At 39.0% G+C, this 142,139-nt stretch overlaps 3 protein-coding genes, 4 long non-coding RNA genes and 2 other non-coding genes across 10 annotated transcripts; 7 read left to right on the forward strand and 2 right to left on the reverse strand.

The window, feature by feature from the left end:
- Positions 1-9,201: 9,201 nt before the first annotated feature.
- Positions 9,202-17,946, reverse strand: LOC110873567 (glycerophosphodiester phosphodiesterase GDPDL3). Its single transcript, XM_022122517.2, has 9 exons — positions 17,714-17,946; positions 15,927-16,220; positions 15,653-15,765; positions 14,452-14,953; positions 14,249-14,287; positions 13,013-13,297; positions 11,589-11,731; positions 10,417-10,903; positions 9,202-9,622 (listed from the first exon to the last, which is right to left on the reverse strand). Exons 1-9 carry the CDS (start codon positions 17,814-17,816, stop codon positions 9,333-9,335), a joined length of 2,256 nt encoding a protein of 751 aa, XP_021978209.1. The 5' UTR covers positions 17,817-17,946; the 3' UTR covers positions 9,202-9,332.
- A 27,540-nt stretch (positions 17,947-45,486) lies between these two features.
- On the forward strand, positions 45,487-47,394 carry LOC110871410. The gene is made up of 4 exons (XR_002553713.2): positions 45,487-46,001; positions 46,069-46,148; positions 46,669-46,749; positions 47,249-47,394. It is a non-coding gene; the product is annotated as an uncharacterized LOC110871410 (long non-coding RNA).
- A 716-nt stretch (positions 47,395-48,110) lies between these two features.
- On the forward strand, positions 48,111-49,067 carry LOC110870456. Its single transcript, XM_022119637.1, has one exon. It carries the CDS (start codon positions 48,111-48,113, stop codon positions 49,065-49,067), a length of 957 nt encoding a protein of 318 aa, XP_021975329.1.
- Positions 49,068-52,637: 3,570 nt separating this feature from the next.
- Positions 52,638-52,989, forward strand: LOC110871411. Its single transcript, XR_002553714.2, has 2 exons — positions 52,638-52,697; positions 52,778-52,989. It is a non-coding gene; the product is annotated as an uncharacterized LOC110871411 (long non-coding RNA).
- A 550-nt stretch (positions 52,990-53,539) lies between these two features.
- LOC110871412 lies at positions 53,540-56,117 on the forward strand. Of its 2 annotated transcripts, XR_002553716.2 has the most exons (4): positions 53,540-53,634; positions 53,986-54,042; positions 55,598-55,828; positions 55,939-56,117. It is a non-coding gene; the product is annotated as an uncharacterized LOC110871412 (long non-coding RNA). The 2 variants fall into 2 exon arrangements; XR_002553715.2 differs by having other exon boundaries at positions 53,544-53,634; positions 55,598-56,117.
- A 16,535-nt stretch (positions 56,118-72,652) lies between these two features.
- LOC118481368 lies at positions 72,653-72,759 on the reverse strand. The gene has a single exon (XR_004865575.1). It is a non-coding gene; the product is annotated as a small nucleolar RNA R71 (small nucleolar RNA).
- A 5,206-nt stretch (positions 72,760-77,965) lies between these two features.
- On the forward strand, positions 77,966-78,072 carry LOC118481399. The gene has a single exon (XR_004865606.1). It is a non-coding gene; the product is annotated as a small nucleolar RNA R71 (small nucleolar RNA).
- Positions 78,073-115,841: 37,769 nt separating this feature from the next.
- On the forward strand, positions 115,842-120,516 carry LOC110871414 (rho GDP-dissociation inhibitor 1). The gene is made up of 6 exons (XM_022120181.2): positions 115,842-116,067; positions 117,802-117,997; positions 118,238-118,304; positions 118,869-119,087; positions 119,404-119,528; positions 120,136-120,516. The coding sequence occupies exons 2-6, from the start codon at positions 117,833-117,835 to the stop codon at positions 120,208-120,210; spliced, it is 651 nt and encodes a 216-aa protein (XP_021975873.1). The 5' UTR covers positions 115,842-116,067; positions 117,802-117,832; the 3' UTR covers positions 120,211-120,516.
- A 3,050-nt stretch (positions 120,517-123,566) lies between these two features.
- LOC110871415 lies at positions 123,567-128,423 on the forward strand. Its single transcript, XR_002553718.2, has 5 exons — positions 123,567-123,722; positions 124,088-124,205; positions 124,315-124,526; positions 125,024-125,159; positions 128,304-128,423. It is a non-coding gene; the product is annotated as an uncharacterized LOC110871415 (long non-coding RNA).
- The last annotated feature ends 13,716 nt before the right edge of the window (positions 128,424-142,139 follow it).

Consider the following 142,139-nt stretch of genomic DNA (forward strand, 5'->3'; position numbering starts at 1 on the left):
CAGAAACGTTGCATCTTGTTGACTCCTTCGACATATACGGGCAGCTTTATCTCTCCCACTGTGTTCCTAGCTTCTCCACTGAAACCAACGAGCACAGTAGACTTCGAAGTGATATCCATTGGAGATACATTCATTCTCTTCAGAGTCTCCAGTTGGATTATGTTGACGGAACTGCCGTTATCAACCAGTATCCTGCGTACAAAATGGTTAGCCACATATAACGTTATTACCAGAGCATCATGGTGAGGATCCTGGACAGTATCCCTGTCATCAGCGTCAAATGTGATCATTTTGTCAGTTGTGAGGGTAGTCATCTTGATAGGTTTGTCTCCCCTCTCAGCCTTAGCTTCTTTTGCATGTCTCTTTGCCGCTGAATACGAAGTCCCACAAATATCGGATCCTCCCAAAATAAAGTTGATTATCTTGGCATCCGGGGGAGGTGAGGCCGTTCGCTCAGGATCCTTTTCAGTATCCTGTCCTTTGTTCTTTTTTCTGCCCAAGAGATCTTTTAGATATCCCTTGCTTAGAAGATAGCTTATTTCCTTCCTCAAAGCAATGCAATCCTCCGTAACATGTCCAAAATCCTCATGGAAGGCACACCATTTGGATTTATCCTTCCAATCGGCTTTTTGTTGATTCTTCTGAGGCCACCTGGCTTTATCTCCCAGACCCTGCATAGCATACATTAGTTCAGGTATATTAACAGAAAAACAATATTCAGATAATTCAGGATATTCCTCAGGATCCTCGTCTTCAACAGCATTCACTCTCTTGTTATCATTTCTGCCATATGGCTTGGAGCGATATGGCTTATATGAGGACTCTGATTTCCTGTTAGTCGATTCGTACGATGAGGATGCATTCATCCTCTCTTGCATTTTCTTGTCATCCTCCAATCTAATATATCTCAGAGCCCTATTACAAGCCTCATCAAGATTCCTGCAGGGATTCATTACAAGATCCTGATAAAACTGAGAGTCCTTTTGCAACCCCATCTTAAAGGCTTGCACAGCTGTTGCAACATCAAGATGTGGGATATCCAAGGATTCTCGATTGAATTTGTTCACATAATCCCTCAAGGATTCCTGAGGTCCTTGAGTTACCCTGTAAAGATCACTGGTTAGTTTTTCAAAACTCCGACTGCAAGAAAATTGACTACTAAATAAATTGACTAAGTGGGCAAATGATGTAATCGAATGCGGAGGAACATTTAACAGCCATTTCAAGGCTGATCCTGTCAAAGTAGAACCGAAACCCTTGCACAGGCAAGCTTCCTTGAGATCCGGAGGGATAGGGTTGATCTCCATCCTTTCCCTATACCGGGCAATATGCTCTTCAGGATCCGTGGTTCCGTCGTAAAGCTTCATATTCGGAGTCTGAAATCTTTTCGGGATTTCAGCATCACATATAGGATGCACGAACCGAGATATCCTGTGGCTATCTTGGGATACTTCAGGAATTGGCTGCACCACTCCAGGTACACTGGATATCATATCCTTTAATTTCTGAAGCTCCCTGGATAATTCTGACGTTACAGTTGTATCCTGCAAAGATCCAACACTGTTAGTGGTAATAGTATTATTATTATTAGATACGTTACCAGTCGGAGGATTCTGCCCATATCCCGAAACATATCCTGAGCTCCTCACGGTAGACATCCTAACCGAGGAGGGTATTTCAGGAGTAGGATTCTGAGGGAGGCTGGGCACAATATTCCCCCTATTATCCTCAGTAAACACGGCTGAACTAAAGTTCAAAGCTCTGGGCTGTAATGGAGTGACGATATCCTCAGCAGGTCTGCTCGAGCCGGACTTCAGGAGTTGTATCTCCCTTAACAGCATCTGGTTTGTTTCTTGTTGCTGCCTCATTTGTTCCTGCACACTCCCAAATAAGGTTAGGATTTCATCATTAGAAGCCAAAATCGGAGCAGATCCCTGAACAGTCCGGGTAGGGATCACGTCCTGAGGTTGCGAAGAAGATTGCATCCTTGGAGGAGGTGGTGGAAGCACTGGACCAGTAGTAGCAGAAGCCATAGCAGACACAGTAGAGGAACTCATGTTTGATCTTGAGGCCATTATGGACAATGTGGTAAAAAGTTTTGAAAACAGAAAACTGATTAGCGATTTGATAAAGATTTTTAGTAAAGAGAGCACCACTTGCCCCACGGTGGGCGCCAAATTGTTTTGGTCAAAAATTACCTAAGCAATTTAGTGATCAAATTAGTTAAGTGAGGTAGTGTGCTGGAAAGTGTTGCTGAAAATGTGCTTGTTAAGTTGTTTATAAAATCAGTGTTCAGGATACGACTCAAGATATTGAGCTGTATTATTGATCAAACAATGAGCAAAAAGTAAAGTAAATAACACGAGATGTACGAGGAAAGCCCTTGATCAATCTAGATCGCCGGCTTAAAACCTCGGGAGCTGACAATCGCAGCTGCCTTGTTCTTCTTATTGCTTCAAAAATCAGGATACAGTGCAGGATGTGGTGCGGATCGACTAAGTGTTACAATGTGATCTGAGTACAAATGTAGTGATTGCTGTGAGCTAGAGAGCAAGAGTGTATGGAAGTGTTCGTGTAAAAAAGTGTGTGCCTTAAACTGATCCACTACATCTATTTATAGTAAAGATAATATAACAAACTATCCTAAACTCCCGGGATCCAACGAATATTCCCACTTGAACGTTGAGGACCAAGTCTTTCGGCTTCAACGGCTTCCTCATAACAAATTCGCCCGAGTCTTTAGGAGAAGAAGTCCTGATGACCGTTAGTAGCTTATAACCATTAACCTGCACGTGTTTAATTTACTCAACCTCAGGATATCGCCCGGGATGTTAGCAATATCCTCGTCCAGCATCCTGGTCATAAATAAACAATTACAAGCGGGATATTAGTCAAGATATGTATACTCAGAAAATGACCCATAACAGTTATGGAATGACAATTATTTCCATATTTAAAACAAGCTAAATGACATATCTACCCCTAATTAATTAAATAATCCTATTTTTTAGAAACACATATTACCAAAATGCCACCAAGATGATCTCAACCATTAAACACACCTGGATGGCCCAGATCGCTTCCTAGACTTTCTAGGAAAAACACACTTTCCGTAGGATCACCACTATATATATATGAATCTAAAACACAACTGTATGAATTTGCTTGCTGTTAAAACACAACTGTATGAATCTGAATGCTAAAACACAGCTGTATGAATCTGATTGCTGTTAAAACACAACTGTATGAATCTGAATGCTAAAACACAACTGTATGAATCTGCTTGCTGTTAAAACACAACTGTATGAATCTGAATGCTAAAACACAACTGTATGAATCTGCTTGCTGTTAAAACACATCACCAAGAACAAGCTGATGGTTTTGCAGTTAAATGTTAATAACCATCTCCACAATCAACAAGTGTGTTTGAAGCCATGATTATTCTCTTTGAAAAATTTATTGAATACGAATACTGCTGGTGAAGAAGAAAACAATAGAAAGAATTGTATATACATATGATTTGGATGAGATTTGGATTCGAAACACAACCAAAATTCCGAAAATCATGGACATAATCAGTTACCTTCGAGATCATGCAATATTAGTTAATGAAATATGAATTCCAAAAATAAAATTAAAATGTGAAATTACATAATTGCCCTTCTAGTTAAAATAACTCAATGCCACATGTCCAATTCTCATTGCTTCCTAGACTTTCTAGGAAAAATACACTTTCTACCCAACTCCTACTCTCTCTCTCTCTCTCTCTATATATATATATATATATATATATATATATATATACAGGGTTAGGTTAACGTACAAATGCCCTTATCGTACATTACATACGCGATCATCTCAGCCGTCAGATCTTCATCCCACATTGAATCGCATGTTTTTTTTTGTAACAATTTCGCATGTTGGTTTTTTAACATGCGATTTCATCAAAATTACCACATGCGAAATTGTTACAAAAAACCAACATGCGATTTCATCAAAATTATCACATGCGAAATTGTTACAAAAAAACAACATGCGATTTCATCAAAATTATCACATGTGATTTCATCCATGCTATTTTATAACATGTGATTTCACTATATTGTACGTATTGTACGTTAAGGGATATTGTATTTTACACTTTCACTATATATATATATATATATATATATATATATATATATATATATATATATATAGTAGGGTTCATGCGAGAACCAACTTTAGGGCGAGAACCATTAAAACCAATGAACATTAAAAAGAAACAATGAACCCCCACACCGCCACCACCCAAAAACATAACCCTCCCTACAAAAAAAAAGGTATACCCTACAAAAAACCCCTCAAAAAACCTATCATTTCTTTTTTTTTTAATAATTCTTTTTTATTTTTTAAATCATATTTCCTTTATCACATAATTTACATAATCTAAGATTTCTCTAATAAGTTAAGTTCGTTAATTTTCTTTCTAAAAATTTTAATTTCTTCTTCTTAACATTCCGGTATAAGTTTTGTTAAAAATGAAGTAGTATTCAAAACAGAGTATTTATCTGGTATAGTAAAATGGTATAATGATAAACTAAACCAATTCTGACGGCTTGACTTTCTAAACAACATGCTTCATTTTCAAATAACGTTTGTTTTACATTATTATTTGCTCCGTTTCAAAGCAATGCGCGATGTCAACAAAACTAGTTTATTTACTTTGTTTATGGCCCAAGGTTTGGGTAACAAACATTAAATTTTTTTATCATTCGCTTTGATTTATTGGTTTTTCTTCACCCCTACTTAAATAGTGTTGGTTAGTGGTTAGAAGGTTAGGGTTTTTAGCCTTTGTTTTGCTAGCCCTTTGTCACGATCCGCCTAAATACAGAATTTTTTTCGCGAGTTCCGGAAGATTCCGGAACACTAAAGAAGCATCTAGGGCTGCCCGGAAGTTTCCGGAACAGCCTACAAGTTGCTGGAACATCTTGGCACCATCGGAAGACTCTAGATCAGCCAAGAATTCTCTAGAAACACCTTGAAAACACTTGATATTTTGCAAGAAGGCTCTAGAAATCAACTTATAAATATCCAAGATATTATGTGTAGAATTATCTAGATGGAATTCTCTAGAACTAGAAAGGACTAGTATAAATAGGATGATGGGGTCTCATTTGGAGATCACCCAACATTATAGCAAGTTAACATACTTGTACTTGTAAACACACTCTTGTAAAACTTCTTGTGATCAATACTAAGTTGTTTCTTTGTAAACAACACTTGCAAACATTAATTGATTCACACAAAACACTTCCATCGTTAGGCACAAAAGCTTAACTTAGATCAAGTCTAAGTCGCTACACGAGAGTCAGAAGTTACTCCGTGACAAGTGGTATCAGAGCGGGACGATTCATTCGGGATGGCAACCGAAACAAAAGGCGATGAAAGACGCACCACTAAGAAAGAACGAGAGGCAACATATGACAAGCGCATTGGTGACACCGGGGTGGCGGTCACTGAATTAGGTGCGCAGCTCGATCTTGCATTCCAACGAGTACAAGCGTTGGAAACTGATTTCGAAACTTTCAAAGACGACGTCAAGTCTCTCATGGGAGTTTGGCGTCACGAGCTTACGACATTGTTTAAGGAGGAAATGTCGAAGCTACGAAACGAGGTGGAGAATAGTATTCGTGATTGTCATCGAAGCTTCTTGGACCTGGAAGCTAAAGTAAAGGAAAATAAGCAAGTAGTTGTGCATTCAGCCAACACCGATCTCTTCACCCCTAGGGTGGAGATCCCAAAACCATCTCCATTCCTTGGCAAAAAAGAAGCACGAGCGGTTGACGACTTCGTATGGGAGATGGAACAATACTTGGGTGGAGTGCAAATCAAGGACGATGACACCAAAATCAAGACGGCCAGCATGTACCTAAAAGACACGGCAACACTATGGTGGAGACGTCGATACACGGACATCACCAAAGGTACGTGCACTATTAACACTTGGGCTGAATTTGTCCAAGAACTAAAGAAACAATTTTACCCGGTCAATGCTGAGCACGAAGCTAGGAGCAAACTGAGAAAGCTCAAGCATACCGGAACCCTCAAGGACTATGTCAAAGAATTCACGACACTTGTCCTTGAAATCCCCGATCTGTCGGAAAAGGACTCCCTTTTCTACTTCCTCGACGGGCTACAATATTGGGCTAGAACAGAATTGGATCGTCGCAATGCTCAAGATTTAGCTACTGCCATCGCCGTAGTTGAAAGCTTGATCGATCTTAAGGAAAAACGTCCAACTAAACCCGTAGTCGAAGAACGTGATGACGACATAGGTGGGGGAGCAAAACCAAGTTACACTCGAAGGACGGAAGGTCCAAAACCCCCAAGATATAATAGCAACCAGCCCGCAAGGAGAGGATGCTTCATTTGAGAAGGGTCGCACGATGCACACGATTGTCCAAAGAAGTCTAAGTTAACAGCCCTTATTAGGACTGAAGATGATGAAGCCGAAGATAGCGAGGAGGCTCGTCTAGGAGCAATGCAACTTCAAGCCCTCAATGCTTTAAGTCTAACCCAAAGGAAGCCGTTAAAAATGGTTCATGACCCCTCGAGAAAAGCCAAGGTTAGTCATTCAAATGGAGAGCCAAAAGGTCTTCGGTTTGTAACCCTTGAGATTACCGGAGAACAAGCAAAAGCCTTAATCGATACCGGAGCCAGTCACAATTTCATTACCCGGGACGAGGCCAAAAGACTTGGTTTGCGGATCACTACCAAAGAAGGACTAATGATGAAGACCGTTGGCGGTGAACCTAAGTCAATCGAAGGCATAACCTATAACGCCAAAGCCAAGATCGGGACATGGAAGGGCAAAATCACTTTCTCAGTCGTTCCCATGGACGACTACAAAATTGTGCTCGGGTTGGCATTCTTCGATAGGTCCAACGCCATCCCCGATGCATTCCTCAACACCTTGTACCTCATCAAGGACAAGGAGGTTCACACGGCACCCATGGAGACGGATACAAGGCACCGAGGCAAAACCATATCCGCCATGCAGATCGTGAGAACAAAGCAACAACCACGTAAGTGACACGACGAGGGCGTCGTGAATTTAGGTGGGGGAGAATGTCACGATCCGCCTAAATACAGGATTTTTTTCGCGAGTTCCGGAAGATTCCGGAACACTAAAGAAGCATCTAGGGCTGCCCGGAAGTTTCCGGAACAGCCTACAAGTTGCTGGAACATCTTGGCACCATCGGAAGACTCTAGATCAGCCAAGAATTCTCTAGAAACACCTTGAAAACACTTGATATTTTGCAAGAAGGCTCTAAAAATCAACTTATAAATATCCAAGATATTATGAGTAGAATTATCTAGATGGAATTCTCTAGAACTAGAAAGGACTAGTATAAATAGGATGACGGGGTCTCATTTGGAGATCACCCAACATTATAGCAAGTTAACATACTTGTACTTGTAAACACACTCTTGTAAAACTTCTTGTGATCAATACTAAGTTGTTTCTTTGTAAACATCACTTGCAAACATCAATTGATTCACACAAAACACTTCCATCGTTGGGCACAAAAGCTTAACTTAGATCAAGTCTAAGTCGCTACACGAGAGTCAGAAGTTACTCCGTGACACCTTGCTAGCTTCTTGTTAGCAGTGTTTTTGGCTGTCTAATAGAAAGTAGCAGTTTAAAAAAAGGAATGTTAGGGTTTTATTTTGTTTTATGAATAAATAGTTCAGGGGCTTGTTAGTCATTTTTCATACTTGTAATACTTGTTTGTAGTGCAGGGACTAATAATGTCAAAATATTCAGCTGTAGGGGTTAGTTGTTAGGAGAACTTGTAACGGAAGTTAGTTAAATACTGTTAGGAGGTTGGTTGTTGAGGTATCGATGAAATGAACAAGTTTTCCCTCAAACTGTCTTCTTCTTCTTCATTTTATCGTAACAGTGGTATCAGAGCTGTTCAATTCTCGGAACGCTCTTGATTCAGTCTCTAATTCATCGCATTCTGCATTCAATTCGTCACTACAGATTACCGTTTTGTTCAATTCATTGAAATTGATCATTAGTTCGATCAACTTCCATTTGTTTCGTTTCAAAACCCTAGAAATTGATCATTCTTTCGTTCAATTTCAGTTCCATTTCAATTCAATTCATCAATTGATCTTCGATCCAATCAATTTAAACCTAAAATGGCAACTCGTCAACAAGGATTAGATCGCATAGAAAAATCAACAAGAGATAACGCACAATCAATTCAGACACACCAATTGTTGTCAGAGTCAGAACTCGGAGTGGTGGCCCACGGAGTGGTGGCCTGGAGAGAGCCAGCCGTGACCAACGAGACTCGGAGTGGTGGCCTGGAAAGAGCCAGCCGTGACCAACGAGGACGTTGGCCCTTAAGGAGGGTCGGTTGTTATGGACTAATACCATTGCAAGGTATGTGACTTGTCCCACATTGGTTTGAATGGCAATTTGTTTTCTTCATGATGTTCTTATAATTTTGAAAACTGATTATACAGTGTTAAACACAACATAGAGACTAGTTTTGATGAGAAATCAAACTTCACGTGATTACAACATTATCCTAAAAACTGATTATAATGTATACGTGTTTGTTATCATAACAATCATTACATACGTGTAGGCATTAGTCGGTAAGCTTGTTTAAAACGCAAGTGTACTTGAAACACCACCTCATCTCAAATTTGATTACTTGAAATATAAATTCGCGTAACCAAGGAAGGGTCAAGAGCGTCTAACCCTTGGTTATCTAAACTTGTTAGTTTTATATACATATAGGAGTTGAGTTTTTCTTTATTTATTTTATAGAAAAAGACATGAGTTGGATCTCTTGGTTGTAATAGGTAGAGAAGAGAGTCTTATGATGCCCCCGAACAGGAAGTTCTAGCTCCGCTATCCATAAAAAAAAATCATACAAAGCATTCTAAAACACTTAGAACGTCACTTCATCAAACTTTGACCTGTTTAAATATACTCAAAATTGGGTTGATATATTTTAGTCACTTCATCAAACTTTGACCTGTTGGTTCTTTATGGTATTATGGTATTAAGTATTAACCCAAAAATAGGGAATATTTTGATCAAAAAGATACAATGATTTACTTGACACCTAATTGATCAAAAAGATATAATGATTTACTTGACACCTAATAAAAACTTGTCTGTGTTGTAGAAATATATACCATCATCAATATCTTGTATGAACTATTTTCATTGCTATTTATTAATTAGTGCATTATAAAGGCAACACATAATGGTTGTAAATATAGTTATAAATCAAAACTAACCATGTAATCGCCAATACATCATTTCAAACCATGAGAAAGATAACCGCGACGGTGATCAAAGAAGACAGCAGGACCCTGGCGGTGGCTTTAGGTGGTTGACCACTAGGTGATGTTGAATTACCAGATGGCGGAGGTGCTTTCTTTGTGGCAGGAGGGATAGGTGCATCTGCTACGTCAGCATCGGTTAGGATGGGGTTGGGGGCCTCAGCTGGTGGCATTAACTGTGGTGTCATGAAATCCAGTAACTGGCCTGGTTTCGAAGGTTCCATGTATGGTGGGATCTGATCTGATGGTAATCCTGAACACCGGTTCCCTGCAGTTGTGAAAAAAAATTGCTGAAAGGCGTTCAAGTTGTTTTCAAATACATAAAGCCTCCTAAATCGTCTATTGAAAAAATTTAGATTTACTATTATAATAATACAGTTTTTGTAGTCCTATTTAACACGTTAATTATTTATAAAATTAGAAAAGGAAAAACTGAATATAAGTGTTTATGGAGTCACACGACCTTTTGCAACTCGTACTAGATAATTACTTGTTGTGACATGTTACACCTGTTTTATAAATACTTAGATTATTAAAATATTATTACTAATTACATTGTTTTTGTCATCATAATCAACACACTGGTTATTTATATAAGAATATTAAAAAGTAGATAAAAATGCTTGCAGGTCAACCCAATCCGACTGACCAATGTTTTCAGAACCGGATCAGATAGCGAACCGGACACCTTACTGGTTCACTGGTCGGGCCGATCAAACCAGATGATGTAATAAATAATATAAAAATATATAACATAACAAAATTTTCAAATATTTATAGTTCAAATTAAATTTTAACATTAAACAAAGATGAACACAATAGAATTTTAAACAAACATCCAACTTAAAATGAGTAGCAATAAAAATTACGTCTTCATTTTTCTTTTTAGAAAATAACAGAATGTTTTTGATGAAAGGATTATACAAAGTAATAACCGGACCCACCCAACCCGTCCATCTTTCCACGTGTACATAATAATGTTCTTATCTCTCGTCTAATTCTTCACATAACAGCATCATACGACTAATAATTAACGAATATACTGAAATATAAAAAACTTACGTCTGTAACGGGCTGCAGTAGCTGGATAATCTGTAACAACGCCGTCGACATTAGCTACCACTACATATGTATTTATTTCAACATACGGGTCAGAAAAGAAGTCCCATGGCTGTGAAAGGAACTCATTATTCATAATCTGCACGTAAACCGGGAGCTTAAATGCTTGAAGCTTGGTCACAACATCAGTTTGACCAATAAGAAATCCTGCATTTTTAGGGAAGATCGAATCTTTACCAACAACAACAGAATTAGCAATCTCGCTGATTTCTGAAATTGTTGAATTTAGGGCATCACGAATGTTTTCATTAACTTCGTAAACAAGCTCGTGCCTGTTGCTTTTTGCCTTGAATAGTTTCAAAACCCCGCCATCAGAAGACTGGATTAATATTTTCTTGTTTTTTTGATCTTTGTAAGTAGATTTATTCAGTACTTCCGTCACTGCATCTACAATGCTGAATCCTTGATTTGCTGCTAGGTATGGTGCATTCTGGATGTTAAATAACCAAAAACGTGTTAGGTTTTTTTTAATAGGGTAAATTGTATTTTACGTCCTTTAAGTCTGAGCAAAATCGCAGGCGCTGTCCTTTAACTGACGAAATTACACCGAATGTCCTTTATGTTACAGTTTCTCTGTCGTGCGGTGTCCTTTTGTCTTAACCCAGTTAATTTTTCTGTTAAATCTTAACACGTACCACTCACATGAGGGCATAATGGTTGTTTTCGCTTAATAAATAAAAAAAGGCCTGTGAAACTTCGAGAGGAAGATATATTTTAAGTGAAAATAACCATTATACCCTTATGTGAGTGGACATGTTAAGAGTTAACACAAAAAGTTAACTGGGTTGAGCAAAAGGACACCACATGATGAGAAACTATAACATAAAGGACATCCAGTGTAATTTCGTTAGTTAAAGGACAACGCCTGCAATTGTTAAACTACAACAGGTTGGATCAGGTCTGGTTGACCCTGTCCATCTTTAAATTTAAATTAAATATTGCATTCATAATTATTACACAAGATATAATTATGATAATCTAGATGCCTGAAAAAAAACGATGAAGGAGGTTATAAAATTACGAAGTTTTCTTTTGGGGGATTTTATAAGCATGTAGTATTTTGAAATAAAATAAACTATTAGATGAACAAAACGAAACGGAGAGCATAGACTCACCTTAATGTTGATCAAGACACCAGAAATAGATGTAGCATTACTTGCAAGGTGCAGAAAGTTGGCCAACGTCATAAAGTTTCCATCATTCTTAAATTTTGGATTCCGAAGCAGAGATTCGTTTGAATATGTGTTGGAGATTGCAGCTAACAACATAAAGAAAGAAAAAAAAAAAGAAACAAGAATAGAGAGATGAGTAAGAGAAATGTAGAAAGACACAAATATTGAGAATTATTTATTAATTGAAAAAATAACATTTACAATGAAAAATTGTTTGGAAGATCAGAAGACGAATCAGGGTCCATGCCAAGTGTCAAAAATGTTTCCGGATTTCCGAAACAAGCGTAACTGAAGCTCTGGTCAAATCTTTTTCGGTAATCCAAGTGATGGTTTTTATCTTATTGATGTGCATTTAACATAAAACTTCACTTCTAGTAAAGTTTTTAGTTAAATAAAGATAAAGTTTGGATTATTTGGCTTTAAACTGTAAAGTCAAACAGAAAGGATGCTCAAGTACATGCAGGACTGCAGGTTGGGTAAAGAGTCAAAAAAAAAAAAAAAAAAAATTAAATGGGTCATGTTTCAGTATGGGTCCAACGGGGTGTCCGGGATGGGTTGACCACTTGGTGCAACATTCCCCCGATATTCGCTTTCGAATTCAAAGATTTGTTGGATATCCATAATTTTAATCAAGAAGGAAATAAAATGAAGAAGATTTTACGGGGATTGGTTATTATCTCATGTTGGTGCATATAGAAGGCAAGAAATGATTTGGTGTTCAATAAGATCAGGAGAAGCTCTCAAGAGATTTTGATATATATTAAAACGAGAGGTTTTGGATGGTTAAAAAATAGATCGTCATGTAAATATATATGTTGGAAGGAATGGTGTAAATTTCCTATGTATATGTTGTAGTTATGTCCTTTGCCCGTTTGGGTCGGGGATTCTGTTTTGCATTGGCCTTTTGCCCGTTTGGGTCGGAGGTTTGTTTTTAATGAAGTTTTATTTTCAAAAAAAAAAAAAAAACTAAAACTTTTTTTTTCTTTAAAAAACATTTACAATTATACACAACTATAATGACTACATTAATTATGATTACAATATAATCCTAATATTTGAATAAAATGATTTAGGAAGTTGTGTGCATGGAAAACAAAACTTTGGAAATTTTCAACTCAATTGACCCATTCTCTTTTTAACTAAACCACATGGCATCGTATTGGTATTCATTCATATGGGTTTGATCAATGTAACATATTTTGTTTCTTTTCAAATTTAATGTTTTATAAAATTCCGAATCTACCGTTGCAATGCTCTTATTTTTATCTTCTATATAAATTTTATTCAAAACCGAACCGCTGCAACGTGCAGGCGTAACCCATTCGGCATATACAAAATAAAACAGAAATGGTGAATTATATACTTACGTCTCAAGCTCTGAATCTGGCTCCAAGTGAGGCTGAAGGTAAATATTCCAGAACCTTGATGAAGCTCAGGAACGAGTAATGTAAGGTTGTTAAAACCTGATTGTGCAACTGTTGTTCTTTCAAGGAGGTTTATAGAACCTAAACAAATCGGTATTCCATCACTTGTAATTTGAACAGGGCAGTCAATAATATCAGCGCCATCAGAAACAGCTTTTTTATATGCTAAATCAGTACAACCAGGGTAGTCTCCACTTGCTCCTTCAGATGTGATGATTAATGGTTTTTCTAAAAGAAGGACAAAGCAGAAGCTATAAGTCAGTCCAAATTTACATTAGATGGGTGGGCGGGGTAACAGATCAAAACTGTTCAGGATGAAAAGGTCGTTTTACGTACAGGTCAAAACAGGCTGGGCCGGGTTGGTTTGACCCGCTAACCTGTTTTGTCCATTAACTGAGCTAATTATGACTACATAAACACTAGGGGTGTGCAAAAAAACCGAATTAACCGACAAAACTGAACCAAATAGGCAAATAATAAACCGTAGGTCGGTTAATTGTTTTCTAAAAACCGAAAGTAGCGGGTCGGTTATGGTTATCAACGTTTCCATACCCGCCATAACCTAACCGACATTTCGTAAAATCTTTGTCGGATTTTGAACTTTTCATCATTTTTTCAATATTTGATGTTTTTTATTGAATGGTTGTTATAATTTATGGGTTATCTCATATTGTTTTGGTTGAATGTTTGTTTGAATATATGCATTATATCATATCATATTGTTTGAATACAAGGTAATAAAAAATATTAATAATTTAATTATAAGTATTTTTTAGTACTATATAATATACTAATATATAGAATAGTTTAATATTAAACAATTTAATTCACGGTTAAACAAATTGAGTTATTTTTAGCTAGGCCAAAAATCACGGTTAACCGACCCATAACCGATCCGCTATAACCATCAAAATCGAATAACCAAAACCGTCTTAACGGATCGGTTTAAGAGATTGTATGCACTAAAATAAACTTCTGGCGACTTTCAATCCGCTTGACACTTTGACCCGTTGCCCATTTAGGTAACTTTTTTTTTCACTTAACCCATCTGACCCGCTTGAAATAACAATAACCAAATGACCCATTCATAGGTAAACAGATAAGAATTGCGGCCTTAGCCATTCTCAAACATCAACCACTGGGTCAATTCGCTAAGAAAAAACTATTGAAAACACTGACCTTGTCGCAATTTGTTTTTTCCCAGGTGAGATAAGCAATCTGCAGGGTTAAGAGAATACCAATTCAGAAAAGAAAAATGGACTCGTATATTATCATATGGGGTTCATATGATGTATGATGAAAAAAAATCCTGGCTCCATAAGTAGCTCAAAGTATATAAAGAGAAACATCACAAAAGAAATGAAATTTGTGTATAAACTTACCAAAAGTTAAAGATGGAGTAATGGGGTTGTCAGAAAGCACACCGTCCACAGAGAATTTTCCGTTATCAACGAAAGAAAGATACTCTGCTACAGGGTCATAACTGTAATTGTATGCAAACGACACATCATTCATAAAATCAGAAGCAAAAATTTCTAGGCCCTCCTTGTGAGCATCTAACACCAATGAGGTAGGTGGTTGCAGATAAAAATCTTTATCCACAGGCCAAATATATGATTTAGGAACTAGAATTGCGGAAGCAAACGACTTGATTAAAGTAAGATTAGTCAAAAGAGAACCATATGTTTGGTTGGTTGACGGTTCTGTTTCATCTTGTTCTAGGAAACGGAATACTAGTTTGGTTTTGCTTGCTTTGAATCTTGTCACGATACTTCTCAGAAAGTTAACTTCAGGAGATGATATGTAGTTGATAATAGCTTTTCTTGATGTGCTGATAACAAAATGTCTCATGCTCAAATTGTGTTGGCTATAGAATGCAGCATGCTGCAAAGGTGTAAAGAGAACGAACGTTAGTAACTAGATTTAGAAGCCACAATTTCTACCCATTTACATATGAATTGGTCATTTTGGGTTATGTTTCATCTCAAACGGGTCACCTAACACTGCTAGACAGAAAACGAGCCGAACTGACAGAAGACGTGCAAAATATAATTTTGATCCATACAACCACCTAATTTGTTTTAATAAATAAATTTAGATCAACATTGTGCTAATATTGTTTTTGTAAGGTAGTTATCGAGAAAACACAATGGACTTCAGCTTAAGTTGTACACAAGTTGTTGGACTTTATTTTTGCACGATTTAACCTTTTAACTCATAAAGCTTAACAAAATGTTATGCAGAATAGGAGTGGTTAGTTTGTATGAGTTTACAAGCTTAATCATGCAAAAAAGGAAGCTCAGGGACTCATGCACAAGTTCCGCAAAAGTCCATAGGGTTTCTTCAACATTTTCCCTTGATGTGATACGTTTCAACGCATAAATAATATTTTGTCATTTAAAAAAAACAGACAAAAAAGTGTTTCCATGTCAACCTAACATTGCCTGCCATTTTTGACCTGTAGTGTAAATGACACGTGCCAACCCAATCCCGTTGCCCATCTTCGAACATACAACGCATTCCACGTACATGTAAACAGTTAGCAACTTTATGCAGTTATATAAGTTAGAAACCAATAATCACCTGAACGTTCAACCACAACCCAGAAGGTTTCACTTCCTTAACAACATCTTCAACTGTAAGTATTTGTAACGAGTCATCAAAAACTGGACTTCTAGAAAAGATGTCCTGTACCACTGTTGCATTGCAAACGGGATGGTAAGTAGGGGTGCATTTGTATAGCATACATAGTATCAATGAAAGTCTTTTTGGACCTTAAATATAAATTTAAGTCAAAGAGAATAGATTTTATTATAACTGACACTGTGAAAGATCAAGTATAATAAGTTCAACTTACAGAATACATTGTTTAGTTCATCAAACGAGAAATCCACAGAAAACCATCCTGATGTAAGCACCCCATTCACAGGGTAGGTTTTGTTCCCCTTATCATGCACTAAAGAAATCGTTGTACCATTGGCTATATCAAGATGTGGAAGGCAGATCCCGACATTATCCTTAGTGAGTTGTACATCACACCACAAGATCATGTCGGATACACCGGTGGTCAAAGCAAGTTCGTAGGCATATATACTTGAGGAAGGAAATAATCCTGAAAACCCACCACGTGCAACGACTAAAGGACGGTGTCCTGCAAATTATAGAAAGTATACAGATTATAGAACATAGCTAAAGTTCGTATCAGAAGTCCAAATGCACACAGGTGACAACTTGCATCAATCAACTCTAAAATTTTTATATGATGTAAAGTAGATACGCCAATAATATGATATACATGAAGCATTGGACCCAATACTCTAATAGTCCCATCTAACTGAAGCAGACCTTGTTAGACCGTATACTATATTTATCAGAATAATTACTTCTAGTTACATGATTCAGAAGTTCTTGGTTCTCCAAACCAATAGAAAACAATTATCGAAACCAGTTCTATTTAGTAATTTGGTTAAATATTGAATAATTTAGAACTTCAAGCAATCAATCCACTGTTTACGATATTAAAAGAAGAATCATACACTTAACCCATTTAAGCTTATCAGAAACTGCCTAATCTTCCATGCATAGATCTTTCAGAAAGTCACAGATCACAAATTCACAGCTCATTTACACAAATCCCTTGATTGATTGATTAAATCTCTTTCAAGCTCGTCGTACACTTAAACTGAGTTTAAACACAAGATTACCTACATTCTCACTTCCACAGCCCTAATTCCTCCCAAATTGAAATAAGCTTATAAAAACAAATCATGATATCCTATCCTCAAGTCCCAATCGATGCTCAAATGAGCATAAAATTATGGCTAACCCCCACAATATTATTAGATCAAGAAAACTACTCAAAAACATGATTACAAATCCCTACCCAATACACAGTATATATAGCTAACCTAACGCGTTATACAATAACTAGGATTGTTCACATAATCATCCTAAAGAGATCCAAACCTAACTCGTTTAGGATGCTAGATAATTATCTAATCAATTAAATAGGACATGATAATTATACCTAAAAACTAAATCACAAACGCATTTAATTATTCATAACTATCCACTCCTAAACCAGTGCACGTCTGGATCGGTTTTATAGCTCGAAATTCCCAACATATCCAACCTTCTTTCATTAACATGCTTCACAAATCCCCAAAGTTTTAACAATACACTTCCAGTATCATAAATTACATAACTTCAAACAATCAATTCACCGTTGATGAATTTATATAACAATCAGAAAGCAACAGACAACAAACTCACAACTCATTCACACAAATCCTTGGATTGCTTAAACCTTGTTAATTGCTCCACACTACTCTAACCCTAGAATCGAGTAAAATCGCATAAAATTCAAACATTCTCTCTTCCAGAAGCCTAATTCTCCTCCTAAACCGAAACAATCATATAATAATCAGAAAGTAACAGACAACAAATTCACACAAATCCTTTAACACTCAAACCTATCCGTTGTACACTCTAAACCCTAGAAACGCGTAAAACTACATAAAACTCACACACGCACTCTCTTCAAGCCTAATTCCTCCAAAACTGAAACAATCATCTGAACACAACAATCAACAACTGAAAATCACTTACAAAACGAGTAAAATCAGTTGATAAATCACTAATCACCTTTCAAAGTTAACCACGGGCTGGTTTTACGAGCAGATCGTTGAGCAACGGTTAACGATACGTAGCAGATAAACAGAGTAAACAGCCACCGGAGGTTGCACATTTCCGGAAACTGAACGCCGATGAGTTAGTCTACAGCAGTGGATTTGAGAATGTGAGTGTAGTGTGTTGCAACTGGCAAATTTATTGTTATGAGGGAAGAAGATGCACGCAAATGTGTATGTATATATTCTCGCCACCCTACCCTTGTGAATGTATGTATATAGTTGTTGGTGAGCAGTGAGAGTTTTCACGCGTCACGAGGGTTGACTACCTTACGTCTTTCAGTTGACTATTGTTATGTTTTTATGAGAGTGTAATGTAATGTAATGTAATGTAATGTAATGTAGTGTAATGTAATTCAGTCTAATTCTATTGACACACCGGTCCATCTATTTATTTGCACCTAATACAAATTGTTTTCTTAATCATGGCCTTACTCCCATTCTTACTTACTCCTATGATAGCGTTAGAGTCATATCCTAACTGTCTATGTCTAGTAACAATAACGTATCCGTTGTCTAATCTTTTTTTTTTACCCAAAGTTCCAACTTTTTACGGGATATAAAATGTTAAACATCATAAACGAAAAAATATATATAATATTTACAATAATTTTTTAACAAAAATATATAACATTTATAATACATTTTAACGAAATATATCTCATGCATACCTAATCAGTTTTGTACATAATTTTCGGGTAAGCGGGTTGCTCGTCAGTGACGGAGCCAGCCCATTAATTTAGGGGTAGCCCAGTTTTTTTTTTTATTTTGGGTCTTGGGCTAACTTTATCAATTATATTTTTGGTCTCCTTTCAATTTTATTATTGTTAATTTGGGCTTATTTTATCATTCGGGCTTAATTATTCTACAAGTTTTCGAGTTGTAAAATGTACGGGGTTATAAGAAAAATTGGATTTTACTAAAATCAAGTATTTTATTTTTTTGGTTAGGGGTATCCTCGTACTTTTTAAGGGTATCCTTTGTATAAAATCGAAAAAATAAAATAAAAAATATCTCTACAAATACAAGGTTGAGCCGTAGCCCGTGCTACGGCTACTAATACTATAGTTCCGCCCATGTTGCTCGTCACTCAAAGCCGTCTCCAAAAATGTTCGAAAATCTTTAGGCCATGTGCGAACAGAAAATACGTGCCCTTTAAATATAAATTTTTAAAAAAGAATACATATAAAAACATTTAAGTATATGAAAATGAATTAATGTCATTTGAACTAACACCAATCATTTAATGTAACTTGACAAAATTAGACAATTAATGTCATTTGCATTTAATAAATAGATATAAATAGATAAGAAACAAAAAGAGAAACCAACTGAGGACGCTGGAATTAGAGCATGTGTGTTCTCATTATTAAATTGTCTTTCAAACACCAAACCAAGTGCTTGAAGATGATATTTTTCCGATTCATTACGTATATATTCTAACTTTACAGTATAAAACTAATACAAAAAAAAAAAAAATTGGGCCCCCGATAGGTTTGAGCCCTGAGCTATCGCCCATCACGCACACCCTTCGGGCCGGCCCTGTCGTCACCCAATGACTCTTGGGCATAAGAATGCTCACCAACGTTGATGAAACAGTGGTTAACCGGGCAGGGTTAACACACTGGTCTCGTCAAGAAGGGTTAATCCCTTCCTCTCGAGGATCGCTGGCTGGATCACCGGTGGTTGATCTCCTGCACAAGGAAACAAGCCGTGACTCGTAACAAGGAGGATGGGGTGGGGGGTGCTCCTTGTTACCACTCTCCGGCGTGAGAATCAGTAGTTTGCTTGGGAAGCAAAGTAAGATAGTAGTAGTAGTGAGAGAGTTGTGAGAAGATACCTCAAACCTGGTTTGGGGTTGGTATTTATAGCCGAGGAGTGAAGGAGGCTGATGATGGATGGACTGACGACGTGCTGCACCCTTTCAGGTGTGTCAGGCTCGTCGGTTATGGAGGTTATGCCACGTCAGTCCATTGCTTACGTAGCTCTGACAGGTAACTGCCATTGGTGCCACTTGCACTGTGGTGTCAGTACCACTTGCTTGAGTACATAGGATGCGGTGCAAGCCGCATCGCTACGTGCGGTAACATCTGAAGTTACCGCGTCTCCTACTTGTGATCAAGGAATACGCGAGATGCGGTGCTAGCCGCATCGTCGTCTTGCCTGCATCCCTTGTCGTGACGAAAATGTCCGTATGGTGCGGTGTCAGCCGTACCGCTACGTTCATCTTCTTCTTATGCCTAAGGTAAGGCTTTCCTGTATTGATAGAAGTGTTCACTGGATGCGGTGCGATGCCGCATCGCTGTGAATACTTCCGTTTTCATACACCAGATGTGATGCTATGTCGCATCACTCTACCGTTCTCTTGTTCCATGTAAGTCCTTCTTTGTTACTAGATAGATTGGATTCAACCCTTGTGTCGACGCGTTCCCGCATGGGCACAAGTAGGTTGTTAGTAAGTGGGGGTTTTGATAAGGGTAATGGTCACTCGCGGTCCATGCTGACGCGAGATCTGGGACCATACCCCTTCAAGTCCCCCCAGTCTAGTGTTGCTGCCACATACAAGGTGTATGTGGGAGGAGTACTGGACTATGGTGTTTGGAAGGTAGTTTGGAGTCTGGAGAAGATCCTAGACCATGTGTGGTCTTTTCTGTATGTAAATGAAGCTGGAGGTCCGGAAGGGTCATCTGACGCCTCTTCCGTATCGGTGAAGGAATCTCGTCTGAGGCGAGATTCTCAGCCGATTTATGTCACCAGGTGGCCTGCCACCTGTTGTTGTGCCGAAGGTCTCTTGGAGACCTTGTTAGTAATGCTGCACAAACTTCGAACCAACCTCTGAGATGGTGGTTCGAAGATATGTGGAGGTTTCCCATCCTTTAAAGGTGGTCTTTTCTTCATATCAATTGTTGAATTGGTGCATGAAGAAGAAAAGAAACTTTTGGACCAATCTTCGAGACTGGGATCAAAAGTTGTTGATACTTGCAAGTGCTTTGCTCAAGCTCTATGTTCAGCATCGAGTTATGAGACGACGATCCCTTTTTTTGTTGGGTTTTCGTGTTTATCGTCATAGCTCTCTAGTAACCGCACGTTCTTTGCGGTTACCTCGTTGCGTCATTGTTGGCCATGTTTGGTCGAACAATGTATATTCGTACTATGGGTAAATAAACATGGTCATAGGCAAGGGTATGCCCACCATTGTTTATTCTATGCGGCCCATAGTCGGGCTAACAAAGTCATAAGCAGACTTGTTACCGCTGTTCGGATGCTTGTTGTTCGACGAGGGTTTATTTAGAGCGCTGTTCTGCGTTCGTTTTGGAGCCACTTACCTTCCCGCTCCAATACCGGGTTTGCTTTGCAGTAGCATTGTTCGGTGATGTGGAGTGAGCTTGGCTCTTCCGTAGCAACCACTCTGCGGAAGCTATGGTTATGTCCGTAGCTCCTCCTGAGTGTCTGTGGTTTTGCATTACCACATTTGCTCAAAGCGGGTGTGGCTCGGATGTAGCTCTTGAAGGTTCAGGAGACAGGGTTGCTGATGTGCGTTCGCGTGCATTCCCTTCCTTCCTTTTGTTAAAGAAGGTGTTCATGTACCCTCTGCGGTTGTGAACCGGACAGGAGGGATTTGAAGCTTGAAGAGAATGAAGGCAATACGGTTCCCCTGTGTCTGAGATGCGGTTCAGTCCAACGGCCAGCGCTGGTTCTGAGCATCTGACACACTTGAACGGGCTCGTGTGTGGCATGTCCGCATATTCCACGTGTGCTCGTGGGTAGTGCGGATAGGTATTATACCCCCTTAGAGTGTAGAGATATATATTTTTACCTATTTTTAGGGGTATGTTAAAAAACGACATGCGGTATGGGTTATGGTACGGTATACCAGAGAAACCGCATGCCGCGTATAATTGGATAATGTAGTCGCTTTTTGTTGCATACGTGGCTGGACGCACGTGTGAGTTGGTGGAAGTTGGTGAGATCTTCCTGGCATGTGCTGAAATGAAAGGACGTTTGCACTGCCCGAGGCATTAAATGCACTGTAGCGAAGAGTGTAAACGTCTCTTGTGTCAGGCGCGTGGGCAGCCACGCGCGCGTGATAACCGTCAGCGAAAACGGCGCTCGACACGTGGTGTCATACGATTCGCCCTTTTTGAACGTGATCATTTGATTTCTCCCTCCGCATTAATTGCGATGGGTATATAAGGGGAAACCGTTCGTGGTTTCCCCTCACTTGTTTGAAATTTTCAAAAATTTGCCGGTGAGAGAAACTTGTTCTTTGTCTTCTCCGACGAAATTTCTTGAAGTTCCAGTGAGGGTTTTGGTTTTTCGACTCACGTTCCTCCATATTTCTGATATTTCCTGATGGCTGAACCGTCAAATCCACACAATGTGGAGGGTGAAAACCCTGAACAGCCGGTAGTATCGGCTGATGAAGACGAAGATGATGACGTTGACGTTCCCGGTGGTGGGTTACCGGTGTTGAAGTGGTCAAAGGGTGGTTTTAAAACCCTGATGGCCACTGTGCAGATTGCCAAAGACTGGAATGCTACTTACCCACAAGTGGGGGACACCGGTGCCGATGCTCCGGCCGGTTATATAACCTTGTGGGCGGATTTTTTCAACGACGGCAACCTTAGGTTGCCGGTGACTGTGTTTGTGGCGGAGGTATTGGAGTATTATCACCTCCATATCTCCCAACTTAGTCCTTTCGGAATGTTCCGAATTCGGAATTTTGAGTACACATTCCGTGCCCATGGCCTGCCCATTACAGTGGAGAATTTCCGGCGGTTCTACCAGTTGACGGTGAACACCGGTTTTTTCTCGTTTACTCAAAGGCATGGGAGTCTGAAGTTGATGACACCCCCTAAGGGTGTGACAGGCTGGAAGAAGAGGTTCTTCTACGTGAAAGCCTGTGCGGTCTATGCTAGCATGTCTTTCAGGAATGTCAACGTTGGAGTTTCTGATGAAGATATTCCTGTTGCTTCTGCAAAGACCGTGGACTGGTTCTCTAGGCTGCGGCCTATTGAACTCAAGAAGTTGGATAATGATCAACTGTGGATATTGCGGATGATGCTCTCCAGACCGGATAGGAAGGAAAGGCCCGTGTTGCGGGAACAGGGTGGTGGTAAGCTCGTTACCCTTTGTTATTTTCCTTATTTCCTAAGCCTTTGTAATAACCTGCATGCATGTATCAGCGGATGCGGTTGGCTTGTGGAGGATGTTTGAGCCCGATTTCAAGGGCCAGGTTGAACTGATTGCGGTTGAGCTGAAGAAAGGTTTCAACCTTGAAATTCTGAAGAACTTCCGCGTGCCGTCGAAAGCGGTGCTGGATGCCCCGGTTCCGGGAGACGCAAGAGGTACGTCTTACGTGGCATTAATTTTTTCAGTTTATCTTTTTGACTGGTTCTGTTGATTGTGTTAATCCAGGTATCCTTGCGGATTTGGGGAAGTTTGAGAAACGCGTCCCCAAAAAGACTGTGGAGAAGAAAACCGTGAAGAAAACCGTGCGGGGTCGTGGCAAGGGGAGTGTTGAAGGCTCAGCTGCCCCTTCTTCAGTTTTTGAAGCCGCAGGTACCTATCAATCTTGTTCTCGGGGATATACCGATTACGTCGTAGTATCTGACACCCTTGAGGGTTTGGGTGTTATAGGTAGTGGTGCGGCTGCGGGTGGAACTGCTGTGGTTCCCCCCGTTGTTGGAGAGAAAAGGGGGCAGAGCAGAAAGCTGCTGGTGGTGGTGAACCGAAAAGGCGGAGACTGCAGACCAGGAGAGTTGCTCCGGTGCAGAAGAAACCTGCAGTTGCTGCTGGTAAGTATATCCCTTTTTCTTGTTTTGTATGTACAATGGGTTGGAAACTCATTAAATGCTCTTTGTATTGCAGAATCCCGAGATGCGGGGTATTCTTTCTTCGACTTCCCTGCGTCTCCTCCGCATTCCGCTGCTGCGGGTGCGGGTGTATCGAAGGAGACGGTCGCGCCCAAGGAGCCTACGGCCCCTTTTGTTGGGCCGGTTCGCGAGCCCCCCTTGGAGAAGACGGTGGAGACGGCTGCTGACCGGATTTTTGACACTGTGGATTCCTCGGACAATCTGATCTCTCCTGATGAGGGTGATGGATTGAACTTGAGGTTCTCAGATGCCGGTAAGCAGAAGTCTGATGCTGAGGTGCGGCAGCAGGATGCTGAGCCGCAGAAGTCTCCTGCTGGGGAGAAGGGTAGCGGCTCGTCTGCTGGTGCTGCGGGTTATGACGGGCCTCCAATTCAGCCTGGGGAGTCTGAATTGGAGTATTACTACCGCACATACTCCCCGGGTCGCAGTATGGTGTATCACCGACCCCTCTGGACTGTTATGCAGGGGGACGATATTTCTAACGACCCTGCGGCATGTAGGGAGATTTTGGGTGGTCTGGGCACCCCTTTTGAAGTCGAGCGTGCCCGTGCCGCGCCCCGAGAGCTGCGTATTAACCAGCTTTCATCAATGCTGGTAGGGACTTCCATTGTGGCAAATGCCATTTTGGAAGATTATAAGGTGCTGGGCCGCCGCGAGGAAGAAACTGCTCGCATGCGGGCCGAGGCGGAGAAGTTGGTCGAGGCGGCTCGTGTGGGTGCGGAGCAGCTCGAGAAGGACAAGGCTGCTTTTGAGAAGCAGAAGCAGACTTCTGAATGGGCTGCCGCTGCCCAGCTGAAACAGGTGCGTACCCTTGCTAAACTTCTTGCTGATGAGCGCAAGAGTTGGAATGAAAAAATGTCCAATGAGCGCAAGAAGTGGAATGCATCGTGGGCTAAGCAGAATGACATTCTGTTTCATGCTCGGCAGGAGCTGACAAATGCCAAGGCAGCGAATGCTACCTTGAGCCAGGAGAAGGCTGCGGCTGAGGCCATATCTGTTAAAGCACTGCAGGCGAAGGCCGACGCCCTGAAGGCGCTTGGAGAGGCCAAAGAAGCCGGGGTTCGTGCCTCAAAGGCCCTTGAAGAGGCCGCAGAGAAGGAGAGCCGTTCTTCCAAGGCTCTTGAAGAGGCGAATGCGGAGCGCATTCGTTTAGGCAAAGTTGTTGAAAGTCTGCAGGTACGTTTCTTTAACTTTGTTGCTTTCGTCCTTTATTGTTTTGAAAATATTTATCGAGTGAACTGTTTGCTGTTTTTGTAACAGGCTGAGGTTCAGGCCCGGGAGGTCGCGGTTGCAGACCTTAATGCCCGCGTGTCTGCTGCGGAGAAGCGGGCTGACGCCGCTGCTGAGGCCAAGGATGCCTTGGTGTCCTCTTTTAACCAGCTGGAAGCTGACCGTGAGTGGTTGCGGACTCACGGCATCGCGCGTGTAAGTATCCGTTGCCTTTACATTTGCTTGGATTAGTATTCAAGACTTATGATCCTTTTATTGCAGATTGTCGAGGCTATCATGAATGCCCCTGAGACCGCATCTGGTTTGGACCTGGTTAAGGAGCGTGCGCGCGATGCTGGCTTCAAGGCTGGTTATTGTCACACCCCCAAAATCCACCTGCGGACACCCGCTTCGAGGGCGTGACTGAGCAGGATCCAGCCACCAATTATACTGAATAATTAAAATTGATAACAAAAGTAATACTTACTAACCATAAGATTAGCAAATATCAAGTTCAGAGTTGATGGTTTCAAGTTCAAACAGTTAATAAGTAGCGGAAGCATAAGTAAAGTAGTAGTTAAACAAGTTCATAGTTCAAAATAAGGTAACACCCAACTCAAGGGTGGACAGACACTACTCGTTCCCAAGCAGCAAGCTCCTTCGTCAATGGTTACCTGCAAAGCATGCAGTAAGGGGTCAACAATAATGCTGAGTGAGTTCACTAGTTGTCCAGTTTTAGTTTACCAAAAACTTAAGTTGTTTAGATAAAGCATTTATAATCACGTTGTGGGGAGCTACCCCATCTGTAAGCTCACTAAACTGTGGATACCGAAACTGTTGACGGAATATAAATATTCGTGCCCCGAGTCAATGTCTATCATCATTGACTATGTTGCAAGGTCTACTAGTTCACGCCCGATCTCCCCCGGTCACGGTGTGAGGTTGTCAAACCTAATAGCGCTATCAACTAATAACCCGTTCGCCCCCGGCGATTAATCGGTACTGTAAGCAGGGACTTAAAGTGATAGAGTTTCGTTTAGCATGGCTAGTTGTGATTTATAAATAGTATCCAAACGTATCTCCCCCGGAGATAGTAATTACCCATTCTGTTTTCCCCCGGAGTAATGGGTCAAATGTATTTTCCCAAAGTTGGTAGTTTGTTCGTGTCCCTCTGCGGGACGCATGCTTTTAGTGTGTGAACTCACCTTGGGTTGCTCGGCAGATTAGGTTACTTGTCAAACACGTTGGTCACCACGTCCTAACATGGTTACCGGTATAGGTCAGGTTCGGTGTGCAAGCATTCACGTAAACATCTATACATAACTGGCACGTAACATGCATAAAAATACAGACAGTGGGTTATTGGGCTGGCCTTAACATTTAAGCCGTCAACAGCAACACATAATCCAGTTAACAGGTAGCCCACATTACACATATCGGCCCAATAACCAAAATGGACAACCCAGTCGCAACCAGGTGGTCTCGAGTCGCAACCAGGTGGTCTCGGCTTGTCACGCTGTGGTTGCGAGTCGCAACCGTGGTCTCGAGTTGTCACGTTTTGGTTGCGAGTCGCAACCGTGTGGTCTCGAGTCATCATGCTGTGGTTGCGAGTCGCAACAGTGTGGTTGCGAGTCGAAACAGAGTGGTTGCGAGTCGGAATGCTGTCCCTTTCATGAACACGTGATGATGCAGATGCATCAGTCCATTTTGTACCAAGTAATCAGGCCCAAATCGGGAAACAGCCAATGAGGTTTCTAATAACACTTTGCCTAATCTGAATATTAGTAAACTTAGATCAAACTTTGCCATTTTTGAAATCTTCAAACTACATTCAACAAGTTCATCCAAGTTCATAGTTTTCTAGGGTTTTCATGCCAACATAATCACACATTTTTGAACCAAAACTCACATATTTCTAGCAAGATCATCATGCAAGAACAAGAAACACACATGTTTGTAGCCGAAATCTCAAATTTAACAACATCATTTTGCAAGAACAATGAAGCATAGATTGGTTGGCCATAATCATTCTTAAACTACCATTTGTTAGTCATTTTAAACATATCATCAAGCATTCAAACATAGTGGTTTACACATAATGCCTAACTTCACAAATCATCCTAAAGAGTATGCATAACATTACTAACTAAGTACTTTCTAGTTCATAACCATTTTATTCATCAAGCATTCAAGACAACCATTACACATATGTAACACTAACCGGTTGAGAAGAAGGAGCCGAAGACAAAGGAAGAAAATGAGAGAAGATGAAGTGTCCGAGTGATCCGAGATTTCTTGACCGAGATCCAAGCTTGAACCGAAAAGAGAAGAAGAGTGGTGTTGTTGTTTGGAGTTTCTAGTTGAGAGAAAATAGGAGAAGTGTGTTTGTGTGTTGTGTAGCAAATGAAGGAAAGTGAGGAGAAGGTTGGGGATTTATACAAGGGGGTTTTCGGGTTGGGCTTGGGGTTTCGGCCCAAACCGGTTACGGCCCAAAGGCCCACTCGAGACCGAGTGGCCCACTCGCAACCGCCCGGTTGCGAGTCATGGTCTCGACTCACATACATTTATATATAATACGTACATTCAACACACATTAAGCAAATAAAGATCACGTTTCCATTTAATAATATTTATATATACACAAAATATTACAAGGTGTTCGTTCGGAAAAACCTAGAGTGTCACATTATCCCCAAGTTTTAAGAACTTTCGTCCCGAAAGTTAAGGCAGCCACTGCCAAGCTAGCGTGTTTCAACGGGGTGTCACATCATCCCCCCGTTAGTTTGGAATTTCGTCCCGAAATTCGGTTGTAGCTTCAGTGCTGGGGTTTTCGTTTGGGAACAACTGGGGATACTTAGACTTCATCTGGTCTTCCCGCTCCCAGGTAAACTCTGGGCCACGCCGTGAGTTCCAACGAACTCGCACAAGAGGTATCTGGCTACGTTTGAGGGTTTTGATCTCTCGATCCGTGATCTCAATCGGTTCCTCAGTAAAGTGTAGCTGTTCATCAATGGTTAGTTCCTTGAAAGGAATTATGAGTGTTTCATCTGACAGGCACTTCTTCAGATTAGACACGTGAAAAACGTTGTGCACTGCACTCAGCTCTGCAGGCAGGTTCAATCTATAAGCAACCTTACCGATTTTCTCGGTAATTTCGAATGGTCCAACATATCGCGGGTTCAGCTTGCCCCGTTTACCGAAACGAACCACACCCTTCCAGGGTGAGACTTTAAGTAGAACCCGGTCCCCGACCTGGAATTCTAACGGTTTCCTACGCTTATCAGCGTAGCTTTTCTGACGGTCACGAGCTGCCGCCATGCGTTGCCTGATCTGGGCAATCTTCTCCGTTGTGTCTACCACCAGTTCCGGGCCTGTGAGTTGACTGTCACCTATCTCCGCCCAGCAAAGGGGTGATCGGCATTTACGACCGTACAAGGCCTCAAAAGGTGCCGCCTGAATGCTAGTGTGGTAGCTGTTATTGTAGGAGAATTCCACCAGCGGTAGATGCTTCTCCCAGTTCTTGCCAAAATCGATCACACATGCTCTAAGCATGTCTTCCAGGGTTTGGATGGTGCGTTCAGACTGCCCATCCGTTTGCGGGTGATAAGCGGTGCTCATATCCAATCGTGAGCCAAAGGATTTGTGCATAGCTTGCCACAATCCGGAGGTAAAACGAGCGTCTCGGTCGGAAATAATAGAAGTTGGCACCCCGTGCCTGGAGACTACTTCCTTTAAATAGATTTCTGCCAAGGTAGAAAACTTGTCTGTTTCCTTAATGGCCAGAAAGTGTGCAGACTTAGTCAATCGATCTACTATCACCCAAATAGTGTCATTCCCGCGTTGGGATCTAGGTAGCCCTGTAACAAAATCCATGGAAATCTGTTCCCATTTCCACTTCGGGATTTCCGGTTGCTGGAGTAGGCCTGCCGGTTTCTGATACTCAGTCTTGACTCTTGCGCATGTCAAACATTTGCTAACGTAAGCTGCTATGTGGGCTTTCATGCCAGGCCACCAGTAAGTGGTTTTTAAGTCGTGGTACATCTTATCTGAACCAGGATGCACTGAATATCGGGACTTATGGGCTTCGTCCATCACAAGCTCTCGTAGATCTCCGTAGAGTGGGACCCAAATGCGCCCTGCCACATAGTAGGCGCCGTCTTCTTTTTGTTCTAGTTGCTGCCTCGATCCTCGCAGGGACTCAGCCCTGATGTTTTCCGGTTTCAGAGCTTCAATCTGAGCATTTCGGAGCTGGGTAGGGAGGTTAGACTGGATGGTAAGTTGCAATGCTCGCACGCGCTTGGGAGTAGTGTCCTTTCGGCTGAGGGCGTCTGCCACGACATTGGCCTTGCCCGGATGATATTTGATGGCGCATTCATAATCATTCAGAAGTTCGACCCATCGACGTTGTCGCATGTTTAATTCCTTTTGCCTAAAGATATGCTCGAGACTCCTGTGATCGGTGTAGATAGTGCACTTGGTACCGTACAGGTAATGTCTCCATATCTTAAGCGCAAAGATCACTGCTCCCAGTTCTAAGTCGTGCGTAGTGTAATTCCTTTCGTGAGTCTTAAGTTGTCGAGAGGCGTAAGCAATAACTTTCTCGCGTTGCATTAACACGCAACCGAGCCCATGAATAGATGCATCGCAGTAAACTACGAAGTCGTCAGTGCCTTCAGGCAACGAGAGAATAGGAGCACTACAGAGATTATCCTTTAGTTTCTGAAACGCGGTTTCCTGAGCTTCACCCCACTTATAAACCATACCCTTCTGAGTAAGAGCCGTGAGAGGCTGAGCGATCTTTGAAAATCTCATGATAAATCTTCGATAGTATCCCGCTAGCCCTAAGAATTGGCGGACTTCAGTCGGAGTCTTAGGGGTAGGCCAATTCTTTATAGAGTCGATTTTTGCAGGGTCGACGTGAATCCCATCCTTGTTAACCACGTGCCCAAGGAAATGGACTTCTCGAAGCCAGAAGTCGCATTTCGAGAACTTGGCATACAGTTGCTCATTGCGAAGGAGTTCGAGGATAAGGCGTAGGTGCTGTTCATGCTCCTCTTGACTTTTCGAGTAGATCAGGATGTCGTCTATAAACACGATCACGAATTTGTCGAGGTAGGGTTTGCATACCCGGTTCATGAGATCCATGAACACTGCAGGGGCGTTGGTCATTCCGAAGGGCATAACGAGGAATTCATAATGACCATAACAAGTTCTGAATGCAGTTTTGGAGATGTCTTCATTACGGACCCTTAGCTGATGATAGCCTGATCGCAGGTCAATCTTAGAGTAGTAGCTTGATCCTTGCAATTGATCGAATAGGTCATCGATTCGCGGGAGAGGGTAACGATTCTTGATGGTAACCTTGTTCAACTCACGATAGTCAATGCACATTCGGAACGTGCCATCCTTCTTCTTAACAAAGAGTACCGGTGCTCCCCAGGGTGACGAACTAGGGCGAATAAACCCTTTATCCAAAAGTTCCTGTAGTTGAGTAGAGAGTTCCTTCAATTCTGCGGGGGCTAGTCGATAAGGCGCACGAGCTATAGGCGCTGCTCCGGGAGCTAGCTCGATTTGGAATTCGACCTGACGGTGGGGAGGGAGTCCAGGTAATTCCTCAGGAAATACCTCGGGATAGTCACGTACTACCGGAAAATCTTCAATCCTCTTTTCCTTTTCGTGGGTGTTGGTGACGAGTGCTAAGATAGCGGTGTGCCCTTTTCGTAGACACTTCTGGGCCTTCAAGAAAGAGATAACGCCGGAGATTTCTCCACCTTTGCCACCTTGTACAATGAGGGGTTTGCCAGAACGGCGAGGAATACGAACTGCTTTCTCTTGACAGAGGATCTCAGCGTGATGCTTGGATAACCAATCCATACCAATAACGACGTCGAAGCTTCCAAGAGTAACAGGGAAAAGATCGATACTAAATGTCTGACCAGACAATTCTAATTTGCAGCCTTTGATAACATGTGAGGCCTCGATGTTTCTACCATTAGCTAACTCGACGATATGAGGAGAACTTAGTAACGAAAGCGGACGCTTAAGCTTCTTACTAATACGTAGGGATACATAACTAGCATCGGCACCGGAATCAAATAACACAGAAACATAACGATCATCGAGTAGGAACTTACCCGTCACGACATTGGGGTCATTCCTTGCTTCTCCAGCTCCAATCACAAAAGCCCTTCCTCTAGCACCATTCCCAGCATTGTTGTTCTGATCGTTGTTTCCAGCTCCCTGATTGTTGTTGCGGTTCTGGTTCAGTTCAGGGCAATTCTTCTTGTAGTGCCCTTCAGCTCCACACTGGAAACAACCCTTAACATTCCCGTGATGTTGTTGCTGCTGGTTCTGCCCCACGGGACGTGGACTCCTACAGTCCTTGGCCTCATGTCCCATTTTGTTACATCGCTGACACTGACCTTTCGCACACTGCCCGCTGTGATGTCGATGGCACTTGTTGCACTTGGGGTGGTTACCGCGATAGCCACCCTGTTGTTGAGTGCCCTTGTTGTTTTCAGTTTTCCTTTGCTGTGCTGGGGCCTGAGTGGGGTTAGCATCCTTGCTTTGATTTCCTTCCCACTTACGCTTGTTGTCACTAGAAGTTCCGACAGTAGCACTGATCCTTTTGGGCAACCTGCCCTCTTCTACGGCTTGATCAGTGAGTTTGTGAGCAAGTCGAACGATTGGCTGAATGGTAGTGTGGTTGGCTGAAGTCACATGGCTTCGAATTTCTGGAGCCAAACCCTTGATGTACAGTTCGATTCTTCGATACATAGGTCGAGACATGTTTGGGCAAAGAGCAGCATAGTCATTGGACAACTTGGTGTAGGTTTCAATCTCTGACCCAACCATCTTGAGCTCATAGTACTCATTCTCAAGCTTGTGGATGTCATCCCGGTGACAGTACTCCTCCTTAATCATGTCCTTGAAATCCTCCCACGCAGTAGCATTAGCAGTTTCCAATCCAAACATCTGAATTTGCGCCTTCCACCAGGAAAGCGCGTTTCCTTCAAGCGTAGCAGTAGCAAATTTCACCCAATTTGCAGGGGGACACTCACAAACAGCAAAGACAGCTTCAACTTTCTCAATCCAATGCAGAAGACCTATGGCACCCTCAGTGCCGTTGAAAGGGAGAGGCTTGCAATCCATGAAAGTTTTGAAAGTACACACGGGTGGTTGCGCAGGTGCATGCTGACCTGTTCGTGAGAAGCGAAGCGTATAGACTTAGAGGCGAAAAGACGATGTGGTGGTAGGATCTAAACATCCTAAAACAACGAGCTTACCTATAGGGTGAGCTGCGAAAGCTGCAGCCACTGTGTTGAGCAGGTTAGTGAACTGAGCCTGTGTCATGTTGATGTTTCCTCTTCCGCGTCCACTCATTGTCTTCATAACCAGAAAACACAGTATGAGTGTGATGTCGTAATGTAGCGAGAATGAGATAGAAGAGAGAGGTGTATCTATCTAATTTAGGCACACTAGTACGTATAGCATAACAGGAAACATAAGGTAAGCAAACAAGTAAACACTGGTCCGAGCTATGAGGTCAAAAGTGTTGAGCCTTGCACTTGGAGTGTAGTGTCGTCGCGAGTCACAGGTTATAGTCTGGTTTTCTCCAAAAAGATTTTTCCCCTTTTTAAAACCAAGTTCACTATAACCAATGGCTCTGATACCAATCTGTCACACCCCCAAAATCCACCTGCGGATAACACCCGCTTCGAGGGCGTGACTGACCAGGATCCAGCCACCAGTTATACTGAATAATTAAAATTGATAACAAAAGTAATACTTACTAACCATAAGATTAGCAAATATCAAGTTCAGAGTTGATGGTTTCAAGTTCAAACAGTTAATAAGTAGCGGAAGCATAAGTAAAGTAGTAGTTAAACAAGTTCATAGTTCAAAATAAGGTAACACCCAACTCAAGGGTGGACAGACACTACTCGTTCCCAAGCAGCAAGCTCCTTCGTCAATGGTTACCTGCAAAGCATGCAGTAAGGGGTCAACAATAATGCTGAGTGAGTTCACTAGTTGTCCAGTTTTAGTTTACCAAAAACTTAAGTTGTTTAGATAAAGCATTTATAATCACGTTGTGGGGAGCTACCCCATCTGTAAGCTCACTAAACTGTGGATACCGAAACTGTTGACGGAATATAAATATTCGTGCCCCGAGTCAATGTCTATCGTCATTGACTATGTTGCAAGGTCTACTAGTTCACGCCCGATCTCCCCCGGTCACGGTGTGAGGTTGTCAAACCTAATAGCGCTATCAACTAATAACCCGTTCGCCCCCGGCGATTAATCGGTACTGTAAGCAGGGACTTAAAGTGATAGAGTTTCGTTTAGCATGGCTAGTTGTGATTTATAAATAGTATCCAAACGTATCTCCCCCGGAGATAGTAATTACCCATTCTGTTTTCCCCCGGAGTAATGGGTCAAATGTATTTTCCCAAAGTTGGTAGTTTGTTCGTGTCCCTCCGCGGGACGCATGCTTTTAGTGTGTGAACTCACCTTGGGTTGCTCGGCAGATTAGGTTACTTGTCAAACACGTTGGTCACCACGTCCTAACATGGTTACCGGTATAGGTCAGGTTCGGTGTACAAGCATTCACGTAAACATCTATACATAACTGGCACGTAACATGCATAAAAATACAGACAGTGGGTTATTGGGCCGGCCTTAACATTTAAGCCGTCAACAGCAACACATAATCCAGTTAACAGGTAGCCCACATTACACATATCGGCCCAATAACCAAAATGGACAACCCAGTCGCAACCAGGTGGTCTCGAGTCGCAACCAGGTGGTCTCGGCTTGTCACGCTGTGGTTGCGAGTCGCAACCGTGGTCTCGAGTTGTCAGGTTTTGGTTGCGAGTCGCAACCGTGTGGTCTCGAGTCATCATGCTGTGGTTGCGAGTCGCAACAGTGTGGTTGCGAGTCGAAACAGAGTGGTTGCGAGTCGGAATGCTGTCCCTTTCATGAACACGTGATGATGCAGATGCATCAGTCCATTTTGTACCAAGTAATCAGGCCCAAATCGGGAAACAGCCAATGAGGTTTCTACTAACACTTTGCCTAATCTGAATATTAGTAAACTTAGATCAAACTTTGCCATTTTTGAAATCTTCAAACTACATTCAACAAGTTCATCCAAGTTCATAGTTTTCTAGGGTTTTCATGCCAACATAATCACACATTTTTGAACCAAAACTCACATATTTCTAGCAAGATCATCATGCAAGAACAAGAAACACACATGTTTGTAGCCGAAATCTCAAATTTAACAACATCATTTTGCAAGAACAATGAAGCATAGATTGGTTGGCCATAATCATTCTTAAACTACCATTTGTTAGTCATTTTAAACATATCATCAAGCATTCAAACATAGTGGTTTACACATAATGCCTAACTTCACAAATCATCCTAAAGAGTATGCATAACATTACTAACTAAGTACTTTCTAGTTCATAACCATTTTATTCATCAAGCATTCAAGACAACCATTACACATATGTAACACTAACCGGTTGAGAAGAAGGAGCCGAAGACAAAGGAAGAAAATGAGAGAAGATGAAGTGTCCGAGTGATCCGAGATTTCTTGACCGAGATCCAAGCTTGAACCGAAAAGAGAAGAAGAGTGGTGTTGTTGTTTGGAGTTTCTAGTTGAGAGAAAATAGGAGAAGTGTGTTTGTGTGTTGTGTAGCAAATGAAGGAAAGTGAGGAGAAGGTTGGGGATTTATACAAGGGGGTTTTCGGGTTGGGCTTGGGGTTTCGGCCCAAACCGGTTACGGCCCAAAGGCCCACTCGAGACCGAGTGGCCCACTCGCAACCGCCCGGTTGCGAGTCATGGTCTCGACTCACATACATTTATATATAATACGTACATTCAACACACATTAAGCAAATAAAGATCACGTTTCCATTTAATAATATTTATATATACACAAAATATTACAAGGTGTTCGTTCGGAAAAACCTAGAGTGTCACATTATCCCCAAGTTTTAAGAACTTTCGTCCCGAAAGTTAAGGCAGCCACTGCCAAGCTAGCGTGTTTCAACGGGGTGTCACAGTTATAACCGCTGTATTGGGCATATCAATGTTTTATCCGCAGGCGGTTATACTGATCAGGCATCCGGGTTCCGTGATGTGGATACCGAAGGTCGTCTGAAAGCGGCCGTAGCCTCCTTTTATGACACGCCCGTTGCCTGTGTAGGGGAGCTGGACGATTGTTTGGAGGTTGCGGACTATGTTGACCGCTTGCGGATGCTTTATCCGGATGTGGAAGAGGAAGAACCCGCTGGTGGTGCCGGAGGAGATGCGGGGACCAGCGGTACAAAATAGGGTTTAGGTTGGCGAGTGTGCCTCCTTTTTGTATTCCTCTTGTATAGAATAGGAACTTTATGTAAATTCACTAAGCATCATGTGGATACTTGAATTTTTTGAATATAAAGTTTCTTTGTTCAGTTTGTACAAGTGTTTTTAATTCTTGCATGTCTGAACGTATGTATGCGCAACTTTACCCATTTATGAACGGGGTCAAGTATACTCCATACTTTTGTTGTATGGGTATGCATCAATTCTGTTATTTACCGTGTGAGGGTTTTAGAATTGCTTAAGCTTTGTAAAAGCTTATATGTCCGGAACTCTACCCATTTGTGAATGGGGTCGAGTGTACTCCATACCTTTGTCGTATGAGTCCGCATCAATTCTGTTATTTACCGCGTTAGGGTTTTAGAATTGTGTAAACTTTGTAAAAGCTTATATGTCCGGAACTCTACCCATTTGTGAATGGGGTCGAGTGTACTTCATACCTTTGTCGTATGAGTCCGCGTCAATTCTGTTATTTACCGCGTTAGGGTTTTAGAATTGCTTAAGCTTTGTAAAAGCTTATATTACCGGAACTCTACCCATTTGTGAATGGGGTCAAGTGTACTCCATACCTTTGTCGTATGAGTCCGCGTCAATTCCATTGTTTGCCTTTTTAGGCTCAGGAATTGTGTCAAGTGTTTGACAAAACTTGTTTATCCGGTCGGATGAACATGCAAGTCTTTTTGCCTTTTGCTGGCCTATTACAATATTTGTGTGTGGTTACCACTTTGTATGGGTATCTCGAATGAAGATTTTGCCATGTTTTTGGGATACCGCAAAGTGGAACACGCATTTGTAATAGTAATAACAAACAATAATGTATAAAATTGCGTATTTATTTATTTACAAATGGCCTGCGGCCCGATAGGTTACATAGAGAAATGTAAGAACATGGCTTACATATAACAGCGTCGAAGCTGTTGTGCATTCCATGTGCGTGCGATAGGTTCGCCTTCTAGTGTTTGCAATCTGTACGCGCCTTTCCCTAAGACCTCTTTGATGAGGTAGGGTCCTTCCCACTTGGGGGCGAGTTTGCCTGGGCGCTCGGCATTAGATGCCTCGTTGTCGCGTAGGACGTAGTCTCCTGGGTTGAAAGTACAAACGCGGACGCGCGCGTTGTAGTACTTTTCAAGTTTGGATTTATATTTGGCCTCGTTGATGGCAGCGTTTTCGCGCCTTTCTTCCAAGAGGTCCAAATCGATCCTGCGTTCCATGTTGTCTAGTTTTTCAATAGCCAACATTCTAGGAGAGGGGAGACCTACTTCTGCGGGGATCACCGCTTCTGAACCGTAGACTAGGCTGAAGGGTGTTTCCCCATTGCTTGTTTTTGGGCTTGTGCGGTGAGCCCATAAGATACTTGGGAGTTCATCGACCCAGCCACGCCTGGCCGTTCCCAACCGTGCCTTGATCCCTTCGACTAGGCTTTTATTGATACTCTCGACTTGGCCGTTCCCTTGCGGGTGTGCGACTGAGGAGAATATGTGCTCAATGTGTAGTTCCTCTAGCCATTTTTGAAATTCGTCGGCAGCGAAGTTGGTGCCGTTATCGGTGACAATGCACATTGGTAATCCGAAACGGCAGATGATGTGTTCCCAAATGAACTTTCTTGTTATCATAGCAGTGGTTGAGGCGAGTGGTTTTGCTTCTACCCATTTGGTGAAGTAATCAACCGCCACTATGATAAATTTAACCGCACCTGGAGCGTCAGGGAAAGGTCCCACAACGTCAATTGCCCATTTCTGAAAGGGCCATGCGGTTGTTACGGGGACTAAGTTGTTTTTTGGCCGCAAGGTTTTCGGAGCATGACGTTGACAGTCGATGCACTTGCGCAACTCTTTGACGGCGTCCAGGTGCATGCCGGGCCAGTAATACCCGGCATTCATGATTTTGGCCACTACCATGCGTGGTCCAGCGTGTATGCCACATATGCCCTCGTGTATCTCTCGAATGAGGTATGTGGCATCCTGGGGGTTGACGCATCGTAGTAGTGGCCCGAGGTATGATTTGCGGTATAAGATACCGTCTCCCATTTGATAATGGCACGCTTTGTATTGTAGTTTGCGTGCTTCTGATTTGCTTTCGGGAGTCACACCTGATTGTAGATATGCGATAATAGGTGTCATCCATGATGTTGAACCGTATTGAATGACGTTGACTTGGCGCAGGGGTACCGAAGGATTTTGCAGGATTTCGATGCGTATCTCCTTTGCCAAGTGCTGGAAGCTGGTAGATGCAAGTTTTGATAGTGCATCTGCGGACTTGTTTTCGCTTCGATTAATATGGCGAATATTGAACGAAGCGAATTTGGATTTTAGTTGCAGGACTTGCTCAAGGTAGAGGATCATGATATCCCCCTTTGCGGCATAGTCGCCGCGTACTTGGCCTGCAACTAATAAAGAGTCGACGTGGGCTTCCAGATGTTGCACGCCGATTTTTACTGCTAAACGTAGCCCCGCTAACAGAGCCTCATATTCTGCCTCGTTGTTTGTGCTTTTGAATTCGAGGCGGATTGCATATGTAAGTTCTTGGCCGTCAGGGCTGACGAGTCGCAGACCTGCACCCGCCCCTTCGTCGTTGGAGGCACCATCTGTGAAGAGTGCCCATGTCTCTGAGGAGGGTGGCGTTGGTGCAGGAGTTTGTGCTTCTTCGCATTCTTGGATGCGATTCACCGGTACTTCGGCGGCGAAATCAGCTAAGATCTGGCCTTTAATCGCGGGGCGCGGCTTATAATGTATCGTGTGCGCGCCCAGCTCGATTGCCCATTTCGCTAATCTCCCAGAGATGTCGGGTTTGGAGAGGATCGGGCTGATCCTGTAATTGGTTAGCACTGTGATGACGTGGTTTACGAAGTAGCGTCGCAACCGTCTTGAAGTGTGCACTAATGCTAGCACCAATTTCTCCATTATTGAGTACCTCGTCTCTGGGTCGTTGAGCATCTTGCTGATGTAGTAGATGGGTGTTTGAACCCCCTTTCGCTCCACAATTAATACCGCACCCACCGCGTTGTCCACGGCGGATAGGTATAGTATGAGTGGCTCATCCTTGCGTGGTGCGGTTAGAGTTGGGAGTTGTATCAAACACTCCTTCATTTCCCGGAAGGCCTGTTCAGCCTCTGCGGTCCACTGGAATTGTTCTTTCTTTGAACAGCTCCGCAGGGTCTTGATGAACGGATAAGATTTAGCTGCGTGGTTGGCTAGGAATCTGTTGAGTGCCGCTAGCCTGCCGGCTAGCCGTTGCATATCCTTCATCGATGAAGGCGATGGCATGCGCTCGATCGCCTGGACTTTCTCCGGGTTTACCTTGAATCCATCTTTAGTCACGATGAACCCAAGGAATTTGCCTTCTTCCATTCCAAACGAGCATTTCCCTGGATTGAGCTTTATGTTAACGCTTCGCAGAGTTTGGAATGTTCTTTCAATATCTGTGAGCATGGTATCTTCTTCCATGCTCATGACGACCAGGTCGTCCATGTAGATTTCGACACTTTTGCTTATTTGGCCGCGGAAAGTGTCGTTCATCAACTTTTGGTAGGTTGAGCCCGCGTTGCGCAACCCGAACGGCATTTTTGTATAGCAGTAATTTCCGGTGGGAGTCCGGAATGCCGTTTTGTCTTCATCCTCGATTGCCATTTGTACTTGATGGTATCCTTTGTAGCAATCGAGGAAACACTTCCACCTGAATGGTGCGAGATTATCGACCTTTTCGTCGATTTCTGGAAGCGCGTAACAATCCTTGGGGCAGGCTTTGTTAAGGTCTTTGTAATCGACGCACATGCGTCAGCCCCCGGACGGTTTTTCTACCATGACTGGGTTGGACAACCAAGTCTGGTATTTAACTTCCCGCAGGATGCCTGCGGAGAGCAGTTCTTCGATCTGCTCTTGCATCGCCTGATTTTTAGCTGACCCAAGGTGGCGTTGGCCTTGGATCACTGGCTTGATACCTGGCATGGTATTCAAGTGATGTTGCGCAATATCTCGTGGGACCCCGGTCATGTCTGCGGGTGTCCACGCGAAGATGTCTTGGTTCCTGAAGAGGAGCTGCTTCAGTTGCGCTTTGGTGGTCGGGGACAAGGCGTGACCCAATGTGACCTTTTGTTCTGCGTATCTCGCGTTGAGAACCCATTTTTCTGGCTGGTCGTTGGGGGTGGGCCTTGCGACCTTGGTCGGACGTACTTCGTCCGACATCATGACGTCCCTGCGGGCATAGATTATCGCGACCCCCGATTCGGTTGGGAAACCAACCGCAGAGTGGGGGACCGACGTAATCATATTGAAATCTCCTTGGGATTCTCTCCCGAGGAGTACGTCATATCTGGAGGTGTGAGGTAAAACCATGAAGTTTACCTCTTCTGTCCTTGTGCGGTTTCTGCTGGAAAGACGCACAGGGAAAGTAATCTGGCCTAGGGGAAAGACAGTTTCCCCTGCGAACCCGGTTAACGGGTAATCTACTGCTTGCAACCGATCTTTGTCCTCCTGGTCGAACTGGTTGAAGCATTGTTCGTAGATTATATCAGATGTACTGCCCGGGTCGATGAATAGACGCTCGGTGCAGTAGTGTGCCAGTTGGCCTGAAATGACGACGGCGCGCCTATCGCGCGGTCCGCCTCGGACCTTTGGAAAGACGACTTGCTCGTCCTTCCAGTCACATTCCGGCCTTCTTGCCGCTTTTCGCGGCCTGCCCTTGCCTCCGTGGATCATGTGGGTGGAAGCCACGTGCATGGTTCTCTTCCCGGAGGAGGTACCTTCGCCATGAGGGGTAATGCGCTTGGTGGGTTTTTGCCCACCTGGCAAAAGATGTTGCAGTTTCCCCTCCTTTAAGGCGCGCTCAATCTCCAGTCGGAGACTGATGCAGCTGTTGGTGGTGTGGCCCGAGTCCTTGTGGTACTCACAGTAGAGTGTGAGGTCCTGATTTTTCTTGGACTTCATTGGTTGGGCCGGTCGCAAGAACTGTGGGTCCGCAAGGAGGACCTCACTTGGCGACATGGTGATCTCGGTCCAGTTGCGGTCCCGAGATTCTTTTTTTGACGCCCGACTGTCTCGGGCGGGGTTGTAGTTCTTAGGGTCGGACGTGTTGGTTTGCGGGAAGTATGGTTTGGAAATATCGCGATTTCCAACGTCCCGGTTGCGTTTATTGTTACGCTTGGACCCTTGTTGGGATGTTTCGGCTTGGGGTTTTGCCTTTGTCACATGCGGTTCGAGTGACCGCTGTGTCTGGGCGTATTTCTTGACCGCAGTCATGACATCTTCCCATTTTTTGGGCAAGCCCTCCTTGCCAGAGATGGTCATGATCATCTCCCTGTCTTTGACGGCCCGGATGAAGTGGTTTCGTGCCATCTGGTCTGCCACGTCACCTATCTCCAGGCACTCTTTATTATATCGGACGACGAATGCTTCGAGCGATTCGTCGTTCCTTCGCCAGATGTTCATGACGTCACACGAATCTCGTTCGTGGCGTCGCTGCTGGCAAAAATGTGCGAGGAACTTGGTACGCAAGTCCTCGAATGAATCCAGTGATCCCACTGGCAAAGAATCGAACCATGCCCTGGCCAGGCCCGTAAGGGTCTGGGGGAAAAAATTACACCAAGTGGGTTCATCCCACTGGCCGTTGATGCCCGCGCCCATGAAGACGTTCATGTGGTCGTCCGGGTCGGTCGATCCACTGTATTTCCCAACGTTGAATGGGAACTTTGTCGTGGTGACATGGGCGTTGGCAATCCGCGTGCCGAACTTGAAATTTTCGGCCGCTGCCTTTGGCCTGTATGGTTCGTTCGCAGGGCGCTTTGCCGCCCTGAGGTATGTGTTGCGGGGATGACTGGGAGGAACATAGTTGCGTCCTCCCGGTCTGCTACTGGTGTCATGCGAATCACCGCGGTAGCTATGGTCGTCAGGGTCGGTATGACCGTACCCTTCGGTGTATGGTTGTGGGCCCAATCGGCTCTGAATGCCTGGGCCGCGTCTGGAGGTTGATCGCCTCCTGTCCTCGCCATGGGGGCCAAGGCGGGTATGTACCGGTCCTCTGGTGTGGGACCCGTATGAGGAATCATCCTCGTTGAGGGTGTGGACCGAACAGTAAGACGATCCCCGTTCTTCCCGCCGGCTTCTTGAAGCCGGGCGTGAATGTATCCTGCCGTCGTATTGTAAAATACGCTCAACAGGGGTGTGCGGTGCTGGGGGAAGCCCAGCTCGTATATTCGCTTCAGTACAAGCGCGGTTGTATGCTGCAGTCAGCGTGGCTGCCTGCTGCTCGTACCAGGCATGAATGGTCGTGCCTGGTGGGATCACAGATGGGAATTGTGATAAGTCATGTCCGAACATAAAGGAGGGGCTCCTTTGTGTGGACGTGCCAATGTGTCCGGGTTGGGAGGTCGAGGCATTGACCCCTACCGGGTTTGGGATTGGAGGATTTTGGTTATCCGCAGTGTTGTTTTGGTGATCAGTCATGATCGTGAGAGAGGAAAAAAGGGATGGTTTAGAAAATGCTAAGAGTAGCGGTGGGCGCCAATGATGAAACAGTGGCTAACCGGGCAGGGTTAACACACTGGTCTCGTCAAGAAGGGTTAATCCCTTCCTCTCGAGGATCGCTGGCTGGATCACCGGTGGTTGATCTCCTGCACAAGGAAACAAGCCGTGACTCGTAACAAGGAGGATGGGGTGGGGGGTGCTCCTTGTTACCACTCTCCGACGTGAGAATCAGTAGTTTGCTTGGGAAGCAAAGTAAGATAGTAGTAGTAGTGAGAGAGTTGTGAGAAGATACCTCAAACCTGGTTTGGGGTTGGTATTTATAGCCGAGGAGTGAAGGAGGCTGATGATGGATGGACTGACGACGTGCTGCACCCTTTCAGGTGTGTCAGGCTCGTCGGTTATGGAGGTTATGCCACGTCAGTCCATTGCTTACGTAGCTCTGACAGGTAACTGCCATTGGTGCCACTTGCACTGTGGTGTCAGTACCACTTGCTTGAGTACATAGGATGCGGTGCAAGCCGCATCGCTACGTGCGGTAACATCTGAAGTTACCGCGTCTCCTACTTGTGATCAAGGAATACGCGAGATGCGGTGCTAGCCGCATCGTCGTCTTGCCTGCATCCCTTGTCGTGACGAAAATGTCCGTATGGTGCGGTGTCAGCCGTACCGCTACGTTCATCTTCTTCTTATGCCTAAGGTAAGGCTTTCCTGTATTGATAGAAGTGTTCACTGAATGCGGTGCGATGCCGCATCGCTGTGAATACTTCCGTTTTCATACACCAGATGTGATGCTATGTCGCATCACTCTACCGTTCTCATGTTCCATGTAAGTCCTTCTTTGTTACTAGATAGATTGGATTCAACCCTTGTGTCGACGCGTTCCCGCATGGGCACAAGTAGGTTGTTAGTAAGTGGGGGTTTTGATAAGGGTAATGGTCACTCGCGGTCCATGCTGACGCGAGATCTGGGACCATACCCCTTCAAACGTCTTGTTGTACATACGAGGCATCGCTAGCGAAAAAAGTTATTGTCATAGTTTTCTTGTCCGTACAAAGTGTAACCTTTCCAATTTTATCATATAAGAATTATATGTTTGTTTAAATTTATTAACCACTAATAACTAGTTTTATTTTTAATATAATTATTCGACCCATATAGTTTTAAGAGTTAAATGCCATTTTAGCCATATAAAATGACCGAATTGGCCTTCTTGTTAACAGAAAAAATGGATGAAATTAACCAGTGGACTAAAATGGCAACGATAAAGTCTTTTTGGACCCACAAGTGAAAAATGAAACCTTTGGACTAAACTGTCAAAATGAGCCAAATCACAGGGACTAAAATGGCATTTAACTCTAGTTTTAAAAACTATTTCATATATAATTGGTTGGAATGTTATACTAATTAATTGGCTTGTATGTGCGACATTTCTATTTTTTATATTAAAATAAAGTATATAAAACATATGTTATTAAATGGATAGACTGGTAGAGTACGGGTAAGTTGACTGTTAGAAATATGAATTACCTAGACGGGCCTATGAACCGTTTAATAATTAAATTATAAAAATACATTATATTTGAACGTACTCCGTTTTTAATGAAACTTGGGTCAAAATGTAAATACAAATATTCTCGTCCTAAAGACATATTCATTGTTTTATAAAACGTTATATTTTAGAAGTTATAAGCGCTAAATAAGTGAATCAGTTGAATTAATTATAATATATATATATATATATATATATAATAAAATAATAATTAAGTAAACTTACATATGAAGTATGTAAGTCTACGTGTACACTTTTGAAAAAAAAATAAATAATCAAACTTTACCTTTAATGTATAGAAACAACGTATCCTATTATCACCTTATTAAAAAGCAACTAAGTTATGCATATCATAGTTGTACAATTGGCTTTGGGAGATTTTCAAAAAAATATTGAAATTTTCCTTTTTTACCCTAAAGTTTTAATCTTTGACAATTTAAGTTTAAAGTTTTAATCTTTGTTTCATTTTTAACCTTAAAGTTTTAATCTTTGACAATTTAAGTTTATAGTTTAAATCTTTGTTAATTTAACCCCTTTGATTAATTTGATTTTTCACTTCTAATTCAAAAGTTTTCATCTTATACAATTTAACCCCTTTGATTAACTTGATTTTTCACTTCTAATTCAAAAGTTTCCATCTTTTGTGATTTAACCACTTTGATTTTTTTACTTATGTATTGTAATCTTAGCTTTGAGAGTTTTTCAAATAAAAAATGGTTATGCATATGGTTGTTGTAACCTTGGCTTTGAGGGTTTTTAAAAAAAAAAAAAATTTGATTTTTTTACTTTTCACTCAAATGTATTTCATAAATTACCTTTAACGCAAAACTATCTGTTTTTTACTTTTAACATAAAACTTTTTATCTTTTGCAATTTATCCTCACAACTTTTTTTACTTTCAACTTTGGTCCTTTATAATTTTCATTTTTCGCAAATTTTTCGCTTTATGTTTCGTTCTAAATTTTGTGATTAAACACATCGAAACGTGCGTCTTTGATTTAACGTTTTTACGTTTCGTTCTAAATTTTGCGAGTTAACACGACGCAACGTACGTGTGTGGGTGAACGTTTTTGCATCGTCTATTTTTTTCCCGTTTGAAAGGTTCAACATAACGTGCGCGTCCTAAATCGAGTTAGTTATAACTAAAGAATCCCCGCCGCATTGCGGCGGGTCGTAGTTCTAGTTTTAATATTAAAATAAAAACTACAATAAATGAAATGTGAGGATTCAATAAATGAAATGTGAGGATACGTGTAGGACTCTTGATGATTGTAGTATTCCCCAAATAAAGTTTCAAGCTATAAATACAAGCACAAATGAAAGTTCAAAAGTTGCCATTTCTTCTCTCTTTTGTCTCGACCCCCTTTCTATCTCTTCACATATATTTTTTTTTCTTTTCTTTTTCTTTAATATATCACCAATAATAATAATAAAACTATGCCTCGTTTTAAATGTTTTAACTCCTGATTACTAAGTCGATACCCTGCCCGATTGATCTAGGGCCCCATAACGCATGTCAAGTCTCTGCCCAACTAAGTCCGTTGGGGTTCTGTCTCAGGTCGTATTGATAAAGTTGAATTTGGGTTATTATATTTAACGCGAGTACATTATATATTTATTAAATAGCTCAGGAGTTATACCCAAAATTCTATCAGGAGGCTTTTAGTTGAACCCTAAAGTTACAAAGTGAGTCCATTCCCTTTTCTCACAGTTTAGCTTGTGAGTCATTCTTCTTTTTATCACATTTTTGTTACCTTTATATTTAAAAATGCTTTGAAAATCCTAAATGGTTATCAGTTATACTTAAAGTGATTAAATTTTTATATTCTACAATAGTTGCCAGTATGTGGGGTTTTTAGACCAATCGGTATGGGCACCGTTAAAAGGCCCGTCCCCTCTTTTGGGCTCGTCCAACAACGCCCCCAAGGGGCCCGGCTTGGCTTTGGCGTCGGTTGTAACATCCGTCAAAAACGGATATCCAAAATCCGACCCGCTTTGAAACCCGAATTATAAACTTTGAAAACCTCAGAATTCTTCGCAAAATAAATAATCGTTGAAAGACTTTTATCTTTAATCTAATTCTTAAAAAAAAGGGTTATTTATTTACCTTATTTAATTAATGGAATTTATTAAATTTTACAATTTAAAAGTTTTATTATTATTATTATTTTTAATCTAGTTGGTCTCATTAGGTATTAAAATTAGTTAAAGTAATACAAGTTGACCTAGTTAATTAAGCCTATCTAAATTTACTGGAAACTTAAAAACAAGATAGGAAACAAAAAAAAAATGTAAACCGCGGGACTCGAACCCGTCTTCACCAAATCAACAAACAGCTAGCTAACCACTATACCACATATATGTTTGGTGCGAGAACTTTCAGCCTAATCATTAAATCTACTTTTTCGCGCTTAAAATTTCTTTTGAAAACAGAAGACGTACGTAACCGCGTAAACATCTTGTTGACCTTCCATTTCTGCTTATAGTCGCTGATTCAAGGTGATTGATGTCAATCCACGTTTCCATGATTAAGACAATCAAGAACCAATTTAAGCAATCACATAATCCTTTCCTAATTTTCGGGTCTTGTATAATCATTATATAAACGACACCAACATAACCCAGCGACACCCAACTTTTCTCTATCTCCCTCTCGTACATCGGAACGCCACCGGAGTGACCCGCAACTCGCCGGAATAACCCAGGAGTCGCCGGAGTGAACCGAGTTCATCGGAGACGTACCGGAAACACGACGGAAACCGCGCCCTTTCTGTTCGGTAAACCTTCCGTCAATCTAAATCTATTTCGATTAGTTCTTGTTTAAACTTTATTGAAATTCTTTAGGTTCGGTCGTATAATCCCTCAAATAGACGAAGTTCGCTGGAGATCAGAATCACGTCGACGGTCGTGTCGCCTTTGTTTCGGTATATCTATTTTATTTGCTGTTCCGATTGTTTTCGTTTAACCCGCTTGTATATTCATGAAATAGATAACGATTCAAAACACAATTAATCTCACATGAAAGTTGCTAATAGTGGAGTTTAGAATTCTGTTCATAAACAATAAAAGGATTCGTTCCTTTAAACTTGAAAATATATATTGAAATAAATCCAATTCGTTAAAATCACTAAAGTAAGATATACTTGCTGGTTATTTTATTTTGATATATGATTGCCAAGCTAGTGGAGGATTAGCAATTTACCAACGAATAATACGTTTGGTAAACTGTCATTTTTTTTATATATATATCATGTTATACTTTTTAAGTTTAAGATTCACTCATTATATAACCCTATAACGATTCAAAATAAACCCAAATTAATTTATATTAATTATGTAACCTAAACTATAATTTTAAATAATTAATGTAAACTATAAAACTTAGGAACTTTATTTAATCTACAACTTGTAACGAGTTCGTTATGTGCCATTGTATATCTCTAGGATAATCTCTCTCGTTCGTTCTCTTGGATTTTTCTCAATCTTACTCGTGCGTTACTTACAAGAAATCGCAACGCAATCAATGTGAGTATACTCGATCCCATTTTCGTTTAAAACACATTTGGGTGCAACATGTATTCTCTATTCAAATTACACAACACTTGAGTCTTGTTTTAATCACACTCTATCCACATTTAAACATGAAACAATTTGATGCTTGTTAATCTCTTATGCTATGCAAGTTGAACGTGTTAATCGCAATGCCCTTGAGTCTTGGGGTATTGCGATGTTGAACGATATGTGAACGATGTGAACGATGTTGAACGATGTTGAACGATGTTGAACGATGTTGAACGATGTTGAACGATGTTGAACGATGTTGAACGATATGTGAACGATATGTGAACGATGTTGAACGAGATTGAACGATGTTGAACGATATTGAATGGCAAAGTAGTAACTTGTATCATTGTATTCATGTTGGATATGAGCACATTTAAACACTTTATTCTACTATACTATGTATCAAACTTGTATACTCGCCAACATATTTTTGTTGATTTTATTTTAATACATGTTGCAGGTTGTTAGACGAAGTTATCAAGAAAACAAGCTAGGATGGCTTTAGATACTCATTTTAGCAATTAAACAATGTTTGAATTTATGTTCACTATTTGCAACAATGTATTATTCTTTAATTTTAATAAAATGATTTAAATCATATTGTCACATTTAGTGTTATGTTGTTTTGAGCAATTTGTACGTCTCATCCCGATGTTTCCGCCATCGGTTGGGGTGTGACATCGGTTTTCAGACGGTCAAGACGGGGCTGAAAAGTGAATGGGGGTGGGCCCCTCTAACGTTAACCTGCAACCATAATACCCACATATCTATCCATTTTTATACCAAAATTCACCCACTTTCTCCAAACAACTCCCACATTTTTTTATACAAAATACCCATATAATCTTCTCTAAAAAATACACCATGTCATCTTCTTCTTCATCGGGTTCGACGGACACCATGGAAACCGTAAATTTTTTTTATAAACAAGGTGGTAGAGGCGACACAAATAATTTTGGAAGAAGAAGAGGAGGAGGAGGTTTCGTCACAACCACGAAACAGGAACCCACACATCGAGCGAGACCGAGAAAGTTAGTGATATTTTTATTCTTATATTTATATTCTTATTTTTTTAAGTTTATGTTTTTACTCTTATTTTTTAATTATAAGTTTTATATATATATATATATATATATATATATATATATATATATATATATATATTTTGTTATCTTGTAGGTGCTAACCAAAGATTAATCGTTGATTACTTTGCGGACGAGCCGCTGTACTCGGAGGCTATTTTTAGACGCCGTTTCAGAATGAGTCGTCGACTTTTCTTACGTATCGCCGACGATTTAGCCGCTTATCACCCGTTTTTTACCATGCGACCCGATGCTAGAGGCAAAATGGGCTTCACCACCTTACAGAAATGTACTGCGGCGATTCGTCAACCTGCTTATGGGACGACAGCCGATTCTTGGGACGAATACTTAAAGATGTCCAAAAGACATGCTAGAGAATGTTTATACAAGTTTTGCAAATTTGTGGTGAAGCTCTACAACCAAAAATATTTGCGAAAACCGAATCACAATGACGTTCAAAATTTGTATCAACACCACCAAGCAAGGCACGGTTTTCCAGGCATGCTCGGGAGCATTGATTGCATGCATTGGCCATGGCGGAATTGTCCTACCGCTTGGCGAGGAATGTATACGCGAGGCGATCAGGGACATCCAACAATAATTCTAGAAGCTGTTGCGTCTCAAGACCTATGGATTTGGCATGCTTTCTTTGGTATTCCTGGTTCGAATATCGATATCAACGTTCTACAAAATTCGGAGGTTTTTGACGATGTTATAAAAGGGGTCGGTCCTGATACGAGTTTTACAGTTTCGGGCGTGGAGTACGGACGCGGGTATTATCTTGCCGATGGAATATACCCACAATACTCTACAATAGTTAAAACGGTTAGGCATCCTGCGGATGAAAAAAGAAAGAAATTTGCCAAGTTTCAAGAAGCGGCTAGAAAAGATATTGAACGGTGTTTTGGGGTTCTCCAACAAAGATGGCATATTATTGAAAACCCAGCACGCGCTTTTAGACCCAAAACGTTGCGATACTGTATGTATGCTTGTATTCTGCTGCATAACATGATCCTCGAAGACGAAGGACATGCAATTTGTGAGTATGACGAGAACGCGGTGGAGGAGAATAATGTTCCGGTTAGCGGAGAACAACAAGATTTGAACAGGTTCTCGTTACATAACGATTTCACACATGTCAATCTTCAATCGGACTTGATCGATCACATTTGGAGTCTCGGACAAAACAACGCGTAGTTTTTTTATTTATTTGTAACTTTAGGCTTTTTTTTTAATTTAAGTTTAGGTTTTTTTATTAATGTAGCTTTAGGATTTTTATTTTAAATGTAATTTTAAATTTTTATTTAAATGTAAATTTTTTTATTTTTATTTACTTTGTTTTAATTAATATGGCGAAAGATAAATAATAATAAAAAATGGAGGAGAAGCATCCCCACACCCTTGGATAGTCTCCAAGGGGAGGGTCCTTCTCCTTTGCCTACGTGGCGCTTATGTGGAGGATAGTCCTTTGGAGACTATCCTCCCCCATACCCAATCTATATATATATATATATATATATATATATATATATATATATATATATATATATATATATATGGGATGTGATTTGGGCTAGGTGGCATTGGATTTGGGACATTTTTGCTGATGTGGCAACTTATATTTTTGAGTTTAGGAGGGAATTCTCAAATGCCTTCATCATTCACGATTTTAACAAAAAAGTGGCGGGATCCGGCTGTGATTCGGGTCACCCAATATTAAAAAACGGATCCTATATATCATCTTTACCAGACCACCATATCCCATAACCTCACTTTTCACAAACCCTACATACCATTTCCTAAATCTGCTTCTTCGTTTTTCAGAGATTCATCGTCCTTAGGTATCATGCCATTCCTTCTTTGTTTTCGTATTGTTAATCTAATACATCTTTGATTTTTTTCGATTTCATCAACTATCTTACATATTCAGATGAGATTCATAAGGACGATAATGTTTTGATGCTTTCTTCATCTTCATGTAAATGCTATTTGTTTCATGTTTCCAGATTTGAAGAGATCGATTTGTTTGCCGTTTAATAATGATTTACGATGTGTTTTGTTATATCTAGGGTTTGCTTGTGGTCTTTCGTATCCGTCAAAACCCTAATCGACCGGAGAAATCGTCAAAAGTTCTTCACAATATGGTTAGTTTCTTCTCTCAATTTTGTTATTCAATCATCTTTCATCCACATTCAATTTTACAAACCCTAAAGCTCATCTACGGTTTCATCTGTAATTAGATCTTATACTGTTTATTTATGTTATTAGATCTTATAGGAACTTTTTTTTTGTTCAAAACCCATTCGGCATATCTTAATCATTTTCGTTGTTATTTGTTTGTAGATCGTTCCACGTAATTTGCAGGTATGTAATTTATATTAGATTGTTATTTATTGTAAATGTTTAATGTGAATTTTTGATGATTTTTATGTTTTTTTTTTGTTGATCGAACCTGTTATATGTAAGTTTAATCAACAATCTATAAAAAATTTGTTCTTCATCTCCTTCTCCGCAGATGCTTATTGTTTGATTTTTTTTTTTTTTGTTGTTTGTTGATGATGATTTTGCATTATCCGATTCCAATCATATGAAATGATATTTTGTTGATGTTTTGATTTTGTTCTCATGTTACTCATATTTTTATTTACAGTCTTTTAGTTTGTTGTTGATGATGATATGTTTTGATTGTGTCCGATGTTTTTTGATTGTGTTGATGAAGATTTACAGTGGTCTGATATTTTTTCATCCGTTATAATGTTTTTGTCACCGGAATATTGATTTTGTTTCTAAAAAATATTTTTTTTAAACCGTTTCTTTTTATTTTTGGATTTGGAAGTTTCTCAATTGATTAAATTATCTTTTAAAGCTTATTGATTGTTGATTTAGGAATATTGATTGTTTTTCTATAAATACTTTACCGTTTTATTTTTTTAAAAACCTTCATATATATTTTTCAGATATGCATCCCTTGCACAACAGTCCTTCATTTTTAAAGCTTATTGATGAAGATGACCCGATATTTTTGGTACGTTTATGTGTATTCTAATTACTAATCATATTTTAAGTAAACTGATATTTATCTTTTTTTTTTATTTTGTTTTAAACTTATAGCAAATAAATGGTGATTTATATTTAGTATGATAATTTCATTGGATGTTAGTGATATAATTTTCAGAATTCAAATTTTAAATTTTAAATTTTGAGGTTTCGATTTTAAATTTTAAATTTAAAATTTTGAGCAATTTTAAATTTCGTTAGTGATTTATTTTTAGTATGATAATTTTGCGGAATTAAGGTTTCTGTTTCTATAAATAAATGGTGTTACGTTTTTTGAAACGTCAAATTTAAAATTTTAAGGTTTCTATTTATATTTCCGGAATTTAAATTTTAAATTTAAAATTTTGAGCAATTTTAAATTTCGTTAGTGATTTATTTTTAGTATGATTATTTTCCAGAATTAGGGTGGCTATTTCTATTTCCGGAATTCAAATTTTAAATTTAAAAGTTTGAGCAATTTTAAATTTCGTTAATGTTTTTTTTTTTTTGAAACCTCAAATTTAAATTTTAGTGATTTATTTTTAGTATGATAATTTTTCCGGAATTAAGGTTTCTATTTAAATTTTAAATTTAAAAGTTTTCCATTAATGTGTTTCATTTTAAATTTCGAATCTGTAAATTGAATTTAAATTTTAAAGGTTAGACTTTCCTAATAAGTTTGCTTGATTTACGGGATTGGATATTAGTGATTTGATATTCAGATTTTAAATTTTAATTTTTGAAGTCAATCATTATTTTAAATTTAAATTTTGAAGTAAACCATTATTGTGTTTGATTTTAAATTTTGTATGCTTTGAAATCTTGATGTTTTTTTATGAGATGCTTTGACTATATTATTTGTAATTTTAGGGATGCTTCGAGTCTTTGACTATTGTTTTTGTAATCGAGTTGCATATCTCACAAACTTTTTGTGTTTTGTAATTTTAGGTGAAGAGCTTCTTTCAGACTCCTTCCCCTACAAGGAACCATTGAATGGGTTCCTATGAGAAGTTGAAGAAAAGGTATATCTTGCACTGTTTTGTGAGTTATAATTTTTTGTATTTTAGTTATAATTTTTGTATTTAATTAGTTTTTAATTCTTTAAAGATGTCTTTAATTTCTTTTTAAATCTGTTTTTGTTTCTATAAATAGATTAGTGTTGTTAAAGATGATTTTTGTATTCGAATTATGATTCGGTTTCTGTAAATAGACTTTGTTTCTATAAATAGATTACCGTTATATTTTTTTTAAACAATGGTTACTTCCTTTGCAGTTATGGATAATGAAAACAACGCTCCTTCGTTATTAAAGTCGATTGAGGACTATGATCCTATATTTTTCGAATTGTTCGTCGACCAAAAACAGGTTAGTTCAGTTTTGTTGGTGTTGTTTGTTTTTTGATATGTATAGTCTTTCTTTTTTATTTTTGTCTTTAGGTGTTAATTTGAAATTTTATGTGATTATCTTTGAAGTTCTTATGGTTTGTTTTGTGAGTTATAATTTTTTGTATTTAGTTATGATTTTTGTACTTAGTTAATTGTTAATTCTTTAAAGATGTCTTTAATTTCTTTTTAAAGTTGTTTTTGTTTCTATAAATAGATTAGTGTTGTTAAAGATGATTTTTGTATTCGAAATTATGATTCGGTTTATGTAAATAGACTTTGTTTCTATAAATAGATTACCGTTATATTTTTTTTTAAAACAGTGGTTACTTCCATTGCAGTTATGGATCATGAAAACAACGCTCCTTCGTTGTTAAAGTTGATTGGGGACTATGATCCTATATTTTTGGTATGTTTCTTAAGTTTTCAGTTTTGTGCACACAATAAGTTATTGCAACTTATATGTTTTTTTTTTGTTTCGATTGATAGGAAATACCATATGATTTTGCAACCTTATTGTGGGGAGAACAACTTTCATATGTCAATGTCTTAAAATTATTGATGATGATTTATCGTGAGTCATTGAGTTATAATTTTTGTATTTAGTTAGTTGTTAATTCTTTAAAGATGCCTTTGATTTCAATTTTAAAGTTGTTTTTGTTTCTATAAACAGATTACTGTTGTTAAAGATTATTTTTGTATTCGGAATTATGATTCAGTTTCTGTAAATAGACTTTGTTTCTATAAATATATTACCATTATATATTTTTTAAAACAATGGTTACTTCCTTTGCAGTTATGGATCCTAAAAACAACTCTCATTCGTTGTTAAAGTTGATTGAGGAATATGATCCTATATTTTTGGTATGTTTCCTTGGTGATTTGATTTTTAAATTTTAAATTTTGAAATCAATCATTATTTTAAATTTAAATTTGAAAGTTTTTCATTAATGTGTTTGATTTTAAATTTTGAATCTGTAAATTGAATTTAAATTTGAAAGGTTAGACGTTCCTAATAAGTTTGCTTGATTTACGGGATTGGATATTAGTGATTTGATTTTCAGATTTTAAATTTTAAATTTTGAAGTCAATCATTATTTTAAATTTAAATTTTGAAGTAAACCATTATTGTGTTTGATTTTAAATTTTGAATGCTTTGAAATCCTGATGTTTTTTTATGAGATGGTTTGACTATATTATTTGTAATTTTAGGGATGTGCTTTTATTTTGATTCATTAGGTGTTTATTTTGGATGGTCCGGAGTTTTTGGCTGCAACTATGTTGGATAGAGATATGCTTGCTATTGCTGTAAATTGGTACCATGTCGGTTGGTTTTGCTTGGTAAGGTTAGACTTTCCTAATAAGTTTGCTTGATTTACGGGATTAGATATTAATGGTTTGATTTTCAGATTTTAAATTTTAAATTTTGAAGTTAATCATTATTCTAAATTTAAATTTTGAAATAAACCATTATTGTGTTTGATTTTAAATTTTCAATTTCGAAGTCAATTATTATGTTAAATTTAAATTTGAAAGTTTGCCATTAATGTGTTTGATTTTAAATTTCGAATCTGTAAATTGAATTTAAATTTGAAAAGTTAGTCTTTCCTAATAAGTTTGCTTGATTTACGGGATTGGATATTAGTATACTTTGTTTATTGGGTTTTAACTAATAATTTGATTGACTCGGTTGTTAGATTTGTGACGATGCGTCGGACAAACAACATTGGGAAAATATACAGCCTTGAGCCTTGGTAAGTTAACACATTAGTTAAGGTTATGATGTTTTTTCATGGCACCGACACATTATTGAGTAGTAGCGCATTAGGTTAGTGATATTAAAATTTGTGCCTTGAGAAATTTTGTATATTGATTGATGTTTGAAATTGATTGTGAGGTCTTTGATTGTGCATTGTATTGCTGATTGATGTATGAGATTTTGTTGATTGGCATAAGGTATTAGATAAGATGTGTTTGAAGTTGTGAAGATGAATAAGTGAGACATGTGTAGCAGATATTAGTGAGTGCACAACACATTAGTTAAGGTTTTGAATTATTGCTACAGGTTAGTGATGTTAGAGATTGTGTTATGAGAAATGTGTAGATTGAATTATGTCTGTGTTTGATTGTGACACCTTTGATTGTGCATGAAATTGCTGGTTATATGAGATTTTGTTGATTGTAGACAAATAAGTTTGAACAGAACTTATTAGATTTGAAAGTTTGCCATTAATGTGTTTGATTTTAAATTTCGAAACTGTAAATTGAATTTAAATTTGAAAGTTTAGACTTTCCTAATAAGTTTGCTTGATTTACGGGATTGGATATTAGTGATTTGATTTTCAGACTTTAAATTTTAAATTTTGAAGTCAATCATTATTTTAAATTTAAATTTTGAAGTAATGGCAATCTGAGTCTGATTTTTTCGTGATTAATATCCGCTTGAGTAAACCAATCTGAGTCTGATTTTTTTCGTTAACGATTCTGGTAAACTTTCCCGATTTGGGTTTTCTGCAAGGCTAATCATCTAAATTAATTTGTTATTTTTATGGTTTAGCATTGCATAAGTTAGTATAATTTGTTGACAAAGTTTTGTTTTGTGGGATAGTAGTCATAAATTGAGTAATATTCAAGGTTTATGTGTTTTTATTTTGATTCATTAAATAAGATGTGTTTGAGTAATATTCTAGGTTTATGTATATATGAGATTTTGTTGATTGGCATAAGGTGTTAGATAAGATGTGTTTGAAGTTGTGAAGATGAATAAGTGAGACATGTGTAGCAGATATTAGTGAGTGCAAAACACATTAGTTAGGGTTTTGAATTATTGCTACAGGTTAGTGATGTTAGAGATTGTGTTTTGAGAAATGTGTAGATTGAATTATGTTTGTGTTTGATTGTGACACCTTTGATTGTGCATGAAATTGCTGGTTATATGAGATTTTGTTGATTGTAGACAAATAAGTTTGAACAATTAGATTCACATTTAAGTATAAAAAATGAGAGGTTGTTATAATCTGAATTATATTCTGAACGAAAAACTGAAAGGAAAAGGAAAAAAAGAATAATTTAACACAGAGAAAAGAGGATAGAGAGAGAGAGAGAGTTGCCACATTTTTAAAACCAAAAATATAAGGTAACCATGCTTCTAAGATCTACTATACTTTTTAATAATATTTTGTGGAAAATGGACTATATTGGGTAGGTAGTCAAACATGGTTTTTAGGGTCAAAACGGCTGTGTTGGGTTGACTCGGGACACTTTTATGAAAAACTTGATGTTTCTGACCTTAATAAACCATTTTTATAGATGACCAATGTATATCTCTATTTGAGGAATTCTCCAAAGATCCAGAGCCGATTATTTCATAGAGCTGTGAAGTTGCGTTAAACATACTGGATTTTGAACGATCCGACAAACTATTCGAGGTACTTGGAAGATTAAGTCTCTTATCTGGGTGGTTGTTACAGGTTTAGGATGTTAAATGATTTTGGATGTACTCTGCGATGTCGATGATGCAGAGATGTTGGTGAAGCTCAGGTTAACAACTTCATGTGTATATTTTAATGAATAAAGTTTTTGTTGTTTATATTTTCTAATTTAAACTTTTAATTAACTTCTAAATTTAATTAAATGAGTTTGTTTTGCAGGTTCGAACAACTTCATGTGTATATTTTATTATAAAAAATATTTTTTTTTTGTTTCATGGGTCGTTCAGAGAGGCAAGTTTCTGCCTCCGGTTCTTGCCCGAAGTTTCTGACCTTACTCGCAACCCATTGACTACAACTTTCAATTCAAAACAATTATAAAAAAATTACGTTTGAAAACATGTATTTTTATTTTATTTAATTGCATAACTCGATTAATATAAAGTAAATTTTTCTACCCGCGAAGTTCGCGGGTGATAACCTAGTGGTCTTTTACATTACTTGACCCTCGTTACTATTGGCCAAAAAGTTAGCCAATAGTAGCATGACCACAAGCATAGGGGAATTGTGCCCCAGTAGCCATAGCCTATTGGTGTGCGTTAGGTGTGTTATGATTTTATTGATATTTTAAGCCCTTTTTACGCATTAGTCAAGTTTTAAATTTATAAAACACGATATTCTACTAACACTAAACACATACTTGGGCAAGTGCACCCATCGTGAGCGTAGTATAGCGTTGGTTAGATACCGAGGTCATCCAAGGATACAAGAGCTTTTAGTACCGGTTTATCCTCAACGTCTAATCAATCTAAAATTTTTGAGAAAAAGATTTTTAAACATGGAAAATAAAACTAAAAATGCAGAAATAAAAATAAAATAAAAACAGAAAGACAAGATGAATCACTTGGATCCGACTCGCCTTTAATGTATCCTTTGATAATTTTCGCACTTTTACACTTTTTAAGAGATTATCTTAGTTATAGTAGTAGGCCCCTCTTTTGAAGGTGACGTTACCCTCAACCCAGTGGTTTGAGTCAGCAAGGATACAATCCCAAATGGTCGGAATATTGAAAGATAATTAATTAAGTTATTAATGCGAAAAGTGGTAGGCCCCTCTTTTGAAGGTGACGTTACCCTCGGCTAAGAGGTTTGAGTCAGTAGGGATAAAATCTCAAGTAGCCGGTTTAATGTATTAACAGTAGTTTACATATGAGGGGATCAAGCCATTCGCACCCCTGCAATCCAATACCGGTGGGTATTGAAAGAGGTCCTAGTAAGCTTGACGCAGGTCCTTGCAAGATCTATACACTGAACAAGGCAAGAACCTTACTAAACCATTCCCTTAACCCCCGACCAGGTAGCCAACATATCTCTATATAGACCGTAGAGATATGAATGGTGTAAATCTTTTACTTTATATAGACGGTAAAGTAATGCCAAGACACTACGGACAAATGATAAAGAAGTTTCACCTTCAACATAAGAAACTAGTTATTAAAGTCATTAATACAAAACCAAATAAAAAGTGCGAAAAAATTAAAAATCAAAAGTAATACATTAAAGACTTGTCTTCACCAAGTGATGTAAGAGACTTAGCCAAACATAGCCTTTGATTGACAAGAACTCTTACTATCAATCTTGGATCCCAAGACTACTACACACACTCTAAGGTGGACGATGGATGATGGTGGTGGATGTGGGTGTTGTAGTGGTGGTGGAGTGGTGGCAAAGTGAGAGAGAGGTGGTTTGCCAAGGGATGCCTTTGAAGTGAGCCAAGCACCCCTATTTATAGCCTGAACAGAAGTCCGACCACAGCCCCGTGTCTAGCGGACACGCCCCCGTGGCCATCCCTTTTCTCTTCCTTCATTAATTTCTTTTGTCAGCATAAGGCTCAAGACGGCCGTGTTCGCTGGGCACGACACCGTGTGCAGAAGTGTATCTATACTATCAAGATTAGCAAGATTCTGTAAATTTTAGAGTTGACCACGCCCCGTGCTGAGCTGGGCACGCCCCCGTGGTGGGCGTAGAAGCTTCCACAGCTTTGTCCTTTCTGCAGACATCTGACTACACCCCCGTGTCCAGTGGGCATGGGCCCTGGTCAGCCTTCTGTTTCTTGTTTTTGCTCTTGGGGATGTTGTCGAGGGGTCAGGCATGTCACGTTTGTTCCTTTTCTTTGTATTTATGTTAGTTTTTGCTGTATATTTGTTCCTTTTGCTCGTTTAAGCTTATTTGGTCCTGTAAATTCAAAAAAGGAAGACAAAAACACATTTTTTCCAATATTAGTACTAAAAAAGGGATAGTTTTTATGCCTCATTTGATGCAATTTATATGTTGCATTTTACACACATCACCTATAACTAATATTATTTTTACATTACTATATTAAATAATTAATAATTTAATATGATTGAAATAAATTTCAATAAGGTGTATATAAAATAAAGCTTTGTACTATCCTGAAACATTTTTAAACATTATTAAAATATATTAGTTATATTAAAGAAAATATAATTAATAAAATAACAAATGATACCCAGGATCATTAAAATGTAAGTTTACTATGGAGCAATTCTGATACAAGGTAATATATTTATCATAGTTTTATATTGTATGTATTTAATTAATACATTTTAATAGAAACCATAGTTTTATATATCCTTTAATATAGTAATCATTATTAAAATATATTAATTATATTCAAGAAAATATAATTAATAACAATAGTAATATTAAAGAAAATATATTTAATAAACCTAAATTACTATTAACATTATAAAATAATATTTAGTCAATAAATGTATATCATGATAAAATATGTCAAATATAATATATTCTACTATACTAAGATTATACTTTGAGAGTAGGAGTTGGGTGGAAAGTGTGTTTTTCCTAGAAAGTCTAGGAAGCAATAAGAACGCGACATGTGGCATTGAAAGATTTTATCTAAAAGGGCATTTATGTACTTTCACAATCTATTTTTATTTTAGGAAATTATCTTCAATAACTAACTATCCATAAATTTCGGAATTTTTTGTTTTCGATTTTTTATCTCACTTAATATCAATCATTCCTTCGTTTTCTTGCTGGAATCTATCAGCATGTTCTTGGTACTGTGTTTTAACATTCAGATTCATACAGCTGTGTTTTAACAGCAAGCAGATTAATACAGTTGTGTTTTAGCATTCAGATTCAAACAGTTGTGTTTTAACAGCTAGCAGATGCATACAGTTGTGTTTTAGCATTCAGATTCATACAGTTGTGTTTTAATAGCAAGCAGATTCATACAGTTGTGTTTTAGTATTCAGATTCATACAACTTGTTTTAACAGCAAGCAGATTCATACAAATGTGTTTTATCATTCAGATTCATACAACTGTGTTTTAACAGCAATTCAGATTCATACAGTTGTGTTTTAACAGCAAGCAGACTCATACAAATGTGTTTTATCATTCAGATTCATACAGCTGTGTTTTAACAGCAAGCAGATTCTTGATGCTGTGTTTTAACAGCAAGCAGATTCTTGACGATGTGTTTTAACAGCAAGCAGATTCTTGACGCTGTGTTTTAACAGCAAGCAGATTCTTGACTCTGTGTTTTAACAGCAAGCAGATTCTTGACGCTGTGTTTTAACAGCAAGCAGATTCTTGACGCTGTGTTTTACATGCCTCTCTACAATCATCAAGTAAAACAGAAAAAACACAGCCAAGTTACAAGCAGATTAAGACCGAAAACGTATATGCACTTCAAGAACGTTAATCACAACACAAGATATGAATACCTAGTGAAGAAAAAGGGTATCAACAAGCCTTGGAACCGAAATCTGAATGCTTTTGGGGTCCTCTTTTGCGTCACCAACAGCAAGGGGGAGTAGAGATCGCAGGTTTTATTATGTTTAGGGTTGGATTGGAGAGAGAAAGAGAGAAAATCAAATCAATAATGGAGAGAGAGGGGGAAAATCCCATGAAAGTAGGGATTGCAGTTATCTAATTGATTTAAAAAAACGGTCATTTGACAAAATTGCCCCTATTCATTTAAAACAATCAATTAATTAAACTCAAATATTACAAGATTGCCATTGATTTAATCTCAACCCTTAAACACACCAATCGGATGGACCAGATCGCTTCCTAGACTTTCTAGGAAAAACACACTTTCCGTGCGAACCCTACTCATACTTTGAATCTTAGTCACGTTAATATATTAAATAATAATATTACAATTATTTAATTAATATATTATATTTGATAAAGTTATAGCTATTAATTTAACAGAAAATGATATCTTTCATTTTCTGGACTAATTGGTTTTGTGCCATAGAAAATATATTTGACAAAGTAAGGTCATAGGACACTACTAAGTTCAGAGTCACTAGTTGAGAGAATGATCGACAGTGACATAACCAAAGACACTAGTTGAGAGAATGATCAATAGTGTTATGACCCCAGTCACTAGTTGAGAGAACGATCAACACGATACGACCACATGCACTAGTTGAGAGAATGATCAACAGCGTTATGACCCCAGTCACTAGTTGAGAGAAACGTCAACAGTGATACGACCACAGGCACTAGTTGAGAGAATGATCAACAATGTTATGACCCCAGTCACTAGTTGAAAGAATGATCAACAGTGATTTGACCACCATCACGGGAATCGCCTAGAGACCGATACCTTTGAATAATAGTAAGATATACTATATATCTATTACTTGATAAACCTCACTATTGGACGAAAGTGAGCCAATGAGTGATATGACCACTGTCACATCGGAACTGCCACCATGTAACAAATACTAATTGAGTTTTGGGTAAATATAAACAAATATAAAAACCCTTAATGTTGTAAAGTATAACAATATATTTTTATAAAATGGAATGAACTCGCCAGTATTTATTACTGATAAAATGTTTTCAAAACGTGTTTCAGGTAATTTGCTGTAAAGATAATAGAAGCCAGCTACGGAGCACTGAAGACTTAAATACAGAGACTATAAATACTTGAATAAAAGAGGAAATTCATGTTTTATTTATTTGGGTTTATCCCTATAAAAACAATTGAATTGAATATGGGTTTTAGCCCATTTGTTTAATATTAAAAGTTGGTGTTTTATATACTCTGAAATTAGTTCCTAACTACGATCCTGATGAAAAATTTTTCCGCTGCATATTTAATAAACACCGTTACCACTTGACTGGTTCACGGCTCCCGCTCCCAGGGTGGGGTCGGGGGCTGTGACACAAAGTACCATAACCGTCTTCATAACCCGGACACTCGTAACTGTAATCATCGCTAGGCACAACAACCTGAAAAAAAAACAACGGCTAAAAGATGGTGGTACATCTAACGCCTAATTAAAAATAAGTAAACAAATGTTTACCTCGTTCAGGTCTGGCAACAAGAGTTCGCGAGGTACAACAAACTAAAAAAAACAATGGGTAAAAGATAAAGGTAAATTTACCGCCAAATACAAAAAAGTAAGTAAATGTTTACCTCGTTCAGGTCTGGCAACAACGATTCCTTGTGATCGTAAGAATCTGGGAAAACAGACCCCTCCTAAAACAACGGTGTAGAAAAGATTTCATAAACAAAACAAAGAAAACAAGTTAATAAATACTACACCACATTGCTTTCCGAAATGAGCGTGCTCGTGTTGTTGTCGGACGACTCACCAAAAACGTAATTGAGGTTGAACCAAGACATGATGGAATCGATTGTCGAAAGAAAGAAAGAAAGAAAGAAAGAAGAGAAGAGAAGAAGAAACAGTTTTCCTTCGTCTCCTTCATCGTTTATGTCACACCCCAACCGATGGCAGAAACATCGGGGCGTGGCACTGAGCGAAACAGATTGTTCAAGAGAATCCACAACAACTATTAAGTGATAATATATTTAACGTTAATGTCCCAAACCATCAAAATAGTCACTGTGTAAACATAACATACAGGCATTCATCGAATCGCGTATAACATGCGAGAGCGGTTAGCGTTGTAAAGTGTTTGCGTTGTGTGTTGATGTGTTTTGATAGAGAACGTATGTAACACCCAAAGTGCGTTAAAAGAAAATGGGTTCGAGTATACTCACAGTTCGTGTTTAGCTAGTAAACACAGTACTTGGATTGAAGGGAGCGCCTTGGAATTTAGCCTGAGCATAGAACAATAGCGTAAGCGCTGAACAGTGTGTAAACAGCGTGTCGGGAGAGATAAATGTCGAATAGTGAGTCGATCGGATGGCCATTCGAATGAGAGGTGGGTGTTTGTAAATCATTTCAGAATTTTGAAGTTTACGTTGTAGTATTTAAACAAGTCATCTGGTCGGATGGTCATCCGGACGGATGGCCATTCAACCGGATGGCTATTCGAGTGAGTGTTTGTTTGTGAAATTGTTTAAGTTCGAAGTTTAATCAAATCGTTTTGAACAAGGGTTAGTATAGAGGACAAGTCACCTGGTCGAATGGTCATTCGATCGGATGGTCATCCGATCGGATGGCCACTCGAGTGGGCGATCTGTTGTTTGAAACTTAAGATTTTCTAAGTTAAAAAGTTTTGAGTTTAATGGAGACGGCGTGATGACGTGTCAAACAACGGAAACCACAACAAGTCCAGCTCATTCGATCGGATGGGAATCACCCCATTCGATCAGATTCATTGTTTTTGACGGAGTTTCATGTTTGACCCGTTAATCGGTTGTCTCTCTAGTGGGAATTTGTTTCCAAGCCGGCTCTAGACTATGGATAGAGTCTAAAGTCAGTTTGAGTCCAAATCCCATTGGTTTTGAGTATAAAGTGAAGAAAAGTAGAGAACAGTTGGAAAATGTTGAGATATGCCGAAACCTCAACAAGATCTCAAGTTATGAGTTTGGAAATCCTTTAGATCTGAACCAAACTTGATGAGATGACGTCACACAACCGATTGCATAAGCAACTGAGATGATGTCACCTTCAAGGGGTCCAAATCAGGTGATTTCAAGGTGAAAACTAGTGATTTTGATGGAGAAGATGTTGTAGAAGTGTGTAGTGATGATGGAAGTACAAGATTTAGGGAGAAATACTTACGAAATAGCCTTGAATCAAGAGAAAAGTGCTTGAGAATGACTTGGGAGTGAGTTGGGTCGAATGGAGCTGTCACATCAGTGAACAGTGGAGTGTACGGGTATTTATAGGGTGAGAGAGAGAGAGAGAGTAAGGCGGTGCTCGTGAGAGTCGAATGGATGTCCGGTCAGATGGCCATCCGATCGGATGGTCATCCGGATGGATGTCCATTCGATCGAATTGTCATTCGATCGACCAAGTTGTGCGAGTTCGTTTTCTGACTTTCGTTTCGTGCGTTATGTGACAATTGGCAAATAACTGGTAATTCCGTACAATCTAATCACTATTTATATTTCTAAATCTCATGCATTTAGCGTAATTTAATTACGTAACTGTGTCGTATACTGGATAAAAAAGTTAGGACAAGAAAACAAAGTTAAAACATATGTTGGTTTTCGTCGTAATGCGAAACCAAACAAACAATGTCCTAAAAGTGTTGGTAAAAAGTGCTGCGTGCACTATTCACGGTTACACTATTCATGCCAGCAAACCGTGAAATCAGACTGAAACACTGAAAAACGACACTCGGATAACATAACTGAGTCCATTTATATACAAAAACATTATTATGAAAACACATCTTGCAAACAAACAAGACTTTCCGGTATAACGCCCTAATCTAAAAAATGTCCGTTTCGGCTTAAAATATAGCATTTTTAACGCGTCCGAACCTATAACAAAGCATTTCCGGGACTTCGGAATAACGTCAATTGATGAAAAACATACTAAAACAATAGGATGATATCAACGGAACGTTCCTAATCACAAGTTTCCGGTATTACATCGCCATGCACTAAACAAGTCCGTTAGTGAACCGACGAGCTAGTAAGCAATATTTCCGTCATCGTAGCAACCAAATGGAAACTCTAGTGAACTAGTTAAGCTAAATTTGGGACTCGGAATCACTTCATACAACTTTCGGATGCAAGAAAACAACTTACGGAAAATCCTTATCGGTACGACATAAAAGCATCGTAGGTGAACCGGCGCTTAACCGGGAACCGTTTAAACTAGTTAAACACTATTTTAACTAGTCTAGTGAACTAGTTAATGATAATTAAAGTCCTAATCCCTAATTACCCTACTAATGATATACTTAAAATGCTAATCACCCTACACCTCCTAATAACCAAAATATCTTGGTTTATTAACACTTTTTATAAAATATTTTCATTTCATCCCCCATCATGATGGCCGAGAATTAGGTGGGTCCCACCCACCATACTTGGTTGAAAAATGAAAGATTTAGGGCATGGTATTTGGATAGATTTGTTGTTGAAATTGATGGTCTTACATCATCATCACCATACTTATTAGACTAACATTTCCATCATATTCTTATCCATCAAAGTGAACACAGAAACCCTTCCTTGTGCACCTCTATTTTTGGCAGCCATAGTTCCCCCACTCAACCTACCTTCAAACTCCATTTAACACCTTATTTTCACTAAAAATAGCCTTTACAAGGTCATCCATACTTGGTGCATGCATGGAGCATTACTAGGAGCTTATCTTGGAGCCTATTTTCTTCTTATTCTTCTTGTTTAAACTCTTGCAAGATTGTGAGTCTTCTAAACACAATATTTAAGCTTCATTTTACTAGTTAATCATAGAAGTACAAGTTGATGATCTTGAATTTAAAGCTTAAACTTAATCAAAAACCCTAAACACAAAACTAATAAACACTAAATATGAATATATTATGTGTTGATTTATGTTGTTTAGTGTTAATGTGTTCATATGATCATGTTGATTATGTTATTTTTGTTGAGATTAGTAGCTTAAAGCTTATGTTTATGATGATCTCATGAATAGATTCATGTAGTATTTAAGACTTATGTTCATCTTATCATGGTGAACATAAATATATGATTTAGACATGGATATGTTTAAATCTTGTAAGATCATCATACTCACTTTCATGAACAAAAAATGTATTTTAAAGATCACATGAGGAAACAAGTGTTTAGAAGGATTTACAACCTAATCTTGGAAGATTAGTAGACTTTGATTTTTACAAGACTAGTTAAAAGACTTGATTATTACAAAATATCCTCATAAAAAGTCTTGTAATCAAGGGGGTTAAAGTGGGAAAACTTGATTTGAACTTATGACAAAAATGACGTCTTCAAAAAGTCTAGTAAAAATGTGAAGATTATTTGTTAAACAAGTGGTTAAAATACACTTATAAAGTTCATGAAAATGAGGGTTAAAATGTATGATATCATGCATGTAAAGTTGGGGTAATGAAACTGGATTTGAAAATTGATTATCATTATGTGTTAAATAGGGTTTAAACGCGTTTTTATAACGTGGGAAACGTCACAGTTTTAGGGGAAACTATGGCGAATTTTTTTAAAAATCTAATCGCGATTAAAGAGGGGATTAAAGGGTGATTAACAATGTTAAACGCGATTAGTGGTCATAAATGTCATTTTGGAAACACTAGTGAGAATATTTAAGTCTTAAATATTCAATAAGTTTTATGGACTTAAAAATGTAACCATATATGAAGATATAATTTTTGGTAAAAATTATATATTTTTGGAAACTTGTCAAGTGCATGTACTATGTGCTATATGTGTATGTGTTAGATACTTATAGGGTGATCAAAATAAATACACATACATGCTCCTACATGGTCCAAGAAATGCTAGTAAATCAGACAATTAAATAAAATGGCCAAGATGGAAATACATAACACTTGATGACGACAAATTGGGCGTATCAAGAACAAGAAATGCTAGTAAATCGTGAACAAGTTACTACAATGTCGAGTCTAAAAATAACATATTTTTAGACACTAAAACGAACACATAACTAAGTGGTCAAAAACAAGAATCCGGAAAGTCGAAAACTATAAAAATTACCAAGTATTTTTCATGTGAAAAACGAACTTATTAAGTTACATGCTTGGTGAATTTTTGGTAAAAATGCAAGAGTATATTTAATGGACTCACCAAAATTAGATTTGGGCTAGGCCCAAATTACTAAAATGCATGGGCTAGAGCCCAAAAATAAATTATTTGGGTTAGGCCCAAATTGCTAACATACATGGGCCAAGGGCCAATGACAGTAAAACTAGGGCTAGGCCCAATGACATTAAAAACCAGGGTTAGGCCCAATAACAAGAAAACTAGGGCGAGGCCCAACGACATAAAACTAGGGCTAGGCCCAAAAACAATAAAACGTGGGTTAAGCCCAATGACATAGGTTCGAAGCCGTTCACATATAATTCAATACGTATAGAATATATGTATATACATAACGATCGAGCGAGTAAACCATCAACGCTCTAAAATACAAAATTGTTCCAAAGACGAAAAACGAGAACATAATAAAGAATTCAATATGAACAACTTGTACGAGGTCCGAAAGACCTAGTGTCTAACGAGATTAGTACACATGTAGGTTATTGACATGTACGGACGCTCACTTCGATTTCATAATACACGGAACGCAAATTTGTGAGTTCATGTCCCTCCTTTCAACGATTTCAATGTTTTGTTTTTAAAACAGTCGAGGGGAAAGACATGTTAAACTATGGGTATGTTAGCTATGGGTTTAGATGATAACACGATGAATGTACATAAATAGGATGATAACATAGTAACCATTAATCACTTGGTGACCAAGGTGCAAAAGGTGTAGATCTATTGAGTTTGAGACACGCTCCACTCCTTTGATAGGCCATAGGAGTGCTTTTGTGATCCCAGAAAATGTCAAAGTTGTTTCGGTTTGGTTACGTAACTTATGGTACATAATGTCAGGGGCTCGCTACCCACTGATAGGTCCTTAAACTCCATATATGCTATTAACATACCTGGATTTCAATACAAGAATGCAAAGATTTCATATGATAACATTAACTGCATGAACTCGCTCAACTTTTTGTTGACTTTTTAAAACTACATGTATCTCAGGAAACAGGTCTTGAGCCGGTGATTCACTACGGGAAATGGGAAAGTCAATGACAACGATGGCCACTTTTGGAGGGTTTGCCTTTTATATCCCAACCTCGTATGGGTATATAGGGGACAAAACCTCACAATGTTTTATGTCAAAAACTACCTTTTGTTATGTGTAAAATAACTTAGAACATGCTATGTCAAACGTTGTTGAAACTTGGAAACTATGTTGGAAAACTTGTAATCTTTTGTGGAGAACAATATATATATGGCATCGTTGTGGTTTATTATGTTTACTCATTTGGATGCAATGATTACCTTTCTTACGTCACACACAATACGCTTATGCTACTAGTAGGGTGTGACAAATTGGTATCAGCGCTCCGGTTGTAGTGAATCGGGGAAAACTTTTATTAAAGTTTGGTCTACAATCACCGAGGGGCTCACACATGAAAACAAAGTCGATAACATTACAAAAGTGATTTCAAAAGTATGACAAAAATGACAAAAGGTTTTCATTGTGTCACTATAACATGAGGATCTATCACGCGGGCTCAATCATAAGTAACGGATAAGAGTCAATAAGGAATAGACTTGAAAACACTAAGGATTACATGTGAAACATGAGAACAAAACATTGCATGAGATATATAGTGATTTCATGGAATATGTCATAAGTAATAATACATTTTCTAACAAACATATATGCATATCATACGGATTATTTGCCAGGACTGTGTCTCCTTCGACGGACAGTTCTGAGATCGACCCGATGCCGTTAGTATCGGATGACGACTACGAGCAGGATGTCGTTATCATTTCGTCGAATGACGAGACCGAGCATGAGGACTTTTCAGATGATGATGATATGTTGGATGATTTCCAACCATTCGCTCTCATTGATCCCGTTGAGGATCCCGCCCCACCTGAGGACGACGTATTGGCTATGCATCAGCCACTTCATGATGTGATTATCTACGGCCACCCGGAGGGTGAGCATATGATCGTGCATTTAGCAGTACCGCTAGCTGTTGTCCCACTTGTTGATCTCGAGGACGACGATGATGTCGACATCCCTGTGATACATGTCGAGCATCTTGACGATGATCTTGGTGACGGAGAGGTTCATGACATTGTTATTCTTGAGTTACCTTCTTCGGTCGTGTCTGTTGTTGATATTTCATCCACCGCGTCTAGTATTGCTCCCTCTACTCACAACCCTGCATCATCCCCTGATACTGTACTACCCACCCATGCTACTGTACCACCTACCCCCACTACTGACCCCATGCATTTGCCAGGATTTCCACACTCCATGTATCCCCCACCTCATTACCAGACTGGACCGTCATCATATCAGCCGTTATCTCATCCACCCCAGGACCCCTATGCTGCGGGACCATCTCAGTCCGCAGGACTTGCCTCCGACTATGTTAGATTATATGCCGGGATACCCCCACCGGGCATGGACCCTTCGGACCCTTATCATCCTTCTCACTTTCCTCCGATTACCATGGAGGATAGGATGATATCCTACGACATCCAGTTTTCCATACTCTTCCATAGGACTCTAGAGCTTGATGCCCAGCTAGCTGCGGTCAGGGCCGCTATCACGCCACCACCACCTGCATCACCACTGCCACCATTACCAGCGTCACCCCCTCCATCACCACCACCACTACCACAGTCACCACCCCCGCCATCTCCACGCTAGTAGTCTGTCGGTTGTATGTTGGTCTTATGTTAGTCGTATGTATATAGCTATCTTTTGGGGAGACTATCACTTTTGTGAAGATCAAGGCTTATAAAGATCAAGACTTTTGAAGACAACTGGAAGACATGAAGATACAATGTAGTAGAAAATCTTACTTTTGTATTGTGACTTGTACTGACTAGGGATATGTATCCCTAAGTCCTTTTGATCTTCATGAACAAATGTAACAAGTTGTCGTTATGTATAAAAGTATGTTTTCTGTATTTCACATTGTATTTCTTTTATGTTGGGGTTGATATTATGGTGATGTGATGATATTGTAGTTGATGTTGTTATGACATGGTGGACTTATGGTTGATGTTATGATATGGTGCTGTGTTTTTATTCTACATGTTGAGTTATACGACCATGGTGATGATTGGTGTGTGCATGTATGCTTATGATCGTGTGATGATATCATATATGCTTATATACATTTCTTATTTATATAAACCCGATGTGTTTATATATATATATACTTGACAATATTTATTATTAAATATGTGTCTAATGGAGATCGATATTTTATCTAGAAGACAATGCCGCCTCGCCGTGGAAGAACGAACACTAACCCGCTACCTACGACACAAGAAGAGTTGAATGAACGTATCTCATAGGCAATAGCCCAACACGAAGCCAACCGCATGGAACAAAGCGGTGGAACAGGAGGTACTACTGGAGGCAACCCCCCGACTGGTAATGCTTGGTCAATCATTAACCTGCGCGATACTCTCATCTATTCTAATCGTGCCCTTGATACTCACTTTTGAATTTGTGCATATGATAATTCCAGGTTGCACTTATAAGTAGTTCTTAGACTGCAAACCTCTAAATTTTGACGGTACGGGAGGTGCTGTTTCCTTCGTTCGCTGGACTGAGAAGACCAACTCAGTCATTCGAATGAGCAAGTGCCCTGCTGAACAAAGGGTTACTTATGTCACTGGACTCTTCATTGATGGGGCACTATCTTGGTGGAACCTCCAGGTCCAAACTAAAGGCGAAGCTACTGCGTACGACCTGACCTGGGAGGAACTAAAAGAATTGATGAGGAAAAAGTATTGCGCAAGGTCAGAAATTCAGAAGTTAGAAACGGAATTCTGGAATTTGAAAATGATAGGTCCGGATATTGCGGGTTACACGCAGCGATTCCATGATTTATCTCGTGTAGTCCCATACTTGGTGGATCCCGAATACAAGAGAATCGAAAGGTACATCTGGGGACTTGCCCCCCAAATACTAAGTCTGGTTACTACTTCTAAGCCCACGGAGATCGGCAAAGCAATTGATTTGGCTGTAGCACTTACTGAGGAGGCACTATGTCAAGGAAAGTTTGATGAGTCTAGGGTGAACAAAAAGGAAACCACTGTGGAGACTTCGACTTCCAACAAAAGGAAGTTCTCCGACTTCAAGAAAGGTTCTCGGGGAAAGAACAATAACAACAAGGGGCAATACTTGAAAGAAGTCAAAGAGGCGAAGGCTTATGTTACCACCACCACAAACGATACCGGCAGGAAGCCTTACACCGGGAATGCACCAAAGTGCAACAAATTTCCCTTTGATGTGCACAAAATGCAACATATAAATTACATCAATTGTGGCATAAAACTAACCATTTTTAGTACTAATGTTGGAAAAAGTGTGTTTTTGTCTTCCTTTTCTATTTTCAGGATTAAATGAGCTCAAATGAACAAAAGAAGCAAAAAGGCAGCTAAATCTAACATAAATACAAGAAAAGGAACAAACGTAGCATGCCCGACCCCCCGACAACATCTTCCCAAGCAAAAACAAGAAAACAGAAGACTGAACACGCCCCGTGCTCAATGAGCACGGGGGCGTGCCCAAGTGTCAGCAGAAAAGACAAAGTTGTAGAAGCTTCTATCGCCCACCACGGGGTCGTGCTCAGCGGACACGGGGCCGTGGTCAACTCTAAGATTCGCAGAATCTAGGGAAATCTTGATAGTACAGATACGCTTCTGCACACGGGGACGTGCTCAGCGGACACGGGGGCGTGGTCAACTAATGCAGAAAAAATGCAATTAATGAAGAAAGAGAAGGAGGATGGACATGGGGCCATGCCCGAGCTGCTGTTCAGGCTATAAATAGGGGTGCTTGGCTCATTTGCAAACCATCCCTTGGCACACCACCTCTCTCACACTTCACACTTCACCCACCACCCACCACCATCACAACACCATCATCCACCACCATCATCCATCATCCATCATAGAGTGTGTGAGTCGTCTCGGGATCCAAGATTGATCGTAAGAGTTCTTGACAATCAAAGGCCATGTTTGCCTAATTTTCTTACATAACTTGGTGAAGAGAAGTGTTTAGTGTAATACTTTTTATTTTTAATCTTTTCGCACTTTTTATTTGGTTATGTATTAATGACTTTAATAACTAGTTTCTTATGTTGAAGGTGATTCTTCCTTATCGTTTGTCCGTGGTGTCTTGGCATTATTTTACTGTCTATATAAAATAAAATATTTTCACCATTCATATTACCATGGTCTATATGGAGATATGTTGGCTACCTGGTCGGGCGTTAAGGGAACTGTTTGATAAGAGTGTTGCCATTGTTCAGTGTATAGATCTTGCAAAGGACCTGGGTCAAATTTAGTAAGACCACCTTCAATACCCACTGGTATTGGATGGCGGGGGTCTAAAGTCTTTGATCCCATCATAAGTAAGCTACTATTAAAACTTTAATCCGGCTACTTAGGACTGTATCCCTGCTAACTCAGACTACTTAGCCGAGGGTAACGTCACCTTCAAAAGAGGGGCCTACCACATTATGCATTAATAACTTAATTAATTATCTTTCAATAATCCGACCCTTTAGGATTGTATCCTTGCTGACTCAAACTACTGGGTTGAGGGTAACGTTACCTTCAAAAGAGGGGCCTACTACAATAACTAAGATAATCTCTTAAAAAGTGCAAAAGTGCGGAAATAAACAAAGGTTACACTGTACACGAGTCGGAGCCAAGTGATTCATCTTGTCTATCTGTTTTATTTTTATTTTAATTTTCATCATTTTAGTTAGTTTTTATTTTTTCCTAGTTTAAAAACCTTTTTCTAAATTTTTGATTTGATTAGACGTTGAGGATAAACCGGTACTAAAAGCTCTTGTGTCTTTGGACGACCTCGGTATATTACCAACAGTATACTACGTCCACGATGGGTGCACTTGCCCATATGTGTGTTTAGTGTTAGTAAATATCGTGTTTTATAAATTTAAAACTTGGCTAAAAAGTTTAAAAGGGTTTAAAATATATATTAAAAATCTATTACACTACACGCACATCAAGTTTTTTGGCGCCGCTGCCGGGGACACACAGATTTTAAGAAAGTTAGGAATCAACGGCCTAATCGTTTTTTTTAATATTTCTGTTTTTTAAGGATTTTCTTAAATTTTTCAGTTCCTGTAGAGCTCAGCACGGGCCGTGCCTAGCATTGTTACTGGCAGTTTTTATTTTCCGAGTTACAGAGAGTTGAGCACGGGGCCGTGTCGGTGTAACACGGGGCCGTGTCGAACTCCCCAGTAACAGGGATCCGGAAAAACAATCACTGTATCTCCGACCACGGGCCGTGTTCATCTAAACACGGGGCCGTGGTGAAGCTTCTAACCAACGTTCTTTTTTGTTTTATTGCAGGACTTGGAACTCGGGCGCCGCATCTGAACTCTCCACGTAGTGTATGAGCTCCAGTTCTAATAGAGACGTAAAAGAACCCCTAGACAAACCCGAACACTTTCTAAGAAAAAGACTTAAAGCTAAAAACCAAGAGAAAGTTTCAGGGGACCCACTTCCAATGGCGGACCAGCGTACCCTCATGGATTACCTACGACCCACCGTAGGTAATCTCGGCGCCGCTATCAATGCACCAAATGTCGAAGCCAACAACTTCGAACTTCGGCCACATTTGATATAAATGCTTCAAAACTCCGCAACCTTCCATGGGCTTGCGGACGAGGATCCTCATCTACATATTACTAATTTCTTTGAAATATGTGATACCTTCTAGATCAATGAAGCATCAAACGACGCCATCCACCTTCGAATGTTTCCATTTTCACTAAAAGACCGAGCTAAGGCTTAGCTTAACGCCCTCCCAGTTGGCTCGGTAAACACCTGGGATGAACAAGCCCAAAAGTTTCTATATAAGTATTTCCCTCCGGCTAAAATGGCTAAATTAATGACTGAAATTAATACATATTCACAAGAGGATGGGGAATCCTTATTTGAAACTTGGGAAAGGTTCAAGGAGCTACTGAGAAAGTGTCCCCATCACCGTCTTACGGTTGCGGGTTGGTGTGTATATGGAATTAAGTATATTTTAAGCCCTTTTTACACGTTAGTCAAGTTTTAAATTTATAAAACACGATATTTTACTAACACCAAACACACATATGGGCAAGTGCACCCATCATGAGCGTAGTATAGTGTTGGCAAGATACCGAGGTCGTCCAAGGACACAAGAGCTTTTAGTACCGGTTTATCCTCAACGTCTAATCAAATCAAAAATTTAGAAAAAGGTTTTTAAACTAGAAAAAAAAAATAAAAACTAACTAAAATGCTGAAAAATAAAATAAAAATAAAAACAGATAGACAAGATGAATCACTTGGCTCTGACTCGTGTATAGTGTAACCTTTGATTATTTCCGCACTTTTGCACTTTTTAAGAGATTATCTTAGTTATTGTAGTAGTCCCCTCTTTTGAAGGTGACGTTACCCTCAACCCAGTAGTTTGAGTCAGCAAGGATAGAATCCTAAAGGGTCGGATTATTGAAAGATAATTAATTAAGTTATTAATGCATATTGTGGTAGGCCCCTCTTTTGAAGGTGACGTTACCCTCGGCTAAGTAGTCTGAGTCAGCAGGGATACAGTCCTAAGTAGCCGGGTTAAAATATTAATAGTATTTTAACTTATGAGGGGATCAAAGAGTTTGGTTCCCCGCCATCCAATATCGGTGGGTATTGAAGGAGGTCCTACTAAATTTGACCCCGGTCCTTTGCATGATCTATACACTGAACAATGGCAAGACTCTTACCAAACCGTTCCCTTAACCCCCGACCAGGTAGCCAACATACCTCCATATAGACCGTGGAGATATGAATGGTGAAAATCTTTTATTTTATATAGACAGTAAAATAATGCCAAGACACCAAAGACAAACGATAAGGAAGAATCACCTTCAACATAAGAAACTAGTTATTAAAGTCATTAATACACAACCAAGTAAAAAGTGCGAAAATATTAAAAATAAAAAGTGTTACACTAGACACTTGTCTTCACCAAAAGATGTAAGAGACTTAGGCAAACATGGCCTTTCATTGTCAAGAACTCTTACGATCAATCTTGGATCCCGAGACGACTCACACACTCTATGATGGACAATTGATGATGGTGTTGTGATGGTGGTGGGTGGTGGGTGAAGTGTGAGAGAGGTGGTGTACCAAGGGATGAGTTGCAAGTGATCCAAGCACTCCTATTTATAGGTTAAACAGAAGCTCGGGCACGACCCTGTGTCCGTTGGGCATGGCCCCGTGTCCATCCTTCTCTCTTTCTTCATTAATTGCAGTTTGTCTGCATTAGTTGACCACGCCCCCGTGTCCGCTGAGCACGACCCCGTGTGCAGAAGCATATCTGTACTATCAAGATTTGCCTGGATTCTGTGAATCTTATAGTTGACCACGGCCCCGTGTCCACTGAGCACGACCCCGTGGTGGGCGATAGAAGCTTCTACAACTTTGTCTTTTAAGCTGACACTTGGGCACGCCCCTGTGCTCACTGAGCACGGGGCGTGTTCAGCCTTATGTCTTCTTGATTTTGCTTGGGAAGATGCTGTCGGGGGGTCGGGCATGCCACGTTTGTTCCTTTTCTTGTATTCATGTTAGATTTAGTTGGCTTTTTTGCTTCTTTTGTTCATTTGAGCTCATTTAATCCTGAAAATACAAAAGGAAGACAAAAACACCCTCTTTCCAACATTAGTACTAAAAAAGGGTTAGTTTTACGCCACAATTGATGTAATTTATATGTTGCATTTTGTGCACATCAAATACCCCCACACTTGAATCTTTTCTTATCCTCAAGCAAAACTCTTTATAATGTGGCTTGACATTCCCAAATGGAATGGGTAGAAGAGAAGGTTTTTGGGCTTGTCATAGAGTGTCGAGATTTCCAAGATTCGTTATTAAGTTTTATTTTTATTTATTTACAATCCTATTCGTCATGATTTATTAAAAACATTTCATAAGATAAATTACTTATTAGGGCATAACATGCCTTTTTTAAAATTCCATTTATATACGAGTTCACGTACCTCACGGGGGATCACTCAACACTCGGCCGAAGGTGTATTTTTAGTGAATCACTCGAGAGCGGCATGGAACTTACTCCTACCATAAGCTTGCCAAACAATCAATCCTCCTCCTTTTTAACTATATACCTTTGTATATATCAAGAGGACTTTTTGGGTGACGGGTTAGGCTTGGGCTAAAGGTGGGTGGTTGGGTTAGTAGTTAGTAAAAGGGCGAAAAGCGTAAAAAGCGTCGGTTTTCGTAAGACTCGATATTTTTCAAAACTTTTTTATTTTGATTAAGTATTTCCTTCAAACAAAGTTATTTTTGATAAACTTGTTTGTTTATTTCTTTGACTTCATCATTTTTTTAGGAAGAATCAAGTCGTACTAAAAACCGAGCTCTGTTACTAAAATAAAAGGTTTAAAATAAAAAAAAGGGTTTAGGTGGGTAAAGGGTGTTTGGTTTGGGTTATGAAATGAAAAGGTTTAGGCTCAAAGGGGTTAACTAGGGGGATTTTGGGTATGTGGTAAAAAAAAAAGAAAAATAATGGTGTAGAAATAAAAAGGGTTAGTCCTAATGCCTCCATCATTTACTTACTCGGGTTTAAGTTGGTAAGGACCGGGAATGTATCGTCTTGGCAAGTTCTAGAGTCGTGAGAACCAAGCGGCTATTTACACAAGAAATGAAAAATGAGCATTTAGTTTAAAGATATGTATTTGTATGCTCAATAAAGGCTCAAAACTCACTTTTGTGGGAACGGGTTTTATGTGATCAAGTATATATAATCAAATTTTAACTAAGCTTGTCATGCCGTTTCATAATTTTCTTATGTTGGTTCTTTTTATCACGCTCTCGGTTGTAAATTTATGAAAATGTAACCTTTTTAGAATTTTGAAATTCCCAACTTAAACTTAGACAAGTAAAAAAATGAAAATTTTTGAAAAAAATTTGGGGTGATTAGCGGTTCCAATAGAGTTTTGTGTAAGGCTTGTTAATTAGGACTTGCAAGATTCAAGGTTTTAGCATCCCCCCACACTTAAATTACACGTTGTCCTCAATGTGTCCCAAAAATAAGTTTTTATGTTGATTCAATGTGTGAAAAGGTGTGAAAAGCAAAATTTTCTGTTACTGGGCATCTGGACACGGCCCCGTGGTGTCCGGGCACGGCCCCGTGTTCAGGTGCCAGTAACAAAAGTTTGTAAAAAGTAACAGAAGCCTGGACACGGCGGTGTGTTCAGTGAGCACGCCCCATGTCCAGTTTACCTGAACTGGGCATTTTCTACAGATTGTGCAGCACGGGGCCGTGTTGGGCGGGCACGGCCCGTGCTGAACTTGCTGTAACGAAGAAAAATTTGTCGGATGGCCCTGTTTTCGTGCATGGGTCGCTGGTCAAGTTTCCCTTGTTATCCTTCACCAACCCGAGTGTGTTTTATTCCTGAAAATTAAAACTAAACTAGAAAACATAAAAATTAATCTAAACTAAACTAAGGATAGTTCCGCGGAATGCCTCCGTGGTGCGCCACGTTTATAAGGGTCCTTGGCTAGACCCAAAGCCTTGTCATATGTTACCCAAGGGGGATGTTTTGCATCCCATGCTACACCGTCGGAGAGCATCATCCAAACTTGAGTCAATGATCTTCATGTAGTTGACCGGGTCTTCGTCTTCTACTCTTTTTCCGACTCCAAACTTTACTTCCTCGTCCCCAACCCTCAATGTTAGTGTTCCATCATTCATATCTACCACTGCTTGGGCTGTATCTAGGAATGGCCTCCCTAGGATGAGTGGAACTTCGGTATCTTCCTCCATATCTAGCATGACAAAGTCGGCCGGGAAGACAAATTCGCCGACTTTGACCAGTAGATTTTCAGCAACACCTTGTGGATATTTGACGGATCTATCGGCGAGTTGTATACTTATTTTTGTAGGACTTGTTTTTCCTAAGCCAAGTCGATTGAACATTGATGAGGGTATGAGGTTGATGTTTGCCCCGAGATCTACTAGTGCATTACGAACGGGAGATTTCCCAATCGAGCAAGGAATTGTGAAGCTTCCGGGGTCAAGCTTCTTTTGCGGAAGTTTATTGAGTAGTAAGGCGGAGCATTCTTCGTCTAAGTTAACTAATTGCAAAGATTCAGTTATCCTTTTATGAGTGAGGAAGTCCCTCATAAATTTTGAATATTTAGGCATTTGAGTTAGGACCTCGATAAATGGAATATTAACATGCAATTGTTTTAGTAAATGTTCGAACTTTGCGAATTGCTCATCGGTCTTTTGATGTATTAACCGACCAGGGTATGGAACCGAGGAGTCTTAGCCGGCTCTTGAATTGGTGGAGAAGCCTTCTCTTGTTGGGGCGCGGGTGGAGTTGGTTGTTTAGATTGGCTTCCTTCAGTTGGTGGAAGTAGAGCATCATCAGGACCCACGGTACGGTTTCTCAATGTTATGACATGTACTTGCGCCTTTGGGTTGGTTTCGGTATTACTTGGTAACACGCCTTGTGGTCTCTCGGAGAAATTTTGAGCTATTTGATTTAATTGCTTTTCAATGTTTTGAATGCTAGCTTGTTGATTTCTAAAATTTGATTCCAATTGTTGAAATCGATCCGAGTTTTTCTTTTCGGTGTTGGATATGAGGCGAGATACAGTATCTTCAAGCCTTTCTCGTCCACTTTGTTGTTGAGAAATAGTTTGTGGTTGTTGAAAGTTAGTTCGTTGGTTTTGTTGGTTACTACTATTGCCGGGATCTCTCCAACCAAGGTTTGGGTGGTTACGCCATCCTTGGTTGTAGGTACCCGTTGGGGGACCCGACGGCCTAGGTCTATTATCAATGTAGTTTACCGTTTCCGTTTGATCACCTAATTCTTTCATACAACTCCAATTTTCATGTGACCCACCACACCCTTCACAAGCCATTACCGAGACCGTTTTTGCCATTTCCAATTTTTTGATTTTTGAAGAAAGGGCCTCAATTTGGGCTTGCAAAGAAGTGCTTTCATCAACTTTATGGGCGCCCGGGGCATTAGATTTATTGCCTCGGGGAGTGTGCCACTGAAAATTGGTTTGAGCAATTTCCTCAATTTGATTATATATTTCATTTGGGCGACGATTACCTAAAAGTCCCCCGGAGCTAGAATCAAGTGTTTGTCTAGTATGTGGCAACAACCCATTGTAGAAAGTGGATACTTGTTGCCATACCGCAAGACCATGATGAGGAGACTTTCTTAGTAGCTCCTTGAACCTTTCCCAAGTTTCATATAAGGACTCCCCATCCTCTTGTGAATATGTATTAATTTCAGTCATTAATTTAGCCGTTTTAGCAGGAGGAAAATACTTATATAGAAACTTTTGGGCTACTTCATCCCAGGTGGTTACTGAGCCAACTGGAAGGGTATTAAGCCAAGCCTTAGCTTGGTCATTTAGTGAAAATGGAAACATACGAAGGCGGATGGCGTCGTTTGATGCCCCATTGATCCGAAAGGTATCACATATTTCTAAGAAATTAGTAATATGTAGATGATGATCCTCGTCCGCAAGCCCATGGAAGGTTGTGGAGTTTTGAAGCATTTGTATCAAATGTGGCCGAAGTTTGAAGTTGTTGGTTTCGACATTCGGTGCATTGATAGCGGCGCCGAGATTACCTACGGTAGGGCGTAGGTAATCCATGGGGGTACGTTGGTCCGCCATCGGAAGTGGGTCTCCCGAAGCTTTCTCTTAGTTTTTAGCTTTAAGTCTTTTTCTAAGAAAGCGTTCGGGTTCTTCGAGAGTTTCTTTTATGTCTCTACTAGAACTGGAGCTTATACACTACGTAGAAAGTTGTGGCGCCTAGGTTCCTAGTCCTGCAATAAAAACAGAAAAGAACGTTGGTCAGAATGTTCACTACGACCCCGTGCTCAGATGAACACGGCCCGTGGTCGGAGATACAGTGATTGTTTTCCAGATCCCTGTTACTGGGGAGTTGCACACGGCCCCGTGTTGCACCGACACGGCCCCGTGCTCAACTGTCTGTAACTCGGAAAATAAAAACTGCCAGTGACAATGCTGGGCACGGCCTGTGTCCAACCAGGCACGGCCCGTGCTGAGCTCTGCAGAAACTGAAAAATTACGAAAATCCTAACAAATACAGAAAAACTTAGAAAAAACGATTAGGACGTTGATTCCTAACTTTCTTAAAATCCTTGTGTCCCCGGCAACAGCGCCAAAAACTTGATGCGGGTTGGTGTATATATGGAATTAAGTATATTTTAAGCCCTCTTTACACGTTAGTCAAGTTTTAAATTTATAAAACACGATATTTTACTAACACCAAACACACATATGGGCAACTGCACCCATTGTGAGCGTAGTATAGTGTTGGCAAGATACCGAGGTCGTCCAAGGACACAAGAGCTTTTAGTACCGGTTTATCCTCAACGTCTAATCAAATCAAAAATTTAGAAAAATGTTTTTAATCTAGAAAAAAATAAAAACTAACTAAAATGCTGAAAAATAAAAAAAAAATAAAAACAGATAGACAAGATGAATCACTTGGCTCCGACTCGTGTACAGTGTAACCTTTGATTATTTCCGCACCTTTGCACTTTTTAAGAGATTATCCTAGTTATTGTAGCAGGCCCCTCTTTTGAAGGTGACGTTACCCTCAACCCAGTAGTTTGAGTCAGCAAGGATACAATCCTAAAGGGTCGGATTATTGAAAGATAATTAATTAAGTTATTAATGCATATTGTGGTAGGCCCCTCTTTTGAAGGTGACGTTACCCTCGGCTAAGTAGTCTGAGTCAGCAGGGATACAGTCCGAAGTAGCCGGGTTAAAATATTAATAGTAGCTTAACTTATGAGGGGATCAAAGAGTTTAGACCCCCGCCATCCAATACCGGTGGGTATTGAAGGAGGTCCTACTAAATTTGACCCAGGTCCTTTGCAGGATCTATACACTGAACAATGACAAGACTCTTACCAAACCATTTCCTTAACCCCCGACCAGGTAGCCAACATACCTCCAAATAGACCGTGGAGATATGAATGGTAAAAATCTTTTATTTTATATATACAGTAAAATAATGCCAAGACACCACTGACAAACGATAAGGAAGAATCACCTTCAACATAAGAAACTAGTCATTAAAGTCATTAATACATAACCAAGTAAAAAGTGCGAAAAGATTAAAAATAAAAAGTGTTACACTAGACACTTATCTTCAACAAGTGATGTAAGAGACTTAGGCAAACATGGCCTTTGATTGTCAAGAACTCATACGATCAATCTTGGATCCCGAGACGACTCACACACTCTATGATGGACAATGGATGATGGTGGTGGATGATGGTGTTGTGATGGTGGTGGGTGGTGGGTGAAGTGTGAAAGAGGTGGTGTGCCAAGGGATGAGTTGCAAGTGATCCAAGAACTCCTATTTATAGGCTGAACAGAAGCTCGGGCACGGCCCCGTGTCCATTGGGCACGACCCCGTGTCCATCCTTCTCTCTTTCTTCATTAATTGAAGTTTATCTGCATTAGTTAACCACGCCCCCGTGTCCGCTGAGCACGACCCCGTGTGCAGAAGCATATCTGTACTATCAAGATTTGCCTGGATTCTGCGAATCTTATAGTTGACCACGGCCCCGTGTCCGCTGAGCACGGCCCCGTGGAGGGCGATAGAAGCTTCTACAACTTTGTCTTTTCTGCTGACACTTGGGCACACCCCCGTGCTCACTAAGCACGGGGCACGTTCAGCCTTCTGTCTTCTTGATTTTGCTTGGGAAGATGCTGTCGGGGGGTCGGGCATGCCATGTTTGTTCCTTTTCTTGTATTCATGTTAGATTTAGGTTCCTTTTTGCTTCTTTTGTTCATTTGAGCTCATTTAATCCTGAAAATACAAATGGAAGACAAAAACACACTTTTTCCAAAATTAGTACTAAAAAAGGGTTAGTTTTACGCCACAATTGATGTAATTTATATGTTGCATTTTGTGCCCATCAATGGCAACAAGTGTCCACTTTCTACAATGGGTTGTTGCCAAACACAAGACTGTGGGATCGTTTACGGACCCGAACGAGTCGCTCAGAAGAGTTTATGCTCAATAAGAAAGGCGGAAACAGTCGTATTGAGGTCAATTTAGCAAGATATACTCATTAACTGTCGATTTATTGAATTGATGACAATTTACAGCGAGACAACACTTCGGCAGCAGTTCGGCACTGAAACCGGAACCGTTACAAATGATTTCACTTGAACGGGTATATATAGGCCCATAATTCCATTTGAATCTGTTCCAAGCGAAATTAGATTCCAAACAGAATCTAATTCCGCGCGGAATTACATGCAAGACTCATTCAAGCGGAATTACCCTTTCAAGCGGAATTACCTATATTCTCGAACTACGTGCCATGATCTAACATTCTTAGTACATGACTCGTTACAAGACGAAGTCGACAGACGCATGCACCAACAGACTCCCCCTCGAATGTTGACGAGTCTTAAGTGTCGAGTCTTCAACATCTTCAGTCTTTATCAGTCTTTGGGCTCTTTTGAAGAATCTGACATTGTAAAGCATCCTCAAATCTCTCTCTCTTCTCTTCTCTATCAGCACCAACAGACTTCTCTCGAGCAAATAATCTCCCTCGAATGTTGAACGAACCAGGATCGCAAACTGGCTCTCAAGTCTTCTAATTCTCTTGATCAGATCTCTTGATTCCTTAAGATCACCAGTATCAGCAACTTTCATGAATATCAGGCTTCTAGAAACATAACCTGGCTCTTAACATCTACAGACTCCCCCTTTCGATAAGCTGGGATCGAAGTCTGGCTTCCACAGGTTCAAGATCGTTACCTGACTCTCTTTTCTGATCAGGATTGAAACCTGGCTTTCTCTAAATACAGAACTTTCAGGAATCGGAACCTGGCACTTCTCAGATTTCATACCTGCACAATCTCTACCACACAATAAATTTCACAAATTTAAAATTCGACAAATTTATGCTTTCTGTCTACCACTTGTAGAAGACAAAACAAAGAATGATTTTACATTGTTAATCTGTGATGAACCACTTGTAAAATATAGAATGATTTAACATTTAAAAGCTTCTGATGATCACTTGTAGGTCAAATATACACAAAACTCCCCCTCACAAAATGTCTATCATGTTTAGCACTTGGAATTTTGAAAATCAGCTCTTCAACACCAGTTGTCGAAAATCTTTTTGTATTTTTCAAAAATTTATGCTAAAACACACTAAAATCTTTTTGGGATTTTTGAATAAAAAGAAATGCAGTAAAGAAATATTTACAGACAATATTTTTGTGAGTTTGTGTAAGAGGATCATATCAATTTTTGAGACAAATCACTAACACCATTAAGCTTTAAATATTTTAATTTCTAAACAATTCACCTAGATTGTCAGTATATTGATCCACTTAAATTTTCACACAAAGTTCAACTGTTTCGAGATACGAGATTAGTGTTTTAAGTACTTAAACTTATTCGCGTGACCCACCACTTGAATATACTCCCGTATCCAGATCCCAATATTCAGTCTTACAGGTGAGTATACCTAGATGATATCTGTAAAGGGTTAAATGCGAAACCGTGAGAGCTCAGGTCAGAACTTCCGTTCGTGCAGAGAGATGACGGTTCGACTTTAGGTGTGTTCCCTTTAGAGAATCTTTTCTTCAACAGCACATGATTAGCATTTATCAATGTTTCATCATTTTTTGTACTGAGGGCTAGCTATATTTCAAGAAAATGCAAAGTATTATACAGTGACTAGGCCATAGCTTCCGCAAAATCAGAAGTCCCAGTATAATACCCCAGATATCACTGAGTATAAAGACCTAGTATCTCAGAAAGAGGGATCTTTCAAACAAGATTTCGGGGGTTACCCATATATCCAAGAAATGTTCCCCGCAATATAAGCAAGTTTGAAATTTAGGTTTATATCTCGAAAACAATTTACTGAATGTGCAAAAACCTACTGGCACATCCACAGTGAGATTGTTTATCACATTTTAACTCTCCAATTCTTTAGCGTGTTGTGATAGTCCACTGATGTACTATCATTTCCTCTTTTCTCAACAAAACTCATTTTGAAATTTTATCATGTTTTTGGCTTTTTCTGGTTTTCTAATGTTTTTGAATTTTCTGAAATTTCTTACTCCCTCTAAAATTCAGAAACATTTAAAGAAACTTGAAAACAAACTATACAAGTAACATGACAACTGTTGTGAATTGCTTCAATTCGCCATCCACTTGGTATAAACAATCAGAACTTCCCCCTTACAACAAACTATTTTCCCATTATGATTTCAAAACACTTAAGTTTGTTTTAATCAAAATGGTTTTTCCGGAAAATAAGTTTTGTTGATTTTACCACTTGTAGGAAATGGGGATTATTTCATCACATTGTTTTCAACCACTTGTAGGTTCACAAACCAAACATACCATCTGTAGAAAATCAAGTACAACTTAATGTCCCTGATTTACCACTTGTAGATCAAACCAATTACCACTTGTAAGTATGCACAATTGATGTGCAAATTATGGTCTATAAAAACTACTAACCTAATCTAGACACCCTAGTTTTAAATTTATAAACTAAGACTCTCTAAATGCTAGACCACTGACAGGCAAGTGTACCTCTCGTACGTAGTAAAGCCTAATGAAGTCCGAGTATCGAACCCACGAGACACTCGCGACGCTAAACTAGACTCTGACTCAACTAATACTTAACTGGTTTTAATTGTTTTGGATTTGAGGATTTTAATTAACTAATTCTACTAAAACGAATAAACAAGAGAACGAAACAAGCAAGCAAGATTGGTGAAGTGACAGGAAGCAGACAATGATGAGAAAGAACTACCCAGGCTTCGAATCCGTAGAATCATGCAATGCTACTCTGACAGTGACAATGGTTAAATATCCTACTCCCTCAATTGACCCCCCGCTAGAGATGCCCCAAATGAAGAAGCAAGACTAAATGTGAAGTGCTAGAACGGACCGGCTCGAGCGATCGATACCAAATCCTACGAAAATAGAATCCTTTTGACCTCAGAGACAGTTATGTTAAGAGAAGATCCCAAAATCGCAAAGCAAACCCAACTTTGATAATTGAAATCCTAGGAAACCTTAATTACGATGCGATAAACGAGCCCGAGCTATCGGTCACCCAATCTACCCACCAATAATTAGCTAATAACCTAGCTCACCCTAATCGTCTTTCGAGTCACAAGATGAGGATGCAAGTTTTAATATAGTGGTTTCAATTATTAGTCAACTTGGTCAATTTCTCAACACAATATTCAACCCGAAAATCCTAAGATCAACGAATTAAATTAAATCCTAAGTCTAGGGGGAATTTCTTCGTGCCTAAACCGCTGAATTTATTGACTAATAAAATAACCAAAACATACCAACATGCAATATCAAGATCAATATCAAAGAAAAGTTATGTAAATCACATCAAATAACCATAATCATGTCAAAATCGCATTACAATCATCAAGTTCATCTAAACCCAGGTAGCATGAAAGATTAGCCAAGAATCATAGTCGCTAAAAAGAAATAAGTCTCAAATAATAAATAAAACATAGTATCAAATCTGAAAACACAAAGTCTTAACAAAATTGAATACTAATAAATATCAAACCCGGACTAGAATCTTGATTGTGACTTGAACCCTCAAACCAATCTTTTTTCCTTCTCTCTTGATCGCAGCTTACTCCCAACCAAAACTGCCGTCTGCTGATCTTCTGTCGAATCCCTTGACGTATATATGATTCAAGTAATAATATCCTGATCTCCAGCCGTATGCCCAAAATATATATCATCTTTTCCATTAGGGTTCTATGTTTATAATATATTCAAAGCCCAAATCCACCAAATTCATGCATGTGTATCACCAATAAATCGCTGGGCTTTCTTTCTCTTGTGCGACCCCCCTCACCTTTCTAAATATCTGCCGCCTGCTGTTGTTCCTTTGTTTTGTTTGTACCCACTTCTCTGTTTTTTTAGGGTCATGAGTTAACATCTTTAAAATAACAAAGATTATTAATAAATGGCCCATATTCCAACTTTACGATCAGATGCATGGGCTGATTGTTGTTTGGGTGACCCAACAAAATTATTCATTCACGTTTTAATGTTGTCCCATATCCCTTTCATTGCTTTTTTTTTTATTTTCCTTTGTCTCGTTGTGTGACCCTACTTCAAAATGGCAGCTTCCTATTATCAATAGAGATAGTGGCATCGGCCCACTCACAGAAAATAGCTGCAAATTTCCTTTGGTCACTGGCGTCTCACTCTGCCCAACTGGCTGGTTATTTCCATATTACCCGTTTTCGCTCCATTTGCACCAGGACCTGCCAAAACACCAAATAATAATATAAAGCACTAAAAAGTAAATAAAAACAAATAAAACTATTGAATAATAATACACTTTACACGGGGAAAATATGTATATTTTACCAAACATCAAATATCCCCACACTTAACCTTTTGCTTGTCCCTAAGCAAAATCCCAAGCAACATGTCCAACTTAAACACTTAACAATAACGCAAGTCTCGAACAAGTTATAACGCGAACTACGAAATCATCAAACACAAAAGTTTCGCAAGACTTACAACGTTCAAAAGGTGACGAATCATAACATTTAAATAAAAACGGGCCTACCTAATCAAGCTTTTCTTACCTTCGAGCAACCAATTATGCGATGTCAACACCCCTCACAATATCACTCATCTCTCGGCTGATAAATATGTAATTTTGAGTGAACTCTCAAAACCAAACTATGAAGCACACTATCATAAGCTTGTACGCCAATCAGAATTCCACCTATTTGTTAAGATTCAACACGGATCAAGATGGCTTTATTGGGTAGGTAAGGGCTACGGGTAGGTTATTTTTTTTTTTGGAGTATATGGCTAAACACGTAAACACACGAAAAACCGGATAAGCACTAAACACATATTAACATTTTGGTCATTTTGACCTACAACTTTATTCTCTTTTTTTTTTCTCTTTTTTTTCATATATTTTTTTTTTCAATCTCATACAAATATCACGTAACACGATCCGGCTATCAAATCACAAATGGGTAACAAACGAATGGCTAGGCTCAAAGTGGTGTAACTAAGGGTAATGGTGAAACAGGTCAAACACAAAGGTTACACAAACAGGGGTGATCCTAATGCCTCTATCATATCCATGCCAATTCCTAACCGAAGGTCTCAAACTGTATCAAAACGCACAAGTTCTAAAGTAATGCAACAAAGTCGGTAAACACACATGAAACATGTAAAGGCTCAAATCTCGCTATCATGTGGTAAATAAGGCTACCGATATCGACAATGCACAACCAATAAACTCTCCGGCTCCATCCACTATCCTAGGCATCCCAAAACCTTTACTTCCCAAAAACCGATTCAGTCAACCTACTATCCCGCAACTTAAAGAAACATGCGCTCTCGACTCGTAAATTCGACAATTAAACCGTTTTTGACCGACGTTTTGAAAAGGTTTTTGTTTTCTATGCGCTAAAGGATCGGGACTTGCAACAACCACACTTTTTTTTTTCAATTTTTTTTGATTTTTTTTTTTGTTTATTTTCTTATTTTTTATTTTTTGACTCAAGACTAACTAACTAAGACCTAAACAACAGTTTCTCATCCCCACACTTAAACTCTACATTGCTCTCAATGTAGGATGGAAACCGACTCAAAAGACTAAAATAAATAAGAAATAAAAGACTAAGGGCAAATTGGAAAGGACTTAGCTGGTTATAATAAGGCGTATGTTCCAAAACTCTCGTCCAATCCAGCTCGATCGTATAGCATTTTTGTCGCGACCGGCTTTGACTCTGACTAGTACACTTGGTAAATGCTTGATATTCGAATAACAGCTCCAAAATCACCCGAATGGAGATTGAGTACGGGTGGTACAATTCAAACCTGCATAGACAAAAACAAACAAAAAACCAAAGCAGTACTGACTCTAAAAAAACGACTCAAACGATACTAACTTAGACTCATGGTACAAAATAAATGACTCAAAATACAAACTCTACAAACCTCCCCACACTTGAATTTAATCAGGAGGTTTCTCCTTTATCCAACCTCTATCCAACCCATTTAATTCCACCCGTTCCTTATTATTAATTAAAATTTTAAGGGTGGAATTTATAAACCTTTTGACATTTCCAAGCGGGTCAGGCCACCAATACTTAAACTTACCTGGACCAAACCTGATTCGTGGCATGTAATGAGAAGGATGGTGTTGTGCAAACTTCAATGGTTTCTCCTTCTTCTTCCTTCGGTACCATCCTTGAATCCTCAGCAGGTGTTGATCCAAGCTCTTTCTCGCCCTCTCCCATGTTCTTAGTCGTGGTGGCAGTCCATCTTCTAACTTCTCCACGGGTCAGCTATCAAACTCCTCAGCCACTATCTCTTCTACGTTTGGTGTATATTTGATCTCCATGGTCGGCGTCTCTACAAGTAATGTCTCTAGATAGGCGAGATCGCTAACCGGGTCAAATTCTTCATCTTCAAGAGTTGGTAAACCTACCAACTCATCACCAAACTCCTCCTCCCAAGATGGCACATGCTCCTCAATTTTCGCATCTTCCATCTTGTCTAGTGGCTCTTCTTCAACTTCAACTTTTTCAACTGTGGTGTAGTCGAGCACCTCTAACTCTGCCTCTTCAACTACCCCCTCATCATCACTCCAAAAGCCATCATCGATATTCCATGGCGTGGGACACCAATAGCTGGAATTAACGACTTGTTGAACCGGAGGTGGGACTTCAACGTCCATTATCGTCTCCGTTTCATGAGTGCGATCCTCATCTTCTTCATTCAAGGGCTCAAAATGTGAAACCTGCACGACATCATTCTCACAAGACAAGGGTAATCTGATTCATGAGAATTATAATAATTAAAACTAGAATCGTAATATTTACCTGACTGTGAGATCTCAATGCACATTTCTCCTCCCGGATCTAGGATTGTGTAATCCATCTCACCATCAGCCGTTTGATATCCTAGATAATTTCCATTTATATCATACGTGTAACGGCCCTGGCTCTTCAAGCTCTGTGAATTTAACCTATCAAGTGCGGCTCGAATTCCCCTTTCTCTTTCTTCCTTAGCAGCCTTAACCCAGTCACGGAAGCCCTCTGGTGTTCGTTCAGGTTGCCCATTCCAAGACTGATATAACTGTGCTGCACAAGAGGGTTAACATCGAAATCTATGGAACACCCCGAATCATTTGGACAATATTTGGTGTAATGGGGTCCTCCACAGATAAAACACATGATAAAAAAACTAACTAAAAAAAATATGAACAAAAACGACTAGACACACTACTACTAGACACAAACCCTAAGACTCAAACTACAAATAAGACCAATTAAACAAATAAGATCAGTCAAAGCTAATAACGCAATCGCCTAAGTGTCCCCGGCAACGACGCCAAAAACTTGATGTGCATAATGTGGTCTATAAAAAACTAACCTAATCTAGACACCCTAGTTTTAAATTTATAAACTAAGACTCTCTAAATGCTAGACCACTGACAGGCAAGTGTACCTATCGAACGTAGTAAAGCCTAATGAAGTCCGAGTATCGAACCCACGAGACACTAGCGACGCTAACTAGACTCTGACTCAACTAATTACTTAACTGGTTTTAATTTGTGTTTGGATTTGAGGTTTTAACTAATTAAACTAATAATCTAATTAAACAAGAAAATGTGGCAAGCAAGACAAGCAACGTAAAACAAACACGAACTCGGGAGCTAGGTGTAAATCAAATATGATGAGAAAAGACTACCTAGGTGTCGAATCCTTAGAATCATGCAATGCTAATGTGACAATGATAACGGCTAAATATCTATTTCCCTCAATTGACCCCCCGCTAGAGATGTCCCAAATGAAGAAGCAAGACTAAATGTAAAGTGCTAGAACGAACCGGCTCGAGCTATCGATACCAAATCCTACGAAAATAGAATCCTTTTGACCTCAGAGACAGTTATGTTAAGAGAAGATCCCAAAATCGCAAAGCAAACCCAACTTTGATAATTGAAATCCTAGGAAACCTTAATTACGATGCAATAAACGAGCCCGAGCTATCGGTCACCCAATCTACCCACCAATAATTAGCTAATAACCTAGCTCACCCTAATCGTCTTTCGAGTCACAAGATGAGGATGCAAGTTTTAATATAGTGATTTTAATTATTAGTCAACTTGGTCAATTTCTCAACACAATATTCAACCCGAAAATCCTAAGATCAACGAATTAAATTAAATCCTAAGTCTAGGGGGAATTTCTTCGTGCCTAAACCGCTGAATTTATTGACTAATAAAACAATCAAAACATACCAACATGCAATATCAAGATCAATATTAAAGAAAAGTTATGTAAATCACATCAAATAACCATAATCATGTCAAAATCGCATTACAATCATCAAGTTCATCTAAACCCAGGTAGCATAAAAGATATTAGCCAAGGATCATAGTCGCTAAAAAGAAATAAGTCTCATACAATAAATAATCCATAGTATCAAAACTGAAAACACAAAGTCTTAACAAAATTGAATACTAAGAAATATCAAACCCGGAATAGAATCTTGATTGCGACTTGAACCCTCAAACCAATCTTTTTTTCCTTCTCTCTTGATCGCAGCTTACTCCCAACCAAAACTGCCGTCTGCTGATCTTCTGTCGAATCCCTTGACGTATATATGATTCAAGTAATAATATCCTGATCTCCAGCCGTATGCCCAAAATATATATCATCTTTTCCATTAGGGTTCTATGTTTATAATATATTCAAAGCCCAAATCCACCAAATTCATGCATGTGTATCACCAATAAATCGCTGGGCTTTCTTTCTCTTGTGCGGCCCCCCTCACCTTTCTAAATATCTGCCGCCTGCTGTTGTTCCTTTGTTTTGTTTGTACCCACTTCTCTGTCTTTTTAGGGTCATGAGTTAACATCTTTAAAATAACAAAGATTATTAATAAATGGCCCATATTCCAACTTTACGATCAGATGCATGGGCTGATTGTTGTTTGGGTGACCCAACAAAATTATTCATTCACGTTTTACTGTTGTCCCATATCCCTTTCATGGCTTTTTTTTTATTTTCCTTTGTCTCGTTGTGTGACCCTACTTCAAAATGGCAGCTTCCTATTATCAATAGAGATAGTGGCATCGGCCCACTCACAGAAAATAGCTGCAAATTTCCTTCGGTCACTGGCGTCTCACTCTGCCCAACTGGCTGGTTATTTCCATATTACCTGTTTTAGCTCCATTTGCACCAGGACCTGCCAAAACACCAAATAATAATATAAATCACTAAAAAGTAAATAAAAACAAATAAAACTATTGAATAATAATACACTTTACACGGGGAAAATATGTATATTTTACCAAACATCAACAATCAAACCTGATACAAAGAATAATGCCGATTCCTGCTCCACTCTTACCAACCTGAGAGCTCCGGCAAGTCAGGTTTTTAATCAAAGAATATATCCACCCAAGCCTGACCAGCCTTGGGTGATTTCAAGTTGCCAACACTCGGTTTCTTACCGTTCATCTTCTTCTCATAAAATTCCTTAACCCCTTTTGCCTTCCCATCAATCATTTTTCCGAAAATAAGTTTCACTTTGGGGTTAAAGACCTTTTCAACATCGAATTCATCTTTTTTCAGAAAAGAATTGATTTGAAATCTCAACTTTACCAACCTTTTGTTTGAAATTTTCAGCCCTTAATGGTGGAAAATTTGTATCATCCATTGGAGGTACTGATTTTTCAACATTTGATTCAATATGTGGCTCCTCTGACTTTGTGGAATCAGATTCATCGCCAGAAGTTAACTCCTCTGATTTTGATGTATCAGAATCATTGCTAGACCCATCATCAGATTTCTTAACAACCCACTTTTGGTTGTCAAGATTTGCTCTTCTCTTATAAAATCTGTTCGAACATTCACCAATTTCAAATTTTGAATTTTTGAAAAGTTTAGTTCTCACAATTGGTGGTTCAAACTCAATCACTTTTTCTTTCAGTTTAGAAACTCCCTGTTTGGTTTGATTTGCCTGTGAACATTTTATGGCAATATGACCACTTTTTCCACATTTGAAACAGGTTCGAGTTTCCTTCTTCTGATCAACAGTCTGCATCTCTTCTTGCTTCTTCGCAAGGAAATCTTTGTTTGACTGCTTTTTAAACAACTTTTCTTTCTCTTCTTCAGAAGATGTACCTGAAACAAAAATCATCTTTGATTTAAAATCTCGAACATATTTTTCATTTTTATGATTTTCTGGTGGAATAAATCCTAATCCTTTCTTTTTGAAATTAACGTTACGGTTTGGTTTCTTTCGATAACCAGAACCAGAACTGTAACCTTTTTTCTTGTTTTCTCTTTGTTGAACTCTTGAGGTGTATTTTATAGGTTATTCCGAAAGATTTACATCTTTTGTTTCAGAAATATTAATTTCTGTTAGTTTGAAAACCTTATTAATCATTTCAGGTTTGACACCTCTTATTGGAAATTCCTCATCAGAATATAATTTGTCAGAATCATTCAAAGTATATGCAACTTTAAACGTTTCGTCATCCAAATTAGATTTTGATAACTGGAATTCTTTATTATAAAGTCTTTTGCCCTGTTTTTCGGTTTGACTCGGAGTGCTGGACTCAGACTTTGACTCTGATATAGACTCCGACTTTGACTACTCAGTTTAATCATTATCTAACACATGATCCACCACTTTCTACATCAGTTGAGATTGTTGATCAGTGTCAGACGATGTGAACATGACATCAATGTTTTCTTGCAGATTAACTGAAGGGTCAGACTCCCACTTTAATATGGTTGCCTTTTTGACTCTTTCTGAATTTGGATTTCTTGGCGAATATCCATTTTCAAGCGGGGGTGGACACTTGTTGTAACTGACACCTTGTTTCTTACCAGATGTCTTTACTTTAGTATCCTTCTTATTTTCTTTCTTCTTTTCAGGAGTCTTTTCTTCAGAAACCTTCTGTTCTTCAGTTACTTCATCATCCTCAAATGCCTTCATGCCTTCAACAGTTGGATAAATCCTGTCAATGACATAAGAAGTACATGAGTAACTTTTTAACAATCGATTAACTCTTTCTGTTTCAATTCTTTGAGTCTCCAGTTTCTGTTCTAGAGCAGCACACTTCTCGATGTAATTGTTCACAACTTTTTGCTTTATCATGAAAGCTCCTTGAAGTGTCTTCATTGCTGTTGCCTGTTCTTCACTGGATTCATTGCATTGATTCATGGCTTTGTTCAGTACATCATATGACTCCTTCAATCTGTTCAAGTTGTAAATCAACGTACTATTTTGTTTCTTTACAGCTTCACAATTTTCACAAATCACCGGACTCTTCCTTGCATCAGCTTCTTCATCAATCTTGAAAGCTGGAACTTCTTTCACTTTTCTCTTCAACACTGAAACTTCTTCGTCATCACTGCTAACAGGGGCTTTAACTTTCTTCTTTTTCTTTTTAGCTTTTTCATCTTCACTATCACTTTCTGCCATCATTTTCAAATGCTTTTCCATCCTTTTTGCATAATACTCATTATCATCATCACTGTCTTCTTCAACTCGAGCAACAAAAGCTTTGTGATTTGAAACTTTGTTTGGATCATAATCATCCCAATTGAAATTTTCCCAGCTAAAACCTTCTGGCAACTTTTCATCATCTTGATTGATTAGGCATGCTTTGTTGTCGGCTGGAATATATTTGTCCCAGCTGAAATTTTCTTGATTCACCAAACATGCTCTCTTTGATGATTCTTCAATCTCCTTCCTGCCATGAGCAGTTTGCATTTGTTGTTGATGTGGATATTGAGCAACTTGATGATAAATCGATTTCCAATAGTAATCATTATTGTTGAACGGATTTTGAGCTCCGCTTGCTTCGCGATTAGTGCACTCCTTCTTGAAGTGTCCTTTTTCCCTGCAACGAAAACAAGTGGCTTTAGATTTATCAAAACCCAAATTAGAAACATATGCATCACGGAAATCATCTCTTCCCATGATCTATTTGAATTTCTCAGCTCGTCTCAACACACTAGCCAAACACCATTTTATATCCATCAATTCCATCCCTTCAGCGTCAATCTGATCGTAATCCTCTTTGGTCAACATTGGATTCCCGATCCTTCCTGCAACGAGACTACCATATGATTCCAACACAGTTTCCAACAAAGACATGTGACTTTTTGCAACTTCTTCAGAATAATCCTGATCATTCTCAAGATTCAATACAATGTTGCATTGTAACGTTTTGCCATTCTTGGTTGCTGAAATATTTGGATCAAAAGATGGATATGATGAAAAACTTGTGTTGCTGTTTGATCCTTTGGATGAACTTCCAGATGAACTATTGGTATTGAAAGCAGTCTCAACCTTCGGTGACATGTTTGTGGTTTTATCATTCAACCCTGCTTTGTAATAAAGCCCAATGTCTTGTTCACCATCAAAATCTTTCATTCTTGAGATCTTTCTCTGTTCCATCTCTTGAGCCTCAATCTTTTCAATGAACTTGCTCAGTGTCAGACTGCTAAAACCTTTCTTGTTCCTTAACATCATGAGATATGTGCCCCAAGTCTCGTGTGGCAATGCATCAGCTAGCTTTTCAATCAACTCCTCATTATCTTTAGTGATGCTCAATCTCTTCATGTTCATTAAGAAATTGCAATATCTTTCAATAATTTGCTTTGTGCTTTCATTTTTCAAACCACGAAACAGATCAAACTCTTTCTTCAAAAGTGACTTTTTGTTTTTAACCATCTCTTGACTTCCAACAAACTTTGATTTTAAAGCTTTCCAAATCGAATAAGCACTTCCATTATGTTGCAATAAAACCAAAATATCTTCTTTCACACTTGTTGTAGTAGACTTAACATCATCTTTTCATTTTTGTATTTCTTTTTATCATCAGCACTCATATCTTTAATTGCAATCTCCTCTTCGTCATCATTTGTTGGTCTAACATATTTCGTCTCAACACATTCCCAAGCATCCAAATAATTTGCTTGAACCCAGTTTTCAAAATGTCCTTCCCAACCTTTATACTCCTCAATGTTCATAAGCTTAGGCGGTTTTTTGCATAGTCCCTGTTTCATTTTCCAACATTGTCTACTGAGTAACAGTAATCGGGGTAGCAAAGGCATTATAAAATTCCTCTTCCATGATTCGGTTTTTCAAAATTCCCAAAACAGTCCTGTTCAAATGAAATTACTTCTTCAAATGGAATCCCTTTCAAACGAGATTACACAGTCCAAACGAAAATAACCTTCAAATGGAATTCTCTTTGAAACGAAATTACTCTAATTTCGTTTGAAATTTACACCCTTTCAAACGGAATTCTAATTCCATGCAAGATTACCAAACGGAATTACCCAACTGAAACGAAATCCCTAATTTCGTTTGAAACTGCTCAAACGGAATCACAATCTGGAGCGGAATTAGCTAATTCCGTATGAATTCTCAAACGGAATTAACTTCTGAAATGAGATTACCCCTATTTCCGTGTGGAATTACGCTGATGTCATCATCTCGAAGCGAAATTTGTCAAATTGATCGAGTTTTAAGCCATTTTTAGTTTTGAAACTTTCTAGGATTTGTTAATACACAAATGCGCACATGATGTATGAAATTCAAGATATTTTGACCGAAAAATCCAGTTCAATTTGAAAAAGAAGGTGTAGAAAACATAATTTGCAGCTGAATTGGTATGAACTCTTCCTCCTGAGCTCTGATACCACTTGTGGGATCGTTTACGGACCCGAACGAGTCGTTCAGAAGAGTTTATGCTCAATACGAAAGGCGGAAACAGTCGTATTGAGGTCAATTCAGCAAGATATACTCATTAACTGTCGATTTTATTGAATTGATGACAATTTACAGCGAGACAACACTTCGGCAGTAGTTCGGCACTGAAACCGGAATCGTTACAAATGATTTCGCTTGCACGGGTATTATAGGCCCATAATTCCATTTGAATCTGTTCCAAGAGAAATTAGATCCCAAACGGAATCTAATTCCGCGCGGAATTACATGCAAAACTCATTCAAGCGGAATTACCCTTTCAAGCGGAATTACCTATATTCTCAAACTACGTGCCCTGATCTAACATTCTTAGTACATGACTCGATACAAGACGAAGTTGACAGACGCATGCACCAACAAAGATAAACACTTGACTCTAGCTCCGGGGGACTCTTAGGTAATCGTCACCCAAATGAAATATATAATCAAATTGAGGAAATTGCTCAAACCAATTTTCAGTGGCACACTCCCCTAGGCAATAAATCTATTGCCCCGGGCGCCCATAAGGTTGATGAAAGCACTTCTTTACAAGCCCAAATCGAGGCTCTTTCTTCAAAAATCAAAAAGCTAGAAATGGCAAAGACAACCTCGGTCATGGCTTATGAAGGGTGTGGTGGGCCACATGAAAATTGGAGTTGTATGAAAGAAGTAGATGATCAAACAGAAACGGTAAACTACGTTGATAATAGACCTAGGCCGTCGGGTCCTCCAACGGGTACCTACAACCAAGGATGGCGTAACCACCCTAACCTTGATTGGAGGGAACCCGGCAATGGTAGTAACCAACAAAATCTAAACTAAAAAACAAACTTTCAACAACCAAGAGTCGAGTCACAAAATTTCTCTCAACAACAAGGTGGAAGAGAAAGGCTTGAAGATACTGTATCTCGCCTCATCTCCGACCCCGAAATGAAAAACTCGGATCGATTTCAACAATTGGAATCAAATTTTAGAAATCAACAAGCTAGTATACAAAACATTGAAAAACAATTAAATCAAATAGCTCAGAATTTCTCCGAGAGACCACAAGGCGCGTTACCAAGTAATACCGAAACCAACCCAAAAGCGCAAGTCCATCTCATAACATTGAGAAACCGTACCGTGGGTTCCGAAGAGGCTCCATTGCCGCCAACTGAAAGAAGCCAAACCACAACTCCACCCCAACAAGAGAAGGCTTCTCCACCAATTCAAGAGCCTACTAAGACTCCTCTGGTTCCATACCCCGGTCGGATAATTCATCAAAAGACCGATGAGCAATTCGCAAAGTTCGAAAATTTACTAAAACAATTGCATGTTAATATTCCATTTATCGAAGTCCTAACTCAAATGCCTAAATATTCAAAATTCATGAGGGACTTCCTCACTCATAAAAGGAAAATTGAATCATTGCAATTAGTTAATTTAGGCGAAGAATGCTCCGCCTTACTACTCAACAAACTCCCGCAAAAGAAGCTTGACCCCGGAAGCTTCACAATTCCTAGCTCGATTGGGGAATCCCCCATTCGTAATGCACTAGCCTCGGGGCAAGCATCAACCTCATGCCCTCATCAATATTCAACCGACTCGGCTTAGGGAAAACAAGCCCTACAAAAATAAGCATACAACTCGCCGATAGATCCGTCAAATATCCACAAGGTGTCGCTGAAAATCTATTGGTCAAAGTCGGCGAATTTGTCTTTCCGGCCGACTTTGTCATACTAGATATGGAGGAAGATGTCGAAGTACCACTCATCCTAGGGAGGCCATTCCTAGCTACGGCCCAAGCAGTGGTAGATATGAATGATGGAACACTAACATTGCGGATTGGGGACGAGGAAATGAAGTTTGGAGTTGGAAAAAGAGTAGAAGACGAGGACCCCGTCAACTACATGAAGGTCATCGACTCAAGTTTGGATGATGCTCTCCGACGGTGTAGCATGGGATGCAAAACATCCCACTTGGGTAACATATGACCAGGCTTTGGGTCTAGCCAAGGACCCTTATATATGACCAGGCATTCCGCGGAACTAACCTTAGTTTAGATTAATTTTTATGTTTTCTAGTTTAGTTTTAATTTTCAGGAATAAAACACACTCGGGATGGTGAAGGATAACAAGGGAAACTTGAACCAACACCCCATGCACAAAAACAGAGCCCTCCGACAAAATTTTCTTCATTACAGCAAGTTCAGCACGGGCCGTGCCCGCCTAACACGGCCCCGTGCTGCACAATCTGCAGAAAATGCCCAGTTCAGGTAACTTGACACGGGGCGTGCTCACTGAACACGCCCCCGTGTCCAGGCTTCTGTTTCTTTTTGACAATTTCTGTTACTGGCGATCTGAACACGGGGCCGTGCCCGGACACCACGGAGCCGTGTCCAGACGCCCAGTAACATAAAATTTTGCTTTTTCACACCTTTCTACACATTCAATCAACCTAAAAACTTATTTTTGGGACACATTGAGGACAATGTGTAATTTAAGTGTGGGGGGATGCTAAAACCTTGAATCTTGCAAGTCCTAAATACAAGCCTTACACAAAACTCTATTGGAACCGCTAATCATCCCAATTTTTTTTCAAAAATTTTCATTTTTTTACTTGTCTAGGTTTAAATCGGGAATTTCAAGTTCTAAAAAAGGTCATATTTTTACAAATTTACAGCCGATAGCGTCGTGATAAAAAGAACCAACATAAAAAAATTATGAAACGACATGACAAGTTTAGTTAAAATTTGATTATATATACTTGATCACATAAAAACCTATTCCCACAAAAAATGAGTTTTGAGCCTTTATTAAGCATACAAATACATATCTTTAAACTAAATGCTCATTTTTGGTTTCTTGTGTGAATAGCCGCTTGGTTCTTACGACTCTAGAACTTGCCACGACGATACATTCCCGGTCCTTACCAACTTAAACCCGAGCACGTAAATGATGGAGGCATTAGGACTAACCCTTTTTATTACTACACCATTATTTTTCTTTTTTTTTTACCACCAACCCAAAATCCCCCTAGTTAACCCCTTTGAGCCTAAACCTTTTCATTTCTTAACCCAAAACAAACACCCTTTTACCCACCAAAACCCTTTTTTCATTTTAAACCCTTTATTTTAGTAACAAGGCTCGGTTTTTCTTATGACTTGCTTATGAAAAAAAAATGATGATGATGAAGCCAAAAGAAATAAACAAACAAGTTTATCAAAAAGAACTTTGTTTGAAAGAAATGCTTCATCAAAATAAAAAAGTTACAAAAACATAACAAGTCTTACGAAAACCGACGCTTTTTACGCCTTTCGCCCTTTTACTAACCACTAACCCAACCACCCACCTTTAGCCCAAGCCTAACCCTTCACCCCAAAAGTCCTCTTGATATTTACAAAGGTGCATAGTTAAAAAGGATGAGGATTGATTGCTTGACAAGCTTATGGTAGGAGAAAGTTCCATGCCGATCTCGGGTGATTCACTAAAAATACATCTTTGGCTGAGTGTTGAGTGATTCCCCGTGAGGTATGTGAACTTGTATATAAATGGAATTTTAAAAAAAGGCATGTTATGCCCTAATAAGTAATTTATCTTATTTAATGTTTTTAATAAATCATGACGAATAGGATTGTAAATAAATAAAAATAAAACTTAATAAAGAATCTTGGCAATCCCGACACTCTATGACAAACCCAAAAACCTTCTCTTCTACCCATTCCATTTGGGAGTCTAAAGCCACATTATAAAGAGTTTTGCTTGAGGACAAGCAAAGATTCAAGTGTGGGGGTATTTGATGTGCACAAAATGCAACATATAAATTACATCAATTGTGGCATAAAACTAACCATTTTTTAGTACTAATGTTGGGAAAAGCGTGTTTTTGTCTTCCTTTTGTATTTTCAGGATTAAATGAGCTCAAATGAACAAAAGAAGCAAAAAGACAGCTAAATCTAACATAAATACAAGAAAAGGAACAAACGTAGCATGCCAGACCCCCCGACAGCATCTTCCCAAGAAAAAACAAGAAAACAGAAGACTGAACACGCCCCGTGCTCAATGAGCACGGGGGCGTGCCCAAGTGTCAGCAGAAAAGACAAAGTTGTAGAAGCTTCTATCGCCCACCACGGGGTCGTGCTCAGCGGGCACGGGGCCGTGGTCAACTCTAAGATTCGCAGAATCTAGGGAAATCTTGATAGTACAGATACGCTTCTGCACACGGGGTCGTACTCAGCTGACATGGGGGCGTGGTCAACTAATGCAGACAAACTGCAATTAATGAAGAAAGAGAAGGAGGATGGACACGGGGCCGTGCCCAATAGACACGGGGCCGTGCCCGAGCTGCTGTTCAGGCTATAAATAGGGGTGCTTGGCTCATTTGCAAACCATCATTGGCACACCACCTCTCTCACACTTCACCCACCACCCACCACCATCACAACACCATCATCCACCACCATCATCCATCATCCATCATAGAGTGTGTGAGTCGTCTCAGGATCCAAGATTGATCGTAAGAGTTCTTGACAATCAAAGGCCATGTTTGCCTAAGTCTCTTACATCACTTGGTGAAGACAAGTGTTTGGTGTAATACTTTTTATTTTTAATCTTTTCGCACTTTTTATTTGGTTATGTATTAATGACTTTAATAAACTAGTTTCTTATGTTGAAGGTGATTCTTCCTTATCGTTTGTCCGTGGTGTCTTGGCATTATTTTACTGTCTATATAAAATAAAAGATTTTCACAATTCATATCTCCATGGTCTATATGGAGATATGTTGGCTACCTGGTCGGGGGTTAAGGGAACGGTTTGATAAGAGTCTTGCCATTGTTCAGTGTATAGATCCTGCAAAGGACCTGGGTCAAATTTAGTAGGACCTCCTTCAATACCCACCGGTATTGGATGGCGGGGGTCTAAATTCTTTGATCCCCTCATAAGTAAGCTACTATTAAAACTTTAACCCGACTACTTAGGACTGTATCCCTGCTGACTCAGACTACTTAGCCGAGGGTAACGTCACCTTCAAAAGAGGGGCCTACCACATTATGCATTAATAACTTAATTAATTATCTTTTAATAATCCAACCCTTTAGGATTGTATCCTTGCTGACTCAAACTACTGGGTTGAGGGTAACGTCACCTTTAAAAGAGGGGCCTACTACAATAACTAAGATAATCTCTTAAAAAGTGAAAAAGTGCGGAAATAATGAAAGGTTACACTACACACGAGTCGGATCCAAGTGTTTCATCTTGTCTATCTGTTTTTACTTTTATTTTTATTTTTCAGCATTTTAGTTAGTTTTATTTTTCTAGTTTAAAAAACCTTTTTCTAACTTTTGATTTGATTAGACGTTGAGGATAAACCGGTACTAAAAGCTCTTGTGTCCTTGGACGACCTCGGTATCTTACCAACACTATACTACGTCCACGATGGGTGCACTTGCCCATATGTGTGTTTAGTGTTAGTAAATATCGTGTTTTATAAATTTAAAACTTGGCTAAAAAGTGTAAAAGGGCTTAAAATATACATTAAAAATCTATAACACCACGCACACATCACCCTTTCACCACTTTGGGGAGTGTCGAAACCCCAAGTGTGGTAAATGTGGTAAACTTGGTCACCGCACTGAGGCTTGCCGGGGTACGAATACCAGGGATCAAGGTTGTTTCAATTGTGGTGACAAAGGGCACTTCAAGAGGGATTGCCTGAAAGAAATTCAAGCCCGGGGAAGAGCTTTTGTGATAGGAGCCAAGGACGCTCGCCAGGACCCGAATGTGGTCACCGGTACGTTCCCTATCAATAATCACTTCGCATCTATTCTTTTTTATACGGGAGCAGATTATAGTTTTATTTCTAAGGAATTTAGATTTATACTTAGGGTAGAATCGAGCAAATTAAATATTCCATATTCCATTGAATTAGCTAACGGGGAATTAGTAGAATCAGAGGAAATCATAAAGAAATGTACCTTAGAGCTGGGTGAACGAAAGTTCGACATAGATCTATTACCAGTTCCGTTAGGTAGTTTCGATGTCGTTATTGGTACGGATTGGTTATCCGATAATCGAGCCGAAGTCATATGTCATGAGAAGATCATCCGCATCCCCCTACCCGATGGAGAATATTTGCTAGTACACGGGGAGAAACAAGACACGCCTTTACGAATCATCAGTTGCATGAAGGCTCAAAAATGTTTGAGAAAAGGATGCATCGCCTTTCTTGCTCATGTCGTTGACAAGAAGGCCGAGGAGCGCAAGGTGGAAGACATCCCTGTGGTAAGGGAATATCCCGAAGTCTTTCCAGAAGACTTGCCGGGACTGCCACCACAACGACAGGTGGAATTTCGTATCGATCTTGTGCCGGGAGCGGCACCGGTGGCGAAAGATCCATATAGACTCGCGCCCGCGGAGATGCAGGAATTATCTACTCAGCTTCAGGAGTTGCTTGACAAGGGATTCATTAGACCGAGTTTCTCACCTTGGGGAGCTCCGGTGCTATTTGTCAAGAAGAAGGACGGAACCTTTCGAATGTGCATCGACTACAGAGAACTAAACAAGCTAACTATCAAGAATCGGTATCCTTTACCGAGGATCGACGACTTGTTCGATCAGTTGCAAGGTTCCAGCTTCTATTCCAAGATCAACCTAAGATCCGGATACCATCAGCTGAGGATACAAGAGGAAAGCATTCCTAAAACGGCGTTTAGGACTCGTTATGGGCATTACGAGTTCCTTGTTATGCCTTTCGGCTTAATAAACGCTCCCGTCGTATTCATGGATTTGATGAATTGGGTATGTAAACCATACCTCGTGATCATATTCATTGATGACATTTTAATATACTCACGAACAGAGGCAGAACACGAACAACACTTGAGAACTATTTTGGAGTTGCTTAAAAAGGAACAATTGTACGCCAAATTCTCAAAATGCGAATTTTGGATTCGTGAAGTACAATTTCTCGGTCATGTGGTGAATGAGAACAGAATACATGTTGATCCAGCTAAGATAGAGGCCATAAAGAACTGGAACACTCCAAAGACCCCAACGGAAGTAAGACAATTTCTAGGCTTAGCGGGATACTATCGTAGATTCATTGAGAATTTTTCTAAAATTGCTCAACCGCTAACCTCGCTCACTCAAAAGGATAGAAAGTTCGATTGGGGTGAAAAACAAGAAACGGCTTTTCAGCTACTTAAAGATAAACTATGCCAAGCGCCAATCTTATCACTCCCTGATGACACCGATGACTTTGTGGTGTATTGTGATGCATCGCACCAGGGATTGGGTTGTGTATTAATGCAACGTGAAAAATTCATCGCGTACGCGTCACGACAGTTGAGAGTTCATGAAAAGAATTATACCACTCACGACCTAGAGTTGGGCGCAGTGGTATTCGCTTTAAAGATTTGGCGTCACTATCTCTATGGTACTAAGTGTACCATATTCGCTGATCATAAAAGTCTTCAACATATATTCGACCAAAAGGAATTAAACATGCGCCAATGGCGATGGGTAGAATTGTTGAACGACTATGACTGCGAAATCAGGTACCATCCGGGAAAAGCAAACGTTGTAGCAGATGCTTTGAGCCGGAAAGAAAGAGTTAGAACATTACGAGTACGAGCTTTAGAGTTGACAATCCAGACAAACTTCACTACTCGAGTGCGCGATGCATAAAAGGAAGCCCTAAAGCCAGGAAATATACGAGCAGAATACTTGCGAGGAGCAAGGAAACAAATAGAAACAAACAAAGATGACACTTTATATTTCAGGGGAAAGATCTGGATTCCCTATTTTGGTGGCCTACGAGACTTAGTGCTGGATGAAGCACACAAGTCCAGATATTCGATACACCCAGGATCTAACAAGATGTATCAGGATTTAAAAGAATACTATTGGTGGCCTAAACTCAAGAAAGACATTGCGACCTATGTTGGGAATTGCCTAACTTGTGCAAATGTCAAGGCCGAATATCAAAAGCCATCTGGGTTATTACAACAACCCAAGATTCCTATTTGGAAATGGGAGTAGATATCAATGGACTTCATTACAGGACTCCCACGGACCTCTCGAGGTCATGACATGATATGGGTTATCGTTGATCGATTAACCAAGTCGGCTCACTTCTTACCTATTCGTGAAAAAGACAGTACCGCGAAATTAGTTGAAATCTACCTCAACGAGACTGTGGCACGTCATGGAGTGCCTATTTCCATAATCTCAGATTGCGATGGTTGCTTTTTGTCAAGAATATGGCAATCATTCAAGATTCGCTTGGATCTCGTTTGGATCTAAGTACAGCATTTCATCCGCAAACCGATGGCCAAAGCAAACGAACCATCCAAACTTTGGAAGACATGCTTCGTGCCTGTGTGCTGGATTCGAGTGGAAATTGGGACACTCATTTACCATTGGTAGAGTTCTCATATAATAACAGTTATTACACAAGCATCAAAGGCGCCCCATACGAGGCACTATACGGACGGAAGTGCCGATCACCGCTGTGTTGGGCTGAAGTCAGAGACAGACAACTCATTGGCCCTGAACTAGTCCAAGAGACTACTGACAAGATAGCAAAGATACGAGACCGTATCAAGGCGGCTCGTGATAGACAAAATAGCTACGCGGACAAAAGACGTAAACCACTATCCTTCAAGGTTGGAGACAAAGTCTTACTAAAAGTCTCGCCTTGGAAAGGCGTAGCTAGATTCGGGAAACGTGAAAAACTAAACCCGAGATACATTGGGCCATTTGAAATTCTAGAAAAGATCGGTACTGTTGTGTACAAGTTGAAACTGCCAGACGAACTCAGTAACGTACACGACACATTTCATGTGTTGAATCTCAAGAAAAGTCCGACTGTCGAGACAGTTATCATCCCAGCGGATGAAATCCACGTAGACGCCACGCTCCAGTTTACCGAAGAACCCATCGAGGTTATGGGCAGGAAAGTCCACAAGACAAGGAGAAGTCGTATCGAACTAGTCAAGGTCCGCTGGAATTCACGTCACGGACCCGAGTACACCTGGGAATGTGAAGATCAGATTAAGGCAAAATATCCCCACCTGTTCAAGAAGACTCCTGCAAAGGATGGCTCAACTTGAATTTCAGGACAAAATTCTTTTTAACAGGGGGAGAATGTGACAACTGACAAATAACCGGTAATTCCGTACAATCTAATCACTATTTATATTTCTAAATCTCATGCATTTAGCGTAATTTAATTACGTAACTGTGTCATATACTAGATAACAATGTTAGGACAAGAAAACAAAGTTAAAACATATGTTGGTTTTCGTCGTAATGCGAAACCAAACAAACAATGTCCTAAAAGTGTTGGTAAAAAGTGTTGCGTGCACTATTCACGGTTACACTATTCATGCCAGCAAACCGTGAAATCAGACCGAAACACTAAAAAACGACACTCGGATAACATAACTGAGTCCATTTATATACAAAAACATTATTATGAAAACACATCTTGCAAACAAACAAGACTTTCCGGTATAACGCCCGAATCTCAAAAATGTCCGTTTCGGCTTAAAATATAGCATTTTTAACGCGTCCAAACCTATAACAAAGCATTTCCGAGACTTCGAAATAACGTCAATTGATGAAAAACATACTAAAACAATAGGATGATATCAACGGAATGTTCCTAATCACAAGTTTCCGGTATTACATCGCCATGCACTAAACTAGTCCGTTAGTGAACCGACGAGCTAGTAAGCAATATTTTCGTCATCGTAGCAACCAAATGGAAACTCTAGTGAACTAGTTAAGCTAAATTTGGGACTCAGAATCACTTCATACAACTTTCGGATGCAAGAAAACAACTTACGGAAAATCCTTATCGGTACGACATAAAAGCATCGTAGGTGAACCGACGCTTAACCGGGAACCGTTTAAACTAGTTAAACACTATTTTAACTAGTCTAGTGAACTAGTTAATGATAATTAACGTCCTAATCCCTAATTACCCTACTAATGATGTACTTAAAATGCTAATCACCCTACACCTCCTAATAACCAAAATATCTTGGTTTATTAACACTTTTTATAAACTATTTTATTTCACCCCCATCATGATGGCCGAGAACTAGGTGGGTCCCACCCACCATACTTGTTTGAAAAATGAAAGATTTAGGGCATGGTATTTGGATAGATTTGTTGTTGAAATTGATGGTCTTACATCATCATCACCATACTTATTAGACTAACATTTCCATCATATTCTTATCCATCAAAGTGAACACAAAAACCCTTCCTTGTGCACCTCTATTTTCGGCAGCCATAGTTCCCCCACTCAACCTACCTTCAAACTCCATTTAACACCTTATTTTCACTAAAAATAGCCTTTACAAGGTCATCCATACTTGGTGCATGCATGGAGCATTACTAGGAGCTTATCTTGGAGCCTATTTTCTTCTTATTCTTCTTGTTTGAACTCTCGCAAGATTGTGAGTCTTCTAAACACAATATTTAAGCTTCATTTTACTAGTTAATCATAGAAGTACAAGTTGATGATCTTGAATTTAAAGCTTAAACTTAATCAAAAACCCTAAACACAAAACTAATAAACACTAAATATGAATATATTATGTGTTGATTTATGTTGTTTAGTGTTAATGTGTTCATATGATCATGTTGATTATGTTATTTTTGTTGAGATTAGTAGCTTAAAGCTTATGTTTATGATGATCTTATGAATAGATTCATGTAGTATTTAAGACTTATGTTCATCTTATCATGGTGAACATAAATATATGATTTAAACATGGATATATTTAAATCTTGTAAGATCATCATACTCACTTTCATGAACTAAAAATGTATTATAAAGATCACATGAGGAAACAAGTGTTTAGAAGGATTTACAACCTAATCTTGGAAGATTAGTAGACTTTGATTTTTACAAGACTAGTTAAAAGACTTGATTATTACAAAATATCCTCATAAAAAGTCTTGTAATCAAGGGGGTTAAAGTGGTAAAACTCGATTTGAACTTATGACAAAAATGACGTCTTCAAAAAGTCTAGAAAAAATGTGAAGATTATTTGTTAAACAAGTGGTTAAAATACACTTATAAAGTTCATGAAAATGAGGGTTAAAATGTATGATATCATGCATGTAAAGTTGGGGTAATGAAACTGGATTTGAAAATTGATTATGATTATGTGTTAAACAGGGTTTAAACGCGTTTTTATAACGTAGGAAACATCACAGTTTTAGGGAAAACTATGGCGAATTTTTCTAAAAATCTAATCGTGATTAAAGAGGGGATTAAAGGGTGATTAACAATGTTAAACGCGATTAGTGGTCATAAACGTCATTTTGGAAACACTAATGAGAATAGTTAAGTCTTAAATATTCAATAAGTTTTATGGACTTAAACTTATTCTTTTACAAAAATAAATGGTTAAAAATGTAACCATATATGAAGATATAATTTTTGGTAAAAATTATATATTTTTGGAAACTTGTCAAGTGCATGTACTATGTGCTATATGTGTATGTATTAGATACTTATAGGGTAATCAAAATAAATACACATACACGTTCCTACATTGTCCAAGAAATGCTAGTAAATCGGACAATTAAATAAAATGGCTAAGATGGAAATACATAACACTTGATGACGACAAATTGGGCGTATCAAGAACAAGAAATGCTAGTAAATCGTTAACATGTTACTACAATGTCGAGTCTAAAAATAACATATTTTAAGACACTAAAACGAACACATAACTAAGTGGTCAAAAACAAGAATCCGGAAAGTCGAAAACTATAAAAATTACCAAGTATTTTTCATGTAAAAAACGAACTTATTAAGTTACATGCTTGGTGAATTTTTGGTAAAAATGCAAGAGTATATTTAATGGACTCACAAAAATTAGATTTGGGCTAGGCCCAAATTACTAAAATGCATGGGCTAGAGCCCAAAAATAAATTATTTGGGTTAGGCCCAAATTGCTAACATACATGGGCCAAGGGCCAATGACAGTAAAAATAGGGCTAGGCCCAATGACATTAAAAACTAGGGCTAGGCCCAATAACAAGAAAACTAGGGCGAGGCCCAACGACATAAAACTAGGGCTAGGCCCAAAAACAATAAAACGTGGGTTAAGCCCAATGACATAGGTTCGAAGCCGTTCACATATAATTCAATACATATAGAATTTATGTATATACATAACAATCGAGCAAGTAAACCATCAACGCTCTAAAATACAAAATTGTTCCAAAGACGACAAATGAGAACATAATAAAGAATTCAAGATGAACAACTTGTACGAGGTCCGAAAGACCTAGTGTCTAACGAGATTAGTACACATGTAGGTTATTGACACGTACGGATGCTCACTTCGATTTCATAATACACGGAACGCAAATTTGTGAGTTCATGTCCCTCCTTTCAATGATTTCAATGTTTTGTTTTTAAAACAGTCGAGGGGAAATACATGTTAAACTATGGGTATGTTAGCTATGGGTTTAGATGATAACACGATCAATGTACATAAGTAGGATGATAACATAGTAACCATTAATCACTTGGTGACCAAGGTGCAAAAGGTGTAGATCTATTGAGTTTGAGACACGCTCCACTCCTTTGATAGGCCATAGGAGTGCTTTTGTGATCCCAGAAAATGTCAAAGTTGTTTCGGTTTGGTTACGTAACTTATGGTACATAATGTCAGGGGCTCGCTACCCACTGATAGATCCTTAAACTCCATATATGCTATTAACATACCTGGATTTCAATACAAGAATGCAAAGATTTCATATGATAACATTAACTGCATGAACTCACTCAACTTTTTGTTGACTTTTTAAAACTACATGTATCTCAGGAAACAGGTCTTGAGCCGGTGATTCACTACGAGAAATGGGAAAGTCAATGACAACGATGGCCACTTTTGGAGGGTTTGACTTTTATATCCCAACGTCATATGGGTATATAGGGGACAAAACCTCACTACGTTTTATGTCATAAACTACCTTTTGTTATGTGTAAAATAATTTGTAATCTTATGTGGAGAACAATATATCTATGGCATCGTCGTGGTTTATTATGTTTACTCATTTGGATGCAATGATTACCTTTCTTACGTCACACACAATACGCTTCAGCTACTAGCAGGGTGTGACACGTTAAGCGTTGCGTTGCGTTTAAGCGAGTTGTGAGTAAGCGTTGCAATGAAATAACCACGTAACTTTCAACAAATAATCACACAAATTACACACAATCACATAAATGCATAAAAGTAAATCTACGTTTCGAGTTTGCGTTGTGATAGCGTTTAGTATAAACATGCGATGTAATATGCGATAAATAATATGCGTTGTAATAGCGTTTAGTTGTGAATACTGCGTTTTGAATAAGCGTTGTGAACGCGTTGTAAAACATAGTTTTTAAAATATCGTTTGAACCCTTTTGCGATAATCGGAATCTCGAGAGTACAAGTCAATTAAGCAATAAATGACAGATCTAAGTAATGACCAGAAAGTCGGGTTGTTACAGCCTCCCCCACTTTAGGGAATTTCGTCCCGAAATTAAGGCGCAGGCGTAACGAAGAGATGTGGGTATTTAGCTTTCATATCACTTTCAAGTTCCCAAGTGAACTCAGCGCCGCGTTTGCCTTCCCAGGGAACCTTCACTATAGGAATGCGAGATGTCGAAGTTTCTTGGTGTCTCGGTCCATGATTTCTACTGGCTTTTCCATGAAGTGTAGTGTTTCGTTCACTTGTAAATCATCGAGATGGATATGCAAGTTTTCTTCGGCTAGACACTTCTTGAGATTCGAAACGTGGAAAGTCGGATGTACGTTGCTGAGTTCCTCCGGTAATTCAAGTCGGTAGGCCACTTTGCCAATTCTTTCTAGAATCTTAAAGGGTCCAACGTATTGAGGCGCTAGCTTTCCTTTCTTGCCGAATCGGATCACCCCCTTCCAAGGTGAAACCTTTAGGAGTACATGATCACCAACTTCAAACTCAAGGGGTTTGCGGCATTTATCGGCGTAACTCTTTTGACGACTCTGCGCTTTCAAGAGATTGTCTCGTATCTGAAGAATCTTGTCAGTCGTTTCTTGTAATAACTCAGGACCGGTAATTTGCGCGTCTCCGATCTCGTGCCATACGATAGACGATCGACATTTCCTTCCATATAATGCCTTAAAGGGTGCCATTTGAATATTAGCATGATAACTGTTGTTGAACGAGAATTCGACTAAAGGTAAATGTGAATCCCAATTACCACCAAAATCTATAACGCACGAACGAAGCATGTTTCAAGGGTGCGAATCGTGCGCTCAGTCTGACCGTAGGTCTGGGGATGGAAAGCAGTACCGAGATTAAGAGTAGTACCGAGATCGGACTGGAATGTCTCCCAGAGACGCGAAGTAAATCGACCATCACGGTCAGAGATGATGTCACGAGGTGTCCCATGTAATGACTTCGTCGGTATAGATTCGTGCTAATCGTTCAACCTTATAGTGAGTTTTAGATGGGTGTATTAGGGATTTCTATGGTGAGTTTTAGAAACTAATTGGTGGATATGGTGGTATAATGTAATGGATTAGACGATGATGGGGTAAGATGAGTCACTACTTGATTGAAAAGAGGAAACGAGATGTAGTAATCCTGATGCTGGCAGCTTTCACAATTTTTTCTTTCTTTAGGTAATCAGGTCACCTCAAATGACACCGTTGATCTACCTAAAACCCTAGAAATTCTTATGTCTAATTGAAATCAGTTCCCTGATCTGTTTTTGATTCCACCACCGCCATGGCATCCAGTTTATTGTAAATATCTAGCTTTGATGTGTGAATTTGGTGAAAAATATGAGTTTTTGTTGGCTATGATGTGTAAGTTTTTGTTGGCAGCAAAAGCAGCAGTAGTTATGGCTCATGCTGCTGCCGAGGTGGTTTGCCTGACATCCATAACCTGCTTACTGGTTAAATCGATTGAAGAAATTGCAGACATCAACATTCAGGCAGCTTATTGCGGACATTTGGTACATCATTCTCTCAAGAAGTTTTGACTTCTATTTTAAGATAACTCGAATGTGTATAACAATCTTTCAATTTATGTGATTTTTTGGTTTTGCAGACAAGGAGGGCAGTGTGTAATCCATGTCAATAATATTTTGCATTTTATCATTTTCTGTAGTTTTTATTATCAATATAATAAACATAATAATAATGAAAATTTGCTCATTGGCTATTATAGACGGATAAGTAGTTGATGAACATTCTTTCTTTGTTTTCTCTTTTAAAAGAGAGGAAAAAACTATATATAGTTTTTTTATCGTTTTTACTTTTTTTTAAGATTTTTTCCTTGATTTTAGGGATGCTGTGAGTGAATCGTAGTTTAATAAAGTTCCGAACATTGAGCTTGACCAGATCATGAGGTTCGATTCATTTTATAGCGCATTGACTTTTTTTTTCCGTAAGATGTGCTCTTGGTAATGCACATTTCCTTCTCAAATACATTACATACTAAACTTGTTAGTTATTTTGATGCTATTTACAATTTAACTATAAAAAGTATATGAACCACATGGAATACGTTATTGATCTGATGGCAGACTATTGTGATACTCAAAGTCAACATCAGAATACATTACTTCAATTTTAATTTCATGACGCTATTGTATGCTTTTAATATCTTGTAGACTTCTATGGTAGAGATTGTTCAAAATTTTAAGAAGAAAATTATCAAAGGTTCAATAAGAAGTACTAGCAGCCTTTTTCCGGTTTTGAAATAGCCTTCCGTGAGTATCATATGTAAAAACTATATATAGTTTTTTTTATCGTTTTAACGTTTTTTTAAAAGATTTTTCTCCTTGATTTTAGGGACGCTGTGAGTGAATCGCATTTTAATCAAGTTCTGAACATTGAGCAAGGCCTCCATTTTGCTGGTGGATATTGGAGGGCTAGACATTGGCTTAGCAGGGCTGGTTTCGTCTTCTTGAACTGGTTCAGCTTCTTTTAATGGTTCGCCTTCTTTCTTTTCAACCTGGGCAACATCTCCAACCAGTGTTGGCATTGCTGGGGTGGTTCCAGCTTCGTCAATGGTCTTTAGGTTCATCATTTCCACATCTTGAACCAACGAAGGTTCTGAGGTACTATGGGCATCATATTTGGAGCGTTTAGGAAAGAGAGGCCTCCATTTGCCAGTGGATATTGGAGGGCCAGGCATTGGCTCAGCAGGACTGGTTTCGTCTTCTTGAACATGTTCAGCTTCTTTTAATGGTTCGTCTTCTTTATTTTCAACCTGAGCAACATATCCAACCGGCGTTGGCATTGCTGGGGTGGTTCCGGCGTCCTCAATGGTCTCGATGTTCATCTTTTCCACATCTTGAACCAATGAAGGTTCTGAGGTACTATTGTGAGATTAAGTATATAATTATTATAATATTTAATCTTGTAGTCATTATAATCATTTATATTATATAGATCAAAATATATTAATAACCTATTAATAATTAGTTGGTAATTGATAATGGACCATATTACCCTTACTAACTAATTAGGTTTCCTCTTGGGTGTATATATAAGGAGATTATTAGAGAGTTTAAGGGTTAGACAATTACACAAACCCTAACAACACATAACATCAATTCGGCTCTCTCTCCATATCGAAACCTCCCTTGCTTCGATTTCATCACCATCATAATCTTACACCCTAAGGAGGAACCAGATCATCCTGACAAGTATGTCAAACTCGATGGCTGCATCTCTGACTGGATTATCTGCTGGCCTGTCTGTTGTAACATGTATGTTATTCATGTTTTCCATTATGTGTTAAACAGAACTGATCAACAACTATGGGCATCATATTTGGAGGGTCTAGGAAAGCAAGGCCTCCATTTGCCAGTGGATATGGGAGGGCCAGACATTGGCTTAGCAGGGGTGGTTTCATCTTCTTGAACGGGTTCAGCTTCTTTTAAAGGTACGTCTTTTTTGTTTTCAACCTGAGGTACTATGGTAGACGTTACCTCAAGCCTAACAGAAACTGTAACATAACATCTAGAGTTTCAGGTTGTGAGCCAGGATGGGCATGTGCCGTTTCGGTCCCTGAGGATGTTGACATGAAAGATTTTATTAATATACCTGCCCGAACCAATGACTGTCAGCCTTGTTGCGAGGGTTTCTTCTGCCCCAAAGGTCTTACTTGCATGATACGTAAGTACCGATTTACAACTTGTTCATATATTTTGGCATTTGTAGTTTTGTACTAATTATGTTTTGATATTTATGTATAGCTTGCCCATTGGGTGCATACTGCCCAACCGCAACTCTAGATACAGACACTGGCATATGCAAACCATAAGTTTGAGCGCCTTTTGTAAAAGCGGTTTTATATATGTTTTCCAATTAGCTATATTTTTAGTGGCCCATTTGAAATAAGAAAAGAAACAACCCAGTTCATCCATGGTGTAATGTATTGAAGTTATTAATCTTTAGTGTTATTTATGCAGGACCTGATGGGGTCTTTACGTGTCAATGTTAACAGGTTGCCTCTACTTTTGTTATAAGAACTTTTATTATAATGTTTATAGCCTTTTTTTTTACAATTTTGTTGTCTACATTTTTATTGCTTTAAAGTTTGAATTATGTTCTCGTCCCGTATTGTCGACACCGCTACAACGCGCAGGTTCCCCACTAGTGTATATCTATGCAAATTAATAAATAAATATCCATATGTGCAACAAGTACTCTCTATCTGGTTAAGAATTTAAAGGAAAACATTTTGTAGTACTCACATGTTATAAAAAGAATGACTAAGCTTAAATATTTGGATATATGCAATCTCAACGCAAACACTTTATCATTAATGTTAGAGGGTCAATTACAATAATTATCATTGATGTTAGAGGGTCAATTACAATAAAGTGACAGGTAAACAGACAACAAGTTGTGTGCAATTCTTCTTTTGGATAGTAAAACCGATCCTACTAAAAACAGAGCTTTGCGTCGATGAGTTCAAATAATTACTATGCACAACCCACTGAACTCTGTTTATAAATTCCATAGCCTTTGGAGCTAGGAAATCAAAGGTATCAACGTGTTGATTCTTTATCTTAACAAGCTTTTTCGTGTTTAACAATTTTGCCATATTTTGCCTTTAACACAACTTGGCCTATAATGAACCCAGTAATGAACCCATTGTCCATTAGCCCAACAAGTGGGGGCAATCCTGAAAGGTCCCCACACAAGTGTGTTTCCACATACCCACCCAAACACAAGAATATTAATTGGCCGTAGAGTAGACCTCCCTTCAAACGGATCCGTCAGAAAGTTCATATGGGTCTCCTTTTTCGCAAAAAATCCTGCCCACTTATGATAATCATGTTTATCTTAAATTTAAAATTATTTATAATAAATACATGAGACATTATGTGAGTTTTCAGTTTTAGATATACTAGTAGATGTAACCGCCGCGTTGCGGCGGGGAACGAATTGACATTTATAGATCGTCATGGATGAACCACGACCGAACCATCTTAAACTGTAACACTTCTATTGTAAGGTAATTTAAAGTCCATGATCTTGTAAAAAAAGTTTTTTTTATGACCATGGTATAATTTATTTTGCGATACATATCACCTATAATTTATAAAGTCCAGTTAACTTTAACGTACACAACTTTTTTAATTGATTTAGACTAGTGTGTGTTCCATGATCTTGTAAAAAAGTTTTTTTTATGACCATGGTATAATTTATTTTGCGATACATATCACCTATAAAAGGCAGATGGGTTAAGTTTTTCTTTTCTTTTTTAGTTATGTTTATTATTGATTACACCACCTTTAAAATATGTGTTCTGTAAAAAAAACCATAAACCCATATCCAAAACTCAAGCAATTGGATTCAAGATTTAAAAACTCTATTTTAGAATTTAGAATCTCATTTATTTAACCATCATATCAAGAAGAACCAAAATTTGATTTTAACCTACCTAAGTAACAAAGCCAAGTGTAAACGATAAGCATGTAAATTAAGAATCAAAAAGCAAAAATATACATCTAGTCATCAGACTAATTAATCCATATAAATTCAAGAAAAGCTAAAAGTTACAATCATTGTGGCAAGAGTTTAATTAAAAACACCAAAAAGAGGAATTCAGCTTTGACCCTCCCAGCAAGAAAATGAGAAGGGTACAACTAAAAAACAAACCAAAAATCCAAACTACAAGTAGGGGTGCAAACGAGCCGAGCTACTTGCGAGCTACTCGAGCTCGGATCGAGAAAAAGCTCGAACGAGCCGAGCTTAAATGAGCTCGAGCTCGAGCCCGAGCCTAAAAAACAAGCTAGTTAAGTAAACGAGCCCGAGCCCGAGCTTCGCTTATCGAGCTCGAGCCGGCTCGCGAGCCTAAACGAGCTTTTTGTTTATATATTTTTTATTAATATATATTAAACATATATTTATATAATAATAATTACCAATTATATAAATATAAAAAAATAACTTAATTATATATATAATAATAATTTAATATAAAATAATTAATAAATACTAAACGAGTCGAGCCCGAGCCGAGCTCGAGCTTTATTTTCTAAAGCTCGAATCGAACCGAGCTCGAGCTTTCATATGTTAAACGAGCTCGAGCTAGAGCCTGGTCGAGCTCGGGCTCGGCTCGGCTTGTTTGCACCCCTAACTACAACAACCTACAACCGCAGCGACAAACTAAGATTTTTGTTGATCAAACCCCAAAACAAAATCAAAATTACTATGCTTTTAACAGTAAGATTGAAGTTAAAAAAGAAAAAAAAACTAAACCAATAGATTCAGATTAAAGCATCATCATCGTCAAGTTCCTCAATGCTATCATAAACAAAGTGCGGCTCAGTCCTGCCACACGGCTGCAACCGGAGTTGCCATGCCATGTGGCCGGAAAGCATCATCACCGGCTACAATCAACAACAAAGAGATACCAAAAACCGTCATAAATAGCACCCGCATTAGTCGTACGTTGGCTCAAAACCAACACCCGATGGATTAACCGATAGCAACAACACAATGTCATTAACACCGGAATCTGATGTTTCACACAGAGTTTGTAAATCCAAACCAAAACCACATTAACTCCGACACACAATTGTGTAGAAAACCATCGTACAACACAAAAGGCACACCAAAGGTAACACATTTTTCTCCGGCACGAAATCCAAACCCAGCAAAACAACTAACCTCGTTATCAACCGTGAAATTACTGTTCCCAACCATCACAGATTAATAGATTTGTTACTAATCAGTTACATATACATAAATAAACATCGACTTCATCACCACCAGCGTAGTGCTACACCCACCGCCACTACACCGACGTCATCAAAACTGGCCAACGGCTTATGACTCTATAGCAAACATATACCGTCGTACAAAGAAGTAGTACAATGGGTACACCGAAGCCGGAAAAGACGACGAGATGAGCGCCATAAGCCGGATACACCCACCGCCACCACACCGACTTCATCAACGCCGGTAACCAAAAAACCCAGCGGACAAAGAACATCGGTGAGTGGCGGAGATGGGCGTTGAACGGCGGGACAACGAGATGAGCTCCATAGGCCGGATACACCCACTGCCACCACACCGACTTCATCAACACCGGTAACCAAAAAACCCAGCGGACAAAGAACATCAGTGTGCGGCGGAGATGGGCGTTGAATGGCGGCGAGTTGTTTAGAGAGAGAAGCAGAGAATTTGAGCCTTTGAGGGTTCTCGCTTTAGAGAGAGAAACATATTCTCAGATGGTCAAGTGAAAGAGAGAAAGTACAACTTTGCTTTTAAGCCCAAAATCAAAACCACACCGCCTCTAGCCACCGTTAAAGTTCAGACAAAGTTGATTGAAATTGATCGATGAATTCATCATATTGTTCATATATGATGAGGAGACGAGGGGGAAAATTAGAAAGGCTAAGTGAACCTGGCATCATTAAAAAAACAATTGTGATGATGAATCATCACATAATCGCTGTTCATTCAACTCTCTAACTATCATGTATTAATTCTTGTAACAAAAAAGTTTAATTTAATTATTTTAGTTGTGTAAATTATTTTTTTAAATTATAGGTTTCTAACCTATTTAATACATCATATATTCAACCCGTATAATATACGTATTCTAACTGCGTAATAGATATAAATAATTGTAATATAATAAAAAATAACAAAATTGTAATATAATTAAGGTGAAGAAGACTCATGCTCCACAAAATACGGTAATTTCTTTCCACCCAATTTTTGCGCACATTGTATCAATTTTCTCACATTTCCGGATCACCACATGACCATTTCATTCCGCTCGAACAGTTTCTTTACCTCTTGGATGGATCAAACACTTCTTTCATTTGTTCAACGAATTAACATTCTCATTCCTTTCGTTACCTTGTGAACATAATATTCTTTTGTTTGTAGAAGATTTCATGGTGGTGTAACCTTGCTTGTTTTCCTGTTCGTCCCTACAGGTAGTTCTAATCCTCAAATTGATGTTAATTGCTATTAATTTTGTGGGTATTTTTCGAATACATGCTAGTTTTCCTTATTTCTTTAATTGCTATTTTTATTTTCATAAGAACACACGGTGTGGGCGTGGATCCGTGGCATTTAGGCCTCTCCGCGCCGCACACACCACACCGTCATTGGTGTTGTCAACGACGTTTATGGACGGGCTTGGAATTCTCCACCGACATTGAGACTTTAAGTTGGTCGATGTGGCATGCTGTGAATGGGGTGGCATGTAGCCGTTGGATCCCAACGGCATTATTTAAGAAAAATATTTTCCATTAAAAAAATATTTACCACATCTATAAAAAAACTCAACACTTTTCACTATTTTCAACTTATTCTCTCCTACCCAACCTTCATCACAAAACCTTGGGACACGATTTCTATCTCTCCTACCCAACCTTCATCACAAAACCTTGGGACACGATTTCTATCGTAAAAATGATAGTCTCTCGTCTAAGTGGCGAGATTTCTATAGTAAAAATGATAGCCTCTCGGATATGAAATTCCTCGCTATGAAGATCGATCAACTAGACGACGAAGAGAGGGAAATGTACGAGAAACTGAAAGAAGAAATAAACGCAAAATATCGTACTTTGTTTCGGTTTTTTAAGTCGTTCGGTCTTTAGCTTTTTTTTTCTTTTTAATTTATGTAATCTTTTTCGTATTTAAATTATGTAACCTTTTTTATATTATTGTTAGAGTAAATTTCTGTTTTTGTCCCTGAGGTTTGTCCATTTTAACTAGTTTAATCCCAAAATCTAATGTATAACAAAACCATCCCTAAGGTTTGCATTTCTTAACGCTTTTCATCCCTAAGAATTAAATGAAAAAGCAACCCTTAGGGACGAAAAGCGTTAAGAAATGCAAACTTAAGGGCTGGATTTGTTATAAATTAGATTTTTGGACTAAACTAGTTAAAATTGACAAACTTCAGGGACGAAAACAGAAATTTACTCTTATTGTTATTATATAGGTATTTAAAAAAACACATTTTATAGTTTTGAATAATAAAAATAATAATAAAAACTAGGTGCCACGTGTCGAATAGCGCCACTTTTCCACGCCCCTTCCCACACCCCCTTTGGCACCACGCCCCGTTTCTGACGCGCGCTGATATGTCGAATAACGCCCAATTTTCAAACTCCTCCATACCGTATGTTCTAACAAGGGTAAATTAGCCATTTACCAGATTTGTGGTAAATTTTGAGCCAAAGATGTAAATTTTTCATTATTTTTTGGTTATTTGGCTTGTTAATTTTTCTTTGTGTGAATCTCATTGTAGCCATTGATAAATATTTGTTGGTGTTTTCAAAGAATAGATTCCTTGTACTCATCATTTCAATCTTTCTTGAAACTTTATACTTCGATCATAAATAATCTGAAAATCATAATATTAGTCACTTCTTTTTGGCAAACAAAGAATAATATTATAGCACCTTTAACATCGTTTGATCACTACACACAACCTTACCTATACACTCAAAGTTTATTATCACAATATAATTAATTTAAACACGAATCCAAACACCCTTAAGCAATCTTTTCGACATATCCAAGTTTGTCTTGTGTTTTTCAATTGGGTTTTGAATTTCTTGCAATTTTTTTTGACTAATTTGTTTTTATAAATATGCTATTTCATTATATTTTAATTAACTATTTAATGATCATATTTTTTGTGGGTGTTCTTTAAGATTTCACATTGTTCTGAGATCCCAAAACAAGATGGGTGATGATAAAAATGATGCAAAAGATGATGCCTCTGAATCTGGAGGGGTTCCTAGTACAGAGCCCAGTGAAAGCTCTTTTTATGCAACTGATGAAGATGAAGAGGCCCATATAGAATTGGGCCCCAAGATGAGCATTAGAGAGCATCTTGAAAAGGATAAGGTTATTAGCTTCTTGTTCCAAAAATTTTTTTATTATGTTTTTATGTTCTAGATTATGTATGTGTAAAGGTGGTAAGACTGGTTGGGTAATGGGTCAAAACGGGCAATGTTAAGTTTACCCTACAAAGCGTCCATTTTGGAACTTTTATATTTGACCCGTTACAAAGTAAATGCAACCTAAATCAAACTATTCATAAGTAAATGTCGGTATTGGGACATCTAATTGTGTGTGTTGTTTCAGGATGATGAGAGCTTGAGGAGGTGGAAGGAGCAGCTGCTTGGAGGCGTTGATGTCAATGAGGTTGCAGGTATTTAGGTGTCACATTCTTTGTTTTCAATGCCATACGTTATGACGACGACATATGCATTATGACACACGAGTGAGTAATTTTATTTGTTAACCAATAGAGATAGTTAAAACTTAAAACTAGTAAAAAAAAACGAAACCTTTTAATCGAGTGTTTCAATCTTAACAATTAAGACGGACTATTTAGGGACACGTTCATTGCATAATAAATTTTAAGTATATAACCGCAAGAATCGCATTATGCACTTGCACGTATTGCTTGACAAAGATAATTAGAGTTAGAAAGAGAAGGGGGTAGGTGGTTACATAACCGTCTTATGCATTACATGTAAAACAAAAAAGATACAAGTGCTTATGCGGTTGTCACAGTTCTTTACTCTAAACTGGCTTTATATTGAAAGCTCTAATAAATGCTAATCAATGCTATAACTAGTAATGAAATTATAATAAATACTACATGCATGAAAACAACCCCTAATATGAGTAGCTGGAAACAATGTGAATCAACTTTAAAATAGTTGATTTTGATGCAATATAATATGCTGATACATTCAGTTTTTAATAGAAATCGAAGAGCCCGATGTGAAGATAAAGAGTCTGACCATAGTTGTTGCTGATAGACCTGATATTGTTCTTGAGATCCCAGAATCTGGGCACCCGAAGGGCCTTTGGTTTACCCTAAAGGAAGGTAGTAAATACAATTTGAGATTCTCCTTCAAGATCAGCAATAACATAGTTTGTGGGCTCAAGTACACCAACACTGTTTGGAAAAAGGGTATTAAAGGTACATACATTCTTTTGCGAGATCTAAATTCGTTAGAATAATTTGTAGGCTTGTCAACGGGTCGGGTCATCGCATATCAATTGATGTGATTCATTTATGTGATCCAACAGATTAACTAACTTGACCCACTGAGCTGTTTAGTTTAGAGATGGAAAAAATTGGCAGGTTGGGTGACGCGCTTAAGTTAGGCGTTGTTTTACCCATTAGAGATAAAACGTAACCAGATCGACCTGTTTATTACTAAACCCGTTTAAAATGGAACTTTTAATTTATTTAGATTTTGACCTTAAATTTGACAACAAAACAAAAATTTTAGTTGACAGCTCGAAGCAAATGCTTGGAACTTTTAGCCCTCAAGCTGAGCCTTACATACATGTTATGACCGAAGAAACCACTCCTTCGGGGATATTTGCAAGAGGATCATATTCCGCAAAAACTAAGGTATTAATGTTCAAAAGCATCAAGACTTTGTGTTTTCTTATGTTTAATAGGCGGGTTGAGTAACTCACCAAAACATAAATTTATTTATTTGGTTACATTGGGGCAGGTTTAATGCGCTAACACATTTTAGATTTATTTTTAAAAGCTATATAATTAAAGTAAGAACCTATTTTTAGCAATGTGATATCAATACAATTAAGACGGCTTTCATGATGTTTGACCCCTTCATTTTGCTTTAAAATCATCAAGATTTATACTTTGTTTTCACCCATGCTTCGACAAAGATCAAGATATGTATGTACTTTCTCATGCCTACTAAAAGATTTTTTTTAATCATTGTCGATCTATATTTGGAATAGATGGCAAAACCGATGGGTCGTGTGGCTTGGGTAATGAGTCAAATCGGGATGGGTTGAAACGAATCACTAATTTGTAAAAGTTAAAACAGGTTGGAATGACCCACAAACACCTTCTTGTCCTTTTTAAAAATTTTCTACATAATTTATCTGTTGTATACATGATTTTCAACTTGTTTAACATGTCAAAATTGCCACATAAGTTCATTTATTCATCTTTGTTAACTTCATTCCATTTGGATTCAATCCAGTTTCTTGATGATGACAACAAGTGCTACTTGGAGCTGACCTACACATTCGACATCCAAAAAGAATGGGCCACCTAGACCGGTTTTCAAGAATTATTGCTGTTTTTTTCTCGACTCACTTTCACTTAGAAAGTTTAAGGGTTCTGGGTACTACACATTCGGCATCCAGAAATAATTTTTTTCATAATCTCGTGGCGATATTCTATACGCAGTCGAGTGGCAGTGGCAAGAAGCCTGTTACTTGTTGGTATATCATAACAATACATACATGAGGTGCAATGTGCAAACCTTCTTTTCTTGATTTTGCTAGCCATGTGGCCTTTCAGTTTGAATGATCATTTGATTTGTCACCTTGTGTTGTTTTAAATGGAAATATTCAGTGATATGGAAGCTCTTGCTTAAGGGCGATCTATGATATTTTAATACTAAGTAGTGGAAATTCCCTCGCGCAATGTAGCACGAAACATGCATGTATACAAAATAAAACATTATATTTACAAGATATTAGGTTTAATTAAACAAAAGTTGTCTTATGATATTTAGTAAACACCAACGTAAAATACAAAAAAGGTAAATGTCTAATCTTCATCATGGTCAGGTAGTCGAAGTGTGTAGAATACAAAGAGAATAATTTAATATCAAGTCTTCATCGTCATCGCGTAGTAGAAGTGGGTAATTGTATTCCGCCTAAGTTAATTAATTCTTTCGGTGTTTTTAAATTGTTTTCAGACTTTCATATCTTGTTTAATTTATTTAAACTTTTTATTAATAAAAGTTCACAATATAAAATGTAAAATTTTATTTCAATCAAACCATCTGAGTTGTGGTTGGCGCCAAATCTATCCAAAATTAATACGGAATTTGGCCATTTGTTGATGTATTTTGGTAAAACATGTTTGAAAAATTCATTTCATGTCATGGGTTGTAACTAATAGATATTGAAAAGAGGTTTATAATTTTATCATGTACATTGGATCAAAATTAATGACGGATCTTGAACTTTTAAAATAGATACTAAAAAGAGGTTTATAATTTTATCATGAAGATTGGATAAACATTACATAGAAATCAATGACGGATCTTGAACTTTTAAATATGAGGGGCCGAAAGTTTTAAAGAAATATATAGGGGGACCGGACCAATACATATAAAATTTTGGTAAAACTTACACACCGACGCGAGAATACTGTGTGTGTGGGTAGGGGGCAGTCGTACACCTCGAAGCCCCAACTAAGATTTAAACCGCTAACACATTTTAGTCTATTTTCAAAATTTGTATTGCATTTTCTATTTTCTCACCCTAAATTTGTGCATAAATAAAAACTACATAAAAAGAAAACTTTATGTACAAATCGAATACTAAATAAAAGTATTTTAAACTTTATGTACAAAACGAATACTAAATAAAAAAATCTTTTTTTGTTTTTCTAATTTTCAGTCGGTAAATCGAATCATTTTTAGAAATTCTACAAGTGCAATGAATCAAGACTGATTAACGTGTTTTGTGAACAGATCCGCATCATTACTATCGGTATGGATCCGTTCCAAATGAATCAGTTTTCTTTCATAACAATAGATCTGAAACAATGTGAATGTGTTTGGTTTTGGAATGTTAGACAAAATTTTTAACAATTTGTATGCAACATCATTATCACAGAAAATAGGAGTATTAAGAAATTCCAAACCATAATCCGACAATTGTTATTGCACCAAAATAACCTGTGAGCAGCAAGTTGATGTTGCGACATATTCTGCTTCAGCAGTGGAGGTAGAGAAGGTTTGTTGATTCTTACATTGCATGATATCAACCTGTCTCCCTGACGTGATTGTGAGTGTACGTAAAAGTGGTATATTTATAGCCATTTATACACTGGTTCAAGTTTTAATATTTATAAAAACACGATAAAATACTATCACACTACATTTCACCTTGGGCAAATACACCCATCGTTGGCGTAACATAGTGATGTTAAGATATCGAGGTTGTCCAAGGATACAACGAATACCGAGTCGTCGTCAACGTCTAGTCAAACCAAAAAGTAAAGGGTTAAAAATGGCTCAAAATAAAATAAAGAGATAATAAAATATTTTTGTAATCAATGATAAAAAAGGGTGTTTGGAATATACTTACCTCTTGATGCTTTGTTAACTAAACCTTACCACGGATAACGGGGGTTCGATTGTTAGACGAGGAACTGCGTGTCTTAATGCATAAAGTTGTGTAGTTTTTTGTAAGGGACCCTCGCACACTCGACCATATCGCTTTGAATCAACAGGGAAATGTTACTCAAGGTCGGATCAAATCAAATGGTACCGCCCAATCAGCAAGGAAAGTACATATTGTTATGATTTAGTATTAGTTAAGAAAATAGTTTAAGGGGTTTAAATTTCTTGTGACTATGGTTCCTTTGGTGAGGCATCAATTCCCCAAAAGTTATTACTTTTATAAAAACCGAGTCCTCCGCGCTTTGATCTTATCGCCACGCTTTGGCAAGAGCTTACCAACCCAAAGTCCTATTCCAAAATCTTTAGCCTCCTTTTGAAGCATGATCAACATGTTTTAACTCTACATAGAGATAGAAAACATGAATGTTCCATGTTAACGGTGAGACAAGATTGTTGGTAGATTTTAAAGGTTAAGTCGAAAAACTAATGACTCAACTTAATGGTGACACTAATATTTAACTCACTTTTAATAAACACCTTCTTACCTAAATTCATTAACACATACACCTTGTTAAGCCATAATTCACTTTAGTTAACTCCCCATCAAGGGGGTAAGTTTCCTCCAAACATCCACAAGAAACTTAGCCAAGAATGGTCATAGAGATAGTTTTCACCAAACTTGGAAAAATTATATTAAGCATTAAAAGCTTGATTACACTAATGATTTTTTATTTTTTCTGATGATTACTATGAATAGAGATAGTGGGTAGAAGAGAAGTGAGTTGTGGAGAAGAGAAAGAAGAAGTGAACAAGCGAAAATGGTGGCCAAAGGGGCCTATTTATAGCCTGCTGGGTGCCAGACACGGGCCTTACCTGGAGGGCATGACAGTGCCTTGTAACCAGCACCGGCTATAGCCAATTGTCAAGACACGGGGCATGTCTGGGAGGCACGATCGTGGTCAGCTCTTGTGGGACCTACTGGATCCAGGGGCGGATCTATAGCCAAGAAAGGGGTTCCCAGGACCCGTTCGGTTCGGAATTTATAGTGTTAAATTAAATACAAAAGACTGAAGGAACCCTTTAGTATTTTTTGAAGGAACCTGTAACCAAAATTGATCAGTGCTAAACTGGTAAAGCACCTGCTATTTGTAATTGAGGTTCCGAGTTCGAGTCCAGTTAGGCGCTTTTCTTTTTCTTTTTTTTTTTTGCGTTTTTTTTCCTTTTTCACTTCAAACAAATTAGGGTTTTAACTTCAAACTTTAAATGTTTAGTGTTTATTCCTTTACCCCCAATACCAAACGTAAACTCACACAGACACATGACCACTGCACACATTGTCCTCGTCCGTCCAGCAGCCGCCGGTCGCCGGAGCCCGGAGCCACTCCAGCCCCTTCTCTTACAGTTTCCCTTGGTCACTCTCTAAGGTTTGTTGATTTTAACTTTTAGTTTGTAGATTTTTAGATTCAATCTATGATTAGTGATGTTATATCTTAGAATTTATTGATGTTAAATCTTAATCTTTTTTATAGAAACTTAGGATTTAGGAAATAGGGATGCTAATGTTTTAACTTGTGTTTTAATGTTTTTGAAATTATAATTGGTGATGTTAATTTGTAGTCTTTCGAATGTTATTATATTAAAAAAGCAAAGAGATTCATTTAAGATCAAGAAAATTAGGGGAAGTCTTGAAGGTGAATAAACTTCATACAATTCTGAAAATCTTGTTAAAAAAATTCAAAACCATATAATAGATGATTAATACCAATAGTCTTATTGCAATTTTTATCAGATGGAGAGCATTTGTGAAGATACAAATGTTTTAGAAGAGAAATATAACAATTTCTAGGCAAAGAAACCGTTTGATGGATAATTAATTTCTTGGCGAAGAAACCGTCTCATCTTACAGGGTAAGTAAGTTTATTTCTTGGTTGTAATTGATTTAAAAAGGGGAATGTTTATTCCCTGTTCTTTAGTATATTCCAATAGTATAAAATGTGTTCTTTTGGGTAAAATTAGGTGTTTGATGGGCATGGAGGAAAGGGTGCATTAAAGTTTGTTCGTGATAATTTGCCAAGAATCATTGTTGATGATGCTAATTTTCCAATGGAACTTAAAAAAGCAGTCACGAGGTTGTTTGCAGAGGCAGATGTTGCATTTGCGCGGTCATGTGTTCTTGAATCTGCTCTTTCTTATGGCACAACTACGCTTGCCGCTATGATCTTTGGGAGGTTAGTTCAATAATAAATAGTGTTTTTTATATGTCTCTTTTAAATATATCTGTATGATAACAAATTACTGAATCTTGATCAATATTTTAAATACTCTGTAATGATGAAAATTGATAAATAGATAGTTTTCGAAAATTGCATAAAAAGTCTATTTTTCTTTGTGCAACTAATCCAGCCCAAATTTATCATGAAGATGCTTTCTTTCATAGTTATATCGTATTTTTTATTATGTGATGAACCTTATCCGACCCGAATTTTTTTTATGTTCGGACATATGAAATTGAAACATTAAAAAAAGTGAACCTCTTGGAAAAAATTCCTGGATCCGTCACTGGCTGGATCTGGGCAAATCTTCTAGAAGCTTGGTTTGTCCTGTAGTGCCAAGACACGAGGTGTGTGATGTGCACAAAGTGATTAAATAAAACTAACTAATATTAACCAAAACTAGACATGCTAAGTTCGTGGGATTGATTTTGTGAAATCTGTTATCGATACAGAAAAATACGTTCGTGAAGATGGCGGTGCATTTAGTCCAATCGACGAAAGAATGTTGGGCAAGTGTGAACAAGATATTCAACAAAGATTGGCTAACCCTGACACAGCTCCAAATTGTGACAACCCTCACCAAATCAGGTATCCGTACGAATTAATTAATATTTAATTAATGCTTAATTACTGTGCGTGCTTACAGTTGTGATTAAACTGCTACGTGATTTCTGATACATACATATACTTGCATCATACCTTATTGCTGTCACTCCATTTATTTACACCGAACTATAGTGACAAACTTGATGCACAATAGCACAGTAGTACAATGAACGGATAACCCAGTAAACGTGCTGACATAGCCGGCACTAGACAGACACTGTCTCTAAGGCCAGTATGAGCCGGGAATAGTTTACTACACTAGTAGGTAGTGTAGGGAGGTGAGGATTGTAGAACTGCGTCACTAGGTGAAAGTTATAGTGACCGGATGTGCCTAAAACATGATTTGAACACAAAATTCTGCACTTTAAAACAAAATTCAGCATTTAAGCTAACTAGCAAAGTGAAAAAAAACATGGGAAAATAATACTAGACGCTTTCCAAAGTGTCAGGAATTCATTGTGTCCCTAAAAATAATATTAAAGACACTTTAAAGCTTTGTTTGACACTTTAACGGATCAGTATCCAACCAAACAACCGGACTTTACCCGGAACATAAAAATATTGTCAATGACACTGTTTTTCCTTTTCTGAGCCAGTTAGGGTCCCCGAATACCCTAACACCCGTTATAACCCATAACACACTAGTAACTAATTAAAACTCTTAACTAATCAAACTAATCACTAACTAACTAGTTAAATTCCAACCAATTACCCCCCCCCCCCCCCCCCGACCAAAATCGGTCCCATTTGGGACACCCCCCCTTACACTTTTGATTAATTTAATCAAACTTGCCTCATATCTTGATGACATAATATCTAATGGTTAACTAGAGAATATGGTCTATAAATGTGACCATGAGATCACCACTTCACTTCAACTCAACACTTAGCAAGTTACTCTCTTTCCCTCTTCCCTTGATATCTCGGCGGAACACAACCATACCCACCTCACCATCATTCAATCTTGATCTTGCAATTCCACTTACTTACAAAGGTGAAAGGGTTCATACAAGGAGACCCGGAGCTTACGGAATCACAAGGACCTCTCTACATCGCTATTAACCACCTTGTTTTCGCTTGATTTCTTCCCTAGCCTTGAGCTAGTTGTAAGTGATTCTAAACACTCTCTTGTTCATGTTTGAAGTGGTTAATAAGAAATTCAACGGATAAAATTCGTGAACACTAAAGATCAAAGCTTAAAGACTTAAAAGTATGATGAATATGGTGGTTAAAGAGTAAATAATGGTGTAAAACTCATGAATCTTGTTTAGTAATGATTATTTTATGTTGTTTGATGCTAGTAGTAGAACGGATCGTCATCTAACCAGGCTAGGTCATGTTCATGAAACATGAACTAGTGTTATGTAAAGTGTGAAAATGGTAAGATGATGACTCTACTACTTATGAACATGAACTTGTGTAAAAGTGATTTTTCTTGTAAAATGGAGTTCAAAACTAGTAGATCTAAAGATCTACAAGTGGTATTTTCGAAGAACCAAGTGAAAGATGCAGTCGCGTTTAAAAGCCGGATCTTTCTTGAAACAAAAGCTTTTTGGGAACAAACAAGTGTGTAAACACTTGTGTGACAAAAGGTTTTAACAAAAGAAATATTTCCGTAGTTTTTGACTAAGAAGTTGTAAAGATGCATTTTCTTTAAAAATAAAGATTTCAAGAAACCGACTTTATTTTTAAAGATAGAAAGATCTACTAAAAATATTGGAAGATTACTACGTATTTTCACACAACTCACAAGTTCATGTGTTTGCGATTTATATTTCTTTTGACTAGTTTAATGTTTAAATATTGTTTGATGATGATGGTTGAAAATTGTTGATTGAATTTTGAAAAGAAAATGATACGCTAATAAGCGTGGCAACCTCCAGTTACAGAGGAAACTCTGGCGAAATTTTTCCAGAAATATAACACTTGGAAATATTTTTATAACAAGTGTTATGAATATATTTTTAACTTGTCTTTCCAAATAAAATTCGCCATGGATTTTTATTACAAAACTTCCAAGTGTCGGAGGTGGAATTTTCATAAATAAAACTTGCTAAAATATATATTTAGAATATATATTTTTCATAATAGCACTTGTGTGAATTTTATGATTATTTTGTGAACTACATAAATATTATTTTTAGAGTAAAAATAATATTACTGGAACATACTGAATATTAACGACTCCAAAATAATACTAATGCCCTCACAATAAATATTTAAGTTACACCGGTATTATTGTTACCACATGAACCTTAAAATGTAACTTACGTATTTTCGGAAAAATACTCTTAAAAGCGTATTTTGATAAAAGTATTATTTTGGGAAAAATTATATGGAATAAAATATAATATTTTTGGGAAAAATATTTATGTTTTGGAGATAGAATGTTTTGGACGAATGAATTAAGGTATATTTTATTAAGTGGGACTTAATAATGAAGTCTTGGAATTATATAAACGCACATGTATTAAAACCCCCATCCTTGGGAAGGAATATAATTAATGCATAATTAAGAAGTGTAAACACGAAATAGTTGCCTAACTATTTCCCAAAACTTAAACCTTAAGCTAAGGCAAGGCCGTCCGTCTAATAGAAGTTAGTACGTGTAGGTCGTTACGCAGCAGGTTAACTGGGAGATTTCTATTTCGAGATGCACCTCAGTGAGTTCATGTCCCCCCTTTTCTCTTAAACTGTTTTCAGTTTCTAATCTGCGGGGGTGAAATACATGTTACAATGTTTACGAATACTTTATACATGGTATGGTTAGCGTAAGGAGGGTTACTACTTAGATCATGTGAGTGGGTAGGCGGGAACTGGAGGCCATTAATCCTCAGTGTAGGACCGAGGGTCTTTAGCGGTAGATCTATCTGGGTGTAGCGAGCCCAGCCCCAGGCCCAACAGTACGGACCTCGGGGTGACTTGGTACCTGACGCAAAAATCTGCTAGGTTTGAGTCTTCCTACTGCACTTCACACATATCAATGGCCTTGCAAACCATTGGTGATCTCCTTATTTCCTTATTTGCTACATACCAGGATTTTATACTTACAAAGGTTTTACATACTCACTACACATGAACTCGCTCAACATTTTTGTTGATTTTTCCAACTTACATGTATTTCAGGGAATTAAGGATCTGGCACGGTATGCTACGGTTTCATGTTGCGTAAGAGTTATGAGGTCATCCAAGTTTAGGGGTTGTGGCTTTTACCTGGATGAGTCACAGTTCTTAAACTACGCCTGTTTTATGTTTGTGGTTATGTCTTCTGAACAATGTTTTTATTTGTTATGTTGTAATTCCGTTGCACGTGTCGACATTTTAAAAACTATGTTGTGGTACTTTTAATTTAAAACATGAACCAATGGATGATCTGCATGGTTTTACTTTCATATAGCCTTGTTGTGATTAAGCTATGGTATTAAGAAGTCACACCAAATAAACCCACGCTTCCGCAAAGCCAGGGTGTGACACAAATGATCTGCGTGATCTAGAAGACAAAGAATGAAGACACGCAAAATGGAGAGCTAAATATGTAAGACATATTCCTAAACCACAACCTCCTCCACGACAGGTTCCTTACATGCAATTGGAGAATGATGAGTCAAAGGGGAACATTCTCAGCTGGATTTATGTCAAAGATCTGAAATGTGTGGCCATTAAGAGGGAATTTGGAATGCAGTACTTTAATTATGTTTTGAGGATTCTTACATTGCCACATTACAATGTATATGCCCTGGCCCGTATCAAGTTGATCAACCAAACGAACAATCCTCTGCTGAACTTGTTCGAACAAAGAGTTAGATGGGGTAAAAGAAATGCATGGAAAAACGAGTTACACCAGCCGCAGTTTCCTGAGCTCATTCAGATCCGCTTTACTTTTGATCCCGAAACCAACACAGGCCGCTATCGTCTAAAGTACAAGGCACCTGAAGTAATGACCGTGATTCCATTATTGAAGATGCCTCGGGATTTTTTGGGAAATATGCGCTTGTGGTGTTATGATTCGGGCACGACTGAAGCTGTGATAGTCTTCAAGGATGACACACCTAACTTTCGCATTTTTTGACAGCATGTGGATTGTGAATATTTCGAAGAAAGATATCGCAAGGCTTTTCAACAGCGAGATTTATCATGACGATGCAGATGCTCGACAGGCAATGAAGTTTCAGCGGGTTGCATGTATTTGTTACTATTACAGAATTAACTCGGGAAGTAAGTGGTCGGATACTCATAAAGGATGGTAGAGACATTGAAGATCGACGACCAAGCTGCAGCCAATGGGGAGTTTGTTGGTGCACTTTGTATATGTAGCTTGTTTTATTGTTTATTTATTTTGTGCGTTGCCACACCCCGATTTCCTGTGGGCCCGGATGGGTTTAGTTGTGACGGTTGGGTAGCAGTTATCACAATTAATAATAATAATGCGGCGAAAGTATTAAAGGTAGAAATACATTCATAACATTAAAATTTCGAATATTCAAAATACAAAGATTGTTCAAGTTTTCAAGTTCATAGCCCACAGGCGGATCAAGATGAAAAGAAGCGTAGACATCATAGGCCTTAAGCTAGGAGTCGCAAATTCCATAGCCTTTATCATAGCCGACCCGGATTCCTAGCCTAACATTCAAGGTTCGGTACCTGCAATTTAGTCTTTTGAAAATACGACAGCTTTTGCTGGTAAATGCAATTAACTGACTCATTTTGAAAATAGTTTTTCAAAAATGATTTTAACATAGAGAAAACCCATAGGAAATCATTTAATATTTCTTGGGATTTAGTCTTGTCACCAAATTTACATATTTGTCACACAATGAGAACCAGATATCAAAGCCGGTCATTTTTAGTATTATAATGATTAAGGTACACACCAAAGTTGGATAACGTGTCTTACAGTCAGTATGCCTACCCCGACATGTTATTCTGTAAGGCCATAATAGTTCATGAGTCGGGACGCCCGGACACGGTACCAATAACCCCCAATTGTTCAGTTATCAAATATAACAGATTAAACCGGGTTCTTACATTTATGAGTAATAATAGGCGGCTCATTTATGTAATACCCACTCCAAATGGCGTATTCGCCATACCCCAAGTTTTCAAAGAAAATAAGTTAAGAGTATTTACCTTTTAGCTAGCTTCCAACCGTTACCGGTTTTCAAATATAGTAAAAGCCGTAAAGACAAAGTATTAAACTCAAGTCTGATTATCTAGGGGGTTATATAGTCCGGAGTGAACAAATTTGGCTATCGGTTAGAATGTATACGGGTCATAGGCTAGTTCCTTTGACACGACTTGTTGCGTAAGAATAAGATTTATCGCTAGATTAAATGTAGATTGATTAGAATGTGATTTATACCTATCCGAGTGTAAGGACTCATTGGACAAAGGTAATTTAAACCAACATTCTGATTTGAAAAGATTTAAAAAGATTTTGACCCGTTACGCCTAGCTTATGCGAACTAGGTTCGCATAACTAGTTATTTGCATAAAGACAGGTTTGGAAGGTCGGATGGGCATACGATAAGTCCAAGTAGTAAAATACATTCATAGGTGAAGTAGTTACTGTTTCAAAGTCAGATTATAAGTTTGATTTTGTTTAAAATCATTCAATTAGCTTATTTGACCCCATAAGGGCATTGTGGTCATTTTTAACAATATAATTACGACTTGTCATTAAACCCATCAAACAGACTGACCATATGGTATAACTTCAGAGAGTTATACTCAACAATATTATGGTCTTAAACAAGTTTAAAATAGGTCTAAACGTTGAACAAACGGGTCAGAATCAAAAGTCAAAGCAAAAGTCGAACTGCTTGACTTTTGACATAGAATAAGACCCTAAACTAAATTGAACAAGTTCAACATGTTATAATCAGTTTATATTAGTTATAAAACTTGTATAAGTGATAAAACAACTGAGTTTTAAGTTGTAGAATCCATTTATGCATTTTAGTCGAAAAATTCAAGTTTTACGGAAAACTCTCAACTTTACAATTCAACTAGTAAACGTGATTGTCCGAAGATATGATCGCAGAGGATCATACCAACGTTATTACAATCACGTAGGAAAGTTCAGATTGAACTTAACCTTAACCAAAATGGTCAGAAGCTAACGTCAAACAGAAAGTCAATTGTTTGACTTTATCTTCAAAATAACTAAATGAAATGAAATTGCGCTAATGTAAACACTTACTTGGAAGTGTTGAGCAGAAAGATTACAAAGAGAGGAGTCCTCTTGTCCAGAGGATAGCTCCAATAAGTGTTAGAGAAGAAGAGAGCAAATGAGCAATTGAAATGATTGATCATGTGGTCTATTTATACTTGGAGATGATCCACAAGATCATTCCAAGTGTTAGGATCGGTTATAGTATGTCCCCAAGTGTCCTTAGACGTGTAAGGAGCAGAAAAAGGTGGCACAAATGCGAGAGATGTGGCAGAATCGCAGCTGGCCTTGGGCTACAAGCAAAACTGCCACTAGCAGTCCCTTACGGACCGTAAGGGTTTAGAGCTTACGGTCCGTAAGGACCTTAAGCGTGCAGGATTTCAAACATGTTTACGGACCGTAAACCAGTAGGCTTCGCGGTCCGTATAAGACTTCCGGAATTCAATGCTTGAGAATTTTCCATGTTTAGTCCTTTGACTTTACATCTTTGATCATTTGGCACTTTTAGTCCATCTCCTTACTCGTAGTTGGTGTCACACCCCCCAAAATCCACCATGCGGAGTACCACCGCTTGGAGGCGTGACATGACCAGGATCGAGCCACCAATCATACTGAACAACGTATTTAAGTAAGTAAAGCCAACCACAATACGATTGGTGACCAAAAGCTAATTAACCCAGTTTTAATTTAAACAGCGGAAGCATAAACGTAAAGTCCAAAACATAAGTCAATAGTTTATAAGTTAAAGTTCAAAACGCAAGTTTAATAAGTTCATAAGGATTTAAATATTAAGCACGGAACATAACAGTCCGTACACCACAACGACTCCTTCCTCGTGCAAGCTCCAAGCATTTAGCGACCTGTAAGGCATGTAACAACGAGTCAACAACAAAGTTGAGTGAGTTCACGTTTGGTTGTTTAGTTTTAAGTTGTTTCTGAAAACGCGGTTTGTCTTTCGTTGGCGTAATTGCCATAGGGGTTACCCCGTAGTTGAAAGAAAGTTTAACCAGTTCATTCTTTATTACCCATACCCTGTCCATGATTAGTGGGGGCTTCCCCATGTGAACTACTAGACCGTATGATATCGACTACTACGCAAGTAAGTTGTGCCCTACATCAGTGTCTATCATCACTGATGGTTTGCCATAGTCCATTAGTACACGCCCGTCCGACTGGCACGGTGTGAGGTTTGTTAAACCTAATAGCGCTATTAACTAATGACCCGCTCGCCATTGGCCTCGGCGATTAAGTCGATATAAAATGAGGGACTTATGATAGAGTTTTGTCTAGTAAGTTTAAGGTTGTTGTCCTACACAAGGAGGACGAACGCACGTAGTTCTCCCAAAGAGAATACGCAGGATTAATACTGGCATCCTACCCGAGGAGGATGGTCGTACATATCCTACCTAAGTAAGATATGTAGATTCCGTTTTAATTCTTTAACCCATTCCCAAACCACCGGGAATCCCATGCCTTAGAAAGTGTGTGAACTCACCTTGGTTTGCTCGGCTAGATTCTCAAATATAGCTAACAGTCGAGGTCGGTCAATCACGTCCTAATATAATTACCAGTTAATCATTTAGTGGTTTTCAAATAGAACACAAAGTTCCTACACGTATCTATCACACAACATGCATTACTTTAACGGTTTATGCCCATATAGACTCCCCACCTATTCCCGTTCACAAATAAACATACGACATTGCACATAACACTTTTATCGACACATAGCATGTTAGATCTTTCACAGATAACATATTCGGCATTTAAACACGCAAATCACTACTTATGGTGTTTCAACTTAATTATCCGAAACTGGGCTGTTTTCGAGCATTTTAATAAAATAGTTATCTTATTTCAAAAATTCCCAGCTTTTTACAGAAGATGCTAAACGACCCAAATATTATTGTGTAAAAATCTCGGGATCTAATTTATCAACAGTATTTTATTAAAAATCATTTTCCGGACTGCAATCAGATTCATTATTTTCTGACTGCAGCCCACGGAATAATTCACTAAAAATTCATTGTAAGTCGGATTGACGAATTCCAGTGGGACAATTACAACAACATCAGTGTCCATCTACTGTACAGATTTGATGGGCTGATTCGACACAGAACTCAAATTATGACTGAAAACATATCGCCCATTTTCTGCAGTAAAAATGCAGCTCTAGCTGCTGTTACAAATCGGGTCTTTAAAAATAGTAAACGAAGTCCAAAAATTACGATTCTGGTGCCATTAGAACCGTATTTCATGGTACATAAATTTAGACTTCAGAAAATACATTTTTCATTAAGTTATGGTCCTGTTACAGCCAGTTAAAGGCGGCTGGAAATGCAGATCAGCAAGCTGTTTTCAGTCTTTTAACATTATGAAGTGTGTTCGATTGATTCCGTTAACATGTTTAGCGATCACAACAACATCAAACATCAATATTAACAAGTAATCTCAGCAAGAATCATAACAACATCATTCTAACATCATTTCATCACTAGACTAATTTACGTTCAAGACTTGTTTAAGGTTTCTTAGAGTTTCATGGATTCTCATCATCAAATAACTATTAACCACTGAAATAACATTCAAAATGAAGGGATCTAAGTTCTTACCACTAGCTCAAGGCTAGGGAAGTTCGGGAGTAGAAAAGTGGTGGTTAATAGCGAATAGAGAAGGTCCTTCCACTTTCGAGAGCACCAAGCTTCGTTGTATGACCCGTAGCACCTTTGTATGTATGGAGATGACTTGGAAATGGCTTGAAGGTGGTGGTATGGTGGTGTGATGGTGGCTGCCAAACAAAGGAAGAAGAGAAGAGAGAGTTGTTTGTTGTAGGATGAAGGTGATATGAAAATTATGAAGATCTAGAGGTTATAATATAAGTCTTCCAACACACCTTTAACCACTAGGTATTATGCTCCTTAAGTACTAAACATGTCAAATTAAATATTCAATAAAATCGTGGGGGATCTTCTAGTGTTCATAACCGGTTGGGGGGGGGGGGGGGTAGGTCTAGTTGGGTTTCTATGGAACTAGTTACACTCTAGTTAGTTTTAAAGTGCTTAGTTAGTGCATTAGTGTGTGTCATGCAATATAAGGTGTGTTAGGGTGTTCGGGGACCCTAACTAGCTCAAAAAAGTCGAAATAATGTATTTGACAATATTTTTGTGTTCCGGGTAAAGTCCGGTTGTTCGGTTCGGTGTTGTTCCGTTAAAGTGCTTAATTAATCCGTAAAGTGTCATACATATATATTTTTGTAATGTTTTTACTTTTCAACACTTAGGAAAACATAACGGACTATTTAATGACTTTTTTGTACACTATTAGTATGTTAACAAGTATATGTAAGTATAACACAGTCATCAGAGAGTAGTTAAGTAATTCCACACAGTCGTCAAGCACTTTAATTATCATTAATAAATTGTACGGAACACATGGAAATTTTGAGGGTTGTCACATTCTCCCCCTGTTAAGAGAATTTCGTCCCGAAATTTAGCACCTGGTTACTGAGGAGGCTAGTTAAGTTGCGTTGTTTTCCTGATTTTCCTGGGGTGTCACATCATCCCCCCGTTGATTTGGAATTTCGTCCCGAAATTCTGCATTAGCTTCAGCCTCAGTAGTGGTTGCACTTTTCTTAAACAGCTGGGGATACTTGAGTTTCATTTGGTCTTCTCGTTCCCAGGTATACTCTGGGCCACGACGGGAATTCCAACGAACTCGGACGGGAGGTATCCTGGTGTGCTTGAGAATCTTAATATTTCGATCCGTAATCTCTACTGGTTCCTCGATGAGTCGTAGCTGGTCGTCGATAGTGAGTTCCTTGAGGGGAACTATGAGGGTCTCATCTGACAGACACTTCGTCATATTCATGGAAAACGTTGTGAACTCCACTGAGTTCTTCAGGTAGATCCAACCTGTCGGCCACTTTGCCAATTTTCTCGATGATTTCGAACGGTCCGACATAGCGCGGATTGAGCTTGCCTCGTTTGCCAAAACGAACTACACCTTTCCAAGGTGAGGCTTTGAGTAGCACTCGATCCCCAACCTGGAATTCGAGTGGCTTTCTTCGCTTATCAGCATAGCTTTTCTGACGGTCACGAGCTGCCGCCATTCGTTGTCGTATCTGAGCAATCTTCTCGGTTGTATCTACTACGAGTTCTGGGCCAGTGATTTGGCTGTCACCAACTTCTACCCAACAGAGAGGTGATCGGCACTTGCGTCCATACAATGCCTCGAACGGAGCGGCCTGGATGCTGGTGTGGTAACTGTTGTTGTATGAAAACTCCACTAACGGGAGATGCTTTTCCCAGCCATTGCCGAAGTCGATTACTTATGCCCTAAGCATGTCTTCGAGGGTTTGGATGGTGCATTCAGATTGCCCATCCGTCTGTGGATGATAAGCGGTGCTCATATCTAAACGTGAGCCAAAAAACTTGTGCATAGCTTGCCACAGTTCAGAGGTAAAACGCGCGTCACGATCAGAAGTGATGGAGGTTGGCACTCCGTGCCTTGATACCACTTCCTTTAGGTAAATGTCTGCTAAAGTAGAAAACTTATCCGTTTCTTTGATAGCCAGAAAATGTGCAGACTTGGTCAGTCGATCCACGATCACCCAAATGGTATCATTTCCGCGTTGTGATCTCGGCAAGCCAGTAACAAAATCCATGGAAATTTGCTCCCATTTCCATTTCGGGATCTCTGGTTGTTGAAGTGGGCCTGATGGTTTCTGGTATTCGACCTTGACCCTAGCACAAGTCAAGCATTTACTGATGTAGGTCGCTATGCTGGCTTTCATACCAGGCCACCAGTACATAGTCTTTAGGTTATGGTACATCTTATCCGAACCAGGATGTACTGAAAAACGAGACTTATGTGCTTCATCCATCACAAGCTCGCGTAGGTCTCCATACAGTGGAACCCAGATGCGTCCGTCTACATAGTAGGCACCGTTTTCCTTTTGTTCTAGCCGCTGCCTCGATCCTCGTAAGGACTCAGCCCTGATATTCTCTGCTTTCAATGCTTCAACCTGAGCATCGCGAATCTGAGCGGGAAGGTTAGATTGGATGGTAAGCTGTAACGCACGTACACGCCTAGGTATAGTATCCTTTCGGCTGAGGGCATCGGCCACAACATTGGCTTTGCCCGGATGATACTTGATTGCGCATTCATAATCATTCAAGAGTTCAACCCATCGGCGTTGTCGCATGTTCAATTCCTTTTGCTTGAAGATATGCTCGAGACTCCTGTGATCGGTGTAAATGGTGCACTTGGTATCGTACAGGTAATGTCTCCATATCTTAAGCGCGAAAACAACTGCTCCCAGTTCCAGATCGTGGGTATTGTAGTTCCTTTCGTGAACTTTAAGTTGACGTGATGCGTAGGCAATGACCTTGTCATGTTGCATCAACACACAACCAAGTCCTTGGATGGAAGCGTCGCAATAAACCACGAAATCTTCTGTGCCTTCGGGCAATGAGAGGATAGGTGCGCTACAAAGTCTATCCTTCAAGTGTTGAAATGCGGACTCCTGTGCATCACCCCAACGATAGGTGACACCCTTATGAGTCAGTGAAGTGAGAGGTTGCGCAATCTTGGAGAAATCTTTGATGAATCTTCTGTAGTATCCTGCCAAACCCAAGAATTGGCGGATTTCTGTTGGTGTACGGGGTGCAGGCCAGTTCTTGATCGAGTCAACCTTGGATGGATCTACATGAATCCCATCCTTGTTTACCACATGGCCTAGAAAGTGGACTTCGCGAAGCCAGAAGTCACATTTCAAAAACTTGGCATACAACTGCTCTTTTCGAAGAAGTTCCAGAATAAGCCTCAGGTGTTGCTCGTGTTCTTCCTGACTCTTAGAATAGATCAGGATGTTGTCGATGAAGACTATGACAAATTTATCCAGGTAAGGCTTGCACACTCGGTTCATGAGGTCCATGAAGACTGCAGGTGCATTCGTTAGTCCAAAAATCATAACCAGAAACTCATAATGGCTGTAACGAGTTCTGAATGCTGTTTTGGAGACGTCTTCCTCTCGGACTCTCAGCTGATGGTATCCCGATCTCAAATCAATCTTAGAGTAATAACTCGACCCTTGCAACTGGTCGAACAAATCATCAATGCGTGGAAGAGGATAACGATTCTTCACAGTCACCTTGTTGAGCTCGCGGTAGTCAATACACATCCTGAAAGTACCGTCTTTCTTCTTCACAAACAAGACTGGAGCTCCCCAGGGTGAAGAGCTAGGACGTATAAAACCCTTTTCCAAGATTTCTTGTAGTTGCGTGGATAGTTCTTCAAGTTCTGATGGAGCTAGACGATAAGGTGCTCGAGCTATGGGCGCTGCTCCAGGAGCTAGCTCAATCTGGAACTCGATTTGTCGATGGGGCGGAAGACCAGGTAATTCCTCAGGAAACACCTCGGGAAAGTCACGCACAATAGGAATGTCTTCTATCTTCCTTTCTTCCGCGGACGAATCAGAAACGAGGGCTAGAATAGCGGTGTGGCCCTTTCGCAAACACTTCTGGGCCTTAAGGAAAGAGATGATGCCTACAACAGCACCACTCTTGTCGCCATGAATCACGAGGGGTTCTTTATCAGAACGACGGATACGGACGATTTTCTCCTTGCAAATAATCTCCGCTTGGTGTTGAGATAACCAATCCATCCCAATAATGACGTCGAAACTACCCAGAACGATAGGAATAAGATCGATGGAGAAGGTCTGACCAGCTAGGACGAGGTTACAGCCCTTAACTATGTGTGTGGCTTCAAGACTTTTACCGTTTGCTATTTCTACCGTGTGTTTGGTGTTTAAAAGTGCTGGAGTGCGCTTAAGCATTTGGCTAACTTTTAAGGACACATAACTAGTATCGGCACCTGAATCAAATAACACAATAACAAAGAAGTCGTCCAGAAGAAACTTACCCATCACAACGTTGGGATCGTTCCTTGCTTCACCTTGACCAATCACGAACACACGACCTTGGGCGCCATTGCCATTATTGTTACCTCCGTTGTTGCCTCCATTGTTGTTTCCATTTCTTTGGTTGTTCTGATTCTGGTTTTGGTTCAGCTGGGGGCAGTTCCTTTTAAAGTGGCCTTCAGCGCCACACTGAAAGCATCCTTTATTCCCCTGCTGATGCTGTTGCTGGTGGTTCTGTGGAGCTTGTTGTTGTTGGCGATTCTGATTCGCAGGACGTGGGCTCCTGCAATCCTTAGCTTCATGACCCAGCTTGTGACATCTCTGACAACGGCCCTTGTTGCACTGCCCGCTATGATGCAGATTACATCGATTGCACTTAGGGTGATTTCCCTTGTACCCACCCTGACCTTGATTCCCAGAAGGCTGCTGACTGGGGCTCCTGTACTCGTCTGTCTTTCGCTGCTGGGATTGAGCTGAAGCAGAACCCTTGCCCAAATTTCCATCCCACTTGCGCTTATTATCGTTGGGAGCATCTGTTCTGCTCAACTGCCTGATCGGTGAGACGATGAGCCAACTTGACGACTTGCTGAATGGTGCCAAGATTAGCTGAGGTTACGTGGCTTTGAATTTCTGGCACCAAGCCCTTAAGGTACAGCTCGATACGCTTGACAGGAGGAAACACCATAGTGGGACACAGGATGGCTAGCTCATTTGACCTCTTCGTGTATGCCTCGATCTCAGACCCCGTCATCTTCAAATTGAAAAATTCCACCTCCAGCTTGTGGATGTCGTCGCGACTGCAGTACTCTTCTTCAATTATTTCCTTGAAACCGTTCCATGGGGTGGATTAGCAACCGTCAACCCAAGCAGTTGAACCTGTGCCTTCTACCAGGTTAACGCAGCACCTTCGAGCGTTCCAGTAGCATACTTCACCCTACGATCTTCAGGGCATTCACACATCTCGAAAACAGACTCGAGCTTCTCGAACCAGTGAAGAAGACGTACAGCTCCTTCTATGCCGCTGAAAGTACTAGGTCAGCAATCCATGAAGGTTTTGAACGTGCACACAGGAGGCTGAGCATGTTGACCTGTGGTGCAAGAATAAAAGACAAGGTTAAGCACGAGGGTTGGTTTGCGAAGGTAGCATCTAAACGTCCTAAGATAGGTTGATATGGCAGGTTATACCTCCTGCAGGAACAGCCGCGAGTGCCTCAGCAACTCGTTCGTTGATCAAAGCCGTCAGCTAGGCCTGAGTTAGGTTGATACGTCCTCCGCGTCCGTTCATGATCTTCATAACGAAGCAACGTAAGTGAGGAAAGTGTCGCGAAAGTGCGTAAGTGTGGGACGACAGGAGAGAGCAAGCACACAAGGTTCAAATAGCAATTATCACATTATCTAATGCACAGTGTAAACTATTTAACCGACAATATAACATAAATCATACCACCTATTATGTCGAGTCTTGCACGTGGAGCGAAGCGTCGTTGTGGATCGTTGAGCACTGTACAGGTTATAGTCTGGTTTTATCAAAAAGCTTTTCCCTTTTTAAAACCAAGTTCACTATAACCAATGGCTCTGATACCAATCTGTCACACCCCCCAAAATCCACCATGCGGAGTACCACCGCTTGGAGGCGTGACATGACCAGGATCGAGCCACCAATCATACTGAACAACGTATTTAAGTAAGTAAAGCCAACCACAATACGATTAGTGACCAAAAGCTAGTTAACCAAGTTTTAATTTAAACAGCGGAAGCATAAACGTAAAGTCCAAAACATAAGTCCGTAGTTTATAAGTTAAAGTTCAAAACGCAAGTTTAATAAGTTCATAAGGATTTAAATATTAAGCACGGAACATAACAGTCCATACACCACAACGACTCCTTCCTCGTGCAAGCTCCAAGCATTTAGCGACCTGTAAGGCATGTAACAACGAGTCAACAACAAAGTTGAGTGAGTTCACGTTTGGTTGTTTAGTTTTAAGTTGTTTCTGAAAACGCGGTTTGTCTTTCGTTGGCGTAATTGCCATAGGGGTTACCCCGTAGTTGAAAGAAAGTTTAACCAGTTCATTCTTTATTACCCATACCCTGTCCATGATTAGTGGGGGCTTCCCCATGTGAACTACTAGACCGTATGATATCGACTACTACGCAAGTAAGTTGTGCCCTACATCAGTGTCTATCATCACTGATGGTTTGCCATAGTCCATTAGTACACGCCCGTCCGACTGGCACGGTGTGAGGTTTGTTAAACCTAATAGCGCTATTAACTAATGACCCGCTCGCCATTGGCCTCGGCGATTAAGTCGATATAAAATGAGGGACTTATGATAGAGTTTTGTCTAGTAAGTTTAAGGTTGTTGTCCTACACAAGGAGGACGAACGCACGTAGTTCTCCCAAAGAGAATACGCAGGATTAATACTGGCATCCTACCCGAGGAGGATGGTCGTACATATCCTACCTAAGTAAGATATGTAGATTCCGTTTTAATTCTTTAACCCATTCCCAAACCACCGGGAATCCCATGCCTTAGAAAGTGTGTGAACTCACCTTGGTTTGCTCGGCTAGATTCTCAAATATAGCTAACAGTCGAGGTCGGTCAATCACGTCCTAATATAATTATCAGTTAATCATTTAGTGGTTTTCAAATAGAACACAAAGTTCCTACACGTATCTATCACACAACATGCATTACTTTAACGGTTTATGCCCATATAGACTCCCCACCTATTCCCGTTCACAAATAAACATACGACATTGCACATAACACTTTTATCGACACATAGCATGTTAGATCTTTCACAGATAACATATTCGGCATTTAAACACGCAAATCACTACTTATGGCGTTTCAACTTAATTATCCGAAACTGGGCTGTTTTCGAGCATTTTAATAAAATAGTTATCTTATTTCAAAAATTCCCAGCTTTTTACAGAAGATGCTAAACGACCCAAATATTATTGTGTAAAAATCTCGGGATCTAATTCATCAACAGTATTTTATTAAAAATCATTTTCCGGACTGCAATCAGATTCATTATTTTCTGACTGCAGCCCACGGAATAATTCACTAAAAATTCATTGTAAGTCGGATTGACGAAATTCCAGTGGGACAATTACAACAACATCAGTGTCCATCTACTGTACAGATTTGACGGGCTGATTCGACACAGAACTCAAATTATGACTGAAAACATATCGCCCATTTTCTGCAGTAAAAATGCAGCTCTAGCTGCTGTTACAAATCGGGTCTTTAAAAATAGTAAACGAAGTCCAAAAATTACGATTCTGGTGCCATTAGAACCGTATTTCATGGTACATAAATCTAGACTTCAGAAAATACATTTTTCATTAAGTTATGGTCCTGTTACAGCCAGTTAAAGGCGGCTGGAAATGCAGATCAGCAAGCTGTTTTCAGTCTTTTAACATTATGAAGTGTGTTCGATTGATTCGGTTAACATGTTTAGCGATCACAACAACATCAAACATCAATATTAACAAATAATCTCAGCAAGAAATCAGCAAGAATCATAACAACATCATTCTAACATCATTTCATCACTAGACTACTTTACGTTCAAGACTTGTTTAAGGTTTTTTAGAGTTTCATGGATTCTCATCATCAAATAACTATTAACCACTTAAATAACATGCAAAATGAACGGATCTAAGTTCTTACCACTAGCTCAAGGCTAGGGAAGTTCGGGAGTAGAAAAGTGGCGGTTAATAGCGAATAGAGAAGGTCCTTCCACTTCCGAGAGCACCAAGCTTCGTTGTATGACCCGTAGCACCTTTGTATGTATGGAGATGACTTGGAAATGGCTTGAAGGTGGTGGTATGGTGGTGTGATGGTGGCTTCCGAACAAAGGA

Source organism: Helianthus annuus, chromosome 8 (genome assembly GCF_002127325.2).
Source record: "Helianthus annuus cultivar XRQ/B chromosome 8, HanXRQr2.0-SUNRISE, whole genome shotgun sequence".
In the NCBI taxonomy this organism is placed as follows: domain Eukaryota; kingdom Viridiplantae; phylum Streptophyta; class Magnoliopsida; order Asterales; family Asteraceae; genus Helianthus; species Helianthus annuus.

What these genes read in the sequence shown, in the direction of transcription:
- LOC110873567 (XM_022122517.2), bottom strand. Translation starts at nt 17,816, where the DNA reads ATGTGCAACCTCCGGTGGCTGTTTACTCTGTTTATCTGCTACGTATCG. An exon ending in TACTCCATCTTTAACTTTTG is followed by an intron (nt 14,288 to 14,451) that starts GTAAGTTTATAC and finishes TTAACCCTGCAG; the next exon opens with ATTGCTTATCTCACCTGGGA. An exon ending in TACTGCAGCCCGTTACAGAC is followed by an intron (nt 9,623 to 10,416) that starts GTAAGTTTTTTA and finishes TCACAACTGCAG; the next exon opens with GGAACCGGTGTTCAGGATTA.
- LOC110870456 (XM_022119637.1), top strand. Translation starts at nt 48,111, where the DNA reads ATGCGACCCGATGCTAGAGGCAAAATGGGCTTCACCACCTTACAGAAA.
- LOC110871414 (XM_022120181.2), top strand. Translation starts at nt 117,833, where the DNA reads ATGGGTGATGATAAAAATGATGCAAAAGATGATGCCTCTGAATCTGGA. An exon ending in AGCATCTTGAAAAGGATAAG is followed by an intron (nt 117,998 to 118,237) that starts GTTATTAGCTTC and finishes GTGTTGTTTCAG; the next exon opens with GATGATGAGAGCTTGAGGAG. An exon ending in CATATTCCGCAAAAACTAAG is followed by an intron (nt 119,529 to 120,135) that starts GTATTAATGTTC and finishes GATTCAATCCAG; the next exon opens with TTTCTTGATGATGACAACAA.